We start from the raw sequence: 144,179 nt of genomic DNA on the forward strand, positions 1-144,179 counted from the left end.
AGCAAGAGGGGTTGGTGAGGGACTTTTGGGTCACAGAGCTGTGAAGAAACATGACAAACACCATGATAACCTTTTGAGCCAAGGACAAAAAAAAAAAAAAATATCCAGAGACGGCAAGAACAAATACCATAATATTTTGATGATAACTTTCATACTGGCGTGCGGACACGCCCTGGTGCGCGTGTGCTGGCGCGCACCCAGGGATGCAGCCATTTAATAACTTGCGAACGTATACACGCGCATGCTATAAAATAGCTTGGATGCGCACACATGTGCTCCTAATTTTAAACAGGCGCATATCTAGGCGAGCAAATTCTGCTCCTACCGCGTTAAGTCAGGGAATTTTAAAAGGGCTGTGCATCCACGGCATCGCCAGTTTCAGCAGTTCGCCCAGTTAACAGCTAGGTTGTTCAAACCTCCTGGTTGAATAGCTTATACTCTCCCCAAGTTACCCCAGACCTTTATAACCCCTCAGTATTGGCTAGTTTTTTTATTTTTATTTTTTTAACTTACACCTCATCCCTAGCAGAAGTAAATTTTCATGGCAGGGGATCCGGGGACATGCCTGGGCATGTAAGTAAGTATTTACGCGCACATCTCTTGGCCATGCCCTAAAAACCACTCATATCCCGCCCGGACCGTGCCCATGCCCCACCCGTGTTTTTTGAAAACTTTTCAGATGTGCGCACAGCGGGAGATACGCATGCATCTGGGTGGCTCATAAAATTTCGTCGGCCCGCGAGAGCCCATCCTGTGCACGCCTCCTCCAACTGATGAGCATGCTGGGCTTTCAAAATTCATCTTTATGATTTTTAAAAAGGGACAACTTTAAGCTCAGTCCCAGCTTGCTGTATAAAATGAGTTAGAATGCAGAATCCATTCTTTAAAAAACACCAAAGGAAAGGAAGAGGTATTCAAAAAACAGGATAATTTTAAAATGAGCGCGCATGCGCCCATACATGCACGCACTGGCGCACAGGCGAAGATACGATTGCATATCAGCACGAGCGGAGGTACGCTTGAATTCTAAATCATGCATGCACTTGCACGTGTGCGATTTAAAATATGCCTACTGCGCGTAAGTATGCTCCTAATTTTAAGAAGCTACTCAAGCAACCCTTCTTCGCATATCTTCCAGGGGACTCTGCCAGCTTTAACGCCTGTGGATTTTAAAACATGCTAGTGCGAGGGACATTCCCAGTTCTACCAATTACTCCACCAGTTTGCCCAGTCAATCTCAAGGTTATCCAGATACTTTGGTTTTCCATCCTATATGCCTCCCCCCCCCCCAGTTGATCCGGACCCCTCACCCTGTCGTGTAAGCCCCAAAAACGCGAGATCTGCAGGCTTGCTCCTCATCTGGAGCTGCAGTAAAGTTACGCGGCTAACAAGCTGCCATGCGCAGAGGCCTCCAGTTTTAAAATACGGAATTATGTGCGTAAGTGTTGGCCCAGCTCTGGAACGCCCATGCCACGCCCCAACCCCCACCCCCTTTTTTTTTTGTCATTCACGCACGTTTACAAACTCGTGTAACTTCTGGCTTTTCAGTTACGCGTTGCTTGCACGGGGCCCACACGCTCATGCATGCTGGCTTTCTAGTGCGAGCAATGCTTTTAAAATTCGGTCCAAAGAGTTTGCAAAATTGCTAAGGGTCACGTATGCCAGGAGGAAACACATATAAATGGAAAACCATAAATCCCATGCAACTTCATGAAGAAATAAAGAGCTGAATGAAACAGGGCTGTATGAAAAAATGAAAGGAAGAGGGAAAAGGGAGTGAAGAGCAAAAGCTTCCAGTAAACTACAAAGCAGAAAGTAAACAAGTAAATTAACAATGAAAAAGCTCTTTCTAAGAATAGCAAAACCAAGCCTGCAGGTTCTTTTGGTTTCAAATCTACCCACACAGGTACAAAGTCCATGGGAAGTTTTATCTGCAGGCTTCTCAACCAACTTCAAAGGGAAAGTAGGTGCATCTTTTCCCCTTGAAAGTTGCCTCAGGAAAACATAGAGACGTATCTATCTGCACAGACTTGCACCTGCTATGTGTGTGGGTGCTTTTTCCATGGAGAACAATGCAGGGTAGTTTTGAAGATGCAAAACTGGGCACCTTCTCGCCTCCGTCAGCCTAACCTCATCCCCGAGCCCACCTCCTTTTTTGATTGGGTAGGTTCATCGTTGATACCCCACATGTACTTTTTAGCTGAGTAAATGGCTTTGAAAATTGCCCACCTAAGGCTGAACCTCCTCGCGTAGAAAGGCCCACGTGGACTTCAGCCCGAATTTTCAGAGTAGACCTGGAGCACATAAGTCCACCGTTGAAAATGTGTGGATGGTACGTGGAACCCTGCGTGGCACATCCACACACGCGTATGCCTGCTTGAGAGCAGATATAAACACGGGTTCGTACATTTAGGCTCACACTTTCAAAAAAATCGAATGTGCGGAAATGGTTTCCCTGCCCCCCCTCCCCCCCCCCGACTTCACCCCCTAGAAACGTCTCTTTCAAGTACTCATAAAATTGCATGCAATGCCGCATCTGTGCAGATTTTTACGCACACAACCCCATGGGCAATATTCTAAAAGCCAATTTATGCATGTAAATGCTTTTGAAAATCAGACCCTTTAAATACTGTAAATTAATAACAAACGGATGATAGAAACATAGAAATGATGGCAGAAAAAGACCAATCCAGTCTGCCCAGCAAGCTCCCACACTTATTTTCCCATACTTATCTGTTTCACTGACCACCAAGTTCAGGGCCCTTGTTGATTCAAATTTTTCTGCCACCCCCTTCCGTTGATGCAGAGAGTAATGTTGGAGTTACATCAGTGGTGAATCGTTAGGCTTAATGGTTAAGGGTAGTAACCGCCGCATCAAGGAAGTTACCCCGATGCTTGTTTACCCCGACTGCACAGATCAATGCCTTGTTGGATGTTGTCTGAATGTATTGGATGTTCTTTGAATGATGAGAGATCTCACAGGTCTCTTTGTGAATCAAATGGGAAGCAAATTACTGCAGATAGCGACAAATTAGAAATCCTAAACAATGATACATGTTTTCGAGATACCAATCTTATATTACGTTTGAAATAATGACAGAGGCATTTAAGTTGTGTATTTCATGTGTGTTATTGCTCCAGCACTGTGGCTTCCAGATTGTGATATGTGACACTAAATGGAGGCACAAAATCAGTGGATGAGATGATGAAAAACAGGTTTCTTTCCCCCCCATATGGATCTCAAGACCCATTCCCCCCCCCCCCCCCCACTACAACTTGAAGCTGGCAGCTGCAGCTTCAGCGGTCAGCACACACTGCTGGGCTCCACCACCCGATCCTCTGCACAAACTTCCTGTCATTACGGAAATCTCTGCGGAAAGCCAGGGACCGTGAGCAGGCACTCATAGGGCCCCACGTTGACTGCTGCTGCCTCCTCCACTGCCCCAGTTTAGGTGAGTGGGGGGGGGGGAGGGGGGGAGGAGGAATGGGGGAGGGAAGAGAGGGGGAGGAAACGTCAGCTGAGGAAGTTGAAGGAAGGTCTCTGCCATTTTGTTTTGGTCGACATCTGGCTTTTCAAGTGTTAAGATGGAGTCAAACTGGGTAAAGGTTTGGCAATGTAAGTGCCGCTCTAGGAGAATGCTTTAATTCTTCCACGCTGATTAAAGTGGAAGGGAATGGCTTCCTCATTTGTCACCAGTGCCATGTACACAATTATTTTAGAATGGTTTGGTTTTCTGAAAAAAAAAAATGTCTTTGCTTTCCTTCTTCATTAGCTAGTATTTGTTTTCCTAAGGGTTTCAATTTTTTTTGAGAAGTAATTTACTCAGTTTGACTGGTGCCTGTTTACCCTTTCTGAAAGTGGGGGTCTAAGGAAATCAGGAGTTTTGCTTTTAGGTTTCTGATAATGTCTGCATGGGCTGCTCAGTAGCATTTTGTTTTCAAGGAAATGACTGACTGTGGTCAAATCAGGTACAAATTATCATGGAATGCCTATTTGGCTGAAACACATGCTCTGTTTGCTCAATTACAATAATTAGGGTGTCATGGATATACAGCTGTGAAAATTGTTTCCATTACTGCAGTTGCAAAACAACCTTCCCTTTACTGTAGATGTCAAGGATTTCTGCTAGAGACGTTTCTTCTGTATCTATTCATTCTGCTTGGTACAACGCCTCCCCTGCTGGCCTTGATCCCTTTGCTTCTATATAGAGTGTCGCTGGAGTCCTATCACTCAGTCAGTCAGATAAGATTATATTATAGAGTATCTGAATATTTGAATATTCAGTGTTTTGAGAAAGATCAGTGTGCAATTTACAATAGAGGGCAGGAAGTCAATAGTTAGCGCTCACATTACAGCACTCCAGAAGCTAACACACATTATCAATGTGTTACTTTCATCTACTTCACCACAAAGCTCAGTAGATATAAAATGTTTGACACAATATTGCACAGAGAGGTCTAATGAGCTATCAGCAAGTAAATAGTATTTATTTAATTATGCACCAGAGAAAAAGGCCTGTGAGCATGGGGAATGTTCTACCTGGCTAGGGGAATAAAATTCTTGAACATTCGGAAATTCGTGCACAAATTATTGCATTACAGATCTAGATGAAACCGGTTCCCAAGTTGGGTGCATTATCCATCACTTTGGGGTCAGACCAAGGTCCATCAAGCCCAGTATCCTGTCTCTAGCAGTGGCCAATCCAGGCTACAAGTACTTGGCAAGTACCCAACACTAAGTAGATCCCACATTACTGAAGCCAGTAATAGCAGTGGTTCTTCTCTAAGTCAGCTTGATTAATAGCCATTAATGAACTTCTCTTCCAAGAACTTATCCAAACCTTTTTAAACCCAGCTACACTAACTGCACTAACCACATCCTCTGGCAACAAATTCCAGAGCTTAATTGTGCATTGAATGAAAAAGAATTTTCTCTGATTAGTTTTAAATGTGCTACTTGCTAACTTCATGGAGTGCCCCTTAGTCCTTCTATTATCCGAAAGAGTAAATAACCTATTCAGACTCTTGCTCCAATCCTCGGGGGTGCCGCGGGTACGCCCTTCCTTTCAAACTTGTCAAGTAAAAAATCCAAAAATCATTTAATCCACAATATTTCAATGTTCAAACGCAAACATGATAAGCAATGGCCCATCCAGAATGTACTGAACTATTGTCCTTTTTCATCCTATAGAAAGTCCCAGACTCCTCACTCCTCTTTACAGATCCTGAAGGGATCCACAATTCTTCAATATATTTGAGATCCTGAATGGATCACCAGCTCTCCGTGCCATGCTCCACTTCTGCTTCCCACTGCTCAAGACCCTGTAGGAATCTCTGGCTGCCCCCTTCCCTCTGAGGTTCTGAGCATGCTCCTGGGCAATATATACCCCAGTTGTCATATCCCCCAAAAGGTGGGGTTATCACATACAGGCCGATACAGAAAAACGCGCGGCAGAGCCAGCGAGCGCCCTGCTCTCCCGGCGCGCGCACAGGCCACTTTCTTGGGCGTGCGATTCAGGAGGGTGGCCTATGCAAATTAGGGCCCGAGGTAAAAAGAGGCGCTAGCGCGTCCCTAGCGCCTCTTTTTTTGACAGGAGCGGTGGCTGTCAGCGGGTTTGACAGCCGACGCTCAATTTCGCCGGCGTCGGTTCCCAAACTCGCTGACAGCCACGGGTTCAGAAAATGGACGCCGGCATAATTGAGTGTCCGTCTTCCGACCCGCGGGCCAATTTAAAATTTTTTTTAAAATTTTAAATTTTTGTATTTTGGGGGCCTAAGTCGCTTTTCTGTACATTTCCCCGGCACCGGCAGAAATTAACGCCAGCCTTTGGGCAGGTGTTAATTTTTGAAAGTAAAATGTGCGGCATGGAGGAGGCCAGGCTGGCAAGGTGGAGGAGGAAGGAGGGAATGAGGCAGGGTGAGTGGGGGGGGGGGGGTGTAGAGCAAGGGGGGTGAGTGGGGGGCAGAGAGAGAGAGGGTGGGTGGGGGAGCCACCATCTCATCCCTCGCCTGGGGCAGCAGATTGCCTTGAGCTGCCCCTGGTCGGTCCTTTTTCAATTTATAGGACTAACTCAATACATCTGTGACTAGCTTTTGAGAGTTATACTTTCTTCATTATTTCTGTGGGCTAGCGAAGACATCAGAAAGTTGATCCTCATAAATGGAGATGTGCAAAATTCTTTAGAAGAGGTTTACACGCAATGTGATGAACATGGGGAAAAAAAAAGCTGAACGTTTAGCCAGTCGGTTTGGCTCTTCTCTGCCAATCAGGGAGTCTCAATCTCTCTCTCCTCCTCCTCCTCCTCCTCCCCCCCTAACCCCTGAACTCCCTCCCAGCTCCTCATCGACACCTTCCTTTCCTGCCCGCCCCACTGCTGATGTCACAGAGTGCCACCACTTCCCACCCCCTACCCAAGCCCCACCTACCCAAGCCCCACCCCTACCCAAGCCCCACCTACCCAAGCCCCACCCCTGCTGATGCTCTCATCCCAGCCTCCCTCCCTTCCACCACCCTGCTGCCGCCACCAAGCTTTATCCCACTTCTATATTCCCACCCTATTCGCCTAGGCGGGAGGGAGGGAGGCGGAACGGTAACGTCATTGGCGGTGGAGGGAAGGAGTGAGACTCTATGGCAATAGCAAAGGGTCGGAAATGATGGGGCTCGGAAGCACGTGCAGGGGGGGTGGAGCGGAGAAAGGAAGGAACTCGGCCAGCGCGGGCGGCGTTGGGAGGAAAGCAATAGGTTTCAGTGGAATATCAGGGGTGGAAAAGATGGGAGGGATGAAGGTGTAGGTCTTAATTGGGAGGGAGGGAGGGAGGGAGGGGGCCTGCTGGCATCAGCAGAAGGATTGAATAGGGCAGGACGTCCCCCCCACCATCACCAGCAGATGGTGGTGAAAGGAGGCCCAGCAAGAAAGGGTCTGTATCAGATCTTCCCTGGATCCACCGGGGGGGGGGGGGGGACCATCTGAAAACTCCAGGGGAAACAGAACCAGACTGAAATCTGCCTGCTTCACATTCAAAATATTTACCCCTCTCTATGTCTAATCTAATAGTGTCAGCAGCCACTGGGGTTTCATGGTGCACTTTTATTATTATTTTCAAAATTAAGAGTTTTTTTTTTTGTTTTTTTTTATTAAATCATAGGATGGAATAAGTAACCACTCGATTCTAAACAGCAGATCAGTGGAATCATACAAAAGGCAAATAGTTTGCCCCTTTAATGAATGGTATATTACAGCATACATGAGAGATCAGCAGACTGATTCCCTCGATTCGATTGTCCCTGCTTACACATCTTTGATTTGATGCATTGCTGAGCCACTATCCTAACTGTAAAAAGCAACCTCCACCAGCAGGTGTCACCCTTATCGCAGTTACGATGAAGTTGCGAAGAGCCGTGCTCAGGTGAATTTAACCAAAGAATATTATTTTAATGTGCTGGTTAAGAAAACTACCAGGGAAGAAACCTGAGATGCCCACCTCGTTATTCCAAATGCAACAAAAGGCACACTGTAAAGCGCAGACGATAGATACGAATTCACCCACGTTTTATTAGCAGAGTTTTCCTAACAATAAATAGAATATAAAGTAGCATTTTCCCCCCCCCCCCCCCCATTTTCCTGTTTAATTACTCCAGTACAAGCAAGTGGCTGCCTGGTTTCATAGTTTCTCAGTTTTGATGGCTCCCGAATTTTTGGGGTTTTTTTTGTTAAACATTTCTCTGTCTTTTTGTGTATGTGGGGGGGGGGGGGGGGGGGGGGGAGAGAGAAGCTTGGGGGACGACTAAAGTGAGTTGTCTGCTGCCTTTGCACTGGACCCTAAGAGCCCTTCCTTGAGCCCATGTGTCCTACCGAAGATCCCTACCTGGCGCCCACCCACCCGACTGCAAACATTTCTTTCACAGATTTGCTTGTAAGGCTGAGTCCTGATGTCTTGCAGTTTTACCCAATTAGCCAAAAGTGGTCCTTGTCCTCAACTAAACCCTACCTAATCACCAACCTTTGAAACCTGTGTCGGCTGGGATTTGTGCAGAAGCCTCTCTGCTTGCAGCCAAATTATCTTAGGATTTTAAGTGAAGAAATTGGAATCGTCTCATTGCTTGAGGCCATTTTCTGCTGACTACATGGGTATTTGGGATGCTGAATTAACAGTATTTTCCCCTAAATTTTTCTTTACAGTGGATTGTTTAAGACTAGCAAAAAACTGCATTAAGCTAACTGGAAATGCTGATCAGTCTGGGTGTTAGCTCAGGATGCGAGAGAGTCTATTGTTCATATTTTTGGGGGGACTCAAGCCCAACTCTGGCTGTTTTCTCAGATTTTTCAGAAACCTCATTGCCTGCCCCTTCCTCAATTAATCCCACCTATATCTCACCTGGATTAGTTTTTTCCCAGTCATGGCCTTGCTGTTTTAATTCAGAACCTGTTATTTGGTTTTTTTTTTGCTTGTATGTCTTGTCTGTCTGTTTTGATTAGACTGTAAGCTCTAAGGAGCAGGGACTTGTCTCTGTAATGTGCAGCATACGCCCGTTATTGCTATACAAACAGCAACAACAATAATAATAATACTAATTTATCTGAGTTACTGCAGTTTAGTGGATATTATGGCAACTAAAGTGCATTACTAATGCACATTTTAATGTATTTTAGTAAAGAGACCTATTAATCAGGGCGAAAAACATGTAAAAATAATAAGAAGGGTACAAATAGGAGTGACTATTACGCTCATCGGACAAGTTACTCCAATCTGTATCCTTCGCCTCTATTGCCAATTCCCGACTACGTGCTTTCCATCTGGCCACGCTGTGTGCTTGGAATATTCTTCCTGAATTGGCTCGTCATGCTCCCTCTCTTGCCGTGTTTAAATCCCATCTAAAGACCCACCTTTTTGAAACCACTTTTAAATCTTATGCCTGATTGTCTGCTTTTAGTCTTGTTAATTAAGTTCCTTTTCTTTTCTTTTTTTAACCATTGTCTTGCTTTATGAAATACCCCAAGTCTCTTGTCCTGCATGTTTGTCTTATTAGATTGTAAGCTCTAATGAGCAGGGACTGTCTTTTTGTGTGTTTGTACAGCAGTGCGAATGTCGTACAGCGCTATAGAAATGTTAAGAAGGAGTAATAGTAAAATAAGGAGTTAAATGTGGCAGTTGGGATATGAGCACAATGCGGACACCCAGCACCCTAAAAATATATGGGATATATATTTTTCTTACACATGTAACTTTGCATATACAAAAAAGGGGTGTTTTTTGGGGGGAGGGCATTCTTATGATTTACATGCATAACAGAAATGTAAACATGTGTAAAGGGCATTGAAATAGGTAACGTTACACAATGCTGCCGTAGACACATATTAACCCACTTTTCAAAGTCAACGTGTGCATTTATCTTGTGTTTGAAAACTGAGAGGTTTTGACAGATGGCTGAAAGCAATTTACTGGATTAGGGCAGAAAAAGACCAGTCTGGCCAGTTATTCCAGTCTACAGATTGTTATGAATATAATTATCCCAGCTGCTAGTCATAGAGGTTTGAGTGCTTGAAGGACATTATTCCTTATCCATTGTATTTTTTTTTTTTTTACCGTCTTCTTCTTTGATCCTCTATCATCCTGGGTAGATGTGCATACATGCTCCTATATTTAATTCCACACTCAGGCCCTCTCCCTACTCAAAAGATGTGAGAGAGAGAGAGAGAGAGGCAGGTTTCCTCCCCACTGACCTAGTTGCTAGTATCTATGACAGGAAAGCCTTTGTCACCCACCCTGTTCACAGCTGCCGCGGGCCACTCGGGTTTTCAAACCTCCATTTCCCCCATTTCTCCGTCCCCGTTTTGGAGTGCTGGATAGTTCTGGTGGGTGGCACTGGGTGGGTACCTGGAAGGAGGAGAGGGAATGGTACTCGACTGGATGGTTCTGTCCCCTCCTCAAACTCCCCAGGTGGGTGGGACTGTAGTGTATGTTGTGCTTTATCTGCTATCATGATCTAAGTTTCTATGGAGCCTGTCTACTGGTTCCTCCCCCCCCCCCCCCCCCCCCCCCCCCCACTCAAATCCAAGGGCAATCTATTCTGTCAATCCATTTGGTGCGCCAGGCAACCTCTGCCCTAGGCACCACTCCCTCCCTCCCTCCCCCCTTTGGTCAGCCGGCATTCTCTTGTTTCCATAATCCCCCTTGGCCCTCCCCTCAAGATAAGCGATGAGATATGATCAGAGCCTGCACAATGTGAGGATCCTCCCCCCCCCCCCCCCCCCCCCGCATGGGTAGAGGATTGCATGCCTCACCCTTTCTGCACATGGGAGAGAGACACACCAGGCTCAGATGTGCTCAGTAGGCAGGAAGGTGGCCCCTGCTGTTTCCCTCTGTCCTCCACCCCTGCCGATGGCAGTAATAATAATCCTTGTGAAAACCTCGTTCTGACTTTTACTTCTGTAACCAGGAGTTAAAAATATCATAAGAGGGCAAATACATGTGTTTGTTTGTTTTTTTTTTACCTGAGTTGGGAGGCTGTGTAAAGCATTGCTGGGATGTGGCTTGCTTTCATTCCCCTCTGGGTGTTTGTCTGCCTGGGGGGGAGGAGCTGTTGTGGCTCAAAGTAAAGAACCTGAAGCTGTGTGACAAGTCTTAAATGACAGGCTTCAGGGAATGAAAAAAACAAAGAAACAGTATCTCGTTATCAGGGCTGGCAGGAAGATAACACCTCTAGTGGACTTACAAGCCTGGGGGGGGGGGGGGGGGGGAGGGTCCAGGGGCGGGGTCAGAGGATCCAGGCACAGTGGCCATTTGTTGCTGTGCCAGGGATCGCGCAACTGTTTTCCAACAGAAGAATGAAAAAGGAAAAGGTAGGGGGGAGGAAAGGGCAGGGGAGGTAGGGGAAGGGAAGGGAAGGTGGGGTGAGGGGGTAGGGAAGTTCCCTCCGAGGCCGCTTCGATTTCGGAGCAGCCTGGGAGGGAATGGGGGAAGGCAGTGCAGCTTGGAGCGGGCTCGGCACACTCAAGGTGCACAATTGTGCACCCCCCTTGTGTGCACCGATCCCCCATTTTATGACATGCATGCACATGTACGCCTGTGCACACCTTTTAAAATCTACCCCTACAAGCTGTTAAGCCCGTTCAAACGGTTGAGATTCCGTCGGTCACACCCGCTCTCTTCTCCTCTTTTCCACAACTTCTTACCCTTCCCACTTACTCATATTCTCTTCCCTTTTCCTTCCATCGCCTCTCATCTTCCCTTCTGCCCTCCTCCACTCCCTCTTTTTCTCTTCTGCACAACTTCTTACCCTTCCCACTTACTCACTCATCCCTTTTCCTTCCATCACCTCTCATCTTCCCTTTCCTTCCCCTCTCACCTCATCCACAACCCTTCCCCTCTCCCTCAGCCCTCCTCCACTCCCTCTTTCTCTTCTGCACAACTTCTTACCCTTCCCACTTACTCACTCATCCTCTCATCTTCCCTTTCCTCCCCTTTCACCTCATCCACAAACCCTTCCCTCTCCCTCAGCCCTCCTCCCCTCCCTCTTTTTCTCTTCTACAGGGCCGGCTGGGAGGGACCAGGCTAAAGGAGGAGGCATTTGCTGATGAAACTGCAGCATGGACATTGTTAATAGGCTGAGCCCATCCCTCTATCGCTGTCCCTACTCCCTTCCCCGGCGACGGAGGGCCGGGCTCAGGCTGTTAACATGTCTGAGGAGCCTTTTCTTGGAATGGCGATCTCACATGCGCCTCACCACCGGGCTCGTTGCTGGCCCGCCCGCCGTTCAGCTACCACAGCCACTGCTCCTGTACGCCGTGCCCGCGGCTCTACGTTGCTGGCCCGACCAACGCTCACATACTGCCGCTGCTCCTCAATGCCACAAAACGCCGCGGCCGCCGCTCTAACCAACGTGCTCTCTCGCTCGAGCATGCGCGGCACGTCGGTCAGAGCTTTGTTCCGCGCATGCGCAGTAGAGCTGCTCTCTACTGCGCATTTGCGGGCCGTTGGTCAGAGCCCATTTATAAGGTAGATAGTAATAATTTGAGAAAGCTACATATATATACACTGGATAGGAGTGAAAATAAGGAAACTGTGCTATTTCTGGTATTTTTTTTTCTTAGTGAAGCAAAGAGAGCATTAAAGAGAAAAATTAAAAACCAACAAACATATTTTCCTTCTTTGTTGCATCACACCTGAGAATCAGCTTGAACACCTGAGGAAAGAAAGTTTTGAAAAGATCATTTTCTTTTATAACTAACTTTGGAAAGAGTCACAATCACACACACACACACACACACACACATATACCAGAGATAGAATAAAGTATTGAGTTAACTCATAATATCTCAATAATACTTATCTGATAAGAGTTCCCTATTAGCAGGTACTGGTACCAGACAGGGAGTAAGAAATCCTAAGTGGAAAGGTGATACAGGAAGCAAAAGAGTTCCTTAATACGTTTGTCTATTGTAAAATAATACTTTCTGCCTTAAATGTTTCTTTTGTAAATTCACAAGAAATGGAACTACTGATTTACATTATTTTCTTGGTAAACAAATTTTATTTTATTTTATTTAAAACATTTCTATACCGGCCTTCATGAATGGGATTCATATCAGGCCGGTTTACATGGAACAGGGGAAAACCAAAGTAAAATAAAACCAGAGTAAACATAAATAAGAAAGGTCGAAAAATCAAAGTTACAATAAACAGGGGTATTGAACTTGGGAGCTAGTGTAGCTAGGAATAAGCGAAGTAGGAGTAAGAGCGATAGAGATTAACTAGGTAATTATCATATAATATGTTATGAAATTAATAGACATTAAGTTCCTTGATCTGGGTATGACGAGTTAATTTGTGTTAGGGGAAGGCTTGGAGGAAAAGCCACGTCTTAAGTTTCCTTCGGAAGGTGTGGAGGCATGGTTCCAGTCTTAGATCAGTCGGTAGTTTGTTCCAGAGGACTGGTCCTGCTGTAGAGAAGGAACGTTCTTTGGTGGTTGTTAGCCGGGTGGATTTGGTAGGTGGGACTTGCAGCATTCCTTTATATGCCTCTCTGATGGGCCTGTCTGAGGCATGGAGTTTGAGTGGGGTCTGTAGGTCTAGGGTGAGTTGTTTGTGAATGGTTTTGTGTATTATGGTGAGTGCTTTATGTTGAATTCTGAATTTTATTGGCAGCCAGTGTAGGTTACGGAGGATAGGGGTAATGTGGGCGCTTCGGTTAGTGTTAGTTAAGATTCTGGCTGCTACGTTCTGGAGCATTTGTAGCGGTTTTGTTGCTGAGATGGGGAGCCCCAGGAGCAATGCATTGCAGTAGTCCGTCTTTGAAAATAGTGTAGATTGGAGGACAGTTCTGAAGTCCTGGAAGTAGAGGAGAGGTTTAATTCTTTTCAACACTTGAAGCTTGTAGAAGCATTCTTTGGTGATATTATTGATTGATTTTTTTAGGTTTAGATGATTGTCTAGTATGACTCCTAAATCTCTTGTGTGAGAAATATGTGTGTCCGGGGGAGTAGAATCGGTGTTAGTCAAGTGTTCAGGGGAGATGAGCAGGATTTCTGTCTTGGATGCGTTGAGCACCAGGTTCAGGCTGGAGAGGAGACTTTTTATGGATTTCAAACAGTTTTCCCAGTAGTCGAGTGTTTTTGTCAGGGTTTCTTTTATGGGGATCACTATCTGAACGTCATCTGCATAGAGGTAGTATGTTAATTGTAGGTTAGTGAGTAGTTGGCAGAGGGGTAGTAAGTAGATAGATATTGAAAAGGGTTGGAGATAATGATGAGCCTTGTGGAACGCCTAGCGTTGATATATAACTTGGTGATTCTATGTTGTTGACTCTCACCTTGTAGCTTCTGTTGTTGAGGAATGAGTTGAACCAATTGAGGGCAAGACCCGTGATTCCAATTTCTGAAAGACGATTTAGGAGGATGGCATGGTTTACCGTATCGAATGCCGATGAGATATCTAGAAGGACCAGTAGGTATGCAAGCCCTTTGTCTAGTCCCATGAGGATGTGGTCTGATAGGGAGATGAGAAGGGTTTCTGTGCTGGCTGATTTTCGAAAACCATACTGTGCAGGGTAAAGAATTTTATTTTCCTCAAGGTAGTCAGAGAGTTGTGTGTTCACAACTTTCTCTGTGAGCTTCGCTAGAAACGGCAGGTTCGATATGGGTCTGAAATTGGCGAGTTCTTTTGTGTCTAGATTGGGTTTCTTTAGGAGGGGTTTGAGAGATGCTGTTTTTAGCTCGTCAGGGTAGATTCCTTGTGCCAGGGAGCAGTTTATGATATTGGTGAGTGATCTGGAGATGGTGCTGGGGATGAGAAGCAGAAGTTTTGTAGGGATGTGGTCTGTCGGATGGCTGGAGGGTTTCATTTTTTTGAGAACGGATTCTATCTCCATGGTGGTAGTAGGTTCGAAGGAGTCAAGGGTGTTTCTGGGGTGATAGTTGGTGTTGGAGTTGAAAATTGGGGTTATTGTATTAGTGGGGAGACGTGCCAATGTGTTTGCAATTTTATCCTGAAAGAAGCGTGCAAGATCATTGGCTTTAGATTGAGCCTGTTCATCAGGGATGGTGGGGGCAGAGGGTTTTGTGAGTTGTGAAACAAAAGAAAACAGAGCCTTGGCATCATATTGTATATCATGGATTCTGTTTGCGTAGAATTCCTTTTTAGTCTGTAGCAGAGAGGTCTTGTAGAGATGGAGGAAGCGTTTGTAGTCTGAAAGAGTTTTGGTGTTAGGGTTTTTACGCCATGTGCCTTCTTTATGTCTGAGGTCTAGCTTCATTTGTTTAAGTTCTGGGGAGAACCATGGTTGTTTCGTTTTTTGTGACCAGTTGATGATTTTTGTCATTTTCGGGCATAGTTTGTTGGCAATTGTTTCCGTGATACTGCTCCAAGTGAAAAGCGCAGAGTTGGGGTTGGAGTAGTCCAAATTAGGGAGATCTTTAGTTAGCTGTTCGCTAAGAGTGTCAGAAGGGCATAATTTCCGGAAGTGAATGGTAGAGTGAGGCTGAGTTTTTGCAGGATTTACTTTGGTAGTGAGAGTAGTTGATATCAGGGAGTGGTCTGACCAGGGTACAGGGGTGCAGACTGGAGCATTCTTGTGAGACAGGTTTGAGTTGATGAATATGAGGTCCAGTGTGTGACCAGCTTTGTGGGTAGGTTTGTTGATGATTTGTTCAAAACCCATTGCTCTAAGAGTGGAGAGGAAGGTATCGCAGATAGGAGAGAGTGGCGAGGCATCGACATGGAGATTGAAATCCCCCAATATCATAGCCGGTAAGTCTGTATTTATGTATTTGGCAATCGTTTCTATGAGAGGGGAGGCTTCAGTGTCCAATATTCCTGGTGGGGCGTAGACTAGGAGAATTTGGATGTGTTTTGACTTGAATAAACCTAGTTCCAGTTTTTTTGAGGAAGATTTGACAGGATGCTGTGTTAGATGGAGTTCTTTCTTAGTAGCAAGTAAAAGTCCTCCTCCTCTTTTTTTGGGTCTTGGGATTGAGAAGAAGTCGTAGAGGTGTATCGGTAGTTGGTTTATCAGGGGGATGTCGGAACTTTTTAACCAGGTTTCTGTGATGGCACAGATGTCTGGTTTGGAATCCAGCAGAAAATCATTGAGGATGTGGGTTTTCTTAGTGAGGGATTGGGCATTGAAAAGTGTCAGAGAAAATAACGTGAATCCTAAAAGTTGGGTGAGAGGTGAAATCATGATAGGGATGAGAGATCTCTTAGCTTGGTTTAAGGGTCGTAGTAGAGGTCTCAAATTCTGAGGGACGTGGCGATGAATAATCGGGATGGGGTAGGTTAGCATGTTGGCTCTGTGGATTGACTCCGCTGTTGATGTAGGAATAGTAGAGGGTTGATTATGAGTTTGAGTTGCTTGCTTCTTTCGCTGGTTGAGTGTTGGCAGGGTGAAAGCTGTGAAGGATGATTGCTGCTTCAATGGTTGAGTGCTGGAGGGGTGAGTGCTGTGAAGGATGATTGCTTCTTTCACTGGTTGAGTATTAGCAGGGTGAATGCTGTGTACGGATGATTGTTGTATCTGCTGAAGGTCCTCCGCTGAAAAGGTCCTCCGCTGGTTGAGTGCTGGAGGGGTGAGTGCTGTGAAGGATGATTGTTGTATCCGCTGAAGGTCCTCAAATAAGATTAGGGAGTGAGCAGTTGTGAGGGCTGGCTAGGCTAGGGGCGTGAGTAGTTGGGAGATCTGTGGTCTCAAATGGGAGCCCTGTGAGGCTGACTCCTTAGGTTGTGGGACGCTGTTGAAACACTGAGATTTAAGTTTAAGGTGCTTCAGTATGCTATCCGTAAGGTCTGGTACTTTACAGTGTCTGTTTGACGCTCGCAGATTGCTTGTAGATTGGAGCTGGAGACTGTCATATTTAAAGTGTATACACCTGGAGGGTAGTCGGTGCCGTTTGCGTGAAGCCTTGCTATTGTTGATTGATTGCCGCGGTTATAGTTGCTTCGCTGCAGGTTGGAGTATATAAGATCCGCTGTAAGTTATTAGGATTTATTTGGTTGTATCTATTTCATGCAAGGGAAATAGTGTAGCAGGGTAGTGGAGGACGTCCGGTGATGTCCGGTGCCGTCCGAAGGGGCTGCCCGAAGGGGCGCACAAAGGGGCGGGCCCCTTTGTCGCGCTCCTTCGACGCGCGATGCACGGCGTGCGACGCCGGAGTGTCTGTGCGAATTAAAGGGCCTCTCCGCGCTTGCTGATTGGTTGCTGGGGGCAGCCGTGCTAGGCTGTTCCCCAGTAGCTGATTAGGGCGGAGTTTAACGGCAGCGGCGGCAGCGGGAAGACGGCGCTGTTTGCCACGCGGTCGGGCACAGACCCACCGAGGGTAAGAGGAGATGTTAGAGGCCTTACCCCGATGGGTCTGCGGCGCCGATCGCGCAGGCCCTCCTCGCACCGAGCACCGCTGTGAGGATCGCCGAGTTCCTGAAGGTAAAGGAGGATGGCCGGCGCGTCTCTTCGATTTAAAGGGCCTCTCCGCGCTTGCTGATTGGTTGCTGGGGGCAGCCGTGCTAGGCTGTTCCCCAGTAGCTGATTAGGGCGGAGTTTAACTGTTTTCTTTTAAGTTTACATTCAATTTTTTTATGTATTATATTTTCAAAGGCTCTGCCTTGCCTCTCTATCCTTGGAGACTGGTTGGGTGGGTTTCAGTCCCTTGATTCCTGGATTTAGAAGACCCAACAGGAAGGAGAGCAAAATTTTCCTCTCTTAGCCCCTCTTTGGTGGACTTAGTGGCTCCCAGAGTAACAGCAGGAACCCCCATATCCTAATAGCCACCTTAGCCACCGTAGGGGGAGGGTCACTACCCAAAAGTAGTGGGCTACACTTCCTCTAGAGTCTAGACTGCCAAATTTGATAATCTTGGTAAGCTGCAAACACCATTGACAACCCTGGTGGTGCCAGCCTTAGGACCTTACTAAACTATGCAATTGAAAGTAGCAATGGACAAGCACATGTGTAAACCCTCAGATAAGCACATTATTACAAATTTAGGGCCTCATTTTCCAATATTGCACACAATACCAAAAAGGGGTGTTACCTTATGCTAATAAGCATTTGTATTGCAATAACCCAATTTAGGCTACATTGCAAGTATATATCATGGTGTTTCAGTATGAGAGAGAGAGAGAGAGAGAGAGAGAGAGAGAGAGAGAGAGAGAGAGAGAGAGAGAGAGAGACTTGCTATAGAGTGCCTTCCCTAGACAGGTATTTGTATCCCTATGGGAGGCCCACCTAGTAACTCGAGGTGGGGATTAGGTATTAGTGTAGGGGGTTGGGGGCCACTTTCACATTGTACATGAGACGTACGAACAGAACAGTGGTCTCTTGTGAGGATTTTCGTACGTCTCATGTTGAATGTGAAAGTGGCCCCCAACCCCCAACCCCCTACACTAATACCTAATCCCCACCTCGAGTTACTAGGTGGGCCTCTCATAGGGATACAAATACCTGTCTAGGGAAGAGACACTGCAGCTGTTTCACGGCACATGATAACACTTTACATATGCTCAGTAACTCCTTGGAAAATGAGTCCTTTATGGATGGTAGTAAATTATTTAGTACTTCCAGCATGCGGTCTTAACAGCTGGATTTACATCAGTGACTTGTGACCATAAATAATGAAATCATATATTTGCAAACACTTTTAGTAGTGCTTTTGTCACAGTGTCGTTTGTACCACGTGAAAACCAAACATAGCTGGACCACAATATTAATGAATGAATCTACAAAAACAGTACTGTATTATACTGCAAGTTGATCAAGATATATATGTAATATATCTATCTATATGTATTGTAAATGAGTATCTGAATTTCTACTGTTTGCTAAGAAGACTTCCCCACTAAAAACCTTTGCTGGAAATTCCTCCACAAGAGTGAGCTCTAACTTTAAACAAAATTTACGTGTTTGGAAGAAGCAGGGATATGGATCATATAAGATACATATGTTCACTGCACTCTGACTGCTTAGTAAGACTTTCATTTCTTATATTCTCCCTTCCTTTAATCGATTTAAACTATTTTTTTTTTAAAATGTATTTGGAAAACATGCACATTCTTGAATGCACTGTATTTTAACTAAGAAAGAGGAATAAATACAAGACAATTTTTCATCTCACCAGAAGGGGGGAGCACTGTTTCATTTCTTAAAAGACAGATATGGAGGGGAAAAAAAATCCTTTTAAGTTTTAGTGACAATTTCTGTCTCCTGCTAGTAAATGGCTATATTGTACAGCCTTCAGTTCCATACTTCCATACTAGTGACCATTTTCTCCCCTTGGAGCAACTATAAGCGGTAGATAGGAAGTAGTTTTCTTCCACAACCCATAATATGCAATGTGCTTCATACACTGCCTGCCCGCCCTCCATGACCTCCATTGGACCCCTGCATTCGTGACATTGCTAGCATGATCGATGCTGCACCTCCTTTCTCATAGATTCCAGCTGTTGCGCCCTTATGGCAACCAAGCATCGTCCGAGATGTTGCCATCGGTGCTACCAATTATCACTAGTACTTGTCATTTTTAAAGCGCTACTAGAAATAGGCAGCGCTGTACAGATGCATAGAAAAGCTAGCCCCTTCTCCATGGAGCTTGCCATCTAGTTAAAGCAAACATATACCAAGAGTCTGTGGGAAGTGTATTTTTCTTTTGAAAACTGCCCACAAGGCAGGCAGTTGCAAAGTGGCTTATGTCCTTCGCACCTGCTCTCTCTGGGGGCAGCAGAACGGGGCAAAACACCTCGCGTGCATTTGAAAATCGAAATATATTTATCGGTGTTTACTCCCCTGATCTAAACACACGCCCTGGGGACACTTCTTTGTAAATCTGGCATGTACTTTTAGCATTTAGCAGGGGACATTTTTAACCAGGGCAGTGTGGAAAAATATTCAAATTTGGGGAACTAGGTAATCTAATGTTTGGATGGGATTGCAGGTGTTGACTGCTGCTTCTAAAATGGTGAAGGGGTGCCTGTTAAGGATACAAAAAAAATGTTGAAAGAAGACATTTCAGACCGTTTTCAGGGAAAATTATTTTTATGGGAAAAAAGTTTTAGAGGTCGACATCTTGTGACTGTCCGCATCTGTGTAAAATCTGCGGGTAATTTTTACCCGCAGACTTTATACCAAATTTCAAAGGGAACACACTGCAGTGCATGATTGTGTCACTATAGGCGAAGCACAAATATTTTTAAATAAATAAAATAAAATAAAAATGTGCGTTCCCTATGAAAATGATCCCACTAAAACTACCTGCATGCATGTATTAATATCGTTTTGTTCGGGGAAAAATATACGCATGCCTTTGAAAATTCAGACATGTGGGTGTGAGTTCAAATTCCACCCCATCCTACCCCAGGAACACCTCTGCTCACTGCTGGTAAACCTATGGGCACAGACAAGCAAATTTTCAAACGGCCACGTGCGTAAATAATGGAGGTTACGCGCGTGTCCGGGCCTTGTGCGCACTGTGCACATTTTCGGAATGGCCCGGCCACATGTGTAAGCCCCGTTATGCGCAGAAGTGCCAGTCCTGAAAAAGGGGTGGGCTGGGGGCGTGGTCTGGCCAAGGAGCAGTAAGTAGTAAAATAAAAAAATTGGTAATAGTTAACTTAGGTTTAGGGACGGGAAGAGGGAGGAAGGTTAGGTAAGGGGTAGGGAAGTTCCCTCCCATTCCGATCTTTAATTGGAGCGGAATGGGAGGGAACTGGGGGAGACCCGATTGCGTGGCTGTGCGTATTTAGTGAAAATTCCCTCCCCTCCTGCACGTGCCGCCATCGGATTACCCCCCTGCATGCGCATGTTATAAAATCGGCGCGTCCATCTGCGTGCGCCGGGAACCGCGTGCACATGGACGGCCGCACGCTGCTTTTAAAATCAACCCCAGAGGCCCTACTTTTACCTGAATAGAGGATGGACAATTTTTTTAAAGTCCATTTTCATGTGTAAACCACTCATTTTCCCCATAGGAATTACTTTTAAAATTACCCTCCCTGTGTTAAAAAGGTGGATGGATAAGAATCCCCCTGATGCATCCATGTGGAAAGAAAAAGCATTTGAGAGCATGAAAACCGAAAAATCGAGGGCAGAGGTTTATGAAAATAAAGCACCAGCCGTTTCCAACATTGAAAATGCTTTCTTAGGCTATTTCCAGTTCATGCCCACAAGATGACATATGAAGAAACATTTACATATCCAGAACGGCATGACCACTGGCTGCAACGGGATGGACCACTTTTGTCTTCTTGTGCCATCATTCACTCTCTTACAATGTTTAAAACTTCAGTAGACGAAGCACAAGCCAGGCTTCCAGTCTTCATGACACATCGTACCCACTGCTGCTTCGTCCACAATCATAAGACAAGTTTTCCCCCAAAAAGTTTTTTTTTTCTACTTAGTTAATTTCCTTCCAGATCTGTGATTTGCTTTTCCAACTGTGCTATTCACATTCTTCACAGAATTGCAATATTCAGTGTAAAATTGTTCAGCTTCCTAGGCCAATAGCATTTACAGCAATTAACATTTTCAAGTTTTACATTTATACAGTCTAACTAATATTTCATGTCATAAAAATCAATATAATAGGAAACTGGCCACTAGGGTGTGCACTGGTTAATTTTTTTTTCTTTACTGAAAATCTTTCACTAGTTTGTATGTACTATTTATTTTTAACTGTAATTTAGCACAATATTTTGTTAAACATTTAAGAAATGGATCTATTATACTTTATAAATATATCAGTTATATTTACATTTTTTTAGGTATCGCTGTTTTGAATACAGACATGCACCTAATTAGTACATTTTGAACCGATGTTTACAGTATTGTATTTATCTGTCTATATCTATATCTTAGGGATGTGCATAGCCAAATACATTTTGTTTGTTTTCATTTATTATGATTTTTTCATATTTTGTTTTCGGGGATTTTATTTTTTTTGTTTATTTGTCTGTTGTGTACTATTGTGTGCTTTTTTGCACACTATTTGCAATACTTTGCCAAAAATAACAAAAAAAATGTTTGTTTTCTTGGGCTAAATTTGGTTCATTTGGAATGAAACAAAATGGACTCATTTCGTCCTCTTTCCCATTTTCATTTCAAACAAATGCACATTCCTAATATATAATATTCTTATCTGTAGGATACTAGAAGACTAAAGTACCAATGTTGTAAATGGGTTCGTGGATGGGATAAAACATTCACAAATGTTAAGTAATGTGCATTATTGCATTTGCAGTAATTTGGGATTTTGTGCAAGGTATTTCTCTTTTGTGAGCATGGTTGCAAAACATATGCAAAAATCACTGAATTGATAAGTCATGCAAATCAGCACCTTAGCAACACCACACAAGTTAAAGTTTGCATGTAACATTATGCCAATGGATGATTTTCTGAGAAACCTGGCTACATCTCAGGTGATGCTAAGTTTGGGGGTTATTTTCTAAACATTTATCACATGCGTTAGGGCCTTATCACTTGCAATAGGATACAAATTACTGGAGGGGAGAAGTCGGGGCGGGGAGGGGAGAGTTGGGGCAGGTAGGGGGAGGAGTCGGTTGCGGCACTGCTGCCGGCGATAATGTTCCTCACATTATCGCCGGCAGTATAGCACTACCTTTTACGGTGGCGCTATGTGCACGAAAGACTGCAGCCAGACGCACCGCGAGGAATGATGAATCCAGCCCTTTGCAAAAAAGCAATCAATTTCTTGCTAAATTTTTGCATGGAAGTTGCTGCAGGAGGCAGTTGCCTAACATATAAATGGTGTGGCACCATAAGAAAAACATTTCACGATATTAGGCCATTCACATGGTGGCTTCCATGGGTTGATACATCTATCTCACTGAAAAAAGATTGGAGCTACATAAATTCCAACTCTTCTCTGAGTGCCTTATGTGTCTAAGCTCTGAATGTTGAACACATGAATCTGTAGTCAGCTGAATTGCACAAGAAAGAAAATATTCCCAACCCTAATTATGGTGATCGGTTTAAGCCTATGGATGAGCACTTTTCCTTAGACTTTAATCACATCATCATATACTCACTAATCTCCTTTTTCCTCTGGAAACTTGGTGAAGTTTTCTTGGAACTTATAAAGTGTTATAATTACTAGGGCTTCTATTTTTAGATGTTTAGAAATTGTAAATTTAGGTGTTTATTTTCCAGCTTCCTAGGGGTTCTTTGTAGGTACAAAAATTTGATCTTTATTAGTGTTTTTGTGGTGTTGGGAGCCATTTCTGGCTGAATCAAATACATACATTTATACAGTTGGGTAGACAGCACGATAAAGGGACAAAAACAGAGCAGAGGATCCAAGGCAGGCAAGGAGAGGGTTGAGAGAGTACTAGGGGATGTGATGTTTTCTCAGTGTTTATCCAATATAAAAGCTATTTTATATATTTTTTTGCATTGGGTGTTTTATCAGTGTTTGTTAAAATCTAAAATCAGAAGCCCTAGTTATTATTGCCATCTCCACTGACATGATAGTCCATAAATTCACCCTCCCTATTATGAAGGAAAGAATATTTCCTCTGAAAGTCATAAAGTCCATTTCCCTTTAAAAAGCTTTCACGTAACAGTTAGAAATACACTGGTCTACATTTGAAAAAAAGTTTTCTGCTGACCTAATTATTTTTGCTGATTTTACCCAAATGAAAGGTGCTGATTCCAAATATGAAGTCAAAAAATATGCAATACGTCAAATTTTTTCACAAATGAGAAATGTTTGATTAAAGATTATAAAGTCGAATATCAAGGGTAATAAGAAGTTCTGAAGAAGCGATAGCACGTAATATATTTGTTTCATGCACAAAACGTCTAACGAAGAGAGCAAGGGTTGTGTAAATTTTAATTGTTAGGGAGAATTGTTAGAGAGTCATCAACATGAATTTGGGGCTCTCGCCACACCATTGGAACTCCGAAGCTGAAACTTTTTCTCTGATCTTTAGTCCACTGTCTCAGGTTTTCAACACAGGTCCTGCACACTTTGGGGTAGATTTTCAGAGGGTTACGCGCGTAAGATAGCGCGTAGCCCCCGAAAACCTACCCCAAACCTCCCCTGCGCGCGCCAAGCCTATTTTGCATAGGCTCGGCGGCGCGCGCAAGCCCCGGGACGCACGTAAGCCCCGGGGCTTGGCAAAGGGGGCGTGTCGGGTGGGCAGCACTAATTACGGGGCGGGCGGGAGGCATGTCAGTGGCGTGACACCGGCCCGGGGGCGTGGTCAAGGCCTCCGGACCAGCCCCTGGGTCGGGTGATGGCGCGCCAGCAGCCTGCTGGTGCGCGCAGATTTACACCTGCTTTCAGCAGGTGTAAATCTGCCAACAAAGGTAGGGGGGGGGGGTTAGATAGGGCCGGGGGGGTGGGTTAGGGAGGGGAAGGGAGGGGAAGGTGAGGGGAGGCGGAAGGAAAGTTCCCTCCGAGGCCGCTCCGATTTCGGAGCGGCCTCGGAGGGAACAGGCAGCGCGCGCCGGGCTTGGCATGTGCACCCCCTTGCGTGCGCTGACCCCGAATTTTATAAGATAAGCGCGGCTGCGCGCGTATCTTATAAAATCCAGCGTACTTTTGTTCGCGCCTGGTGCACAAACAAAAGTATGCGCGCGCGTAAATTTATAAAATCTACCCCTTTATGTGGTGCCCAAGATTTGTCCTGGTCACCCAGTTTAACCCTGAAATATGCATGATAAGCTTTTTGTACAAAGTCAGATATATTTGTCCTTTGGGTGTTGTAAAACAACCACAAATGTAACAGAATATATCAGGATCATTCCGGCACCATCCACAAACTATACGAGTGTTGGGTGACATATTCAACTGAAACAGATTTAACAGAGTTAAATTTGCTGCGACTTCTAACCATCTTGAACGACTGAATGCTGCCGTTGGTTTTCACGCTGCTTATATAGCCATAAAATACCGACATCAGCAGTTTTAAACTGCTTAATAAGAAGTCTTCCTATTGGTTATACCAATTGCGTATTCAGCATGCCTTTCTGCACATTAATTATCTTTTTGCATATACGCATATCTAAATAATAATGGTACGTTATTGCTATAAGAGTTTATGAGTAGACAGTGTTTTGTGGAAAAACCAGATGAGACTGGAGGAAACGGATGTGATTTTTGGATTCAGCACACTAAAATACCTAAAGATCACATGTTATCTTGTAGTCAGCAAAATTGATGTAGACCAATGATATTGATGTGGAGATCCCCAAATTCAACAATTATGTTTTCTACAAGTCTTATGGGACTTGGCAATATTATCTATTGCCAAAAAATGCTTCCAATTTTACTATTGAATGTATTTTCCTATAAAGTGCATCCTATTTTAGCATCTTTAGGATGTTCCCTACACTCCTCAAATGGGAATATTTAATGACATCTTTTATAAGTATGGATAAGTTTGTGTCTCTCTTCGTTTGGAGTTCACGGCTGTTATATTCTGAGCTTGGAATCTGTTGTTATTATAATGCCTGAAGATACTATAAAGTTCATCCCTAAAAGTTTTCAAGTTTCCAACCTGGAAGTCTATTTTGTCTTTTGAAAACCTTAACGGAGATTAGGACCTGCATTTCTACCCATTAATGGATCTTTCTAAGATAGAGTGGAGATTCTTTCTTTTCTTCTTTCTCCTTGCCTATCACTGGCATAACCTCTTCTTTTTGATGGTCAACTCTCCAAATTGCTATATTTTTTTGTAATCATTATTATTATTTTGATGCTTTCATAGAACCTTTATAACAAATTACAGGCAGGAATGGTGAGACTCTGCCCCCTACCCCCCAAAGTTTACTTTCTAAGGGGCCTATTTACTAAAGGTTTTCTTCCATTCTGTCTCTATGGGAAAAATACTTAGATGGTGACTATTAAATAGGCGCCCAGGGACACTTGTGCATGGCCTGCGCCCAGGGACACAGCCATTTTATAACATATGCACGTATATGCGCACGTTATAAAACAGCCCGGACACGGGCATATGTGCGTGCAATTTTAAGTTAGCATGCGCCTGTGCTTGCAAATGCCGCTTCTACCGCATAAGTGGGGGGGTTTTAATAGACGTGCCCGTCAACGCCATTATCAGTTTTCCCAGTTCATTTCCAGTTCACACAGGACTTACAAAATCCCCCTAGTTTAAGACTCCCTTCTCCCCTATTAGCCCCAACCCTTAAAATCCCACTGATTATTTATCTTTATTGTATTACTTACACGTCCTCCATAGCAGAAATAAAGTTATGTAGCAGGGGATCCCGGCACGCACCTATGCGTGTTAAGTATTTTACACGCTAATTTGAAGTTGAGATCCAGGAACGCCCATGCTCCGTCCATTTTTTGGAACTTTTCATGTATGTGCACAGCAGAAGATACGCACACACTCAGGCAGCTTTTAAAATCTGCTCAAGCGTGCACCGGCCCAACAGATTTACCTGCAGATCTGATCATTTGTCCCTACTTATGGTATCAGCACATTCCAGCCTCCTCCCTGGCCTACCCTTACCATTTTTTTGTATCTGTCACAAATATGCTGGAATTCTGTCACTGATTTGGTAGGTGCCTACCTCTACTAGTAAGAGGCTCCAGAAATCAGCTGCTCTTTTCGTAAAGAAGTCTTTTGTATCATTTACCCTGAACCTTCCTCCTTCTGCCTCCCATGCAATAGTCTCTTGTCTTTGAGCGTTTTCTACAAAAAAAAAAAAATCCCTCCCTGTATTTTATAGAAACCTGTTAGATATTTGAATGTTTTTTTGACTGCATCCCTTTTCCCGTTTTTCTTCGAAAGCACGCAATTTGCCTTGCTTAAGTGTTTCATAGGGTTGGCGTTGCACGTCAGGTGCCATGCCTCAGATCTGCTTCCCTAGGGTGGTCTTCAGAACTGAACACACTGCTCCAGGTGGGGAGTTTACCAATGGCCTTATCTGAGGCAGCGAGACCTCCCATTCTCTACCGGCCATATTTCTTCTTAGAAACCCAAGCATGCTGCTCACTTTTCCTACTGCATTAGCCTTCAGAATCCCATAGCAAAGCAACAAGTTACAGTCTGCATATTTACCAGTATAAACATTTTTCTTTAAGGAGTACTGAATAACATGTGGGTTTTCTTCTTTCAAAAAGTTTTAGAGAACTCTCTACTTCATTAGAGCTTATTGCATTTAAATTCATTGACCTGAGTGGTGCAACACTTAGATGAACAATAATCCTTCTTCGTTGTTCCAGTTTCATTTTCAGGAAAAGGACGTTTGTTCCCAACAGGTAGAATACGAATATAAATAAGGAAAGACCGAAGATATACCGTCTTCATCAGAAAGAACGTGGAAGGAAGCAAAGAGGAGCTCCCTACTAAAATGCATTGACTTAATGAAATAGCTTGGTGAAAAGGTGGTGGGAAAAATGAACTTTTTCAGACAAATAAGGAGGAAAGTCCCTTGAAACGATGGTCAACAGAGCAGTTTGCTCTTTAGTGGGCAAACTGCTAAAAGCTTGTTTTTCCAAGAAGACTGAGAAAATCAACCACAGCCTTTTTCTTCTCTTTGTTGGCAGACTGTGCTTCGATAATGAGAAGGAGGTACAGTTACACTCAATAGAGTGTAATTAGCATACTTTTAAAATAATTGTGAGTTTCGCAGGATTGAAGTTGAAAGTATTTACTTTCACCTCTGCTGTGGTCCCTCTGAATTTTTCAGTTCCTAGACATTTTAATTGGCGATCTATGGTCTATGCATCTGAAATGAATCTTACAGTACTTAAGGAGGATCAGACATAGTCACAGGATGGGAGAAAAGCCCTAGTGAATTGAGCCCTATGTTTGAGAAACTGCTAGCAGAAGCAAGAACTTTGAATCCAAAGATGAAAAAGAATAAATGTCCTGCCCTGCTTTGTGCTTTTCCAGGTATTTGTATGATTATTCTACTTTCACCATTTTTGATATGCAAGTTTGGAGCAGACCTTATGCATTCTCTATGGCTAGTAGGATAGATTATCTTGCAGGAAATAATGATTGCCCTACACATGCTTTTATTAAAGGAAACACCAACCTTCTTTTATAAAAAAAAAAAAATACAATAACCATTTTCTGCTTGGGCACGTCTTATGAAACAACATTTGCTATGGCAACAGGTCTTCAGTTTTGTTTTAAAGTGTCTCTATGTACACTGTACACAATTAAAAGCACTTGGTTAAAAACTGGATATTTGATTGCATGTTTGTCTATGTCTATATACGCGTTCCCTGACTGTAGAAGTAGGCGTGGACTTTTCCAGAGACCTTGGTTCAGTCCCCATCCCACAGTCTCATGTAAAGACCAGCTTCAATCCAGGTCCTTTAGTTACAGCAGTTGTAGTGGTCAGATTACTACACAATTTTAAAAACATTATGAGATCAGTTTTCAGTAAGCCGCTGAGCGGCAAAGATTATTGGGTAATTTTACATGGCTATCTTTTGGGCTAAATTTTCAGTTGCACCTAACCGGTTAAAGGGTTATTTTCCAACTCACTTATATGGCCTTTTCACATGCGTTATGGTGTTTTCGCATGTGAAAAGCACAATAATGCTTGGTGCAATGCTAATTTTTAAAATCAAGTTTACTTAGGAAATTGCCACTGCTATTAATTGCATCAGTGGCATGGGATCTTCTTGGTGTTTGGATAATTGCCAAGTTCTTATGACCTGGTTTGGCCTCTGTTGGAAACAGGATGCTGGGCTTCATGGACGCTTGGTCTGACCCAGCATGGCAATTTCTTATGTTCTTATGTAAAAGGGGAGGAGTTGGGGGCGGGATTTTGGGAAAAGTGGGCTGGCTTCACCAAGCCATATTGCACAGTTTTAACGCCGAAAATAACCATATCTTTTTCATTGGCGTTAAGCTGTGTGATATGCCCATGCGTTTTGGGCATTTTTAGGCTGGGGAAAGGCCATGAGATGTGGGAGAGAGGGAGAGAGAGAGAGAGAGAGCACCTCTGGGGGTGGCACCATAGTAAGCAGCTATGTATGCTACAAGCTAGGTTGAGAGAACATTGTACAAATCCCATCTTTGTGTGAGTTTCCTCACTCCGAAGGACATCAAATCTTCACAAGAGTGTACTGTTCTGTTGGTACGTCTCAATCTGCATGTCAAAGTGGCCCCTAACCCCTACACTACTACCTAAACCTCACCTCGAGTTACTAGGTGGGCCTCCTATAGTCTCTCTCTCTCTCTCTCTCTGAGCAACTCTAGAGATGTACCTTTATTGACTTTAAATTTAGCCAGTCAGTGGAGTGGAATATTCAGACTCTGAAGTTTACCTGGCTAATATTCTGGTATCTAGTAGACTATTATTATTGTAACTACTACTAATCTCATTTTTCTACTTGTATTGTCACAAATGTTTCCCTTTTTATTAGGGAAAATTGTTCAGAGTGATTAGATCACAGGAGGACCTTGCAGGACTGGAGTATAGGGCATCCGGATGGCGGATGGAATTTGGTGTGGACGGGTGCGAGGTGTTGCGTGTAGGGAGGGATAGCCCTTGCTGTGGTTGCAAGATGTTGGATTCCGTGTTGGGAGCTGCCACCTGGGAGGGAGGTCTAGGCATCATGGTGGATAGTGCTTTGGAGTCGTCGGTTCGGTGTGCTGCAGCAGTCGGAGGGGCAGGCAGAGTGTTGGGAATTGTTGGGAAGGAAATGGTTGGTAGGGCGGAAAATGTCATAGTGCCTCTGTGTCGCTCCTTGGTGGGACCGCATCTTGAATGCTGCGTGCAGTTCTGGTCGCCGCATCTCAGGAGGGGTGTGGTTGCGATGGAGGGAGTGCAGAGAGGGGCAACCGGGATGATAAGGGGGATGGAGCGGCTCCCCTGTGAGGAGGGGCTGAGGAGGTTGGGGCTATTCAGCTTGGAGAGGAGACGGCTGGGGGAGGATGCAGTGGAGGTCTTTGGGATCGTGAGGGGTCTTGGACGAGTGGATGTGGATTGGTTGTTTTCACTTTCGAATGGTGGAGGAACTGGGGGGCATTCCATGGGGTTGGCAGGTGGCACGTTTGGGACTGGTCGGGGAAGATTCTTTTTCACTCAACGCACGATGGGGCTCTGGAGTTTGTTGCCGGAGGATGTGGTTGGTGCAGTTGGTGTAGCTGGGTTCGGGGGGGGGGGGGGGGGGGGGGGGGTTGGGGGGTTTGGATGAGTTCTTGGAGGAGAGGTCCGTTGACGGCTGTTAGTCAAGTTTTCTTAGGGAGTGGCCACCCTATTAATTGCGTCGGTGGCATGGGATCTTCTTGGTGTTTGTGTGGTTGCCAGGTTCTTGTGGCCTGGGTTTGGCCTCTGTTGGGGGCAGGATGCTGGGCTTGATGGACCCTTGGTCTGATCCAGCATGGCAGTTTCTTATGTTCTTGTGGGTGTGAATCATGTGATCGATCGTCTTAACGATCGATTTTGGCTGGGGGGGGAGGGAAATCTGATCGTCGTGTTTTGTTTTTTTTAAAAATCATTAAAAATCGTAAATCGGGGGAGGGCGGGAAAACCGGCACACCAAAAAAACCCTAAAACCCACCCCGAACCTTTAAAACAAATCCCCCACCCTCCCGAACCCCCCCAAAATGTTTTAAATTACCTGGGGTCCAGTGGGGGGGGTCCCGGCGCGATCTCCCTCTCTCTGGCCACAGCTGTGTTAAGAGAAATGGCGCCGGTGGCCCTTTGCTCTTATCATGTGACAGGGCAAAGGCAGCGCTGGCGCCATTTTGGTTCCTGGCTCCCGACGTCACGCGTGCAGGAGATCGCCCCCGGACCCCCGCTGGATCCCCAGGGACTTTTGGCCAGCTTGGGGGGGCCTCCTGACCCCCACAAGACTTGCCAAAAGTCCAGCGGGGGTCCGGGAGCGACCTCTTGCACGCGAGCCGAATTGCCAATCTTCAAAATGGCGCCGGCGCTACCTTTGCCCTCACTATGTCATACGGGCGACATTTGGGGGGGGGTTCGGGAGGGTGGGGGGTTTGTTTTAAAGATTCGGGGTGGGTTTTAGGGTTTGTTTGGTGTGCCGGTTTTCCCGCGCCCTATTTAACGATACAATACAAATGCCCCTGACGATAAATCGGGGGCATTTGTATTGCATCGTGCACTCTTAACGATTTTGGACGATTTTAAAATTATCTGACGATAATTTTAATCGTTCAAAAATGATTCACATCCCTACTTTTTATACTTATCTCAGTATCTCCTCTGCTTTTATCTTGTTTGTCTTCTCCTGATTTATTTTTCTGGTCTCCTTTCCATTTTACCCCTTTTTATTATACTTGTCTTACTTTTGCTATCTCTCTCTCCCTCTTCTTCTGTGTCTCTAACATTGATCTTACTCTGCTGTAATACTTTTCTTTGTGGGGTTTCTCATTTCTGCCTCAATGTCTCAGTCTTCTCTTCATCTATACTTCTTCAGATTTCACCCTCTCTCTTGCCTGTCTCTTTTTTAACTTTCTTTTCATTATATTTTTCAATTAATTACTGATAAATATATTTTAAAAAATCTACATAAAATATATATTTCTTATACGAATATCAACTAAAGGTTTTCATACAGACAATGTTCGACATTGAGCTTAAAATATCTAACTCAAATTTTAGGAGTGTGAGACAGCAAAAAATATCAGAATATTCTTAATCTTAAACTCCTCTTACCAATAACAACCAGATACTTATATAACTGCCATATTCAGAACACCATCAAATCTTAAACTGCCCTTGCAAACAATGACCAGATAATTATAGGATCTACCATGTTCACAACATCGTCTAAGACCAACTACCATATCATCAAAAATGAAATCCCAAAATATACTTTCCAGTTAACTTTTTCCCCCACAAAAGATTATAACAGGAAAATAATAGGTAATTCCTTTCCATTTTAAGACACATTATTTTCTTTTTGTTGAGATAACCATTTATTAAAGAATAATTTTGCAGCTTCATAATTATAAAACATGTATGTTATGGCAATAATAAAATGCCATGGCTATAAAGCTCCAATCTCAGCCTTAATAGAATTAACATTTTTTTTTTTTTTAAGAAAGAAACCTTTTATATCTGTTCTGAGTTGTTCTAGATGAGTCAGGAAAATCCATAATATATCGGACTTGGTAGTGTGTCCGTCAGTGCTCGCGCATGTTCCCCAGCCCGCCAATAGATGGTGCTATAATATATCGGGCTTGGTAGTGCGTCTGTCAGTGCTCGCTCATGTTCCCCAGCCCGCCGATAGATGGCGCTATAATATATCGGGTTTGGTAGTGTATCCGTCAGTACTCGCGCATGTTCCCCAGCCCGCCGATAGATGGCGCTATAATATATCGGGCTTGGTAGTGCGTCTGTCAGTGCTCGCTCATGTTCCCCAGCCCGCCGATAGATGGCGCTATAATATATCGGGCTTGGTAGTGCGTCTGTCAGTGCTCGCTCATGTTCCCCAGCCCACCGACAGATGGCGCAGGTGGCTCCCTGGCTGACTTGGAGGCTCAAACACACCATACAGCATATGATAGAGGTCTTTAAGATCATGAAAGGTCTTGAACGAGTAGATGCGAATCGATTATTTACACTTTCGAATAATAGAAAGACTAGGGGGCATTCCATGAAGTTAGCAAGTAGCACAATTAAGACTAATCGGAGAAATTTCTTTTTCACTCAATGCACAATAAAGCTCTGGAATTTGTTGCCAGAGGATGTGGTTAGTGCAGTTAGTGTAGCTGGGTACAAAAAAGGTTTGGATAAGTTCTTGGAGGAGAAGTCCATTAATGGCTATTAATCAAGTTTACTTAGGGAATAGCCACTGCTATTAATTGCATCAGTAACATGGGATCTTCTTAGTGTTTGGGTAATTGCCAGGTCCTTGTGGCCTGGTTTGGCTTCTGTTGGAAACAGGATGCTGGGCTTGATGGATCCTTGGTCTGACCCAGCATGGCAATTTCTTATGTTCTTATGTCACAACACCAGCTACAAGAAGTACTCCTGGGGGAATTCAGCACTACTGCGGAATGCAGAATTTGCGCAGAATTCCTCCTTCCCGCAGATTTCCTCCCTCACCTCGCCAATTTCCTTCCTTGCTGGAAAACTATTCAAAACCGGAAGGACAGCGGCCATCACGGGACAGGCAAAAATAGCAGAGGAGACCCTGGCATGCCGCGAACGGAGCGTGTGCCATGGGACACGCTCCATTCGCGGCAAAGATGAAGGCACAGTGTGCTGCTCGCGGCGAAAAGGGAAGGCCCCTGTGTGCCACGATCGGTGCGCCTGGGCCTTCATCTTCGCCGCAAACGGAGCATGTGCCGTGGGACGCGCTCCATTCGCAGCATGCCAGGGTCTCCTCTGCTATTTTCTGCTCAAGGCGAAAATGGAAGGCCCCCATTTCCTTTCATGGATTGCAAACTGGCTAAAAGACAGGAAACAGAGTAGGATTAAATGGACAATTTTCTCAGTGGAAGGGAGTGGGCAGTGGAGTGCCTCAGGGATCTGTATTGGGACCCTTATTTTTCAATATATTTATAAATGATCTGGAAAGAAATACGACGAGTGAGATAATCAAATTTGCAGATGACACAAAATTGTTCAGAGTAGTTAAATCACAAGCAGATTGTGATAAATTGCAGGAAGACCTTGTGAGACTGGAAAATTGGGCATCCAAATGGCAGATGAAATTTAATGTGGATAAGTGCAAGGTAATGCATATAGGAAAAAATAACCCATGCTATAGTTACACAATGTTAGGTTCCATATTAGGTGCTACAACCCAAGAAAGAGATCTAGGTGTCATAGTGGATAACACATTGAAATCGTCGGTGCAGTGTGCTGCAGCAGTCAAAAAAGCAAACAGAATGTTGGGAATTATTAGAAAGGGAATGGTGAATAAAACGGAAAATGTCATAATGCCTCTGTATCGCTCCACGGTGAGACTGCATCTTGAATACTGTGTACAATTCTGGTCACCGCATCTCAAAAAAGATATAATTGCGATGGAGAAGGTACAGAGAAGGGCTATCAAAATGATAAGGGGAATGGAACAGCTCCCCTATGAGGAAAGACTAAAGAGGTTAGGACTTTTCAGCTTGGAGAAGAGACGACTGAGGGGGGATATGATAGAGGTGTTTAAAATCATGAGAGGTCTAGAACGGGTAGATGTGAATCGGTTATTTACGCTTTCGGATAATAGAAGGACTAGGGGGCACTCCATGAAGTTAGCATGGTGCACATTTAAAACTAATCGGAGAAAGTTCTTTTTTACTCAACGCACAATTAAACTCTGGAATTTGTTGCCAGAGGATGTGGTTAGTGCAGTTAGTATAGCTGTGTTTAAAAAAGGATTGGATAAGTTCTTGGAGGAGAAGTCCATTACCTGCTATTAAATAAGTTGACTTAGATTATAACCACCGCTATTATTAGCAACAGTAACATGGAATAGACTTAGTTTTTGGGTACTTGCCAGGTTCTTATGGCCTGGATTGGCCACTGTTGGAAACAGGATGCTGGGCTTGATGGACCCTTGGTCTGACCCAGTATGGCATGTTCTTATGTTCTTATGTTCTCATGTGCTGCGAACGTCGTGCCGGGCCTTCATCTTCGCTGTGAACGGCACAGGTCCCGTGGCATGCCAGTGAAAGAGAATGTGTGTCGGGGAGGGGAGGGTGAGAGAGAGCTTTGGGGGGGATGCCGGTGAGAGAAAATGTGTGTGTGCAGGAGGGGTGGGTGGTGACAGAGAGCATGGTTGGTAAGAGGGAGGTGGGGAGGGTGTGAGAGAGAGCATGGGAGGTAAGAGAGGGTGGGTGGGGGGATGCTTGAGTGTGGGTTTCAGAGAGAGCTAGCCTATATGAGGGGAGGAGGATGCTGGTGAGAGAGAATGTGTGTGTGAGAGAGGAGAGGGGGTGTGGGGGAGTGCGAGAGACAGCTTGGTAAATAAACTTTGCCAGCCCTGGCTTTAGCAAATGTGCCTCCACGTCCCTTGCCCTGGGTGAAAACAATTTTGTTTTTCCTTTTCAGCTAACGCTTCCATACAAGAGCATATGTGCCAATAAACAGGGTCGCCGCCCGGGCATAGAACGGGTGCAGTTGCTAGTATTTATATTATGAGTTTCATTCTGTCTAGAATAAATTCTTTATCAGCCTCTGCCAAAAGATTTACTAATAAAATATCCCCTTTCTCACATGATCCATACTAGAGAACCTTGTGCTTGTGCTTCATTCATTTTCTTTTGCAAATCTTTTTAACCCTTAACACTAAAAACCTATATTTATTTATCCTTAATTTGGGGCTCAAACTCTTCCCAGTTTGGGGAAACATAGCCTTGATTCCCTCACAAGGATAACCCTCTAATTTCCCTCAAAAGCTTCAGGGACACCTAAAACTCTTAAGGATAGATTTTAAAACATTGCGCGCACACGTCCATGTGCGCACGCTACCCAGCGCGCGCACATGGAAGCGCGATTTTATTGCATGCTCGTGCTGGCGCACACATGTTATAAAATATTGGGTCAGCACGCGCAAGGGGGGGGGGAAACATATGAACTTACAATGCGGCGATGCATCGGGGCCTTCCCCAGTTCCCTGCCAGTCCTCTCCTCTGAGCAGGAGCAAGTTGCGCGCGCCGGCACCCTACCGGCACACGATCCCCCGGCAGAGCGGCAAATGGCCACTGTGCCAGGTGCCTCTAGCTCTGACCGGACCACCCGTTTCACTAACCCCGGGACTTACACGCGTCCCAGGGGTTTACGAAGGTGGCCGGGCCCTTTGAAAATTGGCCCAGCGCGCACAAGGCCTGGCCTAGCCTCGCGTGTAAATCTTTTAAAATCCGGCCCTTAGGTTTTGATTACATAGCATTTCATTTTGCTTTGAAAATCAATTTTCATTAATCAAAGCTCCAATAACCTCTTTTGTTGATACTTACTGTTGATTGATCTCCAAAATTGGTTGACATTTTATTTCTGTCTCAATTTTAGCAATAGCTTGGGAAGTAACAGTCAGTTTTGCCTCCATAAAATCTAATTGTCAATCAATCTTTTTTTTCCAGAGTCGGAATAGCCTTTAACCTCACAGAGGCACTAGACTCAAACATTGAGGTTATTCTAACACTTTTTAAATTCATATCTTCAGCTTCAGGTTCCACGATTCCTGAAGTTTTAGAAAAGGAGTTCGTTTCCACAAGGAGCAGAAGGGTCAATTCACTTGGAAGGGGATGTAAACACTGCCTGAATAAGACACTGTCTGAGTAAAAGTGATTTGCAGAAGACCTGTTCTGACGTGTGTTTCCCTCAGATATCCAGACGGGGCCCTGAGACCTCACTCATACTCCTACTTTGCCTCCCCCAATCTTCTTTTCCTATAACTTCTTCGTATAGCAGGGGCGCCGACTTTTTAGCAGTCACGGGGGCTAGTGCAGGGCTCACAGCTACTTACAGCTCGCCGTCTGCTCCATGTCTCCCTGGGGTGCGCAGTTCTGTTCTACACCAGATGCAGCAGCAGCTCAGCTCTTGAACTGTCCCTGCTCAACCGTTTCCTGGCATTCTGGAGCATTCGGAGCTGTTTGGAAAGCAGGCAAAAGAGAGGGAAGGCAGGTCTCTTCTGCAGATTTTTCTAGTACCAGTCTGGCCCAATTTGGTTGTTCAGAGCCAGAAACAGATGTGTGCAGCGGGAAACCCCAGCACCTCCAGGAGAAGCACTGTGAAGTAGAAATAGCTCAGCACTTTTCTGTGGCAGCATACAAGGATACTTTACTTGGGTAAACTGAGATTGAAAAATAATAAACATTAATAAATGTGCAGCGACATGGTTCTGTGCACAGGTGTTGTACTGGTGTGACCACACACTAAAAGGCAGGAAGAGAAGATGGAGACTCTGACGGACAGTTCCACCCCATCCCATGTAGGGTCGGGTGACACTGCCGGGGAATGTTAATCACTGGCTGTCTGGTCTGGAGGATGACCTTCTCCTCTTCCAACATCCATCTCAATGCTACCACTACTTCTGCTGAACATTTCTATAGTTCTGCTCTACGTACTCAGTACTGTAAAAGCAACACATAAGAGACAGTCCCTGCTGAATAGAACTTACAATCTAATCAAGACAAATATATAGATCAAGAGACTTGGGGAGTTTTATATAGTAACGGCCGGATTTTAAAGGCCTGCGCTCGTAAAATCTGGGGTTTATGTGCGTGGCTGGGCCTTGCCCGCTGCACGCGAATTTTCAAAGAGGCCGGCCACGCGCGTAAACCCTGGTACACACACAAGTGCCGGGCCTCTTCAAAGGGGCAGCCGGCCAGCGCGCACAGGTTACTTCAGCTCGGGACCTGAAATAAGTTATAAAACAAAAAAATAAAGATAGATAGATAGGGTTTAGGAGGTGGGGAAGAGAGGGGAAGAGGGATGGAGTTTAGGTAGGGGGTAGGGACGTTCCCTCCCAGTTCGCTGAAAGCAGGCGTAACTTTGCGCGCGTCGGCCAGGTGCCCCGCTCTGTGGTCCGGTCCCGGGGGCTGTTCCGGAGGCCGCGGCCACGCCCCGGAACGCCCCCGGGCCGAAACCACGCCCACATCGCCGCCCCCGAAACGCTGCGCCCCGCCCCCTAAACGGCGCGTCATCTCGACACGCCCCCGACAGGAAGCCCCGGGACTTACGCGCGTCCCGGGGCTTTACGCGCGCCGGCGGCCTATGCAAAATAGGCGCGCCGGTGCGCGAGGGCCCTGCGCACGTAAATCCTTCCGGATTTACGCGCGCGGGCCTTTGAAAATCCGCCTCTCAGAGAATAGCCACTGCCATTAGTAATGGTAACATGGAATAGACTTAGTTTTTGGGTACTTGCCAGGTTCTTATGGCCTGGATTGGCCACTGTTGGAAACAGGATGCTGGGCTTGATGGACCCTTGGTCTAACCCAGTATGGCATTTTCTTATGTTCTTATGTTCTTAAAACTTCACCAGAGAAACCCCCATTTTTATTCATCGCTGTACTGTACAACATAGCATAGGTCCTCTTTAAAATTGCCATGCATTAGAAAATTGTCAAAAAAAATGATTCAACTCAGTCTGTGTAATTTTGAAACAGAGCATGGGTTTGGCACAGAATTCCACATGACAAAAAAAAAAAAAAGTCATGCAAGCTAATATTTGCACAAAAAGCGCTGTGGGATTTTGTTCGTAGTCTAAACACTTAGCACTTTGGGGATAAAATCCCACAGCGCTTTTTGCAGACATTGTTGTTTGCACATTGTTTCTCTATGTGCTTTCCCTTCACCCCCCTTCCTGAAATCACAGGAAATTAAATCCTTCAGCAAAGGATGAGCTGTTTCAAAACATTTGCAAGAGCAAAACTAGCATTTTGTATTTATTTATTTTTTTTTTGTTCTACTAAATCCTGAAACTTAAATCTGGCCTTAATGCATTACTCATTACTGGCAGTTTCCCTTGGCCAAAACACATTTTTGGTCAAGATGAACTGAAGCTTTAACTTTGGCTTTTCATGGGCTGCTAAAGACCGAGGTTGGAAAGGCTGAAGCCAAGTTAGGCAAACTTAATCGCAGCTGGATTATCAGACGTGTAGTTCTATGTCGGGAAAGTCAATCGTTTCGTGGTAAACCTATGAATTACACCGTGTTCTCCTTTGAAAAAGAATTGCATAATATGTTATTTTACTACTGCACGTAGTAAAAAAAAAAAAAAAAAATCATTCTCAGGATCTAAAGCCAGTAAAAACAATATGTGAAAGGAGCCACTGACTACAAGTTCACTGCCTTGGATATAAAAGCATCTGGCACAGCTCTGTAGTTTTAAGTCCAGGTGTTTTTCATTTGAATTAGTTCATGTAAGGTTCTTTGAAAGGAAGTTAAAATGGTTATAAATAAATCTAAATCAACAAAAAAAAAAGATGATATATATATATATATATATATATATATATATATATATATATATATTTATATAAAACACAATTTTTGTAAAAAAAAAAGATGATGTGATTTATAAATAACTCCAACCAAGAATATCCATGAAATACTTTTATTAAGATATGGTAAAGCGCAATTTATTATATTTCTTACTGTATTCTGGCAGTAGCACAAATGTTTATGATCTGTCTAACAAATGATTTGTTTTGTCTATAGCTAACTAGTGTACTAAAAAAACACTGAAATGCAAAAGACCTCCTGAAAAATGCCTCCTCTTTAAACACAGTGCAGCTTCAGGAGGCCGTTATTTTTAGATGTTTAGCTACCTTTTATCTTTTCAGACTCCTTGCAGACACATCTGTGAACGGCCAATTCACTCGCTGAAAAATACAGTGTAGTGTGAAAGAGAAAAATGAATATTCAGGCTCTGTTCAAACATAATGGCCTATTCCCTATATACCACATCTTTTCCAGTTACAGAGGCTAATTCTTGACCATCATTAGAATTCGTGCAACCCTACTCCCATAAACATCTGTAGACATTTGGGATGCATCTCAGAACAGTGACTGTGATGAGCCACTGGACTGTGTTGGATAAGACGTTGCTTTTCCCATGTCCCCTCGAAAAACTGCCACCACATGAATCACCCGGAAGACACCATTTGATCTTCAGTCATCATCCTCCCTTGCCCTTACTGTTATCCTCTAGGATGACAAACTTCAACGCCATTGACCCAGGCAATAACGTGGCTGAAAATGACCCTGTTCTGCCTGGCTAAAAGTATATGCAGACTACCATAGTGGGCATAACTTTTATTTCGGTTAACTACTTATTGCTAAATGTGTAGGTTAGAGTAGTAAAACAGCCTGCATGCATTCGATTTCCAAATATGCCTGCACCATTTTAGCCCTTGCTCGGCTGCTCACATAAACCACAGGTCTATTGGGCATGGGCACTTTTCATGTGCCTGCCCGATTTTCAAAGGGAAATGATATGCATGGTTCACCTTCGAAAACTGGCTGCAATGCATGTGGGCTAAACGCTCCAGTGCGCATGGAAAGCAAAGTGGGTGATTCAAAATTGCACCCCTTTCTATGCTCCAAGCATGCTTGAATTCTTCAGCTTTTGGGTTACTATTGTCTTGACTTACAGGCAGTATTTGTCTGCACTTGCATTAAAATATGAGAACTAGTTTTATGTCAAGGAAGGGGGAAGAAACCAATAGATTATGTGCTGGTTTGACATTTGCAGCCCTAATGATGTGTACAACATGCTGAGCTGTCAAAAATGATCTCAATGAGAAGCCTTCACAGAGAAATGCACAGTACTGTTATGCTTAAAGACTTTGCAAGCAGAGTAATTTCTTTGCTCAACTGCAGTGACTTTGGAAGAGAATTCAGACATGCCACCAATTCTTCCAAAGGGCAGTAATGTGTTTATAACAAGTGGTGCATTGATAATAGCATAAACAATTGACTTTATAATTACTATTATCTACCACTGCCTCTTAGTAGCATTGATTGCTCTATATTTGCTCCTAGCTCTATGATCTACATTCATAGAAACATGACAGCAGTTAAAGACTGTATGGCCCATCCAGTCTGCCCATCCGTTCAATTAATTTAGCATTATAGAGCCTCCTTTCTGTTGAAAGAGGCTCACTTCCTGTGCATGGAAACCTTTGAGATATTTGAATCATCTCATATCTTCCCTATCTCCCCTTTCCTCTAGGGTATACATGTTTAGATCTTTAAGTCTATCCCCATATGCTTTAGAACGAAGACCACTGGCCATTTTAGTAGCCTCCCTATGGACCGACTCCATCCTGTTTATATCCTTCTAGTGAATGTATTGTCCAATATTATTACATTTATCTTTAGAATAATGTTATGTTAACACAAAAAACATCTACCATGAATCGTCTTTAGCAGGCTGCTTATTGATATTATTTATTTTAAAAAAATAGTTGTGGTTGAAACACAATGGGGTACATATTCAAAATCCATTTAGACAGATAACAGGAAAATTATCCATCTAAATGGCTTAGCTGTATATTTAAAAGGCTTACCCATTAAAATTCTAGCCACATAATGACTTATCCGGCTAGAATTTAGCTGGGTAAGTTGGAGGCGTTCCTGGGTAGAGAGGTGGGCATTCTGGAGAGGAGTGGAGTTACCCGGGTAACTTAACTGGCTAACTTTTGGACAGCTCTATGACCTGTTCTTTGCAGAATGATGAATCCTGTGAAAAGGGGGGGTGAAGGGGGGGGGGACGGGCCTGCGAAAGGCCGCCACCATTTGCACGGCGGTGGTGTGATTTCGCCGGCCGCAGTGTGGCCAGCTGCAGCCTTTCATGCGAACAGCGCCACCGTAAAAGGTGCTGCTATTTGCTGCGCTATTGCTGGCAAGAATGTTCCTAACACTGTTGCCGGCAATGGAGCCGCGGCCGACTCTTCTCCCTCCCCTCCCCTCCCCGACTCCTCCCCTCCAGCTAATTAACACCCTATCGCACGCGAAAAGGCCCTTTTCGCTTGCGATAGGGGTTTATCGCGTGCGTTAGGGCCTTATCACGTGCGATAAACCTTTAATAAATAACCCCCTAAGTTAACTAGCTAACTCTGAATATCGGCCTTAGCCAGTTAACTAAACTCCTCCCATTTATGCCCCTGGATCGCCCCTGACTTATCTGACTAAATTCTAGTCACCTAACTTATTAGCCGGCTAGAATTTATCCAGATATAGGCTGAATATCCTTCTAAACGGCTTTTGACCATCAACCTCATTGAAACCATTAGGAAGAATATTTTCACAATTCCAAAATGCCTGCGGTCTTTTGTGTAATAATGTATTATTTATCGTAATTCTGAAAACATTTATATGGTGTTACCAGTCCATTCAGTACTACAATGTAAAATGTATATACTGAAACATAATTTATTATAAAAATGCAGTTAGAACAATTTTCATAATTCTAATTTTTGCTTTAAAAGAACAATCCAGATTATCAATCCACGTGGTAACTTTTATCCTGACGTTGTTTGAGGATTTCAGCGTTCTAGGATAAATAGATTACTCAAGATGTCTTTTAAATTTTAAATAATTTGTATTGCTTTAATATATATACATGCATTACATAGTATTTTTTGCAAAGATAGGGGTTGCAGGGAGAGGCCATATGTCTTGGATGCCCATATTATGTTTTTTGGTTCTATTATCTGTTTGTACCAACTAGAATATTACCTACCAACCAGCTAGTTAGAGTATTGCCATGTGAGAAAGACATTCAGCACAAGGGGATCTTACTCATGCCCCTCCTCTAATGTAGGGTATATTATTCAAATATGAAGAGGACAGGATCTATATTCTCTTTACTGATCGGAAGTCTGAAAGCTGATGCTTGATTGTGAGCCTTACTAGCATTACTTATGGGTGGAATGGGAAGGGCTGATTGATTCATCTGGTGTGATATGAGAGATTGTGCTGCGCTGAATTTGCAATATTTGAATTGGTAGTGAAGATGGCCCCTTCAATGAAAATTCATTAAATGGATTGTATCTTTTAGACAGAAACCTTTAGGCTACTGTGCTGACCAAGCTTCCCTGTTGTATTGTGCTTCCCACAGAGCAGTGCAATACCACGTGCTCTAACAGTCAGGATTTCCAATTCAAAGGCTCTTCAATTCCGGGGTTGTTTCTTAGAATCCTCATAAGGAGGTCACTGATGGAGCAATATGTCCCTGAAAAAAATGTATCTCACATTGCTTTGTGTCTCCTATGTCTATTTTTATGGTGGGCTCTCATTCTTACAATTTTGTTCAGTTTTGCTGATGGGCACGACAAGACCAGCCCTCGTATATTACTTATATGAGGTATATACAGCCCTTGCATGTTGGATGTTGAACCCATATAAAGTGCGCATGTAGAAGTTTTCTATATTAAAAAAAAAAAGTATATTATATAAAACAAACTATATTAAGGTAAACAAATGAACCAGATCCTGCAGTCTAGCTAAGAAATGAGTTCAGATATTTTTCACGTGATATCATACAAGTGCAGCATCCAGCAAGCGAGATGTATAATAAGTTAAAAAAATACTTTCAAATTAGTTGTTGGACCTGTAGGGTTTCCTTCTGCTTTTTTGGGGGCTTCCAGCACAGGGCTGGGATCTGGCAACAGGAGCCTTCATTCACAACTACCTGGGCATTTTTCCTCCTCTATTATATCTCCTCTCCCAGCTTACCTTAGCCCGGTCACTGCAGCGGCAGGCCTTGACCAGGAGCCATGCACCAGGGCCACCTTCTGGAATCCTGCAATCATGAGCCCTAAATCCAGCCTCTAGGTGTCACTGTGGCATAAGGACTGGGACGCCATACCCCCCATGGTGCTCTGCTTCTGCGGCATCTCTGGCCCTCACTGGCCCGGGGAGTGGAAGACCTGACCTGGGAATCAAGCTCAGGTGATCCACATGACCAGCCACATAAACAATCCTTTTAATTTCTGTCAGAATCTGGAAGTAAAAATTGTTGATCGCACTGAGTCATTGTATTGTTTTTTTTATTTTAACCATTGGAACACATTACTAGCCATAGCTCAGAAAAATAAAATATGTTTATTCTCCAAGCTACTTTAATTGCTTTTCATTTAATAAATCTGCTATTTATTTGTTCCAGAATCTAAGTAATGTTTATTTTTAAAAGCAAATGCAACAAGAATACACTTTTAAAGCAAATATTCTGTCTTGATGTTACTGGATAAACACTATTTCACTGATTTATCTTTTAACCAGTAGTGTTCTCTGTCCGGTGGATGTTTTCAGCTCTTCAAAACTCTATATATTTCATTCTCAGTATACTTTTTCCCAAGTGCCCAGCTGCCAATCCGTTTCTGGGAAAGCATCCTGAATTTGGTTCCAAGCTAATGAGGGAAACTTTCTCTTTCAACACATTTTTTTCTCTTTACCATCTCTTTTCTCACTGAGAATTTACTTTTCTGCAGTCTTTAATAATGCAAAACAGCATTTTAGGCTAAGGTGACGAGATAACTCTATATCACTAGAGGTGGGCAGGGCCTATCCTGGTTTTGTCCCCTGGTTTTGTTTCTAGACTTGGGTTTCCAATTCGAGGCCACCACCAGTGCAAGGAGGTAAAACTAGTACTGGCTCAACTTGGCAGTAATATTAAATGTCAGTCCTCGGCCACATTTTCAAGATATCCTTAATGAATATGCAGGAGATGGATCCGTATATAACTGATGTAATGTGCATGCAAATCTATCTCATCCATATTCAGTAGGGATATCCTTAAAATCCTACCCGTTTCTTTTCTGTTATAAATAGGTTGAGGGCCATCAGTGACTACCTCTGTGCTATGGAGTTAGCTGGCCATTTTAATAATGGTTAAACCATTTTAATAAAGGCTGCGTGTGCAAATCTATCTCATGCATATTTATTGTGGATATACTATTTATTTATTTATTTATTTATTTATTTAATGGTTTTATATACCAACATTCATCAGAGATATCACATCGGTTTACAATAAACGAGAAACTGCGCAAAAGGTGCGCTTGACAAGTAACATGGGAACGAGAAACTGCGCTTAAAATATGGTTGACTAGTAACTTATAAACTGGTACATATAAAGCTGTTAAAAGAATAAATGTCTATATGCCTAAAAAGAGATATGTATGAGACAAAAGATATTGAATATCAGGTAACATATGTACATAGCAGTCGATTTATTTACAATAACTTACAGAGTTGCTTAAATTGTGAGGATTCCAAATTAGTTAAAGGCGATGAGGCAGAGAACAGATGGGAGTAAGTCAAGAGAGGATTGGTGTGAGGAGGGGCTAGGGATGTGAGGAGAGAGGAGGTCTACGGGCGATTGTTCCATGAGGCAGGATTGTGTCCGTAAGTATGGGACATTTCATGAAGGTATGACTGAGGAAGGTGCTGGGAGAGTAAGGAGATTAAGCTTAGGTGTATGCTTGTGTGAATAGCCACGTCTTTAGTTTTTTCTTGAAGATTTTTAAGCAGTCCTCCTGGCGTAGGTCTATGGGCATTTTGTACTAAAAACCAGTACTACGGGCATTTGGTACTAAAAACCAGGCCTGTTTGTGGCTCTTGAGGACTAGAATTGGCCACCCCTGGTATAGAGAATGAAATACTTCTAAGCATGAAAAAAAGAGTGCGATATGGGAGTGACAATATCTGATCATCTCAAGTTGGCTAAACAGGTGGATAAGGTGACAGCAAAAGCCAGAAAGATGCTTGGGTGCATAGGGAGAGGAACAGTCAGCAGAAAACAGGAGGTGATATTGCCCCTATGTAAGTCCTGTATGCTGGGTACAGTTCTGGACACCACACCTTAAAAGGATATAAACCTAATGGCTGCATTGTACTTCCTGGATGGCATGGGGAAGCTTGCATGGAGTGATACTTGCAACTCTAAATAGGACACAATGGGATTGAGGAATTGGGTTCCATATGGGAATTTGATCTACTTTGAGTACATGTTCATAAAATCGCTGCTGGGCAGACTAGAGGGGCCTTTTGGTCTTCCATCATTTGCTATGTTATAAAGCATATGGGAGGCAAACAGCAAGGTGGAGAAATCCAAACCACAGTATCAAATGAAGTGGCAAAGGTAAGGGAACAAATCATGATGTCCACAAGTTTTGCTGTTCAAAATAGAGGATTTATTATAACTTAGAGATCCACTATGCAAAAAACAGAAGCTAATGGGGGGGAGGGGGGGCGCTATGCATTTTATAAAAAAAATTAATTAAATTTAATTAATAAAGATGGTGCCCAGGAAAGGGGACCCTGGCCAACCGACGAATCCCACCGCCTGATAACCAGGGTGTATTTAAAAAGAAAAATCTGCCCAATGAAAGCCAAGTAATGCTGGTGATAATCACTACAGATGAACTAGAAGACCCCTGTATAGATATTAATGAAGCCTAGATAGTGAAAGATTTAAGAAGATACATTTTATAATGAATAAAAGGAAATATGAGAACCTTTAAAGATAAAAATATTACAGTGATGGGATTGAATAACTCAGAGAAAAGTTACTAAAAACACAGAAAATATTTAAAAGGCAGGGTCAAGGAGCAATATTTACCGTAAATATTTAGCACAATGGGAGCGTCCATCCACCACCACTATACTCAATGGTTAGCCCCCAAAGCTACCTGGAGAAACTCGTACCACCATGGCTACCAATGCAGGGACCAAAGCCGTATCCTGGGAAACATAGGGGTCGGTGTTCCATCCGACACCGACCCCCACTGAAGACAAAATGCTTCAGTGCATCCATCTCTGTAGATGACATAGCGTATATACCTCCCTCTGTACTCCAGGAACATTAATAGATCCCTCTCCCTCCCCTTATCATTTTCTCCTCCTAGCCTTTCCTCTACCCCCCCCTCCCCCCCCCCCCCCCCCCCCCGTTTTTTCACCTTTTGCCCCAACCCACTTGTATATATTGTACATAGAAGTTTGGTCATAATTTTATAGTTAACCTGGTCTTTCCAGACAATATTCTGAATCTTCACTCTTATCTCTCGTATCTCCTTGTTATCCTACTCCTGTATTAAAGTTTTGTATCCCCTATTTAACTTGGTTCCTTGTAAAGGCAATGCCTAACTGACAGTTTCCTGTCAGAGTTCAAGTTTTGTGTAAACCAATACGATATGCAAACGGATGTCGGTATATAAAAAAAAAAAAAAAATGCAAAATAAATAAATAAATAAACATAGCAATGGCTTCCCTAACGATAGGTAATAAGACAGGCACAGCATCACATAAAAAGGTCAAAGCACAAAGAAAGATAGGAAAATTGTAACAAATTAAAAAATAGTATCACCTGAAGACCGAAGTAAGAAATGGGAATATTAAACTTAATTTAATGCACAAACTAATTAGTGACAGGGACTATTCATCCCAGTCACATCAGCAAGAGCAGTGATCTGCCAGGATGTAAAGACTGGTGACAGTTTACAATAGAGAAGCCTGGTGAGATCTGATGCGAGCAGGAGCGTGTTGCTGTAGCTCGGCACCATGGCCTATAAAGTTGCAAAACTCACCATAATATTGACAGGGGCAGTGGGGAAGGAAGGTTATGAATGTAAGGGTGAATGAAATTTGATGTTTAATGATAAGTACCAGTTAAAGTAAGGTACAAATAAGAGATAGTTAATGAGCTGCTGACTTGTGGATTTTAGCATCAGCTAAGACAGGCTATTGCATGAATGTAAGCAGAAACCGAACAGAATAGCCCTGATGGGGAATGACCTTAAATGATAAGGGAGACTGCTAAGAAACAAAGGTTATTTATAAGTTACACTAAATAACAAAAGTAAAGTGTTTCTCGCAAGTCACAGCCCTCTACTTCAAGAGTGAGTTTTTTAGAGTGAATAAAAGAGACATTGGCACAAAGAAACATTCATCAGTTGCAGCGGAATTCTGTGAACTTGTAAGAGTGATTGAATGCACCAGCTGATAGGAACTTGCCCTTATCTGTAGCTATGGAAATTGTAATTATTCTTTGTTTTCTTGTTTAGTTAGTTACAATAAGACCTCGTGGACCACCACCTTAGGGAACACACTGATTTTAGCTTGCGGAAGACAGGTCTGTTTTAGGGAGGTAGTCTCTCTTTTTATGTTTGTTTAGTAGAGAGTAGTAGAAAAAGAAGAAAACAATGGAGCAATCATTGATCTAAAGAGGGAAAAAGAAGATGGAAAGAAATAACAAACAGATAAGTGTGTGCACAAATTGCCTTATTACCACACAGAAAAGAGAAAAATACAACAAAACAGAAAAGAAATGGAAATAGAGAGAAGTAAATACAAGCATACCGAAAAATAAAGAAAAGAAAGGAAAGTAAAGAAAGGAATATAGAAAAGTATTATACTTACCTAGGTGACATTCGAACAATCTTGGTTACCTGTGAAACATAAAGAATACACAAAGACTCAATTTCTTAAATAGAATATAGCATTAATAGGATTTAAGAGTGAATTTAATTGTTAATGAAAGAAAGATATATCAGAAAAAGTTGTACTTATCTTATAGTTTCTCAGCTGTAATTTCTAAGGAGCTAGTTCAAAGTTAAAAAGGAAAAGAAGAAGTGAAGCATTAGAAATTGTTTGAGTTCAATAATAAAAATAATTAATTTTTGATGGAATATCTGGTATTATAAAGTGGTTTCCTTTTTACCATTGACTCAGACCCCCCAGCCCTTTCTTTATTCTTGTTCTCCCTCCCTAACACCAAAAGACTTGATAGGGTGGGCTACAGACCCTTTTTTATGTAAATCTAATAGAGGAAGGGATTTCTGGCCGTGACTTCTTGTGAGCAACATTAGGGAACCCCCACATTTAATTGACAGCCAAGGACACTAATAAGCGGGAGAGGAATCCCATCTTAACAAGGGTGGTTTTACATAAACTTGCCCAGAACTTCCCCCCAGATTATGCTTCCTCCTTCTCTGGGGTCTCTGATGTAGAACGGGGCAGGAGCAATCCCCAGTCACTCCTGGCCCATCAATTTCTAGTTAAAAAATGGCACTGGCTAGCCCCGAGACCAGCACCATTTTGTTGTACAGCGATATGTAGCATGGCCATACAACAAATTGGGACTTGCCTCAGAGCCAGTCACTACCATTATTTAACTGAGAGCCTGACAGGAGTAGCTGAAGATTGTTCTTGTCCCTATCTGTTTCAGAGACCCCCCATGGAAGAGGTATGCATGGTCCAGTGGTGGGAAGATTGCTTCTTTTTAGATTTTTTTTTTTTTTGTTGTTGTAATGATTTTTTAAACTTAATATTTATTTTGGTTTAGCAAACAAAACAAATGAAAATAAAAATTAAACAAACCAAAACCCGAATTTAAAAAAAACAAAACAAAGCAAAACAAATTTTACAATCACTAATAGTTTTTCCTTTTAGGGTTTGACTTTGAATGATGGATAAATCCTTCAGATCTGCACCTTATTCAGAGAAAAACCCAGACCTGCTATTTTTATATCCTTTTCCTGTTGTATCTATAACTGTTGCTGGTAAAAATAAAAAAAATAAAAATTATATATATATATATATATATATATATATAAATATATAAAATTAAGTGGATGAGAGGCTTCTACGAAAACGAAAAAAGTCATGGGATAGGAGGCAATGTCCTTTCGTGGATTACAAACTGGTTAAAAGACAGGAAACAGAGAGTAGGATTAAATGGTCAATTTTCTCAGTGGAAAAGGGTAAATAGTGGAGTGCCCCAGGGATCTGTACTTGGACAGGTGCTTTTCAATATATATATAAATGATCTGGAAAAGAATACGACGAGTGAGGTTATCAAATTTGCAGATGACACAAAATTATTCAGAGTAGTTAAATCACAAGCGGACTGTTATACATTACAGGAGGACTTTGCAAGACTGGAAGATTGGGCATCCAAACGGCAGATGAAATTTAATGTGGACAAGTGCAAGGTGTTGCATATAGGGAAAAATAACCCTTGCTGTAGTTACACGATGTTAGGTTCCATATTAGGAGCTACCACCCAGGAAAAAGATCTAGGCATTATAATGGATAATACTTTAATATCGTCGGCTCAGTGTACTGTAGCAGTCAAAAAAGCAAACAGAATGTTAGGAATTATTAGGAAGGGAATGGTTAATAAAATGGAAAATGTCATAATGCCTCTATATCGTTCCATGGTGAGACCGCACCTTGAATACTGTGTACAATTCTGGTCACCGCATCTCAAAAAAGATATAATTGCGATGGAGAAGGTACAGAGAAGGGCAACCAAAATGATAAAGGGGATGGAACAGCTCCCCTATGAGGAAAGGCTGAAGAGGTTAGGGCTGTGCAGCTTCGAGAAGGGATATGATAGAGGTCTTTAAGATCATGAGAAGTCTTGAACGAGTAGATGTGATTTAGTTATTTACACTTTCGAATAATAGAAGGACTAGGGGGCATTCCATGAAGTTAGCAAGTAGCACATTTAAGACTAATCGGAGAAAATTCTTTTTCACTCAATTCACAATAAAGCTCTGGAATTTGTTGCCAGAAGATGTTATTAGTGCAGTTAGTGTAGCTGGGTTCAAAAAAGGTTTGGATAAGTTCTTGGAGAAGAAGTCCATTCACGGCTATTAATCAAGTTTACTGTGGGGTAGATTTTATAAAAAAGTACGAGCGCGTACTTTTGTTCGCGCACCAGGCGCAAACAAAAGTACGCCGGATTTCAATAGATACGTGCATAGCCACGCAAATCTGTTAAAATCCAGGGTCGGCGCGTGCTGAGCCATGCAGCTGGCCTCCATTCCCTCCCCCCCCCCCCCCCCCCGCACCTTCCCCTCCCTTCCGCTACCTAACAAACCCCCTGGCCCTATCTAACCCACCCCTACCTTTATTGCACAAGTTACGCCTGCCCGAGGCACGCCTGCTGCCGGCGCACCATGGTCCAGTACGGGGGCTGATCCGGAGGCTGCGGCCACGCCCCCGGAACGCTCCCGATCATGCACCGGCTGCGACACGCCCCCGACACGCCCCCCCCCAGGAAAGTCCCGGGACTTACGCGCGTCCCGGGGCTTTGCGCGCACCAGCAGCCTATGCAAGATAGGCTCGGCGCACGCAGGGAGGGTTTGGGGGTAGGTTTTCGGGGGTTATGCACATAACCTACGCGCGTAATCCTTTGAAAATCTACCCTTTAGGGAATAGCCACTGCTATTAATTGCATCAGTAGCATGGGATCTTCTTAGTGTTTGGGTAATTGCCAGGTTCTTGTGGCCTGGTTTGGCCTCTGTTGGAAACAGGATGCTGAGCTTGATGGACTCTTGGTCTGATCCAGCATGGCATATTCTTATGTTCTTATATTTTGCAGAAGAGATGCCCCTATGAAAGGACATTACCATTATTGTTCTATGTTTACTTATTATTATTGATTCCCATTGTAGGGTTTTCTAGTTAGCCCCATAGCATGTTTTAAGTAATAATTTGACTTCAGACGAGTGTGCTTTGAATGTTCTTTTTCATGCAAAATTTTTAATTGTGTGGAGAGGGCCATGAGGGGAAGGTTGGGGGACACAAGGCTGTAAGGTTCACCTAGGGTACCTTATGTGTGCTAGTCCTGGTGTAAAAATTCCTGGGCCTAGTTCAAAGTCTGTGACCGGGGCACGTCTCCCATGCAGAAATTACACTGGGATTTTTTGGTCACTTGTTTTTTGACTGAAACTTTTTAGAAATGTCCATGTTAATAGCAGTTGGATTTAGTTGACTGATTTGAATTTTCTGGTGCATAATAAATTCTCTTGTAAGTAGGACATACCTGCCAGCCCTGAAGCTTTGTATTGGGGTGGAAATATTATTTAGTGGTTTCAAAATTCAAATAGTTTGCTTTCAGTCATATTTTGAGAGGAGATTACTACAACTTTCCATGGGGATAGTTCTCGAGGTCACCACCCCTCCCCACGAATGAGCTATTTGCCCACTATTGGCACTGCGGGAAAGAAGTATCCCAGATTTGCCCACCAGAAACCTGAACGCCTTAACTCTAAACCTCACCGAAACCTGTAAACAAAGTTCGGATACAAAAGGTTATTGTTAGGGAAAAAGAGAAGTCCATGAATGGCGGAGGCTTGGCGGGACGGGGAAGGGAGGTGGGGGCGGAAGCAGCTCAGTAATCATTTGCACAGGGTAGCAAAACTGGTGATACCAGCCCTGTGTGATTGTATGCGGACTTTAACCCACGGAGGGGCAAAGGTCATCCCGCCGAGTCCATACGGGCAAACACAAGTTTACCCACATCAGTCGCTTTGATGATTGCCTCCCTCAAGCAACATTTCGATAAGTTCTTTTAATGGAAATTTTAAGAGTTTTGCTTGAGTAAACAGCTACAAGCATTCAGTCAAAGATATGGAACAAAGTGTTTTGAAAATAGAGCTGGGACCCTGTTGCGACTGGATCACAGTGCACAAGTGATGCTTCAGAATCAGTTACCCACAGCAGTGCTAGAGTGCACTTCAATTCTATTTTTATTTGCAGTTTGTACAGGGAAATTAACCAAAAGTCAAGAGGGGTGAGCTTGTCAAACTGCTTAAAAATAATATTATGTTTAAGATCTGAACTGAAATGTTGGTTCCTTGTGTGGGATATCTCATCTTTAAGTTATTTGGTGTGCAGGCCCTTTTGATTTTTGTAGAGACATGACTCGGAGGACTGGAATCCAGAACTCGGGACGGTGCACCCATGCAATGAGAAGAACTCAGATAAGTGCAGCTTAGATCAACATTCGCTTGATATTTATAAACCTAAGTGCCCTCTCCAAGAGCACCAGACAAAGAATGAAGCTGAATCAGTGAAAGAAATATTCCCCACTCACCAGTTCTAGCTCTCCAGCTACCATCTTATCTGAAGCAAAAAATAGTGAAAGGCAAGGGTCAAATAGTAACTCAGAAAGACTTTATAAGAGGATCCTATTCACATTCCTCCTCTATCCTAGAAAGGGCATTTTTTTCCATTTTGATTGCATATCATTGATGGAGAGTTTTTGTTCCATTTTGGAGGCGGCTGTTGATCCCTGTGCTCAGGTGCCTCAGGCACCAGGCTCCTCATGGTGGTACTGCCTCCCCCCCTTCTTTGCATCTCGACAGCACTAGGCTACACTTCTTCCCCCCCCCCCCCCTCCCCAATTTGGAGACTCACCTGTGGCTGGCTCCATCCCATTTAGGGGGAAAGGGTCTGTCCATTCTCTGGCATGGTCTGGCTTGTTTGGGCTGCATGGCGGCAGTGCCACATGGCTGAGTGGCTCCTTCTGGATGGATCCCGGCAGGATGCACGGTGCATAGTGATGTCATCGAGTGGCCGGCCCAAAAATGCGCTTGCATTGGCCGACCACATGGCAGGTAGGAGTACTTCCCCAGGCCATGATGACATCTCTAGGTGGCTGGCCCGGCGCAGCGCCTCATTGACCAGCCGATCAAGAGGAGGAAAAGGGGGCATCGATTGTCGAGTTAAAGAGGAGAGTAGTCCATTGCTCCATCCTTTGAATTGGCATCTCCCCAGCCAGGAGGAGCATTTTCCCATGCTCCCTCCCTATGTAGACTAGGTTTTGAATTACATATTTGATGTTAGAAATGGCAATGTAATTTTCTATAGGGGGTCAAATAATTGTCGCAACGGGTGTCTGAGCCTTGGGGAGGGAGAGAGATGGAGGGGATGGGTCTTGATGGGTCTGGATGTCGTCTTCTGAGCCTCGTCTTTAGCCTGGTATAAGGCCTTGTGATGCACGGCAGACCTTGGCATTGGGACCACCAGAGTGGTCCTCAGGGTGTGTTGCTTGACAAACCTGGTGATCAGCTCCTGGATCAAGGTCTGGTGCAGGACCCCAGCAAGGGTGGGGGATGGGTGGGAGGGATGAGTTAGGAGGCTCAGCACCTAGCCCTGCTTGTATTGTTGATTGTTATAATAAAAACTGTGGCCAAAACTGTGGCCAAACAATAACTGTATTGTTATAATAAAAACTGTGGCCACCATGAGGTGCCATCAAGACCCGTCCCCTCCATCTCTCTCCCTCCCCAAGGCTCAGACACCCGCTACGACAATTATTTGAATGACCAACTCCTGTCTATTTGTGACCCATACTGAGGTGGGCCCCCCCACCGGCTTGTGTTTGGGGGAGAAGGGGGTGGTCGACTTGTCCGGCCGCCCCTATTGGTTCCTTTTTATTTAATGTTTAGTTTAGTTTTGTGTTTATACAAAAAAGGGCAGTAGTTGCCAACCCTCCACCACAAAAATCACGATGTTAAAAAATGAAAAAAAAAAAAAAATCCCACACCAAGCCTTTTCCACATCCCACCTAACCTTTTAAAATCCCCCAACCTTATCCACAATCCTCAGTGCCTTCACTGGACAATCCCATGTCATTCTTTCCATGGGAAGACACGTAGGTTTGCAGGCAAGCTGGTCCAGAGAAAACGTCCGGTGGGACTTTGTTTTATTTTTTTAGAAATGTGATTTTTACGGTAGGGGAGAGGAGCCTTTTAAAAAGAAATGACATTTAATTTGTTTTCAAAAAGAAATGAAACATGCTGTTTCATTTCAAAGGAATGCACAATGCACATCCCTATAATGCAGTGTACATTGTTCAGTGCACAAAGCATGACGAAGCATGCCACATTGAGGAGGTAGGCCAGACATTAAAGGTACGAGTGACACCTCCATGAGGGAGCAGTTTTCGGAACCAGACCACTTCTTGAATGACCTTAGGATCAGGATAATTAAAGGATAATTTAAAACAATCCAGGAGTTTGAGATCTTTTTAAGTCAAAATGATTAGAGAATTCAGAACTGACAAAAAAAAGGACTTAACAATGACCTAGGCTTCTAAAACTATTATGAGCCATAAAAGCATACTGCCTGTCACCATCTCATCACTGATCAGAGACAGAATGATCAACTGAGGACTTAAGTACAGGGATAAACTGCAGTGGAAACCTGGACACTGGTTGGAAACTTGTTCCAGAGAGAGGGTGTTAGCAATGAGAAAGCATGGAAACGAGAGATTGTCTGTTTCATATGAACATCACCGAGAAGAGTATGAGACTTTAGGACCTGATTCGTTTCAGCTTTTCTCTCATTCTGTATCTATTGGAAAGGTCCTTGATCAGTCAGCCCCTTAGAGCAGAGAAAATGAGACGATGACCCAGTGATATGTAAAGGCAAAAAATTAGAGAGAAACCAAACTTATTGGTTTATGCCATTTTATTCATATGTTGTATGCTCCAGAACCACAATTTTTCAACAGATGCACAATACATAAAGTTCTGAAAGATACTGAATTGTATGTAGGCAAAATATTAATTTGTGTATTACCTGCTTTGATATTACTGCATATTAGACATATGTGTATGCATAACTGATGCATATTTGTATATATGCATGTATGTAAAAATATGGAAACCATTATTTCACAGGTATCAGCTAGTGAAGATGAAATCATAATATATAAATCTGGTGAATGGGAGCTTCAAAAAACATGAGTTTCAAAAGTCCAATAGAAAAGAAAGTAATCAATACTTTTTAAGTCTCATTCTATCTAATGACCATGCGGACAGTCTAAGAAAATCGACACATGCAAAGACAATCGTAAAACAACCTGAAATTTGATCATCTAACTTCCTTGATGCCTTCAATGCTCTATGTTTTGAAAAGCTAATAAATTTTAATTTAACATTAATACTGACATAAGGAGCTAGAAAAATAACACTTAAAAATCAAAGTGATTGATATTGCAAGGCTAGTTGGCTAGCTAAGTTAGCCCGATAAACTTATCTGGGATATTCAGCAGCATGACCATGCCATTGAATATACCCGGAAAGCTTTAACATTTGCCAGATAAGTATATCCATCTAACTATAGACCTGCTCAATAGTAGACCTAACTTATCTGGCTAACTTAGGCCTGGATTCACCATTCTATCGCAGAATGGTGAATCATGCGAAAATGGGGGGCGGGCCTGCGAAAGCTGGCAGCCTTCGCACCACCGCGGTGTCTTTGCTGCCAGCTTTCACACCGAATAGCGCTACCATGAAAGGTGGTGCTATTCAGTGTGCTACTGACGACGATAAGGTTACTAACCTTATCGCCACCAGCGAAGACATCGCCAAGTCTGCCCCTTCGCTGCCCCGACTCCTCCCCTCGCCGCCCCAACTCCACCCCCAGCATGCTATTGCATGCAAAAAGGGATTTTTCACGTGCGATAGAGGCTTATCGCACGTGATAAGCCTTTGAAAATGACCCCTTAGCTGGATAAGTGTGAGTATCTATTATACCCTATTATACCCTTCGTCACTTAGCCGGATAAGTCCCTAATTATCCAGATAAATGGCTCTGAATATCGACCTCAAAGCATTCTGGCACTTTCTTACAACATGATGGTATCATCACACATACTGGTATATAGTCTATGCCACCACCAGAAAGATTAATATGCTGAAATGCTTGCCAGTGTTTACAACAAAACAGTATCACCATGGAAGCTTATCAAATGTCAAAGAATGCACATTCATTCATAGATAGCAGTATATTGTACTTCCATCAAAACACCAACATATCTCAATTGCCTTGGCTGCCACTGGCCTGATTAAAATGAGTTTTCAAACATACCTTGATATGTTGTTTATATCTATTATTCCCTATGACCCCCAGGAGGAAATTTCTTTGGCACAATTCATTAAAAACACTAGCGGTACATCTGAGACATAATCATACCCAACATACCTTAGCTTAGGAGTGAGATACACTGCAATCATGGTATGCACAAAACTAACTCATCTAGAGATGCTATTTTCAGAAACACCTTGACACTTCAATGCCCTATTGATTCATCCATGTCTGCATTCATATCAATGTGATATCTACGTGAAAGCACATGGAAATATTGGCATCTAGAAAGCACACTGGCATGGCATGTGGAAGGTGCATGGGCAGTTCACCAGAACACTGGTGTAGCCTGTTGATCAACTTTCATGACTTTGAACACTAATGTACAATACTCCTTTTAGTACAGCAAAATTTCTTTACAGCGAATCCCCCAACACGGACCGTGTTTTGCCAGTCGTAAGGAAACAGATCGTAACACACTCTTATCCTATGACAGTTTTCATCTCCGCCAGCTTAAGAATAATATCCCCACAGGGTAGTTTCTGAGATTAAGAAGGTTGTGTTCTATTAATGCAGACTATGTGAATAAAGCTAAGCAGATGGCAGTCCAGTTCTAAGAAAGAGGGTACCTTGTCAAGGTGTGGAAGAAAGCATACAAGCATGCCCTTTACATCAATAGAGATTTGTTGTTTTTACCTCGATCATGGGACACGAGTCCTACAGTTAATTGTATTTTACCTTTTTCCACCATAAGCAATACTATTTCGTGCATCATTCGTAAACACTGGGCAGCACTGGCCCTTGGAGAATTATTACAAAGTAGTCTTAGATTTACCTATCGTAGAGGTAGAAATATACGAGATAGGTTGGTCCATTCTACCTTTTCTACTTTAAACACATACCCTCATAAAGCGACACATAGACCCTGTTGTCATTGTTCGGTATGTGAACATACATACATAACTAGCGAGTTTTCCCACCCAGTCTCACATAAAAGCTATAAATTGAAAGTGGACACTGATTGTGAATCTTCTGGGGTGATTTATGTGATTCACTGCCCATGTGAAAAACTCTACGTGGGAAAAACATCCCGCAAGATTAGGATACGAATTGTAGAGCACAAGTCTTGCATGAAAACGATCAAAGAAAAAGCTCCCTTAGTTTCCCACTGGATACAATTGTCCCATACAATCTCAAATTTAAATTTTTTTGTGATAGAGGTAGTCACTCCACCGGTGCAGGGTGGCAATCTCTCATCCATCCTGATTAGACGGGAACAGAAATGGATATATACCCTCAATACCGTTTCCCCGCACGGCCTTAATGAGGTACTGGAATGGAGTTATTTTATCTAATTTCACTGATGTCATCATTGGTAGCTCTAATGTGATTGGCTAAGCCCATACTCGGTGGTTACTGGGAAGGACATTCGCGCCAAAACAGTGACCTTTAAATGTCAGTTTTGACTCAAACTTGGTGCGCTCCTTGATACATGTGAAACTTATGACAACAACAGGTATGGTTTTACGTTTTATGATTAGTGAAAGAGGTATTTAGACTACAACATGTTTAGTTTAATATTGAGTTGTGACACGGGTTTGCTATGCTTAACACGTTTAAGATTCACGATGTGGTTAGGGATGTTTTCCTATTTCTGTTTTAGTAGTTAGGGATGTACCATTTTGTCTCGGCTCGAGAGCCCACCAATTTATTCTTGGTCCATTGATACTGTCCTTTGCATTACAGATGCTTGTTTGTAAAAAGTACCACCACCCCCCACCCCCCGAAGCATCCGGACTGGCGAAACACGGTCCGTATTGGGGGATTCGCTGTAAAGAAATTTTGCTGTTCTAAAAGGAGTAGCCATTGTTCAAGAATAAAGACTATTTGTGAATTGAGACCAGAAAAGTTTCCTGCACTTCTATTTCCTACATGACTCCCACGGTTAGCCAGACCAAATCTTTTGAATAATGACCCCTCTGTTGTCTCCCGGACAAGTATGGCTATCAGAACGCTACACTTAAAAATATGAGAAAATTGTCAACTATGTAGCACTTCCTCATCATTGCTTAAACGGCGCTTGCATATTGCTATTCTTGGCTAAGGATAATAGCATTAGTTCTGCAAATTCTTGAGCTGTCTAAACAGCCAGATATCAAGAGGTATATCTGGACCGGCATGGGGAAACCTGGGCTCTGTCCCACGGAGATTTATTCTTGCGTATATATTGTTTTTTTTTTTTTTTTGCAAACATCCAAAAATGTTGCAGAATAAAGGCCGATATTAGTATTCCCACATCAAACATATGTTATGTTGCTAAGTGATGGTAAGTAAGCCATATTTCTGTTAAGTGTCTAAGCCAGCAGCGTTTTGTTTGCTATATTCCATCCAGATGTCAGCAGAGATGGATGTCATCCTGGAAGGATGTGCATTTGAACTGGAAGAGAGTGAATGATTGGCAATGGTCATAGGTAGTGTTTGTGTCAAGGGTTTGGCATGCCATTAGATGTAAAACCCATTCTGCTGGCAGCCTTCAACTAGAACTTGATGTCTCTCCATTTCTCTGCTTATTCCGAAGAATGCAATGCAGCACATAAATTGCAGCTTTTGGAAACTGGCACAATACCTTCTGTAGTGGAAAAAAAAAAAAAAAGGTAAATCTTTATACCCGAAGTTGACTTTCCAGCGCAATTGTCCTCATTTCAACCCTGTCCTTATGTCAGTGCTCAGTATGTAACCCTATGGGTCTGCACATTTTCCTGTTAAATTGAGGGTAGATCTTTTTTATTACTTTTTTTTTTTTAAGAGCAAAAACAAATTTGTTTCCCATTTTTCCCCCTCTGGTTTTCACTTTAAGCCAAAGGCGGTGTTCGCTGTCATGTAGTTTTAGCATAAATTAAAGTGTCTCAGAGCCTGGAAGAGCAAAAAGAATGAGAGAGAGAAAGTTATTTAGAGCCTGCTTCACGTGGAATGGGACAGAACATTAGCTTCAGAGCAACAAGACTCACTCAGAGAATAGAGAAGCTACATGGAGGGAGGGGAGCTGAGTCCTTGTTCTCAGAACGTACCTAATATGGTGTTTTCCTTTTCAGTAGGGTGACAGCATTAGCATTCGTCTTCAGATTTTCTGTTGGTTGGAACCACTAGGAACTTCTAGCTCTTAATGTCTTAAAGGCACAAAAGCTTTGACAACTCTTGTAGCCCTTAGGGTGTATTTATTGATTCCCAAACACTTAAACATAGAAATGACGGCAGAAAAAGACCAAACGGCCCATCCAGTCTGCCCAGCAAGCTCCCACACTTATCTGCTTCAAGATTTGAACCCTGGTTTCCAGCCCACTACTCTAACCACAAGGCTACTCCTCCACTTCCATGCAACATAACAGTGTTTCACTCTTGCACCAAAATAAATTGTAGCCTAATAAATATTAAAAAAAAAAAAAAATCCCTGAAATATCTTGTTTTTCAAATTAGTTGGGAGACCTAGAATATGTGAAATGTTAAAAGTTGTTTCTATTCTTTTGCTAAAAGAAAGGTTCACTCTGAATATATCCATCCTTTCTTCGTGTTTTTGATAAGAGCCTGTAAGGAGCAATAAACCCAATACATGGATTCCTGCTGTAACCCCAAGATGGGATGGATTCTTTAACTTGCACTCAGGGGCACATAGGAAGAGAGGTGGACCCTTACTGCAAGCATGTTCTCTCAGTCTCTCCACGGATAGCAATTATCGTTTGAGTTCCTTGGCTCCCTTTTAGTGGGGGAACAATAGAGTTTCAGGGTTCTTTTACATTAGTCCCAGTACAAGCTCCTTTCTGTCCTTATAAACAGCATTAATAATAATCACAGTCTTTTATATCCAAAAAAAAGCACACTGAGAAGCAATGTGGTTTCCAACTTTTTTAATTGATTGCTGATTTTGATGACTGAAGAATATTTATAGCTCTTAATTCATTTTTCCAATAAATTCAATAAATAATAGAATAATAAACTTGTAATCTCACTCTTCTAGCAACGTCTTTTAATTCATTTGGAAGCACACTTCTTAATACTTGATCTCTTTCTCTTTCCAGTTACTCAGTTTGCTCAGATTACTAAGACTGAAGATTGTTCAATTCTCCTTTCAAATCTCAATTTTGATCCTGGCTTCTCCCCTCTGTGGAGTTGTTAGAATAAAGTTCCAATATGTTATTAGAAATTAAGTCACAATTCTCATACCTTTCCTGAAGTCTTCCTAATTACTTTAATTCTCCTTACGAAGTACCAGATGGGCACTCTCCTCTCAAGTGTATCGCACCCGAGTCAGCAGCAAACAGTTCTTAATTCCTTCAACTCCTTCCCTGTAGAATGAGACAAGACTCCACTTCTTAGATGAAAAATACTTCACTTCTCAGGCTCTTCCTAAGTGAAAGACTCCTCTCATAAATAGGATAGGAAACTGATTTCCAGGTACCAAGGGCACTCAATTACTGGTAGAAAAAACAATAGTCTTTGACTCCAAAAATGGGGAAAATAAACAAGAGACAGGAAGGGTGGAAAAAACATCCTTGCCTCCAAAATGTGGAGAGAGTTATTGATACAAAAAACAAATGAAAGTCTAAACTTCTCTGCACCGGGTCACCGACAGGTTTGTCCCCTGAAGGAGTGATAGCACATTGACAGCAGCATCTTCCCTACCCTAGATCTGATCTTACACAGGCACACCCCATCCTCTGTGAAAGGATACCAAGCCTTTCACAGGGAAAAATCTCAAAATCTGGGTGAAAAAGAGTAAACACAGCTTCAAATAAGTCAGTCTGTCTGGCTGGCTTCATGGGAAAACACCCACTTGCTTCCCTCTTCATTAAGTTACAAGAATTAACACATAGGAGACAGACAGCTCCTGCCCCAACAAAATCCAAACTAAAACCTTCGAGGACTGATGGCGCTTGAGGATGATAAACAACTAGAACACACCATCTACAGCTCCCACACGGGGGAGTAAAACACTCGTTTCTATGCACTAATTCTGCCCTGGACCTCCTTGGCAAGTTAGTACACTCCTTTTAGAAAGAAAAATCAGAGGTTCCTTACATTGTTTATGCCCATCAGCATTTTCATCTTCATCCACATGGTTATATCAATATGAGGTTAAAGGGAACACAAGCATGCACACAACAATAAACTTTCTTTTTCTTTTTATTCTTTATTTATAAGTTTTCAATAAATCAAACTTATGCATAGTTTACAAAGAGAAAAAACATGGTTTGATAATTAGCAATCGTATTATAGATAAATATATCATATATTTTCTAGAAAGTTTTTTATTTATCTAAACCATTTATCATATCAAAACAATAATGAGAGCGATATGCAAGATGGCAGAAAACTAAGGGAGATATCACAATCGTAATATTTCTGAAGGTAAAGGCTTTAGCATAGAACCTGCATTACATTCTAGTTAACTAATGGACACTGGAGATGAAGTTGTTAGTTTCCTTTGTTCTAAGAAATTTTTTAAATGCTCTGGTATAAAGAAAATATAAAATTCATCCTGTTTCTTAATTAAACATTTACAGGAAAATCGCAGTATAAAAGAAAAACCCAATGCAATTACTTCTTGACGGTAAGCCAAAAAGGCTTTCCGCCTAACTTGAGTAGATATTGCTAGGTCTGGGAATATTTTGATTGCTTTCCCCAGGAAATTGATAGGGTATTTATTGAAGTATTTTTTCATAATTTAGTTATTGTCATTTATAGATGAAAAAGTTGCCAATAAGGTACCCCAATCAATCACCTGAGCCGTGGAATCCTCTAGAAAATTTGTTAGATCACCCTGAAACATCAGACCTGATCTATCAGACTCTAAATTCCTAGGTTTAGGTAGGAAGTAACAATTTATTACAACAGGAAAATCTTCGAGTACAAAGCCAAGGTTTTTAATTAGAAACTTTTTTAAAGAAATTAGTGGTACCTCTCCAACTATTCTGGGGAAGTTGAGAAATCTTAAATTTAAATGTTTGGCATTGTTTTTGAGAGACTCAATTCTTCTAATTATATTTTCCCTATCTTTAACCACAGCTACATGAAATTCCTGATTCTTCTTTTCACATACTTCCAGCCCTTTAATTTTATCCATCGATTCTTTAATTTGTTTTTGAGTTTGGAAGAATTCTGGTTGATTCCCAGTCCTTAACACATCTACTTTAGTTTCCAACCCTTTAATATTATTTAACGTTTCGGCCATCATCTCCCACAGAATGTCTAATGTTACCACCGCAGGGCGAGTGAGTGGATCTGGGGCTATCCCGCTAATCAGTTGACCCTCTATCCCTTTTTGGGAAATGAATGACTCCAATCCCCCATCTGCTCCCATTGGAGTCAAACCTTTGATACCTGTAGCTTCTTCTACTTCCAGTCCTTTATTGCGGGTTTCATATATTCCCACTCCAGAACTAGAAGAGATGACCTCCGAAGAAGCTTCCCCACGGTGCCTCTCACATAATCTCTGCGCTGGTGGAAGTCCGGCATTCAGACTTAGGGAGGCCTCCTCTGCCGGCCCTGTCAATCCTCCCTGACTGACTAGCACATCAGATTCCTCGGTACCTGCCTTATTTAATGCAGGTGAAATCATAAAGCTGCTGATTTCTTGCTGTATAGGTGAAGGTAATGGGAGAGAGGGAAACACCCTCACTTTCCCTTTTCTTTTAGGAGGCATAGATACTACTTAATTAATATCCACTTATAACTGCTGAAAACCAAAAACTGCTTTATCTCAAAACTATGCAGCCAAATACCAATCTTGCAAAGATGACCCGTAGGGAGGAACTAGAAAGATCTGAAAAAAGTACCTTTAGGAAATAAGTCCGTCGAATCAAAAAGATGTCTCAGACGAAAGTGGACGAATCCAGGCAAAGCCAGGCTAAGCCTGATATGCCGCGTGCCCCTTAAGCGCCCGTGGCTTGGGCGGCGCCCCGGCGTCTGCTGCGTGCTGCACACGGCCCACTTTAATGGGGCACTTCCTGGTTCCACTTCTGGGTCCGCCCCTCGACGTCATCGGGTTCACAGCTGCAGGATTGTCGTCGGGTCGGGCAAGGAACCGCACATCCCCGGAGTCCCTCAGCTGGTAGCAACAGGGAGATTTTTCTGTCCAGTCCTTCACCTTACGCTCTCAGGGAAGGTGTCCTGAAGGCCCGCTTTAATGGGGCACTTCCTGGTTCCGCCTCCGGGTCCACCCCTCAATGTCACTGGGTTCACAGCTGCAGGATTGTCGTCGGGTCGGGCAAGGAACCGCACGTCCCCGGAGTCCCTCAGCTGGTAGCAACAGGGAGATTTTTCTGTCCAGTCCTTCACCTTACGCTCTCAACAACAATAAACTTTCTATAGATATGATTCACCTAAATTCTTTTTGGCCACTGGAGGGTGAATAGTGGAGAAAAGAAAAGATTATTGGCCTACAGAGAGGGGGCTTGATCCTCCTGCAAGCTAGAACTCCTGAACTTCTATGAGGTTCACATTCGGGGTATGGTGAGCGGCAAGTTACCCAGATAGACTTATGCAACTTTGGCAGAGACATTCAGCGGGAAACAAGTCTTGTTGAATAGAGATGTGAATTGTGTCCTCGATCGTCTTAACGATCAATTTCGGCTGGGAGGGGGAGGGAATCGTATTGTTGCCGTTTGGGTGTGTAAAGTATCATTAAAATCGTTAAAATCGTGAGCCGGCACACTAAAACCCCCTAAAACCCACCCCCGACCCTTTAAATTAAATCCCCCACCCTCCCGAACCCCCCCCAAATGCCTTAACTTACCTGGGGGTCCAGCGGCACACTAAAACACGGCAACTAAAACCCCCTAAAACCCACCCCGACCCTTTAAATTAAATCCCCCCCCCAAATGCCTTAAATTACCTGGGGGTCCGTAGCGGCGGTCCATAGCTTAAATTACCTCTGTAGCGGCGGTCCGTAGCTAAATCGGGGGAAGGGGGAGAGCAGGAAAACCGGCACACTAAATCTTGTAGTCTTCAGCCAGCGCCATTTTGCAAAATGGCCGCCGCAAAATGGCGGCGGCCATAGACCAAAACGATTCGACGCAGGAGGTCGTTCCGGACCCCCGCTGGACTTTTGGCAAGTCTTGTGGGGGTCAGGAGGCCCCCCCAAGCTGGCCAAAAGTTCCTGGGGGTCCAGCGGGGGTCAAGGAGCGATTTCCTGCCGCCGGCAGGAGATCTCCTGCCGGCGCCATTTTCTGTACGGAAAACGGCGCCTGCAGTCGATCTCCTGCCGGCGCCATTTTCCGTATGGAAAATGATTCGCGACAGGAAATCGCTCCTTGACCCCCGCTGGACCCCCAGGAACTTTTGGCCAGCTTGGGGGGGCCTCCTGACCCCCACAAGACTTGCCAAAAGTCCAGCGGGGGTCCGGAACGACCTCCTGTGTCGAATCGTTTTGGTCTATGGCCGCCACCATTTTGCGGTGGCCATTTTGCAAAATGGCGCCGGCTGAAGACTACAAGATTTAGTGTGCCGGTTTTCCTGCTCTCCCCCTTCCCCCGATTTAGCTACGGACCGCCGCTATGGAGGTAATTTAAGCTATGGACCGCCGCTACGGACCCCCAGGTAATTTAAGGCATTTGGGGGGGGGATTTAATTTAAAGGGTCGGGGTGGGTTTTAGGGGGTTTTAGTTGCCGTGTTTTAGTGTGCCGCTGGACCCCCAGGTAAGTTAAGGCATTTGGGGGGGGGGGTTCGGGAGGGTGGGGGATTTAATTTAAAGGGTCGGGGGTGGGTTTTAGGGGGTTTTAGTGTGCTGGTTTTCCTGCCCTCCCCCTTCCCCCGATTTACGATTTTTTGACGATAAATCGGGGGAATTGGTATTGTATCATGGCCCTAACGATTTTTGACGATTTAAAATATATCGGACGATATTTTAAATTGTCAAAAAACGATTCACATCCCTATTGTTGAATATACCCAGATATGTTTAAAGTTATCCAATTAAATCCAGTTTAAACTGTACCCAGATAACTTTAGTTCTCCTCTCCACCGTGTCCATATTTAGCCTGCTAAACTTAGCCAGTTAGTGCTAAATATCGATACTACCCACCCCAGAATGCTTACTCACTGCCTCATTTTTATCTGGGTTGGGTAATGACTTACCTGGCTAAAACATATCCACTGTGATGGACAAGGAATTCAAAACCTCAAGTTTGTCTGGCTAAGCTCCAACCCTAGCTGAACAAATCCATTGAATATTGACCGTAATGTGATCTAAACAATAATGACACAAGTTAGATTAACTTAGCTTTTCTGAATAGATACGACTAGTAGAAAAAGCCCGTCCAAGGATGGGGAAATATTGAGACGCGTAGGAAGTGTGTAACTGAGATGTGTGGTAATAGAGCGTGAAGGCTGAGCTCAGGTGAACTGTGTAATAGAAGAGAGGGGATTGGATAATTCATAGAGAGAGGGGCAGAGCCGGAGAATCCATCCAGGGAGAAGGGCGGAAATCAGTTTCCATATGTGGTAGTAGACAGTGGATTGGACAATACAGAGAGGGGGGGGGGGGGGTGGAGCTGGAGAGGGGAGAAGCTCGAGAATACAGGGAGAGAGAGGGGCGGACCTCAAATTCCATACAGAGAGAGAGAGGAGTGGAGCTGGAGAGTACAGGGAGGGAGAGGGATTGGGCTCAATTTTCATACCAGCGATATAGATGCAGGGAAACTTTCCTCTTTATTAAGGTTAGATAATATACAATGGTCTTCTATTAGGGATCATGTATCTCTTTCCAATTACAGTATATAGTATGCTTTAATTCAGCTTCATCTATATCTACAATGTATTTATTCTTACCTGGGACTCTGTTCTCTATGAGTTTTGCAAGAAGTACTGTTGTTCCCTGAGGGTGATGAAGGTAGTGTATATGCATGCTTGAGTGGGTGTGGGGGGAGGGGAGGGTAGCTTTTCAGGACATGCTGGTCCCATAAGTAAATGGCTGCACGTGCAAGGTAAGCCATCATTGCATATCACTCTTTGCACATCATTGGTTTTACATTTCAGGTCTTTCCTACCACATTCTTTAATGTTCTGCCCAATGCCACACGCTAAACAGTCATTCCTTCTGACCCATTCCTTTTAGGATTGCATAATATAACTTCAGTGTAAGTCTTATACATTATAAATGAGTGGTATAGCAAAGTTATATATTACTCTTGAAAGGTTTATATCAAACCAGCATTACGGACGGAAATAAAAATAGAAACCAAAAAATGAAAAAAAATAAGGTGATTCATTTAATAGATTTTTCGCCTAGCTTTCTGGAGCTAATACTCCCTCCCTCAGGTCAGAATAGAATGAGCAAAAGATGGCAGTACCAAAATGATATAAAAGGCATTCCATTGATAGTATGAAGGGAAAGGGGATTTGGATGGGTGATTGGCAGGTGACAGGCAGTATAATTTTATGGCTCATTAAGAGTTAAGAAACCCAGATCTTTGCTGAGTCTTTCTTGTCAACAATGACCCAATATAAACTAAAGCAGTATGAGCCTCATGCTAGTACCCTTAAATGCATGGAAATGGAGGTTAGCAAAACAAAAACAAGGTGATACCTTTTTATTGGACTAACAATGCATTTCTTGACTTAGCTTTCCAGCGCTAGTACTCCCTTCCTCAGGCTGAAACCTTTATTTCCATGCAATGGAAACCTAGGACTTGCGATCTCATAGCCTTCTTTCTATTTGGAAAGCAGGCTGAAAAGCAAAGTCAAACCAGAAAACAAAGTCTGCACACGGTCCAAATGTGAAGGGAAGGGGGGGATTAATTAGGAGCCTCTCCAAGAGGAACAGAGCTCAGTACAGCTGCAACATAATAAAAAGAAAAGCTGGAATAGTCAAACCTTCCCTTTACAAGTTTACAGGAATATTACCAGTGCCAGTGTTTTGTTTTTTTTAACAAAGTAAATTTTGCCCGTCTACTTATACTAAAGTTAAAAGGTATGTAGGTACACGTAGCACCGACCTCTAGTTGTATTTGCTCTGTCAGTCCTTTTATTCTTTGGAATGGGTGCGAGTTAACATAACTCTGAACCTCCCTGATAGGGTGTGGGGAGTTTCAGTGGATCCTGATCTTTAAAAAAAAAAAAAAAGAAAGAAAAAAAGAAAAGATTCAGCGGAGGAAGCTTGGCCGGAAATTCCATCCATGAATCACAAGTGTGAATTAGACAGTCGCAGGTTCCAGTTTGGACTGGGAATTTCCGCTTCTGCTTATTCCTGTGGTATTTCAGCCACCAAGCAGTTAGGAGCACGATTTCCTCCCTCCCCGCCCCCCCCCCCCCCAGTGTTTGAGGGCAACTCTCAGTAAAGAAGAGCCAGGCTCAGCAGCTCTTTAGGTCCTGAGAGGGAGTGGGCCAGAGAGAGAGAGAGAGAGAGATCCAGAGATAAAAGGGAAAGCGAGGCAAAACAAAATGTTCACAGTTTCAAAAAAAAAAAAAAAAAAAAGCGGTGAAGCAGCAAAAGAATATCTTAAAATAAAATGTAGAAGGAGAAATAGAGAGGGGAGGAACAAGGAAGGCTCAAAGCAATCTGCTGCTTGAGGCAAGGAAAAATATGGTGACCCTCCCCTCACCCCCAGGAGCAATGCAGGTCAAATCAGCAAGAAAGCAAAAATAAGGAGGGGGGGAGGGAATTCCTCTTAGCACCATACCTTTTGGCTATTTGAAATGCAGGTCAGATGAAGCGAAATCAAGTTTTAAAACTACTTGATTTTATTGTTTTTCTTTTATTATTATTGACATTTGATTTATATTATTATTTTATTAAATCTATTTTATATTATGTTTTATATTTGATTATTATTATTATTGTTTAAGATTGTATTTTATTTTATATTTCTTTTAACTGTGTTCCTAATTTTTAATTAATTATTTATGTACACCATTATGATGGTCTATTCCAAATGATGGTCTATAAAAATGTTTAAATAAATACATAAATAAGTGGGGGTGCAGGGGGTCAGGATTCCCCGAGGAGTGGCAGATAGAATGCTAATGATAATGCTAGGAAGCTGGGAGGAACCCAGGTACCTGTGTCTCCACCTTCCCCAGCATTTGCCTCCCCCTCCTCCGAGGAAGGGGGAGACAGGTGAATGGTGTGGCTCTATGTGTGACTCTCAGGGTCGGTCCAAGAGTATTAGGCACCCTAGGCAAACCCTTATTACAGCCTTGTGCCCAAGCCCTCCCCCCTCCCCATACACAATTAGAAATTATGCATTTATAACAACAGATTTTAAATGGAAAAGAACAAAGTACAGTCTTCTGAGGTAAAACATCAATTATAATATATATATTATAGTTACATGCACTGTTAGGGTGCCAACCAGAAAACCCCACAAAAATGCAAGAGAAAGATACTTGGAACCCATGAGGTATTAGGCCTATTGTGAAGTATGTTAGTATGAGCTTGGCCCTCAGAAAGCCATGAGTAAAGTGAATTACAAATTACAATATAGTAAACCTCTCATACCAAAACAGAACTGCCAGCACTCCAACAGTAAGAGCCCTATCTTCTGAAAAAGCAATACTGCAATTATTTCACCAGACTCTAAAACACCACTACACCTCCAATTAGGAAAACAGAACAAGCTAGGCTGCTATAGACTCCTATACAGAAACTACACAATAGCAGAATAAGTACATAAGACTTTCCATTCTGAATCAGACCAAAGATCCATCAAGCCCAGTATTCTGTTTCTGTTGCGTCCATCGGTCTCAGACGGCTTCGACCTTTGTGCCTCACCTTTCTTCCTTCTCTCTCCTCAAGCCTTGGGAAGTTGACTGCCACCGCATCTTCATGCCGCTTTCCCCGGTGTCCCCGGATCGGCAATGGAGATGGCGTTTGCCATGTTTCCTAAGGGCCTCCTAGGGTGCATGTGTGCATGCCACCCAAGTCTTTAACCACGTCATGGCAGGACCCTCGGGGGCGTCCCCTCTGAGTGACGTCAGCACATCCTGGTATTTAGCCTGCTCTTCGTTTGCTAACAAACTGAGTTAGCAAGGATTGGAATAGCTTCGGTCTAAGCTGCTCTGCCGCTTCCTAGCTGCCACAAGAGGCTGTTTCCGCCCTTCGGCGTAATTCTACCTTAACTTGGATACCCGCTCCTTGGGGACCCTTCTGCTTTCTTTCAGGTGCCTATCCTGGGATACCAGGTACTCGCTCCTCGAGGGCCTGCTCTCCTAAATCTGGTGCCTGCCACTCTACAACTATTGCCTGCCAGGACTTCCAAAGATACAGCTTCTCTTCAGTGAGTACTAGGGATGTGAATCGTTTTTTGACGATTTAAAATATCGTCCGATATATTTTAAATCGTCAAAAATCATTAGAGGCGATATTTAATAGGAATTCCCCCGATTTATCGTCAAAAATCGTAAATCGGGGGAAGGGGGAGGGCGGGAAAACCGGCACACTAAAACATCCCTAAAACCCACCCCAACCCTTTAAAATAAATCCCCACCCTCCCGAACCCCCCCAAAATGTCTTAAATTACCTGGGGTCCAGTGGGGGGGTTCTGTTGTGATCTTCCTGTCCCCGACGTCACGAGCGTAGAAGATCGCTCCCGGACCCCCGATGGACCCCCAGGGATTTTTGGCCAGCTTGGGGGCCTCCTGACACCCACAAGACTTGCCAAAAGTCCAGCGGGGGTCCGGGAACGACCTCCTGCACTCGAATCGTGTTGCCGTACTGCAAAATGGCGCCGGCCATATGGCCGGCACCATTTTTCATTTTCCCGGACCCCCGCTGGACTTTTGGCAAGTCTTGTGGGGATCAGGAGGCCCCCCCAAGCTGGCCAAAAGTCCCTGGGGGTCCAGCGGGGGTCCGGGAGCGATCTTCTACGCTCGTGACGTCGGGGACAGGAACCAAAATGGCGCCGGCGCTACCTTTGCCCTGTCATATGACAGGGCAAAGGTAGCGCCGGCGCCATTTTCTATCAAAGCACTCATGGCCCGAGAGTGGAAGATCACAACGGGACCCCCCCACTGGACCCCAAATAATTTAAGACATTTTGGGGGGGTTCGGGAGGGTGGGGGATTTATTTTAAAAGGTCGGGGTAGGTTTTAGGGATGTTTTAGTGTGCCAGTTTTCTCGCCCTCCCTCGATTTACGATTTACACGATATTTTAAAAAACAAAACCGCGACGATCCGATTCCCTCCCCCCCCCCCCAGCCGAAATCGATCGTTAAGACGATCGATCACACGATACACATCTCTAGTGAGTACTAACCCATCAGTCTATTTCACCTACAGCTTCAGTGCTCTACATCCGGGACTTGTTCCTGTTCACCGTGCTGTCTTCACCTTCTCAAGAGTGAGATGGGTCCTTTCTGCTGAGAATCCCTGGACTACTACTGCTGGAGCTACCTTCCACTGCTGTCTGCTTCCTGGGCAGTGCCATCATGCTGTACAATAAAGATCAACTGCTCTGTGTTTTGTGTATAGAGTCTAGCCTGGTACTGCAGTTCCTCATGTGGCTCCTCCCCATGGGAGTGACCATCACTGCAGTACCCAAGAATTCACTCCAACACCTCATAACCATAACAGATTGCTAACTCCATGGATTTGGCTCAGCTTACCCCTTTGCAGGCCATTCCGGGCCTGGCCCAGCGAATCTCCGAATAACGAATTTGTTAGACAACTTGACTGTTGCCTTTAATCAGTTGCACGCACAGATGAATACACCGGTTGCTGCAGATAAAGAAGTTACACCACCAGAAGTGACGGTCAAGTCTACAGTGCCTCTATCTGCTCCAACATGCTTCGCGGGTGAAGTGTGGAAATGTAGAGGATTTATTAATCAATGTTGCATGCACTTTTCTCTGCAACCTAACCATTTCCGTACAGCGTATGCCAAGACCACCTATATCCTTTCGTATCTGGATGGAAGAGCGCTGGCTTGGTCCTCACCGCTGAGGGAGCGCGATGACCCTATCCTGAATGATCTGGGTTTCTTGAACTGTTTAAGTCAGTATTTGATGACCCTGCCCGGTACTCTACAGCAGGATCAGCCTTGGTTCATCTAAAACAAGGTAACAACAAACCTTTACCAGACTTTGCCATTGAATTCACCCTCCCCCCACTTTCCCCCACCTTCCCCTCCCTTCCCCTACCTAACCCCCCCCCCCCCCCCCACCCCGGCCCTATCTAACCCCCCCTTATCTTTGTCGGCAAAGTTACGCCTGCTGAAAGCAGGCGTAACTTTGCACGCGACGCCAGAATTGGGAAGAGAGAATGGAGCAAGATAAATTGCCAACTTGAATACTACCAGTAAAGATCCACCCACTTGATTTGTCTTTATTTATTTTTCCTGTTAACACACTTTATAAATTTTATACTTTATAATATGAAACATTTAGAAACAGTAAATGAACAAAGGGGAAAGCCGACAGTCGCTCAGCAGCGCATGGTTCGGAGAGAGGTATCTTTAAAGGATACTAATGATGCATTAGAATTAGGGCATCCCGACAGTGAGGTTCCAATAATTAGAAAAGTAGTCAAAGTGCCTGTAACTAAAAACTCACCTGAGCTAAAAAATTCTAACTTATCCCTATCAATTAAAAAGCAGAATGAAAATACAAACAAAAAACAAACTTTGAAATGTTTGTATGCTAATGCCAGAAGTCTAAGAAGTAAGATGGGAGAATTAGAATGTATAGCAGTAAATGATGACATAGACTTAATTGGCATCTCAGAGACATGGTGGAAAGAGGATAACCAATGGGACAGTGCTATACAGGGGTACAAATTATATCGCAATGACAGAGAGGAGCACTCGGGAGGAGGTGTGGTGCTTTATGTCCGGGATGGCATAGAGTCCAACAGGATAAACATCCTGCATGAGACTAAATACAAAATTGAATCTTTATGGGTAGAAATCCCTTGTGGGTCAGGGAAGACTACAGTGATAGGGGTATACTACCGTCCACCTGGTCAAGATGGTGAGATGGACAGTGAAATGCTAAGAGAAATTAGGGAAGCTAACCAAATTGGTAGTGCAGTAATAATGGGAGACTTCAATTACCCCAATATAGACTGGGTAAATGTATCATCGGGTCACGCTAGAGAGATAACGTTCCTGGATGGAATAAATGATAGCTTTATGGAGCAATTGGTTCAGGAACTGACGAGAGAGGGAGCAATTTTAGATCTAATTCTCAGTGGAGCACAGGACTTGGTGAGAGAGGTAACGGTGGTGGGGCCGCTTGGCAATAGTGATCATAATATGATCAAATTTGATTTAATGACTGGAAAAGGAACAGTGTGCAAATCGAAGGCTCTCGTGCTAAACTTTCAAAAGGGAAACTTTGATAAAATGAGAAAAATTGTTAGAAAAAAACTGAAAGGAGCAGCTACAAAAGTAAAAAATGTCCAAGAGGTGTGGTCATTGTTAAAAAATACCATTCTGGAAGCACAGTCCAGATGTATTCCACACATTAAGAAAGGTGGAAAGAAGGCAAAACGATTACCAGCATGGTTAAAAGGGCAGGTGAAAGAAGCTATTTGAGCCAAAAGATCTTCATTCAAAAATTGGAAGAAGGATCCAACAGAAGAAAATAGGATAAAGCATAAACATTGGCAAGTTAAATGTAAGACATTGATAAGACAGGCTAAGAGAGAATTTGAAAAGAAGTTGGCTGTAGAAGCAAAAACTCACGGTAAAAACTTTTTAAAATATATCCGAAGCAGAAAGCCTGTGAGGGAGTCAGTTGGACTGTTAGATGATCGAGGGGTTAAAGGGGCACTTAGAGAAGATAAGGCCATCGCGGAAAGATTAAATGATTTCTTTGTTTCGGTGTTTACTGAAGAGGATGTTGGGGAGGTACCCGTAATGGAGAAGGTTTTCATGGGTAATGATTCAGATGGACTGAATCAAATCACGGTGAACCTAGAAGATGTGGTAGGCCTGATTGACAAAATGAAGAGTAGTAAATCACCTGGACCGGATGGTATACACCCCAGAGTTCTGAAGGAACTAAAAAATGAAATTTCAGACCTATTAGTAAAAATTTGTAACTTATCATTAAAATCATCCATTGTACCTGAAGACTGGAGGATAGCAAATGTAACCCCAATATTTAAAAAGGGCTCCGGGGCAATCCGGGAAACTACAGACCGGTTAGCCTGACTTCAGTGCCAGGAAAAATAGTGGAAAGTGTTCTAAACATCAAAATCACAGAACATATAGAAAGACATGGTTTAATGGAACAAAGTCAGCATGGCTTTACCCAGGGCAAGTCTTGCCTCACAAATCTGCTTCACTTTTTTGAAGGAGTTAATAAACATGAGGATAAAGGTGAACCGGTAGATATAGTATACTTGGATTTTCAGAAGGCGTTTGACAAAGTTCCTCATGAGAGGCTTCTAGGAAAAGTAAAAAGTCATGGGATAGGTGGCGATGTCCTTTCGTGGATTGCAAACTGGCTAAAAGACAGGAAACAGAGAGTAGGATTAAATGGGCAATTTTCTCAGTGGAAGGGAGTGGACAGTGGAGTGCCTCAGGGATCTGTATTGGGACCCTTACTGCTCAATGTATTTGTAAATGATCTGGAAAGAAAGACGACGAGTGAGATAATCAGATTTGCAGATGACACAAAATTGTTCAGAGTAGTTAAATCACCAGCAGATTGTGATAAATTGCAGGAAGACCTTGTGAGACTGGAAAATTGGGCATCCAAATGGCAGATGAAATTTAATGTGGATAAGTGCAAGGTGATGCATATAGGGAAAAATAACCCATGCTATAATTACACAATGTTGGGTTCCATATTAGGTGCTACAACCCAAGAAAGAGATCTAGGTGTCATAGTGGATAACACATTGAAATCGTCGGTACAGTGTGCTGCGGCAGTCAAAAAAGCAAACAGAATGTTGGGAATTATTAGAAAAGGAATGGTGAATAAAACGGAAAATGTCATAATGCCTCTGTATCGCTCCATGGTGAGACCGCACCTTGAATACTGTGTACAATTCTGGTCGCCGCATCTCAAAAAAGATATAATTGCGATGGAGAAGGTACAGAGAAGGGCTACCAAAATGATAAGGGGAATGGAACAACTCCCCTATGAGGAAAGACTAAAGAAGTTAGGATTTTCAGCTTGGAGAAGAGACGACTGAGGGGGGATATGATAAGGTGTTTAAAATCATGAGAGGTCTAGAACGGGTAGATGTGAATCGGTTATTTACTCTTTCGGATAGTAGAAAGACTAGGGGGCACTCCATGAAGTTAGCATGGGGCACATTTAAAACTAATCGCTCGGAGTCTGATTCTTAACCGCTGAGTGGACTAATGAACAGGAAAGTAAACCACTCGTGTAATCTTACATGTGACACTTACTGACATGGACTTGGATTTGAAAGGGGGGGTTGGGCAGGGGGGAAACTACTGAGTATTGTTAAATAACGTTTCAGGTATTAGGGATATAGAAGAAACTGCATATCTCTAATTCCGAATGTACTGTTATAACATTTCCATTATAAAAATTGTTTATACAAAAAAAAACCAAAAAACAAAAACTAATCGGAGAAAGTTCTTTTTTACTCAATGCACAATTAAACTCTGGAATTTGTTGCCAGAGAATGTGGTTAGTGCAGTTAGTATAGCTGTGTTTAAAAAAGGATTGGATAAGTTCTTGGAGGAGAAGTCCATTACCTGCTATTAAGTTCACTTAGAGAATAGCCACTGCCATTAGCAATGGTTACATGGAATAGACTTAGTTTTTGGGTACTTGCCAGGTTCTTATGGCCTGGATTGGCCACTGTTGGAAACAGGATGCTGGGCTTGATGGACCCTTGGTCTGACCCAGTATGGCATTTTCTTATGAGGATAAAGACCAAAATGGACCATCCATTAGCCCTAGTTAATGTTTGACCACTTTGGATAGATGCATATATAAATTCCCATCACCAACTCCCCCCCCCCCCCCCATGTCTTTAACCTGACCTCTCAACCCTTTTGTGTTGAGCGTCCCGTCCGCGCTCAGCCCGCGCCTGGGCCTGCTCACCTCACCTCTGCTCCAACGAGTCCCGGGTCATCCTCCCCAGCTGCTGCTGCTAGCTCGGCCTCGGCGTCTCGCGGTGGCGACCGCCGGGCCTTCCACCTCCCACCAGGCCTCACGGCGGGGCTCAGCATCCTCCATGGCATCGGCTCCGCCCCTAGGCAAGCGCACACGGGTGGACCGCCCAGCCTCTCAAAGGGCCAAGGGTGGGTCCCTGCTCCGCGGCGCGCCCTGATTGATACATATACTTAAGGAGGTGGTCAGACACCACTTCCTCGCCTTGGCAATTGGGTCATACACTCCGGTGTGTCTAGTTTGCCTTCCAGTGTCTCTTGTTCCAGTGTCTCCTGTTTCAGCGTCTCCTGTTCCAGCGTCTCCTGTTCCTTCGTCTCTCCATCCCTGGTAGTACCCTTTGGACTGATCTCACAGTACTGACCTTTGCTTGTTCCTGACTATTTTTGATTGCTTTCTGGATCTGACCTCTGCCTGTTCTCCAACTATTCTTGATCGCTGCCTGGAACTAACCTCTGCCTGACCACTGACTACTCTTGATCGCTGCCTGGAACTGACCTCTGCCTGACTACGGACTACTCCTGATCGCTTCCTGGAACTGGACCCCTGCCTGACCACTTCTGGATTGACTACAGGTACTGACCCCTGCTTCAGTTGACCATTCTGGACTGATACTCTGGCCTTGATCCTCGCTCTGCATTCGGACTCTCTGTTCTGGCCTCCTGTGCCCTTTGGATCTTCTGCTCTGAACATCGACTGTGCACCCTTGTTGGTGGTGGGCACGCCACTGTGCTTCCTCTCTAGGAGATCCTGCGAGCCCACCTAAGACCAGGCGGCCCAGGTAACCAAGGGCGCAACCTGAGGGAACCCTGGGTTGCTATTGGTGAAGCTCCAGCTAGCCTCTGTCTCCTCCTGTGCTCTGCCTCCTGGTGGCAGGTGCTCTCCGGGTCCGACTGGAGGGCTGTACCAATCCTGGAACAGGCCAAGTGTCCACCTCCAGCGCAACATTTTGCTGCCACCGCCCTACATATCCGTCACAAGCATGCCCCAAATCCATTAGCATGATGACTTCTGCCACCTCTGCTGGTAAGTCAATCCAGGCCTTGCCATTTTCAGCTTTGATCTTACAAGACCAAAATTTAACCAAAAGCTTAGACAGACCCCCAAATATAACACATTCATCATGCCACTCCTTTTTTTGGGTTGTAACCATTGCTCCTTAGATAGGGTTTCTGCTGGTGCAGAGGAGAAGGTCCATGGTTGGCTAGGGTCGTAGGCAGGCAGAAGTCAGGCCTAGCCGAGGTTTAGGCGACGGTCAGACGCATGCAGTGGTCAGGCGTATCCATGGTCCAAGTGATAGTTAGAGGCAGGCAGCAGTTGAGCGCATCTGTAGTCCAGACAATGGTCAGAGGCAGGCAGTGGTCCAGCGTATCCATGATCCAAGCTGAGGTCAAACCTGGAATCCATCCAAGGGAAGAGAAGGGGGGTGGATAGGCAGGGCGGCATGCAAGGAAAGGAGCAAGGAGACAACGAAGGTGAAGACAAACTGGAGCAGAGCCGAAGACAAGTTGGACAATAACTGAAGACAAGCTTGACGAGAACTGAAAATAAGCTGGATGAGGCCGGCACAAAGACAAGATGCTGGGAAGCAACACCCACTACGAAACATAGCTGGTCTGTCATCATTAGGTGCCGTCAGGACTTTCTCGCCACGGGCCCTTTAAATAGGGTGAAGTCGGTTGTGCAGGTGCTTAAGGAGGAACATGGCTGGTTGGGGCCAGCGGCGTCCTGCCGAGGGTGAGCTGGCTGCATACTGCTGTGTCGGAGTGTGGTGACAAAACACGTGGAGAGCCGGAGGCACTAGGGCTGCGTCGGGAGCTGAGAGGACGGCCCAGCTGGGGAAGTGAGTGCGGCGGTTCGCAGGGCCAGCCTGCAGCCCGCCAAACGTGACACATTCATCAAGCCACTCCTGTTCTGAGTTGTAACCATTGCTCCCTGCAGATTACCCTATTGCTCTTTGTCACTAGGGATCCTCTGTGTTTATTCCCTATTTTTTTGAATTCTGTCTCCATCTTCTTCTCTGGGAGTCCATTTCACACATATAGTCACCCTTTCACAGAAGAGGCTTACTTTTAATAGAATGAAACTTTATTTTTTACAGGAAAACATTTTCACCAGCTGGAAAGCAACACCAGTTAAGAAACAATTTGACATAAATTTTATTACAGTTTGGCATCTTACGGGATCAAAACCCTTTTTATCTATTAACTTTCATTATTTACCTTACAGTATTTTAAGTATGAGACTGTTTGGTAAGTAAACTCTGCCGTCCCTTGAAAATATACACTCACAGAGTGATTTTTCCAAGAAAAGCTATAGTTGGCCTTGCCACTGCTCCATAAAAGTCAATGGTCTTCCTATTTAATTGGAGACCTGACAGGAATAATTCAACTTTAATCAAATGGAGAGGCACACCAGTGGAAAGCCCTCTCTTATGCAGAGTTTTATTAGTTTCTGTAGCAGAGTCACCAATAAAGAATACATCTCAAGACATTTTCCCTGTAAAACCACAGCCGAAAATGCCTGCTGTGACTTCTGTGTACTCTGCGATGTTGCCACACAGGCCCTGCAGCCCTTTCACCCAGGCAGCGGCCTGACCCATGACTCTGCAGCCTCTCCCCCCTAGGGCACGACAACTGGGGCGCCCTCCCGTCGGCCTCTCCCTCTTTAACACGGCTCTTTGTGTTTTTAAATCGTGGCCCTTGTGACTGCCCTACTGTTTCTCAATAACCGGGGAGTGAGGCTTTACTTTACGGCCCCTCCATAATGTCACAGACACAGACCCCCCTCCCCCGCACTCGCACCCCCCTCCCCCCAACAGATCCAGCATGGCTTCTCACCTGGTGCTGAAGACAGCGCCGCTACTGCGGCCCACGCTTGCCGATGGTGAGGCCTTAAAGGGAAAAGCACCCCTTCCCCCACCACTCAGCTCGGGTCCTGCTACTGCAGGCCTTTCCTCTTCTGCCAACTGCAGGATAAAACGTAAATGCCAGGCTGACAGGATTCTGCTTTCTGCCGGCCTGCAGGGACCAGCAACAAAACAGTAAATTGTTTTTTTTTTAAAAGTAATTAAAGTTTTAAGCCCTGCTCAGATTGATTTATGTGTCTCCCCTGTTATTATGTATAATTATGACCGTGCACAGTGCATCCTGTATGATCTTATGTCAAGTATTTTGAAAAAAACAATATGATTCCCAGAAAATTGTATCTCATCAATTTATAGCATAACTTGTTAGACAAAAAACAAACAAACACCTAGGATTAATATTCTGCTTTACTAGTATAAGGCTCTTTGCCATACCTAATGCAAAGTTAACCCATAAAGGTAGGCCTATAATGGTGCAGCTCTGCTTGCTTACGTCCCTTATTTGAGTGCCTATAGGATATATGCTAAAGACAAACTGCAGGAGGATCTCTAGATGAGAGACAGCATTGTTGCATTGCAGGGCTGGAGAGAAATTTCTCTGGAAAACAAAAAGGAGAATAGATTGGCTGGTGAAGCTGGCGGATGCTGAAGCTTGTTCCTAGAAAAGATAATATTATAATTTTATGGAGCTCTTAACACAACATCTGTGAGTAAGCTCCATGTGGGGAGGCACATGCCAGGAGATCCTATTTTAATAATTCCATGGAAAGGAAAAGAAAATCACCAAAGTTTTCAATGGTTTGAGGAAGATGCTACTACCCGTTACTACAGGTTTGTACCTGAAAATAAAGTGAATCCCTTAGAAAAAACTACAGTTTGTCTGACGTGATATTACTCTTGGTAGTAACTAGGAATGTGCAATTCTTGGAAACAAATGAGTACAATATAACAAATGAGTCTATTTTTCCTTCATTCTTGGACCCCTGTAATACAGAGGGTCCCACAAATGAAACAAAAAGTTTCATCTCAGTCGTTTGTTTCCCATTCAAGTCTATGGGCCATTGAAGTCCATGGCTGTGCTGCGAACAAAAAAAAACAGATGTAGGTAACTATAGCATCCAACTCTTCCTTGTGTGACCTCACAGCCTTGTCAGAGCTAGACAACTTGGCAAGGAAACCACACAGAGGACAAATCATGGAGCAGCATCTTTTAACTAGCCTATGGCTGCTATCTGGATCAAGTTGCTCTGCCCTACCTTAAAATTTGAACATGTGCAAGAAGCTCTGTATTTCCTCTCTAGCAGTTGATAGAGAAGGACGTGTTTGGAGAAACTTTCTTAGAGTTTAAAAAAAAAAAAAAAGCTAGAAACTTTTGGATTTGGCACTAGTAAAGGGTTACTTCTCATCTCTGCTGCAGTGGTCTTACTCACTGTGCCAGAAAGACAGTGACAGTAGCACTGATGATGTTTATTTTTGTCTCTGTCTAGACAAAAGTACAGTAAGCACATTAAGAGACTGAATAGAACAAGAGTCTTACCAGGCTGCCAGATTTTTTGGTACTGTTAGTGTTTAACTGTTTTGTGTGTGTGTGTGTTTGGAGACATACAGTATATGATTGTAGGGGCATCAGTAATCTATTCATAGAATTATCTCATACATTAACACATAAGACACATGTTTCTCAAATATACATAATATTTATTATAATTTTACAATTACTCCACATTATCATTATACAATTAATCCACAATATCATATTACACAAAAAATAGGGACACATCAGAAGGTATAAGACACCTTCATAACATTAGAACCACATTCCCCAATGTACTAATATCCAAAACTCATACACATGTTATCATCAACTCAATAAGGACCTTTGTTTCGCCCCACCTGGGCTTCCTCAGGGGATTTCTGCAACCTTTCTTCAAAATCCTCGAATCAATATCTTCTACAGAAACAAATTCCACAACAAATGTAATCATATTCACTTATGGTCCCCACGTCAATGCACTGCAACTCACACCTCTTTCATGTCCATATAATCTTCTATTCAAATCCTCTTATGGCTCTTACAATGCAAATGTCCTCATATTTATTCCACTGGTGATAGATTCACCATTCAAAAACCCTATGGGGTAGATTTTCAAACGGTTACGCATGTAAGATACGCGCATAACCCCCGAAAACCTACCCCTGTGCACGCTGAGCCTATTTTGCATAGGCTCGGTGGCGCGCACAAGCCCTGGGCTGCGCGTATGTCCCGGGGCTTTCGAAAATGGGTGGTCCGGAAGCGGGGCCTGGGGCGTTCCCAAGTCCTCCAGCACAACGCCGTGCCGGAGGTTCGCGTAACTCCATCAAATAAGTTAGGGGGGATTTAGGTAGGGCCAGGGGGTGGGTTAGATAGGGGAAGGGAGGGAAAGGTGGGGGGGATCCAAAAGATTGGGGAAAGTCATCAGGGCTCCCCTTGGGCTTGGCGTGCGCAAGGTGCACAAGTGTGCACCTCCTTGCGCGGCAGCGCGCATGTTATAAAATCGGATGTACATTTGTGCTCGCCAGGTAACGCGCACAAATGTACCCTGTATGCGTAAAATTTAAAATTGGCCCCTATATTTGTGAGGGCCCGGTCATTCAAGCCATGATCACCCTTCTCCTCAAATATATTTACTTCATACGATCCCCCGCATTCCTCAGATGCGGTGAAGACTCTTTCCTTCCTGGCACCAACACCCCAACACATTACCATATGTGATGAGATCATTCAGCCTTTCTGAGGAATTGCAAAATTATAATAAACATTATGTATATTTGAGAAACATGTGTATTATGTGTTAATGTATGAGCTAATTCTATGAATAGATTACTCATGCCCCTACAATCATATACTGTATATTATTTATGTAGGGAATTGTGAGATACTCTCTGTGTGTGGAGACAGTCAGCACTGAGTGCACACAGCATACACATATACCATAAATGTGTGTGTGAGAGACAGACAATTCTTCACACTGTGGGTGGGGGTACTGTTAAATTATCAATAAACACATTCTTTTGTAATATCCAAACCCTTAGGAGGAAGTGCACTTCAAAAAATTCTATCATTTATTTATTTATTTATTTATTTATTTAAATGATTTTATTTACCGATAGCCGTTTTCTTAAATGAGCGATACAGAGGCATTATGAGGAAAAGGAAGAAAAAGGATTGACAGGCTTTTCAGCCTTGGCAGTGGCAGAGGAATTGATGTAATTCAGCCTAGTTACAGCAATAAAAGTGGCAGTCCCACCCCTAATTTGAAGAGGGACTTTTATAGGCAGAGAATGGCATGAAAGAAAGGCAGTTCAAGGCAGAAGCAATTGAAATTTAGAGACTAAATGTCACCACCACCTGCTCCTCTCACTCTTGTCTTGCAGCAGAGGGAAAAGGTGAGATAGTCATCCAAGATTAGCATTAGAAGGGCAAGGGTAGCTGAAGTACCTTGCCAAATACCAGTAATACACTCCTCTTTGATTACTGCTTCTGAGGCAGTGAAGGCAAAATTTATACCATCTGATTCAGAGGAAGAATCTTGTCTGGGATTCTCTGAATCAGAACTTGGGAGGCTAAGAGGCAACTGACTTGGGAGGATAAGTCAGTTGCATCTTAGCCTCTAGTACAGTGATGGGGGAGATAGATGATATTGATGCAGTTGAGATCCACTCCCAGGAAGAGCAGTTAATACAGGTAAATAGCGTAAGTAATTACCCTGGCATTTTTTCTTCAGGATCCACCCTTTACCTCAAGTCTAGTGCCAGCATCAGCCCCCAAAGATGTACAGAAGAGATTGTGGAAGACATCCCTGATCTGGAGGCACTTTAAAGTAAGGGAGGACCGTAGGAAATTATATCTGTTGAAGGAAACAATTGAGGCATCTGACAAATGCTGATATGCATTAACACTTGCAGAAGCAGTACCCACTAGTATTAGCATCAGAGAAGGGTGGATGTGGTAGTACTAGCCTAGGGACCCATTCTGCCACTCTAAGTAAAAGCCAAAGGAAAGGAGTTGAGAAGGGGAAGTCTTTTCCCCAAACTAATCCCATGGCCCCTTCCAATAGACAGGAGGCAGGCCTTCAGACCCTGCCAAAGCAGCAACCCACTATAGAGGAAATGAGGTGGTATTCTGTAGCACTGTCCTAGGGCAAGAGGCAGGTAGCATCAAAACTAGTAATACTGGATGACCAGCCTCTGCAGGTAGTGGAGAATGTGGGCTTTAAATGTCTGCTGCATGTGTTATCCCCCAGTTGCAAATCCCCTCTAGGTATACATTTAGTAAGAACATAAGAACATGCCATACTGGGTCAGACCAAGGGTCCATAAAGCCCAGCATCCTGTTTCCAACAGTGGCCAATCCAGGCCATAAGAACCTGGCAAGTACCCAAAAACTAAGTTTATTCCATGTTACTGTTGCTAGTAATAGCTGGGCTTGATGGACCCTTGGTCTGACCCAGCATGGCAATTTCTTATGTTCTTATAGTGCCTCAGGGATCTGTACTTGGACCGGTGCTTTTCAATATATGTATAAATGATCTGGAAAGGAATATGACGAGTGAGGTTATCAAATTTGCGGATGATGCAAAATTATTCAGAGTAGTTAAATCACAAGCAGACTGTGATACATTACAGGAGGACCTTGCAAGACTGGAAGATTGGACATCCAAATGGCAGATGAAATTTAATGTGGACAAGTGCAAGGTGTTGCATATAGGGAAAAATAACCCTTGCTATAGTTACACGATGTTAGGTTCCATATTAGGAGCTACCACCCAGGAAAAAGATTGAGGCATCATAGTGGATAATACTTTAAAATCGTTGGCTCAGTGTGCTGCAGCAGTCAAAAAAGCAAATAGAATGTTAGGAATTATTAGGAAGGGAATGGTTAATAGAACGGAAAATGTCATAATGCCTCTGTATCGCTCCATGGTGAGACCACACCTTGAATACTGTATACAATTCTGGTTGCCGCATCTCAAAAAAGATATAGTTGCGATGGAGAAGGTACAGAGAAGGGCGACCAAAATGATAAAGGGGATGGGACAGCTCCCCTATGAGGAAAGGCTGAAGAGGTTAGGGCTGTTCAGCTTGGAGAAGAGACGGCTGAGGGGGGATATGATAGAGGTCTTTAAGATCATGAGAGGTCTTGAACGAGTAGATGTGGTTATTTACACTTTCGAATAATAGAAGGACTAGGGGGCATTCCATGAAGTTAGCAAGTAGCACATTTAAGACTAATCGGAGAAAATTCTTTTTCACTCAACGCACAATAAAGCTCTGGAATTTGTTGCCAGAGGGTGCAGTTAGTGTAGCTGGGTTCAAAAAAGCTTTGGATAAGTTGTTGGAGGAGAAGTCCATTAATGGCTATTAATCAATTATTCTTAGGGAATAGCCACTGCTATTAATTGCATCAGTAGCATGGGTTCTTCTTAGTGTTTGGGTAATTGCCAGGGTCTTGTGGCCTGGTTTTTGGCCTCTGTTGGAAACAGGATGCTGGGCTTGATGGACCCTTGGTCTGACCCAGCATGGCAATTTCTTATGTTCTTATGTTCTTATGTTCAGGTAATGGACTTCTCGTCAAAGAACTTATCCAATCCTTTTTTTAAACACAGCTATACTAACTGCACTAACCACATCCTCTGGCAACAAATTCCAGCGTTTAATTGTGCGTTGAGTGAAAAAGAACTTTCTCCAATTAGTTTTAAATGTGCCACATGCTAACTTCATGGAGTGCCCCCTAGTCTTTCTATTATCTGAAAGAGTAAAAAAACGATTCACATCTACCCGTTCTAGACCTCTCATGATTTGAAACACCTCTATCATATCCCCCCTCTCTTCTCCAAGCTGAAAAGTCCTAACCTCTTTAGTCTTTCCTCATAGGGGAGCTGTTCCATTCCCTGTATCATTTTGATAGCCCTTCTCTGTACCTTCTCCATCGCAATTATATCTTTTTTTGAGATGCGGCGACCAGAATTATACACAATATTCAAGGTGCGGTCTCACCATGGAGCGATACAGAGGCATTATGACATTTTCCGTTTTATTCACCATTCCCTTTCTAATAATTCCCAACATTCTGTTTGCTTTTTTGACTGCCGCAGCACACTGAACCGATGATTTCAATGTGTTATCTATTATGACGCCTAGATCTCTTTCTTGGGTAGTAGCACCTAATATGGAACCTAACATTGTGTAACTATAGCATGGGTTATTTTTCCCTATATGCATCACCTTGCACTTGTCCACATTACATTTCATCTGCCATTTAGATGCCCAATTTTCCAGCCTCACAGCGTCTTCCTGCTATTTATCACAAACTGCTGGTGATTTAACAACTCTGAACAATTTTGCAAATTTGATTACCTCACTCGTCGTATTTCTTTCCAGATCATTTATAAATATATTGAAAAGTAAGGGTCCCAGTACAGATCCCTGAGGCACTCCACTGCCCACTCCCTTCCACTGAGAAAATTGTCCATTTAATCCTACTCTCTGTTTCCTGTCTTTTAGCCAGTTTGTAATCCACGAAAGGACATCTCCACCTATCCCATGACTTTTTACTTTTCCTAGAAGCCTCTCATGAGGAACTTTGTCAAATGCCTTCTGAAAATCTAAGTACACTACATCTACCGGTTCACCTTTATCCACATGTTTATTAACTCCTTCAAAAAAGTGAAGCAGATTTGTGAGGCAAGACTTGCCTTGGGTAAAGCCATGCTGACTTTGTTCCATTAAACCATGTCTTTCTATATTTTCTGTGATTTTGATGTTTAGAACACTTTCCACTATTTTTCCTGGCACTGAAGTCAGGCTAACCAGTCTGTAATTTCCCGGATCTCCCCTGGAACCCTTTTTAAATATGGGGGTTACATTAGCTATCCTCCAGTCTTCAGGTACAATGGATGATTTTAATGATAGGTTACACATTTTTACTAATAGGTTTGAAATTTCATTTTTTAGTTCCTTCAGAACTCTGGGGTGTATACCATCCAGTCCAGGTGATTTACTACTCTTCAGTTTATCAATCAGGTCTTCCACATCTTCTAGGTTCACCATGATTTGGTTCAGTCCATCTGAATCATAACCCGTGAAAACCTTCTCCAGTACGGGTACCTCCCCAAACCTTCTCCATTCGGGTACCTCCCCAACATCCGCTTCAGTAAACATTATCCTCACCCTGTACCATCAGTACCATAGACGCATGTAGGCACAGCTACCTAATGCAGAGGGGAGTAGCATACATTTTACCAGCAATATCTGAACCATAGCAAATGCTACACATGCGTACCTCTCTCTGTCAGCACACTGGTGGGATGTGGATGAGGCAGAGATTTGCATCAGCTGTAGTGAAGACTAAGCATCAGGGTGCAGGTGGGCTGTGCTGCACACCCAAGTGATAGATAACCCTCATACCTCATGCAATTTCCTATCAGCCATAAGAAAAATGCTGGAGGGCTGGAAGCTAGACCGGAGAGGTAGGAACCCTCAGGTAGGTTTTTTTGTAAAAGACAATGGGAAAAATATGCTAAAGACAATCAAAATTAGGGGCTTTCAGGGTATCTGCTGGGGCCCAACTGAAGAAACTGATAAGAAAGGTGCAGGATAATAGCAGGGTATTTCCATCAAAGAATGAAGGGTGTGCAGCTTCTCCATTAAAAGCAGGAAGAATTTGGGATGCCTAATAAATGTCCAATTCAAGATGTTGGCACCCACTAGAACTCCATTAATATGATGTTGCAGAGATTAGTGAAGCAGCAGACACCTCTTCATGTCTGTCCCTGGAAACAGAGATAGATGAGGCTCATCCCTTGAGGCATCATAACTGGGTAGTAATGAGGCAGCTGATAGAAATCCTGAAGTCCTTCAAGGATGCCATGGAGGATCTGAGTTCCAGAAGAACTATCCTGGGCAGGTCAACCCTACAGTAAATATTCTAGAGATAAAATTAAGGGGTTTCCGTGAGCAAAATGGAATGGCAGCAAAAGTGTTGCAGTATCTGGACTCCATGCAGCAACAGGAGCAAGTGAATGTAAAAAGTCTGACACAAAACAATAAATACGTGCTTGCCACAATTTATGACTCATGTTCGAAAGAGAGTCTCACCCTTCAGTCCCAGTGTCTCAGATTCATGAAGAAGATGCTGGTAGCTAGTGTGTGTGAACAGGAGCGTCAGAGGGGATTTAGCTCAGAAAAGAGTGGCCATCCCAGAAAATGATGCAAGCACGAGCAGCACACTGACAGCTCCCAGTTCCTCCACCACCTCAATATGCCAAAGCAACATTGCCCACATAGAACCATCTCTCCTGACACAAACCATTGCTAAAACAGTGGCAAGAAAGACTCTCATCCCATCCCAGCAAAAGAGTCCCACAGCAGAAATTTCTATGAAATGCTATCTCACGAAGCCCATCAAGGACATTGACACAGATGCTCTGACATATTGGGCACACAAGTCAGCAGTCTGGCCAGACCTAGCCAAGTTGTCTCAGCACTATCTTTCCTACCACCAACCAGCATGCCTAGTGAACATGCCTGCTCAATGGTAGGGTAGTAACCGCTGCATTAAGCAAGCTACTTCCACACTTATTTGTTTACCCAGCCTATGCAATTCAGTCCTTGTTGGTTGTTGTCTGAATATAAATCCTATTTTCTTCGTTAAAGGCAGATTGATTTTTAAAAACACTAATTTTCCATCAGGTTTGGCACCAGCTTTGAACAATGAAGGCTCACAATGTCCCCTACCATTGAGCAGGCATGTTCACTAGGCATGCTGGTTGGTGGGAGGAAAGATAGTGCTGAGACAACTTGGCTAGGTCTGGCCAGACTGCTGACTTGTGTGCCCAATATGTCAGAGCATCTGTGTCCATGTCCTTGATGGGCTTCGTGAGATAGCATTTCATAGAAATTTAAAACATTTTGGGGGGTTCGGGAGGGTGGGGGATTTGTTTTAAAGGGTTGGGGTGGGTTTTAGGGTTTTTTTGGTGTACCGGTTTTCCCGCGCCCTATTTAACGATACAATACAAATGCCCATGACGATAAATCGGGGGCATTTGTATTGTTTCGTGCACTCTAACGATTTTGGACGATTTTAAAATTATCTGACGATAATTTTAATCATTCAAAAACGATTCACATCCCTAATTGTTACTATGCCTACCTGCCATGCGTAAGATGTACCAGCATTGGAGGTTTGGTACCTCCATGTTGTTTTCTTTTTGGATCTCAGCCTAGTTCTCCCACCTTGATTCTTTGTTGGTTATACTGGAATGTTTTGCCCCAGAAAAAAATGTGAAAAATGGAAAAAAAAAATACAAATGTCTCCTCCCACCCCACCTCTATTCTGATTCTTTATTTTGTTTTACACTAGGCATGTGCAGCAGGAAGAAATGTGTTTCATTTTAAAATTCATGGGGACACTAATTAGTTTCTTTAGTTTCAAAATGAAAAATAAAATTCATTTTTTAGTCTGATTGTTGCGGTCCCGACTGCCTCCCTCATGATCGGGGTCGGGTCCGCTTACCTTCGCTCCAGGCCGCAAGGAGAGACGCCGAAGTCCCGGCCTGGTGGGCCGCATGTCCGTGGCGTTTCCACGTGGAGAACGCCGACAGAAGCTCCGCCCTCCTCCTCCGCCTCACGCGCGCGTGCGCGAGGGCAGCCCTTATGTGCGTCCAGCACCCGGAAGTATGGGACAGCCCCCTGCCTGACGTCACACGCCAGGCCTGCATAAAACCGGCGCCCAGACTCCGAAGAAGCGCCTTGCAACGAGGTTCCCTGACTTCTAGTTGCCGTCCGGACTCTGCATCTGCTGGTTCCTGGTTCCCCGGTGCTTGTTCTAGTTCCTGCTTCAGCGATCCTTCATCCGTTGTGTTCCTGGTTCCTGATCTTGGTCTGCCTTTGAACACTGTTTGCTAGCTGCCTGCCTTGACCCTGGTTTGCTTCTGAACACTGTCTGCCAGCTGCCTGTCTCGATTCTGGTCTGCCTTTGAACGCTGTTTGCTAGCTGCCTGTCTCGATCCTGGACTGCCTTTGAACACTGTTTGCTAGCTGCCTGCCTCGACCCTGGGTTGCTTCTGAACACTGTCTGCCAACTGACTGCCTCGACCCTGGTTTGCTTCTGAACACTGTCCACCAGCCACTAGACTCCGCCTCCCGGCCTGCTCCAGGGAACCCTCCCTACAGGTTGGCCCAAGGGTCCACCGTCTCTCTACTATAACACTAACACTGATGCATTTTCGTTTGCCATTCAAATCAATGGGGGAAGAATTACAAGTAATTTTCAGCCTATATTGGGCTTTAGAATAGGGGTTTTCTAATCAATTGTCTTCAAATTTATGGGAAAAGGTCAACAGAAGAGGATAAGAACTCCAAGGAACCTAGAAAGACTGAGGAGATTGGAAAGTGGCAACAAAAGTGGCATGAATAGCCAATGACTCCGTAAAGGGGCAAAGGGGTATCAGCATTAGCAGGATTTCACTAAGTCACTGTAAGAGGAGCAAAGAGACAGAAAAAGTGAGAGGAACACTCCAAGGCTCCAAAACAGGGCACCAGCAACTGTCTTAGCTCTGGGGTACAAGAGTAAGGCACAGTGGCAAAGGAAACTCCAAGGTGTTTGACAAAGTCCCTCATGAGAGGCTTCTAAAAAAAACTTAAGAGTCATGAGATATGAAGCGATGTCCATTTGTGGATTGCAAACTGTTTAAAAGACAGGAAACAGAGAAGGATTAAATGGTCAGTTTTCTCACAGAAAAAGTAAACAGTGGAGTGCCTCAGGGATCTGTACTTGGACCGGTGCTTTTCAATATATTTATAAATGATCTGGAAAGAGATAAGATGAGTGAGGTGATCAGATTTGTAGATGACACAGAATAGTTAAATCACCTGCTGATTCTGATAAATTGCAGGAGGATCTTGAGAGACTGGCAGATTGGGCGTCCAAATGGCAGATTAAATTTAATGTGGACAAGTGCAAGGAGATGCATATAGGGAAAAATAACCCATGCTGTAATTACATGATGTTAGGTTCCATATTAGGAGCTACCACCCAGGAAAAAGATCTAGGCATCATAGTGGATAAAATACTTGAACTCATCGGCTCAGTGTGCTGTGGTGGTCAAAAAAGCAAACAATATTGGAATTCATTAGGAAGGGAATGGTGAATAAAACATAGAATGTCATAATGCCTCGGTATTGTGTTGCGCTTGGTGGTCTGTGAGACGGGTCCGTGGATCGCCGCACATACCTCCAGCCCTGAGCCCGGTGGAAGTATCCCCATTGCTGGGGAAGGCCCCCGAATGGACACATGGCAGATCGCCACATTCTCCTGCTCCTGATGCAATGCTGCCGCTTCCCCAGGCTCTCCTAAGGCATGCGTGCGCCTGATGTCACAACTCTTAAGGGCCCATGACAGGAAAAGACCAGTGGCGCCCAATGATGACCTCATAGATTTAAGGCCACTAGTGCAGTTCCTCCTTGCCTTGGCAATAGGTCCACTACTGAGTAAAGTGAGTTGCCTCAGCATTCCTGGTCATTGTCTCATCTGTTCCTGGTCTTCATCTCTTCAGTTTCTGGTTCTGAAGGAACTAAAAAATGAAATTTCAGACCTATTAGTAAAAATTTGTAACTTATCATTAAAATCATCCATTGTACCTGAAGACTGGAGGATAGCTAATGTAACCCCAATATTTAAAAAGGGCTCCAGGGGCGATCCGGGAAACTACAGACCGGTTAGCCTGACTTCAGTGCCAGGAAAAATAGTGGAAAGTGTTCTAAACATCAAAATCACAGAACATATAGAAAGACATGGTTTAATGGAACAAAGTCAGCATGGCTTTACCCAGGGCAAGTCTTGCCTCACAAATCTGCTTCACTTTTTTGAAGGAGTTAATAAACATGTGGATAAAGGTGAACCGGTAGATATAGTATACTTGGATTTTCAGAAGGCGTTTGACAAAGTTCCTCATGAGAGGCTTCTAGGAAAAGTAAAAAGTCATGGGATAGGTGGCGATGTCCTTTCGTGGATTGCAAACTGGCTAAAAGACAGGAAACAGAGAGTAGGATTAAATGGGCAATTTTCTCAGTGGAAGGGAGTGGACAGTGGAGTGCCTCAGGGATCTGTATTGGGACCCTCACTGTTCAATATATTTATAAATGATCTGGAAAGAAATACGACGAGTGAGATAATCAAATTTGCAGATGACACAAAATTGTTCAGAGTAGTTAAATCACAAGCAGATTGTGACAAATTGCAGGAAGACCTTGTGAGACTGGAAAATTGGGCATCCAAATGGCAGATGAAATTTAATGTGGATAAGTGCAAGGTGATGCATATAGGGAAAAATAACCCATGCTATAATTACACGATGTTGGGTTCCATATTAGGTGCTACAACCCAAGAAAGAGATCTAGGTGTCATAGGTGATAACACATTGAAATCGTCGGTTCAGTGTGCCGCGGCAGTCAAAAAAGCAAACAGAATGTTGGGAATTATTAGAAAAGGAATGATGAATAAAACGGAAAATGTCATAATGCCTCTGTATCGCTCCATGGTGAGACCGCACCTTGAATACTGTGTACAATTCTGGTCGCCGCATCTCAAAAAAGATATAATTGCGATGGAGAAGGTACAGAGAAGGGCTACCAAAATGATAAGGGGAATGGAACAACTCCCCTATGAGGAAAGACTAAAGAGGTTAGGACTTTTCAGCTTGGAGAAGAGACGACTGAGGGGGGATATGATAGAGGTGTTTAAAATCATGAGAGGTCTAGAACGGGTAGATGTGAATCGGTTATGTACTCTTTCGGATAGTAGAAAGACTAGGGGACACTCCATGAAGTTAGCATGGGGCACATTTAAAACTAATCGGAGAAAGTTCTTTTTTACTCAACGCACAATTAAACTCTGGAATTTGTTGCCAGAGAATGTGGTTCGTGCAGTTAGTATAGCTGTGTTTAAAAAAGGATTGGATAAGTTCTTGGAGGAGAAGTCCATTACTTGCTATTAAGTTCACTGCCATTAGCAATGGTTACATGGAATAGACTTAGTTTTTGGGTATTTGCCAGGTTCTTATGGCCTGGATTGGCCACTGTTGGAAACAGGATGCTGGGCTTGATGGACCCTTGGTCTGACCCAGTATGGCATTTTCTTATGTTCTTATGTTCCTTCATTCCTTGGACTTCATCTGTGGTCAGTCTTCAGTTCTTCATCTGTGGTCAGTCTTCAGTGTCTTCAGTATCCTTGTCTGACCACCTGTATTGTTCCTCGCCTCTCTGCCTGCCTGTCCATTCCAGCTGCCTTTGGACAGATCTCTGGTTCTGACCTCAGCCTGACTCATGACTATGCTTGAACTCTGCCTGCCACTGACCACTGCCTGACTCTTGACCACATCTGATCTCTGCCTGCCTCGACCATCACCTCCTCACCGACTATGCCTACATCACCTGCCCCAGATCCTGACTTGTGACTAAACTTTCTCCACAGATCTCCAGCTCAGCAGATGCCCCTATCTAGGACCTGCCAGCCCCAGCACCTGAGGGCTCAACCTAAGGGGAAAGAGGGCTGGTATAATTAAAGCTCCAGTCGGGCCTCTGCCTCAGCCAGCTCCACCAGCTGACAATGGGAACCTGCAGGGCTCCACTCTGCAGATTGTGCCAACTCCACCTCCGTCCAAGAGACCACACCTGCAACATATTGCTTCATGGTGGGACCACACCTTGAGCACTGTATGCAATTCTGGTTGCCACATCTCAAAAAAGATATAGTTGCACTGGAGACGGTACAGAGAAGGGCGATCAAAATGATAAGCAGGATGGAAAGTCTAAAGAGGTTAGGGCTGTTCACCTTGGAGAAGAGACGGCTGAGTGGGTATATGAAGGACTATGATGGGTAAATGTGAATTGGTTATTTACTCTTTCATATAATAGAAGGACTAGGGAGCACTCTATGAAGTTAGCAAGTAGCACATTTAAAACAAATCGGAGAAAATTATTTTTCACTCAACACACAATTAAGTTCTGAAATTCATTGCCATAGGATGTCTTTAGGGTGTTAAGTATACTGGGTTTAAAAAAAGTTTGGATAAGTTCCTGGAGGAAAAGTCCATAAATTACTATTAATCAAGCTGACTTAAAGAGTAGCTACTGCTATTAATGGGATTAGTTGCATGGGAACTATTTAATGTTTAGGTCCTTACCAGGTATTTGCAACCTGGGTTGGCCACTGTTGGCATCAAGTGCTGGGCTTGATGGACCCTCGGTCTGATCCAGTATGGCAATTTCTTATATTCTTAAGGTCTAGGCATGGATACAAGGCTGAATGCACAAAGATTCCCAAAGTGAAATTTAGATTTTCTTTAAAATAGATTTGCAAAAAGGAAAGGTTATTATCACAATTAGTACATCACAAAGTTTTTCCTGATTGTGAGGTGGTTTTCCAGGAAAGTAGTGAGAGCTGCTTATATTTAGAGACCATTTCCCACATCATTGAGTTGCCCTCAACCTGATCCATTTCCTGATTTTCTGGATTTGTATGAAATCTCTGGTACTACTCCAAGTTTTATCACATTCAGAACATTGAATGGTTATGCCTGAGTATCTTTTGTCTTATGCCAGTATTTTCTCCTTCAGAATGAGGATTTTTTTTGGCAAAAAAACCTTCCCTTATCCTGTACCTGGACTCTGGCTGTTGCACTTCCTCATTTTTTGGTTTTGCATGAGTTCCCTCTTCCTACTTTAACCTTTTATGACATTCATTTCAGTAAATGTTTTCTCTTGAGCATCTTTTGTCTTGTACAGCAGTTCTTCCTCTGAATGAAGGCTTTTTTGGTCAGACCACAGCAGTTTAATCAAGCATACAATAGAATGGGAAAACCAAGCTGAGATTGTTTGAGGAAAGGAAGAACCATAGAACAGATTTTGAGTTCTGGCAATGAAAACCATGTCTTTTTTTTTTTTTTTTTTACTTCTTTTAAATGTTTGTTTTGGGGCAGGGCCGGCGTGACCAGGCAGTTTCCTAGGGCATTGTAAGTGGGCGGGGCACTGTTGATGTATGCAAGGGCACCATTTTCGAAAATGGCAAGGAGGTATGAGAGCAGTCACGGAGCATGAACCAGACAGAGGGGAGGGGAGGGAGGAAAGGAGAGAGGGAGAGAGAGAGATAACATGACTATATATGTCTACCACTGTAAGAGGGACACTTTCAACTCAGAGTGGGTTTTGGAGGGGGGGGGGGGGGGGGGAACGGTGTTGCATTGGTCTGCCTAGGGTGCTATAGACTGTAGCACTGACCCATTTTGGGGGACAAAACACCCCAGTATAACAAACCAAGAAGAGGTCAAGTGTGGGAAGAACACCCCAAGGCTCCAAAAGAGTTTACCAGCAGTGTGATGAACCCTTTATGGCATCTCATGTGGCAAACTGGCTCTGAACGTGGCATTAGCATTCTAAGCCAGCATGAAAGGGAAACAAAGCTGAAAAGGTGACAGAAAAACCTTCAACAAGGGGTCAAGCAGTACAATGAGGCTACAAGGATGCAAAGCAGCTCCCCCAGGCTGGCAAGGTGTTAGCTGTGGGGTAAGACAGCAGGGCACAGTGGCAAAGGGAACTCCAAGGTGTAAGGTCTGGGCATGGAAGCAAGGCTGAGGGGTACAAAGACCCCCAAGGTGCAGGGTGGAATTTAGATTTTCTTGTAGAATGGGTCTGCCAAATGTAAAGGCTGTTATCACAATTAGTACATCACAAAGGTCGTGGGGTGGTTTTCCAGGAAAGTAGTGAGAGTTGCTATATTTAGAGACCATTTTCCACATCATTGAACTGCCCTCAACCTGTTCCATTTCCTGATTTTCTGGTTTTACATGAAATCTCTGGCACTATTCCAAGCTTTATCACATGCATATTTATTTATTTATTTTGAATTTTTATATACCGATATTCCTATAAAGGATATAGATCACACCGGTTTACAAAGAACTTAACTTTCGCTAGGAGGCGATACAATAAACGGTGCATATAAACCATTGAACATTTTAGAAACAATTGGAATTAAGGAACAACAGCAAGCCTATAGCCACAATAAATAAATTGTGAGTCAATCATAAATAAAATAAATAAATAAGATTAAAAAAATAATAAAATAAAATAAAATAATAATAATAATAATAAAATGAATAGTTAAAGTCTTGTATTCATGTTTTAGGATCTGCATCTAGGAGAACCAAGGTTTTCAGGGAAAGTTTGATTAAACAGCCAAGTTTTTAAGTCCTTCTTGAAGGTCAGGAGACACTGTTCTTGACGGAGGTCAGGTGGAAGAGTGTTCCAAAGCGTCGGCCCAGAAGTAGATAATGCTCTTTTGCTTAGTAATGATTTGGTAGGGGGAACATGTAGAGAGCCCAAATAAGCTCTTCTGATAGGTCTTTCAGAGGAATGAGCACGGAATTGATGGCATAGATTGAGAGGGGCAGTTTTATGAATATCTTTATGTATCATCATAAGTACTTTGAACGAAATCCTGGCTTTGATAGGTAACCAGTGTAGGGACTGCAGTATGGGAGAGATATGATCTCTTTTATTTGAATTAGTAAGTAGTCTCGCTGCGGTATTCTGTACCATCTGTAGAGGTTTTATTGTTATTGCAGGGAGCCCAAACAAGAGAGAATTACAATAATCTAATTTGGTAAGGATTAAGGACTGTAGCACTAGTCGGAAGTCTCGAAAGTGAAGGAGAGGTTTAAGTTTTTTTAATACTTGTAATTTAAAAAAGCATTCTTTTGAGGTGTTTTGGACATAAGTTTTAAAATTGAATTGGTTGTCTAATTGAACTCCTAAATCTCTTACATAAGAGGAGTGGTTAATGTCTGTTGAGAGTGAATGTGTTACATTTAAGGGGTTGTAGAGAACCTGGTTTTCATCAGCAGAAATAATGAGAGTCTCAGTCTTATTAGTATTAAGGATCAAGTTAAGGCTAGTAAGTAAATTATTAATTGATTGAAGACATTTGGTCCAGTAGGACCAAGTTTTGTGAAGAGAGTCTGTGATGGGAAGAAGAATCTGGACATCATCCGCATAGAGGTAAAAAGTTAATTTTAAGTTAGAAAGAAGTTGGCAGAGGGGAAGCAGGTAGATATTAAATAGAGTAGGAGAAAGGGCTGAGCCTTGCGGAACTCCTAAGTTTGCTCTGATGGAGTGAGAAAATTTATTGTTAATCTTCACCTTGTAGAATCTGTTTTCCAGAAAGGATTTAAACCAATTGTGAGCCATTCCTTTGATACCGATATCAGCTAGTCGCTGGAGAAGAATGGCATGATTTACCGTGTCAAATGCCGCAGATAAGTCCAGAAGTACAAGTAGGTAAGACTGTTTCCTTTCAAGGTTAAGGAGAATGGTATCTGCTAGTGAAGTTAGAAGTGATTCAGTATTTCGAGTTTTGCGAAATCCAAATTGGAAAGGGGAAAGGATGTTATTCTCCTCCAGGTATTCTGAAAGTTGTTTATTTACTATTTTCTCTATAATTTTTGAGATCAGTGGTAAGTTGGCTATAGGACGGAAGCTAGCAGGATCTGTTGTTGGCAGGTTGGGTTTTTTTAGTATGGGTTTGAGTATAGCCATTTTAAGTTGGTCAGGAACAATACCTTGTATTAAGGAACAATTGATTATGTCTGATAAAGCTTTTGAAATAGTGTTCGGGATGGAGAGTAGAAGGTTTGAGGGTATTGCGTCCAGAGGGTGAGATGAAGGTTTGAGTTTTCTGAGGATGTTTTCAATTTCCAATTTCTAAAGTGGTTTTATTATTAGGAGTAAAGGGTGAAGATGAGTGAGTACATACTTTGTACGAGTTGATCGGTTTTATGAGGTTTACTATTTTTTTTTCAAAGAAAATTGCCAGCTCTGTGGCTTTGTTAAGTGCAAGGACATCTGGAATAGTAGGAGGGGAAGGTTTAGTAAGAGATGATACGTATGAAAATAAGGCTTTGGAATCAAAAAAGAAATGATGTATTTTTTTGGAGAAGAAATCCTTCTTAGCTCTAAGAATAGCGTTCCTGTAGGTGTTCAGCAGAGATTTGTAGGCTGATAACGTCGATGTTGAAGGATTTTTGCGCATATATCAAAATGTTTTTTCTTGAGCATCTTTTGTAATGTTCTGAGTGTGATAATAACCAGACCTTACATCTTGAAGTCACTCTTTGACTTGCTTGGCCCCTTTATCACTGCCTGCCTTAGAGATTTTCCTGTCACCTTTTCTTCTTTGTTCCCCCTTCATGTTGACTTAGGATGCTAATGCCACTTTTGGTACCAGTTTGCCACTTGAGATGTCATCAAGGGGTCATGGCACTGTTGCTGGTAAGTGATAACTTATTATAAAGACTTGGGGTGTTCCTCCCACATTTGATCTCTTCTTGAGTTTTTTGGGGTTCTTGCTGACTCTGCCAGTGCCAGTGCCAACTGGCCAATTTTGGACGCATTTCCATTGACTTTATCTGCACTGCCTTTCCCTACCCCTCACATGATTGTTTTTATGTCACTGGGGATGTGAAGATTACAAGAATCTTTTATATTTTTCATTGGTTCTGTAATGGCCACTGATTGTGCCAGTATCACGCTGTTGTGTGAAGAACACAGAGAAATTGCTGCAGTGAGTGTCACACTGTCTGCTCTGTACTACTTCTCTGTCACAGACAAGCTTCACCACAGCCTGTTATGCTGCACTCTCTGCCCTGCCCTGATGGCTCACTTATGCCCACTGCCACGCTGTGCCTGCTGCCAGGCAAACAGAGAATAAATGACCAATCTCAAGTATACCTAAGGCTTCAATCACCAGAAAGGAAAAACAAAACAGCAACTGCAAGTGAAGCAACACATATCTGCTATGAGACACAGATACTGTGATGCAGCTCTGCCTCAGTGCCTTCCTCGCTTGTGTTACTGAATGACTGCTGTTGGCACAGTGAGACTATAAAATATTAGAGATGTGAATTGGAACCGGAATCGGTTCTGATTCCGGTTCCGATTCACATCGTGATTTTTTTATCGTCTGGCCCGATCGCGGTTTTGTTTATCGGCTGCGCCCGAGCCGATAAACAAAAAACCCACCCCAACCTTTTAAAACTAATCCCTTAGCTTCCCCCACCCCCCCCAAAACCTTTTACAGGTACCTGGTGGTCCAGTGGAGGTCCCGGGAGCGATCTCCCGCTTTCGGGCCATTGGCTGCCACTAATAAAAATGGCGCCGATGGCCCTTTGCCCTTACCATGTGACAGGGTATCCGTGCCATTGGCCGGCCCCTGTCACATGGAGGGAGCACTGGATGGCCGGCGCCATCTTTAAAAATGGCACGGGCCATCCAGTGCTCCTACCATGTGACAGGGGCCGGCCAATGGCACAGATACCCTGTCACATGGTAAGGGCAAAGGGCCATTGGCGCCATTTTTATTAGTGGCAGCCGACGGCCCGAGAGCGGGAGATCACTCCCGGGACCCCCACTGGACCACCAGGTACCTGTAAAATGTTTTTTGGGGGGTAGGGAGGGTGGGGGAAGCTAAGGGATTAGTTTTAATGGGTCAGGGTGGGTTTAGGGGTTATTTTTGTGTGCTGTTTTTCCGGCCCTCCCCCAAAACGATAAGAGAACCCCATGAACAATTTTGTGGGGTTTTCCTATCGGTTTCGGGGAGCCCCCGATTTCTGACGATTTTGAAAATATCGTACGATATTTTCAATCGTCAGAAATACGATTCACATCCCTATAAAATATGCCGCAGCAAAAACCTTTAGGAAGAAAGCAGAGAGAGAGATCAGAGCTATGCTTTCACATAGATAATGTCTTGAGAAACAATGTAGAGAAAATTTCTGACATGCTCAGTCTTCAAGATCAGCATGACAGCAGCACTGTACCCGGTCTGCAGTGACAGATCAGACTGGCAAATTGCTTTGCTGTGATATGTCATTCTTTTCTCCTTGACAATATGCTCATCCTCCCCTTCTCTGCTGAATGCCTGCTCTACACTGTATCGGTTTCTAACTGTGCCCATGCATCTGTTGCTTTCCTATGGTTTGTATGAGTCCATTGACAATAAAGGGCTATAGAAATCATTCTATTTAAAACAACTGAAATGAATAGGATCCATTTAATTGGTGGGGCCCCTTAAATTCATTTTGGGCCCCCACAAAAGAAACAAACTGGCTCCTATTCATTTCACTTTTCTATTTCATTTTAAACTAATGCACATGCCTGTTGTACACCTCTGCAGTCCCAGCCTAACTCTTTTACCCTGCTTCTTTGTTGGTTGTACAGGGATGTTTTGTCCCCAGAAAAATAATCTGGAAAAAAAAAAAAAAGACAAGTTTCTCCTTTCATTCCACCTCTTTTCTTGTTTTCCATCTTGCTGTCAATACATGTCCAGACTTTCTGCTGTTTGCAATTACCTGCACTATGTTTTGGGGGTCAGTGCCCCTCAGTATGTATTAGTGCCACAATCCCCACAGTTATACAAGTAACAAAGGGAACCTTAACTGATTTAATGAGCCATTCACATTTTATCTGTAATGGCTGTGTGTATATAACATGCATTGCTTGATCTTTACAGTTTGACAGCATATGCTACTGGTAAGATCCACCACATTGCTCCTGCTAAGACAAGTATCCTCTGCTCTGTCTGATTTTGAGGTTGTTTTCAAATCCCCTTCCCCGATGGTACTTGCTGACTCTTGGTCTTGCTCTGGCCATCCTTTGCTTTAATCTCTTGCTGCACCACTCCTTGGGCTTTTGATGCCATTCTTCCTCCTCCTGCCTCAGCCCTTGAGATACACCATAGCGGGTTTTAGGCTATTCTTCTTGCTGCGATGTTCTACTCCTACTATTTCGGCTTTTAATAATTGCCAGCACCACGGCTGCTGCCGACGCCATTCCAAGCTAGTCATGATGCCTTTGGGTGCTTCCTCCTCTGTTCTGGTTGCCTTGTTGGTGCTTTCCAAATCACCTTCCCCTATCGTAATTGCTAACTTTTGGTCCTGCCCTGGGCTTGCTGCACTAATCCTCAGACCCTTCGTGCCATTCCAGATACCGCTTTGTCTTTCCTGATGCCTTTGGCTTTTGAAGCCATTCTTACTCCTCCCACCTCAACCCTTGAGGTATACCTGAGTGGGGTGGGGGGTGGGGGATTTCAGCTACTCTTCTTCTCTGTTGCTCTGCTCCTACCATTTAAGTTTCTAAGGATTGCTATCGCCACTGCTGCCACTGCTGTTCCAAACCAGTTTTGGTATCTTAGGGTGCTCCCTCTGCTGTTCTGGATGGCTTGGTGTTTTCCAAATCCCTTTCCCCTATGGTACTTGCTGATTCTTGGTCTTGCTCTGACCATCCAATGCTTTGCTAGGGCCTTACCCACTCAATTATCTTTAAAAGTTTCATGACCTTTTGGACATTTTCTTCACACTACATTCCCTTACAGTTTTTGCAATTATTAATCTCATCTGGTATTTAGCCTTCAATGGATTATACCATAACAAAAAGCAAGGGCTGCAGAAATACAGCACCCAGAACCAGGACCATAGTCCTGCATGATTACTGCTTTTGAGGTAATGGAGGCAGTATTTGCAAAAACTGATTCTGAAGAAGAATCATGTCCTGGATTCCCTGAATCACATGAAATTAAACAGCTAGTGGCTAAAAAGTCTTTAGTTCCTCTAGTCAGTAGCATCTTAGTCTCCAGGGAAGACCAACGCCAAGCCCAAAAAGCCATCTTCTTCACCTAATAATGCCTACAGAAATGACATCAGGTTTCTTCCAGAAATTTCCTCTGGCTTCTCCCTGCTAGGGCTTTCTATCAATATGGTTGGTGCTCTTTGCCCCTCATTTGGAGCCTTGAAGTGTTCTTGCCATTCTGGGTGGATGCTTTGCACCTCTCATGATGCTATGGGGTCTGAATACCACTCTTTCAATTACTTTCACCCTCTGTCATTGCCTTGGGGGGTTTTCTGCCTGTTTTGTTGGTTTTTTACCCCCTTCATGGTCCCTTGAGCTCCTCATGCCAGACTTGGTGCCATTTTGCCCCTCTCATAATCCTTGGGGTAGGTTCATGCCACTATTGTTGGTGCCCTATGCCCCACTTTTGCAGCCTTGGGGTGATCTGGCTACTCTTGCTGCTGTTTTGCTCAAGGTGCTTGGAGAACTCCTGCCACTACTGATACCATTTTGCTCTATTGCAAGGCTTTAGGCTCTTCATACCACTTTTGGTGCCACATTGTCATAGCCTTGATGCATTGGCATGTCTTTCCCCTTCTAATGATATCTACCCACCCATTTCATTCAAAATGATTAGAAAAGCCCAATTTGAAAGCTCAAAATAGATTGCATTGCTTCCCCCATTGACTATAATGGTAAACAAATGACCAAATATAAGGAACACATATTTTTCTTTTTCATTTTAAATAAACCTAATGATTGACTGTGACCTATAAAAGGAATGAACACATTTTTGACTCTACATATGCCTAGTGGTAATCAGAAAATACTGCTTCTTCATGGGGAGGCCAAACTGTTATAGATTTGAGTTATTACCATATAATTTTATGTGACCGTGGTAGGCTGTGACCCAGCTTGAAGAAACCTGTTCACACAAGTAAACTATTTGCTTATATTGTACAAATGCTCTTTTTATGTTGTTACACTGAAACTTGAATCAAATGTTCCTGCTGAGAGGTCACAACCTCCAGAGTTCTTCTTAAACAGACTGAATGGCTATTTCAGCAGCTTCATTTTTCTATTTTACTACTAAACGTAGCCAGATGGAGGAATAGTGCGTCAGGCTGAGAACGGGGGGAGCCAGGGTTCAAATCCTGCTGATGCTCCCCGTGGCCCTTGTCAAATCATTCCACTTTCCATTGCTTTAGGCACAAGCTTATATTGTACGCCCTCTGGGTACAGGGAAACGCCTGCTGTCCCTAACAGTAATGCTACCATTGAAAAGGCGTTAGCTAAATCTAAATCTAAAATCTTCCATAACAAGAATCTAGTAGAAAAAGTCAGTGAAACTGTCTGTGAGATTCCTAGTGGAAATTGGCATTCCTAAATGTTCGTGAGCCTCATCAGTTGATGTCGCTGCCAGTTGTTTCTTGGGCTTGCGTTAGAAGAGCATGCCTATACAGTAATACCACTAGCAGTGACATAGCCAGGATAGAGCTTTTGGCAGGGCACAAGGTTAACATGGCTGGCCATTAGGCAGGCAGAGAGCAGTGTGGCTGGAGTTGGTGGAGGGAGGGAAGAGGGATGCATGTTTTTCACACACACACACACTCTCTCTCTCCCTTCCCCCACTCCCAACCCAACCCTAGTACTCTTCCCCACTCACTCCCCCTCCACCACCAGCAATCTCCCCTCTCCCCCACCTCTGAGTAGTTTTGTCCCATCAGTCTGTTTCCTCCTTTCTACTGCCGGCTGCCTCCGACCCCCTTTGCACCAATGCATGTGGCCTTCTACCCGTGTGGCAGCTGATGACACTGTCACGTTTGTCTGGGCTGCTGGTGCTGACTCATTAAGCCTGCACATGTTGATCCCCACCTCTTAGGGATCAGTCCGAGCAGTGCTGCTAATGTGGCCAGCTGCCACATCTTCCTCCTGTTCAGTATCTGGCCACACTTGCCAACCCTAACATTACCGCCTCCTCTTTTTTTTTTGTCAGTGGTAGCCCGAATGGCAAGGACACTGTTGCCTCCTCATGAATCTCCCTATATGGGAGGATCTGACTCAACAATGGGTAGATCATGACCCACCTAGACCCACCTATGGTTACACCCCTGACCACTAGCCAGCAGGAAAATGTAATCACCTGAATGGCTGCAATCAGTGCAGCATCTAGAACCGCTATTATGTCACAGTCTCATTGTGAACAGCATTGTGTTTCCCTGTCAGCTCAAGTATGAAAAGTTAGCAGGCTTGTGCATCCAGCTCTGCCCCGCCCCGTCCCGACCCCTGGACCGCCCCTTTTCTTCGGCCCAGCTCTTGTGCGTGTAACGAGGGCCACACGCGTGGCTGAGCCCCTTTTAAAATGCGCGCAGCACGCACAAGGCCCGGCTGCCCGCGTAACCCGTTAGTGTATTTACTGTATATGAAATACAAGTGTTGTTTTGAAGATATTTTGAACTTTTTGAGATGTGCTGCTGCCTCTGAGGTGTATTGACATTTTGGTACAAAGTTAACTTTTGTGCCTTTTTCCAAATTGTTTTCATTATATTGCTACCAATTAATTAATTAATGCATGTATGTGAAATAACTTTAGTTTTAGCTTAATAAGCATATTAATTGATTAAGTTTATTTAAGTGATATAAATTATTGCAACTGTGTATGTGTACATATATAGAATATACCTGCTTGTTGTGTTAACTAATTTTATTACACAGAACTATTAAAATCTGGTTTTAATTTGATATATTATTCTATAAAACAGGAGATAAGAATTGACTGTAAAGATACGTGTTAATTTGTCTTTTGAACAACTAGTAATGCACATTTAAAAACAGACAATACTCATATTTATTTAAAGAATAATTCAATTAAAGTAAGAATATATTGCCAGATAGAAAAACCTTTCACTCTTTCTCTTTGCTCACTTACTGACACAGGGACAGTAAGTTTCAAACCTGCACGAGGGTGCACTTTGCTGCATGTGTGTCGGCGCGCACCCAGATATGCGGCCATTTTATCATTTGCATGCATATACGTGTGCACGTTATAAAATAACCTGGGTGAGCGCATGTGTGTGCACAATTTAAAGTATGCACTCACCCAGGAATGTAAATCAGGTTTCTACCGCATAAGTCAGGGTATTTCAAAAATGGCATGCATCCATGCCATGCCCAGTTTTATCAATTCATCTGCCAGTTCGCCCAGTATTGAGCTAGATCCTCCAAACCCCCCTGGTTTAATAGACTGCACTCCCTTTACTTACCCCAGACCCTTTAAACCTATTCAACATGCCTGGGGTTTTTTTGTTTTTTTTTACAGATACACCTCTTCTATAGCAGAACTAAAGTTACGCAGCAGAGGACCTGAGGGCGAGCTGGGGCATGCAAATATTTACATACACATCTCTTGGCCTCACCACAAAATGCCCATGCCCCACCCAGACCACGCCCCTTTTTGAAACTGAGATGTGTACGTAGCAGGAGATACACCTGCTTCTGGGTGGCTTTTAAAATTCAGTCGGCGCATTTCCTAATTGATGTGCGCCCCTGGCTTTTTAAATCTGCCTTTAGGATTTTTTTTCCTGATTTATCGGAAGTCCTGCTCCAGATTTCCAGTACTTATTTTCTCTCTTGTTGAACGTCAAGGTTCTTAAGGAGGCTCAGTTGCTGGAAAGAGTTAGGCCCTCGAGGAGCGAGTACCTGGTTCCAGGCAAAGCTCTGAGAGAGCGGTGGTAACTCACGAATGTCTGTATCTGCGATAGCTTCCAGGCAGTAGAGAATCGTCAGAGTATTCAAGAGCATGGGCCCTCGAGGAGCGAGTACTGGTTCCTGTCAGCAATCTGAAATAAAGAAAAGAGAACGAGGCCCCCGAGGAGCGGGTACCCCTGGTAAGTCTGATGAGGCAGAGTAGCTTGGACGAATCCATAAGCAATTCGTAGACCAACCATCCGTCCGTCCTTGCTAACTCAAATCGTAAGCGAAAGTGACAACTGTGGCCATCTTAAACAAGGCGGAAGGAAATTCAATAGCAGAGCTTCCCAAATCTGTCCTGGCTCTGCCACTCTGATTTTCAGGATATCCACAATTTATTTAGAACTTTTTTATACCGACTTTCCAGTAACAGAATTAGAGCGAGTAACAGAATTAGAGTGAGATAAACAAGTATATACTGAGTCTCCATGGTATGCAAATTTATCTCACGCATATTCATTGTGGATATCCTTAAAACCAGGTCCCCAGGACAGGTTTGGGAAGCCCTATTCTATGGTGTCTCAATTAAAATAATGACCTATTAAAATACAGAAGGCAGTTTTCAGAGGTATTTACCCAAGGTAACGTCACCTGACTGAAACATTGCCTGCCTCAGATGTGGATAAAAGTGCATGCAGGTTCCAAGATGCATGTACTTTTAGCCACAGGAAAAAAAGAAGCTTTCCTGTGGGCATGTTTAATTCGGAGGAGGAGGAAAACAGTACATGCACATTTGATCTTCAGATCATGCAATCCTGTTTTCAAGCTCCTCCCCCACCCACACAAATCACAAATGTGAAGTGTGTGCACGCTTTTAGCACACATTCTTTGCCCTAGCTCATTTTTAAAGAGAAACAGCGTGGGTAGTTTTCTCTTTGAAAACTTGCATAATATGCACGCATCAAACAGGGCCGGGCAGTGTGCAACTATATGCTCCGATTGGACATTACCCCACACTCCGTAAAATGGGTTCCCAGAGAAAGATTCCCATTAGGGAGTGTGTATTGTTTACAAATATATATCTACACAGACTTAGTGCTGAATCTGGAAATTACTACAACTATACAAAAAGCGAAAAAAAAAAAAAAAAATGATGTAGGTCATAAAGTCTTCTCTAACAAGGATTGAGATGATGCCCAAAGGAGCATATGGAAGTTGGAGGACTGGAAATTATCACTCTCACTCTACATACCGGACAGTAATTATCTCATAAAAAAGCTTCTGACTGAGTTTTATGGTCTTTGGATCGTGGTTTTGGCTGGAGATTTCAGGGAAAAAAAATGAGTGCTTACTGTCTTCAGACAACTAAAATTCCTGGAAAAGGGATTTCTCTCTAGCAAGCTTTACCACACCAAAAATTCTCAGAACAAACTAATTAAATGTGGTGTTTTCTAGTACTTTTACCTATTGTACCTCATGTGTTATGTATTGTGTTTATCTATGATTTAAGCAATATTGAAAGGACATCACATTCCCATTACATCCACAAGGTTTAGTTCTATTCTTCTGGAGTTTGTAGTCAGTTTGGGACTAATACCTTCATTTTGCCAAAAGTACTTGCTGGGGTAGCCTTTCCATTTGTACTCTACTGTGGATCTAAATTTGTTCTAATGGCACATCTGAAGAAACCTAATATCAAATGTATTAAATAAATAAATAATAAAATATAAAAAAAAGTTTAAATATCAGCACATTTGCAGAATTTTTAGCTTGGTCCAATAAAATGTATCCTTAAAAAGGAGGATTACTCATTAGTCAATGAACTTTACTTGTACTTTTAATACATTTCCCATAAAGATTAAAAAACAAACTTGTAATGAAAAGTTTTGAGTAAAAAACAGGTGCATCCCTATCTACTCAACAGTGACGTGATCATTGTCTAACGTTATAATGTCATAAGGTTATAATGTTGTCTTATATAATGATTACACACCTTAAAAAACTATGCTGCAAAATTTGTTTAAATATAAATGTAAATGTTTTATTATGACAAGAGTTCCTTTTTTCACTGTGTTGTGGCTTCATCAGGGGACTATAAATTCACAATTCAAATTACTGCTGTATATTATAATAGCTTCAACTGAGAGACTATATATCCAGAATTCAAAAAGGCGTTGTGTTACGGCTTCATCGTGGAGACTGTACCTCCACAGTTCATAATGAATCAAAATCAAAAAACAGTGCACAAAATGAATAACTTACCTTAATGTAGAATATATGTAGAAATTCTTCTCAAATGCTGTAAATTGAACTAGCTGATAGAATTTATTTGCTCAATGAGAAAAAGTTCTCATAAAAGTTCACATCACCTATCAATAATTCACAGCCTATGTTGCATTAATACTGGTGTGCTCCAAACAACTCATCACAAAAGTTTTATCACATTTCCATCCAGTAAATCCTTCAAGCATGGTCTTAAATGTCTTTATGGCTTCCACATACTCCAAATGTAGCGTCATGGCTGTTTAAATACTCCACCTCCTACGATCATGTGCTCAAAGCAGTATTTAAACATGTGAATCACATTACAGATGTTTTCATATTCAATGATGTGAAAACGTATTAAAAGTTTTATAGGAAGGCACTCCATTCAATATCTTGATTTAAACCATTGGGGTTTAGAGTAGCCAGATAAAAAAGAAGAGTTGTTCTCGCTGGATCAATATAAGTGATATGCCTCCCCCTCTCTTCAATATAACTTGACATTGAACAAAAAACCTCAGATCATCCACAGAATGTTTTTTATTGCCAAACATTCAACCAAAAAGGCTTGTGGTTTTAAAGTGTATAAACAATTCCCGTGTTTCAAAAATTTGACAACTAATCTGTAGGGATGTGAATTGTTTATCTGACAATTGAAAATATCATCCGATATTTTCAATATTGTCAGATATTGGGGGGTCCCCGATAGCGATAGGAAACCCCCACGATTAATTAAGTGGGTTTTCTTATCGTTATTGGGGGGGGGGGGGGGAGCGGGAAGAAATGACACAACCTAAAAACACAACCTGACCCTTTAAAATGAGTTTGTTAGTATCCCCCCCACCCTCTCTGGTCCCCCCAAACATTTTTAAATACCTGGTGGTCCAGCAGGGGTCCCGGGAGCATTCTCCCGTGCTCAGGCTGTCGGCTGCCACTAATCAAAATGGTGCCAATGGCCCTTTGCTCTTACCATGTGACAGGGGCTATCGGTGCCATTGGTCGGCCCCTGTCACATGGTAGGTGCACTGGATGGCCCATGCCATTTTTAAAGATGGAGGCTGTCCTCCCTCCAGTCTAGCTCGGTTGCCAACATGCGGAATTCAACCGTGTATTTGGCTAGCGAACGGGCACCCTGGCGTAGCTGTAATAACTCTGCAACCGCTGTAGACTTGTGAGCGGCCTCATCAAAGATCTGTCTAAAGGTAGGCATGAATTGTTCCAAGTTTCCCAGGATGGGATCCTTACGTTTCCATAACAGCGAGGCCCAAGCCAGGGCCCTGCCCTCCAACAGGGAAATGATATAGCTGGTCTTGACCAGATCCAATGGGAACTGTGATGGAAGTAGTGTGCGGCGTACAAAACATTGGTTGAGGAAAATTGGGCATCCAAATGGCCAGATGAAAATTGGGCATCCAAATGGCAGATGAAATTTTGGGCATCCAAATGGCAGATGAAATTTAATGTGGATAAGTGCAAGGTGATGCATATAGGGAAAAATAACCCATGCTATAATTACACAATGTTGGGTTCCATATTAGGTGCTACAACCCAAGAAAGAGATCTAGGTGTCATAGTGGATAACACATTGAAATCGTCGGTTCAGTATGCTGCGGCAGTCAAAAAAGCAAACAGAATGTTGGGAATTATTAGAAAGGGAATGGTGAATAAAACGGAAAGTGTCATAATGCCTCTGCATCGCTCCATGGTGAGACCGCACCCTGAATACTGTGTACAATTCTGGTCGCTGCATCTCAAAAAAGATATAATTGCGATGGAGAAGGTACAGAGAAGGACTACCAAAATGATAAGGGGAATGGAATAGTTCCCCTATGAGGAAAGACTAAAGAGGTTAGGACTTTTCAGCTTGGAGAAGAGACAACTGAGGGGGGATATGATAGAGGTGTTTAAAATCATGAGAGGTCTAGAACGGGTAGATGTGAACCGGTTATTTACTCTTTCGGATAGTAGAAAGACTAAGGGGCACTCCATGATGTTAGCATGGGGCACATTTAAAACTAATCGGAGAAAGTTCTTTTTTACTCAACGCACAATTAAACTCTGGAATCCACATCTGGAAACCACATCCAGAGTATGTGGTTAGTGCAGTTAGTATAGCTGTGTTTAAAAAAGGATTGGATAAGTTCTTCGAGGAGAAGTCCATTACCTGCTATTAAGTTCACTTAGAGAATAGCCACTGCCATTAGCAATGGTAACATGTAATAGACTTAGTTTTTGGGTACTTGCCAGGTTCTTATGGCCTGGATTGGCCACTGTTGGAAACAGGATGTTGGGCTTGATGGACCCTTGGTCTGACCTAGTATGGCATGTTCTTATCTTCTTAGGAACCGACGGCACTGTTTGGCCTACCCCGAGTACCTGGGCGGGGCTGGTAGCTGTGTGGAGGTCGCAGGTCCGAGGCTCAGCATCTGAACAGGAGCAGGGGGTGTTACCAGAGGCATAGAGTCCAAACAGTTTACCAGTCTCTCTACTGTGGCCGTCAGAACATCTAAGCAGTGTTGCTGCTGTTGTAGCTGCTGAGCGATACCAGGAATGGCCTGGAGGCCAGCAAGGTCTGCCAGGTCCATGGCCTTGCAAACTGTTATGATCATGGACCTTTGGGCCGACTAGAAGGTGGTGATGCTGTGCTGGAGGAAAACCCACAGCGGAGACGTAGCCAGGAGGCGGACTTGAAGCAGAGATCCAAGAGAGTCTTCACCACTGGAGACTCAAGATCTCCCCCGGAGGAGCCCTTGGGGACCCGAGCTGCTTGGACTTAGGTGCAAGGAAGAAGTCAGAGTCGGGAGACCAACAGGAACTTCACCACTGGAAGCCCGCGATCCCCCCGGGAGGAACTCGTGAGGACCCGAGCCGCTTGGACCTAGGAGCGGTCTCCGGAGAACGAAGGTTGAGAAGAACTCCAAATCAAGGCGGGTTGCAGAGATGCCAGAAGTATAACCAGGCCAAGGGTAAGGGCAGACGGTAGACAGCAGAGGCCAAGGACAAGCCAGGAGCCAGGAAGATGAACCGAAGTCAAAGCCAGGAGACAAGCCAAGGTCAGGAGCCAGGAAGACGATCCGAAGTCAAAGCGAGGAGACAAGCCAAGGTCAGGAGCCAGGAAGACGATCTGAAGTCAAAGCCAGGAGACAAGCCAATGTCAGGAGCCAGGAAGATGCAGGAACAAGACAAAGACAGCAACTAGTCAACCTCTAAGAGGGAACCTCATTGCAAGGCAAGGTAAGGTTGGACTGCAGGGTTTAAATCCCTGCCAGCGTCTGACGTGTTGCTGGGGGCGGAGCCATCTTCTCCCGCGCTGGTCCCTTTAAATTTGGAGTCCTTGCGAGTGTGCGCCTAGAGGGGCGGGACCTGTCGAAGGACATCGGCGGCGTCTCCCTCACTGAGGGAGCACCGCGAACAGGAGTCAGCCAGGCCCGAACAGGCCCCAGAGAGGCCGCAGCGGTCCGTAGCGTCCCTGAGGTAGGGAGGGGGACCGGGGCACAGCCCGGAACCGCAACAATTCCTGGTTGTATGCAGCCACACAATTTCCAAGAATGGTAAACAAAATAGTTATGAGCTAAGTACAGAACATTTAATTCATTGGAATTAAAAATTGATTTATTTGAATGATGCAAAGGGTAGTGATAAATGGCTCATGATCTGAATTTTTTTGTAGGAGGATAGTAAAGTGTACAATGAGAAATGAAAAGCAAAATAGCAATATCCACAGATAATACCAACATTAGTAATATGACAAATAATCCAACAGATTTCAAAAAAACTACAGATGGATAAATTAGTGGAATGAGCCTATGTGATTCAGTATAAGGATGATCTTTACAAACTACAATAATTTCTCTGTTTATACTATAAATTAGGAGGGGATGTACTGCTGGGAACACACAAACTATGAAAAGCCGGTTAATCCAATAGCCAAAATTTGTAACAGAGTATACATATCCTATGGCAAACACAGAACCAGAAAACATGGAAAGCAAACTAGAACAGAAATCACAGCAGTCCAAGGACAAAGAAAGGCAGATGAATTCAGTAGGAAGGAGTGGAGGAGACGGCTATGCCTGAAAAGAAAATTGAAGTGTTCTATATGTAGAAGACTGAGCCATGCTGGACAGATAGAGGGATGGGGCCCCCATCATGAGTGATGAAAAGGCAGACTTTGTGGTAGCTTCATCAACAGAAGCCAAAGGCTTAAGCCAGAGAAGCAGTGGGCTGGGCTGGGGCTCAACTGACCATGGGACCTACAGCCTGGAGGTCACGCTAGTTATACATTAGCTTGTCCCCTGACGCCTTTCTTTTTTATTGTGGAAGTAGGAGAGTGAAGTTAGTTACCTCATAAAGGTCTGGAGGAAAGCTGTCCATTCACAAGGCTACAGTGCAGTGTTATTGGAAAATCAACAGAGCATCACAGTGCCTTAGGTATTTGAAAAGAACAATTATCAGCAGTAAGGTGGAGGTGACATCCAAATTTACAAGACTTTTGCAAATGTTAAATTTCATTTGGAAATACTGGGGCAATTTTCAAAACAGCCCACATGGCTGCAAAGTCTGCAGGGACTTTTAACGGCAAACTGTGCACCAGTCCTGAAAAAGAAAGTACGAGCATACTTTCCCCTTGAAAACTGCTATGGGAATAAATTAACTGCAGAGATTTGCAGTTAATTTCCCTTAATCCTTTCTCTTCATATTATTATTGCATGTAGTTTCTAAAGTGAAAAAAATGCACGCATTATTATTGTCTCCCCTGACCCAGCCCTGACTCCGAGCCTGCCTCCTTTTTTCGTAGATAAAAGTATATGTATGTTGTAAACTCCTATGCATAATTTTAGCCATTGAAAAGGGCGGGCAATTTCCAGACAGCCAATTTATCTGGGTAAATAATGATTTTACCTGCTTACAGGGCTTTTGAAAAATATGCTCTTGCAGATTACTGAACGATTCCCTTTTCAATGGCTAGCCGGAAAGGCATGAAATTTATTACATCTGAACAACAACGAAAGACGATCCTGAAGTAAAAATCAAGAACCAATATTTGCTTACAGTGTAAAAACAAGTACAATGAAAGACAAGTTAAGTATCTTAAATTTGCCTGGCAGAGGATTTGAGAAGAAAATTGAAAGTTTACCAAACAGATCCAGGCCATGACATTTTCCAGACTCCTAATTTATCGGTTATGTTAAATGCTACCCCATGCCTTCCTTGTATTTTATTATCTTCTGATAGAAGAAAGGGAGCTTCTTAGGGGCCCTATGTACTAAAACGTATAGTAAAACATATGCTCAAAAGAACTCAAATATAAAACTGCAGACCTGTTATTAGCAATCTGTAACCACCAATCATCAAAACCAGCCGCTGTGCCTGAAGAGTGGAAGATGGCCAACGTAACACCCATTTTTAAGAAGGGCTCCAGGGGTGATCTGAGAAAATATTAGGGATGTGCATTCATCTGAAATAAAACAAAAGCTCTTAATGAAATGCAGCATTTTGTTTCAATTTGTCTTTAAAACATAAGAAAATGAATGACATTTTTTTTCCATTTGTTTCATTTTTGAAAAACTTGTTCTGCCAGTGCCACCAAAAAAGATCCTTCTCAGATCCTCTTCCCCCTCCTCCAGTTCCCCTCCTCTTACTCTATTCTTCTTTCTTTACGCGCCTGTCCATTTGGTACAGCTATTGCAAATGGCACAAGAACATTACATGAGGAGTGCCATGCTGGGTCAGATCAGGGCCCATCGAGCCCAGCATCCTGTCTTCGAAAATTCAAGTACCCGGCAGATCCCCAATAGTTGATCTGTTTCTTGTCTCTCGCTCCCAGCGATAAGCGCTGACTCTCCCAGGTCTACCTGGCTAATAGCTACTTATAGGTTTTTCTTTCAGGAACTGGTCTAACCCTCTTTTAAACCTCCTGTTAGTTGCCTTGACCACGTCCTCTGGCCACATATTCCACAGCTTGATTGTACACTGAGGGGAAAAAAACACAAACTGCCTACTAATTTGTTTTAAAGCTGCTGCTTGCCAGTTTCATGGCGTGTACCTTAGTCCTGGGCCATTGTTTTTCATTTCTCTTTTAAACATTTCTATGTGGTTTTTCTTTAAGTAAATAAAAAGACAAAAAAGTCAAAACAAAATGAAAAAAAAAAATCTACGCACATGCACACCCCTAGAAAGTATAGGCCAGTGAGCCTAACGTGTGCCAGCACCAGCAGTGCCGTCCTTAAGTGAGCAAGCAGAGGCAACAACCCCAGAATCCACACAGTAAGGGGCCCCCACACCATCGAGGTGGCCCTATGGACAACACCATTAATTTTATTTCAGGTTAGGGGTGGAACCATGCATGTGCTGCAGTTTATTCGCCCCAGACCCCACAGCCTCCTAAGGTCAACCCAGTGTGCCAGGAAAAATAGTTAAAAGTTATTCTTAAGAACAGACTTACTGGGCTTATGGATAGGCATAGCCTAGATAAGGGCAAGCTTTTCAGAAAGCATTTGACAAAGTCCCTCATGAGCGAATCCTTAGGAGATTGAAAAGTCACAAGATAGTAAGCGATTGTCTTTTTGTGGGTTGGTAACTGGTTAAAAGATAGGAAACAGAGGGTTAGACTACATGGTCAGTTTTCCCAAATGAGAAAGGTGAATTTTAGAGTGCCCCAGGGATCTGTACTCAGACAGAAAAGGAAGCAGACGACACAACATTTGCAGATGACACAAAATTATTCAAAGTTATTGAAACATGAGTGGACTGTGAAGAACTGCAGAAGGGCTTTGCCGGACTAGGAAAAGGGTATCTAAATAGCAGATGAAATTAATGAGGACAAATGCAAAGTGATGTACATAGGGAAAATAATTTTATTTATATGTACAGAATGCTGGGTTCTGTATTAGCAAACACCATCTTGGAAAAGGTTCTTAGAATTATTGTGGATAATGCATTGAAATCCTCGGCTCAGCATGCAGCAGCGGTCAAAGAAACAAGTAGAAGGTTAGGAATTATTTAGAAAGGCCTGGAGAAAAGGATGGAAAACATAATGCCTCTGTATTGATCCACAGAGTGACTGCACCATTAGTAATGTCAAGTGTGCATTTCTTCTCGCCCCTTCTGAAAAAAAAAAAGATACAGCGGAACCAGAAAATTTACAAAGAAGGGCATCAAAAATGATAAAGGGGTTAGAACGGCTCCCTTACGAAAAAAGACTGAGCAGTTTAGGGCTCCTTAGCGTAAAGAAGAGACAACAGACTGGGAATTTGATCAAGGTTTACAAAATTATGAGTGGGATGGAACAGATAAATAGAAACTGGTTATTTATTCTTTCTAATAGTACTAAGACTAGGGATCACGCCATAAATTACGAGGTAGCAAATTTAAAACAAATTGGAGAAAGGAGTTTTTCATCAGCTGAGAATCTGTTGCTGGAGCATGTTGTCAAAGAATTTACTATAACTGGGTTTAAAAGGAGTTTTGACAAGTCCTCTAGCAAAAGTTCATAAACAATTAGCCAGATAGACTTGGGGAAGCGACCACTTATTCCTGGGACTGAATAACAAGGAACAGATTTACTCCTTGGGATCTGCCGGTTATACCCTAGTACCCTGGATTAGGCACTGTCAGGGACAGGACGCTGGGCTTCATGGACCTTTAGTCTGACCTAGCACAGCAAATATTATGTAGCATAAAAATATAAGAACTGCCATACTGGGTCAGACCAAGGGTCCAGCATTCCCTATATCCTGTTTCTAACAGTGGCTAATCCATGTTATAAGTATCTGGAAGGATACCAAATAGTAGATATATTCCGTGCTGCTTACATCCAGGGATAAGAAATGGCTTTCCTCAAGTCCACCTGACTAACAGAAGAGAAGGCTGAGGGGAGATAGGATAGAGGTCTATAAAATCATGAATGGAGTGGAACGGGTAAATGTAAATCAATTGTTTACTCTTTCAAAAAATAAAAAGACTAGGGGACACTCCATGAAGTTATTAAATAGCACATTTAAAACAAATTGAAGAAAATACTTTTTTACTGAATGCACAATTATATTCTGGAATTCATTGCTGGAGCATGTGGTAAAGCAGTTAACATTATTGAATTTCAAAAAGGTTTATGGACTTTTCCTCCAGAAACTTGTCCAAACCCACCTAGTTCAATAGCCTCTCTTCTCACCTGTTAGCCCTGACCTTTAAAACCCCGCTGATCTGCCTATATTTTTTTGTTGTACTACATCAAACAGAGCAGCAGTAAAGTTGCATGGCAGGGGACTCCAATGAGTGCCAGTGCGAGTAAGTATTTAGGCGCTAATTTCAAGTTTAAATCCAGGAATGCCCATACCCCTCCCAAACCACTCCCACACCTGTCTCTTTCTCTGAACTTTTCATTTGTGTACACAGCGGCAGGTACGTGTGTATCCGGGTGGCTTTTAAAATCCGCTCGGCGCGCACCGGCCCCACATATTCACTCATCCCCTAATTGATGCATTCTTCAGGCTTTTAAAATTCACCTTTCATTATTCCCAGTTCCAGTACAGATCCTTGGGGAACTCCACTATTTACCTTCCTCCACTGAGAAAACTGACCTTTTAATCCTACTCTCTCTTTCCTGTCTTTTAACCAGTTCAAAATCCACCACAGGACATTGATTCCTATCCCTTGACTTTTTAATTTTCTCAGGAGTCGCTCAGGAGGGACTTTTTGTCAAACACCTTCAGAAAAACCAAATGACATCAGAAAGTTCCAGCAGAGGAAAATCATCTGTCTTTGTGGGTCGCATTGTGTCTTGTATTCTTTGGGGGGGAGGTCGATTTTAAAAGGCGCATGCATGTGTCCATGTGCTCGCGGTTTCTGCCCCATGCACATGGCCACGATGATTTTATAACATGCGCGCGTCGGCATGCGCATGTTATAAAATATAGTTCCTGCGCGCACATGCACGCCAGATTTGAAAATCCATGCACGCCTGTGCAGGTGGGTCGGGACTCACGCACGCAGGGGGAGGGAATTTTAAAAAGCAGCACGCGGTGACATGAGTAGGCCTTCCCCTGTTCCCTATACCCCTACCCAATCTTCCTACCTTTTCCCCTCTCCTCTCCTCTCCTCCCCGACCCCTACCTAGATACTCACGGTTTTTTTTTTTTTAACTTACCCACTCCTCTGAGCTGGTGTAAGTTTCGACTGCCAGCGTGTGCTTCCCCGGGACAGGGCCCGGGGGGGGTTACACGTGTGGCTGGGCCCTTTCGAAAATGCGCTCAACATGCGCAGGGCCCAGCCACGTGCGTAAACCCCCCCCCCCCCCCGATTTTACGTGAACAGGCCATCGAAAATTCGGGCTTTTTTTGTGTATGGCCTTTACTTTGCTTGCACGTGGCTCCAGCTCTGTGAGTAACAGGGTGAGTGAGTGTGCATTTCTGACCAGTCTTGAAAAAGTGGCATAAGAAGACACTGTTGGTGAAAGAACAGAGTTTGGGAAGGGCGGATGGGTATAAAAGGAGCGCGAGAGAAGACAGTATGAGTCGGTCTGGTGTGGAGAAAAGGGGGGGAAAAGCAGAGGTACAAGTAGGTGAATAGAGCCTACAGGAAGGAAGGAGAGGTGGAGGAGGAGGGGGGTGGGGGTGGTTGGGGCAGAGGCAGAGCAGTCAGGCCAGAGGGTTCAGAAGGGAGCCCACATAGCCACTGCAATTAATTGCATCAGTAATCACCAACAAACCTCTTTCCCTTCTTACACAATTCTCCAACTTTTGCTGATTACAAGGGAAAACCTTGCTCGGTGGTTTTTGTACGGAGGCTTATATGAAGGATAACTGTCAGACGGGGATGAACAAAAAGGATAACTGCAAATCGGTTATCCTTCATATAAGCCTCCGTACAAAAACCACCGAGCAAGGTTTTCCCTTGCAATCAGCAAAAGTTGGAGAATTAATTGCATCAGTAGCATGGGATCTTCTTAGTGTTTGGGTAATTGCCAGGTTCTTGTGGCCTGGTTTGGCCTCTGTTGGAAACAGGATGCTGGGCTTGATGGACCCTTGGTCTGACCCAGCATGGCAATTTCTTATGTTCTTATGTTCTATGTCAGGCCTATTGGACACCAAGTGGAGGAACCCAGGACAGCACAGGAAGGAGAATTAGGGATGGGAGAAAAGAAAGAAAGAAGTTGTCAAGGAGGCAAGAGCTCCCAAAAGCACATGCCTTCTACGTCTGTCAAGAAGGTAGAGCAGGAGTGGAAAACTTTAGTGGCTCTTGCCTGGACCATGGATGGCTCGGGAGGGGCCAGGAGAGAGGGAGATGTCCTCCTCCCCAGAGAGAGCATCTATGCAGCAGGGGCCCCAGAGAGTGTACCCGAGGAGCGTGGAGGCTCCTCCAGAAGACAGCATCTGTGAATATTAATTTTTCTAAGCATGGAACATGTTTTCCGAAGATGGACAGGGTTGGGTGATAGATGTGTGTTCCTGGAAGGGGGGCAGCGACAGTAGCTGGCAAAGGTGATCATGCTCTCACCGACTTTTCTCATCTTCTGTGACCGGAGCTTCGAGTCTTCCCAACTGTCCCCTCCCCTGATCGCAGGATGTGGGGAGCTCTGGAGCCACCCCCACCCCCTTCTATTCAGGAGAGACCTGTATCTGCCCCCCTCCCCCCAGTCAGTGTCAGCTGTTAGGCGCCAAGGTGGAAGTAACTTGTAATGGTCATTGCAGCCGAGAACCCATTGTGACTCCATGCGCCTACATAAAATCCAGGTCTGGGCCAGATCTGGCCAGCAGGTCATAATTTTTTGCCCACCTTTAAGCTAGAGAAGAAAGTAAAGTCTGCATATTCCCAGTCACAGGAACAATGCTGCAGTATTCAGTATACTGCAGTACTCAGTTTCCACAGTTTAATAAATATTGCACAAATTTACCTACTTGTATACCGGGTGTTGGCAAATAGTTCTAACATAAATAGTCCCATTAGTGCACAACACACTGTGTGTTCTATGTGCATGATAATCTTCCTAAGCTTTGGTGGATAACTTATGTTAAGACAGCTAGAATTCACATGTTCAATGAATGCAGTTCTAAGATCTACAAAGTTCCAAAGCACTGTGGGACTGCAAGTCACACAGGGAGTTTCATCACAGAGGGCAATTTTCAAAGGCATTTTACCCAGGCAAAATATCTGTTTACTAAGGTAGAATGGCCTGACGGAAAATTACCCTCCTCAACTGTGGCTAAACGTGCACGCAGGTTCCCTAATGCATGTCCTTTCAGTCGCATTAAAAAGAGGCTATTCCTGTAGATTCATTTAAGTCAGGGTGATGTACATTTGCATTTTTGTGCTCGCATCCGCAAATAGTGGATATAAAGTACACGAATACTTTTAGCATGCATATTTTACACTTGCTAATTTTGCAAAAGAAACAATGCGGATAGTTTCTTTTGTTTTAAATCTGTGTAAAGTACATGCAGTAAAACAGTCTGCAACCGTGCAGGCTGTTTGAAAATAAAATAAATAGATAAATACTAAAAATTGTCCCTAAAGGTATAATATGCTGTAGCCTGAAAAACATTTTTTTTGTCTCTTTTATTCTACTTTATTGCAACAAACAAAAGCAGGGCTTGTTCTGAAACAATACTTGAATACGTTATAAAAAATGTAACCGTTTATACTATAAATTCATATTTTTGATTTGTTTTTGTTATGATGCTGTTCATGGAACCCATCCCGCGAGCAGCCTCTCACAATGCCCCGGCCTGATGCCGCAAGACCCCCTTCGTGCGGCCTAGGCCGCCCCGGACTGCAGCTGCCACTCCTCTTCTTCACGGCAGGAGCTGCTGCTGAGACGCCTCTTCGTGTCAGGAGTGCTGCCGCCGTGGACTCCACCTCTTCATGTGGCTGGGAAGCCGCTGCTGTCAGCCGCTCCTACACGGCCCGGATACCCTGAAGCCGCTCTTCACGTGGCAGGGACACCACTGCCTGCTCCTGCTTCCCTGGGTCTTTGCATAGGTGCACGCGCGCGGTCTCATTACAATATTTAAAGGGCCAGCAGCGGGAAAAGCCTGCGGCACCAACGAATGACCTCATCACTCCATGCCATGACCAGCCTTAAAAAATGGCTCACCTTTTACTCCTCAGGGCCTTCGAATCAAATCTCACATTTGTCTGTGCTCTCCCTCCAGTCAAGGTCCTCCGTGGTTTTCTCATGTCTAGATGGCTCTTTGTTTGATGTTCCTGGTCTCCTTCATCTGATGTCCCTGGTCTTGTTCCTCATTGGAGCTCCTTTGTCGCTTGTTCCATGTCCTGATGTTCTTGATGTTCCATGTTCCTGATGTTCCTGAAGTTCTTGATGTTCCATGTTCTGGCGTTCCATGTTCCTGATGTTCCTGTCTCCGGCTCTCTGACCTGCTTCCAGATTTTCTGCTGTCCACCTTTCCTGGCATGCCACCATCATGTCCATGACCAGCCCATGGGGGGCTGTGTAGGGCACTTCATGGCACAAGACCTGTCTTGACGTCTGCAGCGCAACTCTTCGGAAGGCCCTTGCTTTTAATGCCGAGGTCTGTTCCTGAATCCGAGTTCCAAAGTCTTGAATCTCTCCTAAATCTTCGACATGTTTCCGGTTCCAAGTCTTCATTTTCTTGCCTGGAGTCTGCTTCGCTTTCGGTGTGGTCCGCAACCAGCCATTGGTGGCTGTGTAGGGTACGCTGCAGTGCAGTACTCACCCTGTACTAGTGCCTGAATCCTGAATCCTGAATCCTCGTCCGAGTCTTCCAAGTTCCATGAAACTTTGTCTGAGTCTTTCAAGTATCCTGAAACCTTGTTTGAATCTTCCAAGTATCCTGAAACCTCGCCTGAGTCTTCCATGAAACCTCCTCGCCTGAGTCTTCCAAGTTCCATAAAACCTCTTCTGAGTCTTCTAAGTTCCACGAGTCCTCGTCTGAGTCTTCCAAGTTCCTGAGTTCCATATCTTGTCTTGTTCCTGCCCTCAGCCTCCGTCTGGCCTCACGCATTCGTCGTTCCTAAGCAGCGGGTCCGGAAAGGCTACTGAGTGGCCGGAGGGCTACTCTTGAGACCAGAATTGCGTTGCTGGGTCTCACCGGTGCGTGCAGGTCCATTGGAGGTCTGAGCCTGCCTTGTTCCATGTCTTGAGCCTGGTCCAGCCTTGTTCCTGCTCTGCCCATGCCTGAACACCCTCACCTCCCATGGGTGTGTGTCTTGGGGCTCCTCCCTGAGCCGCGCCGTGGTCCAAGGGCTCACAATCCCTCTTGAGCAAGCGACCACACCTCTGCGCTCGCAACAGTTTTATTGTGGTTTTACTTTATTTTGTTTTATGAATAATTGTCTTTTATCTGCCGTGAACCACTTGTGTGGGAATGAGTGGAATACAAGTGATGTGTAAATAAATAAATTCCATAGTTTACATAGTTTCATTTACAAGATAATTCAGCACATACAAAATCTGTGTAGTTGCTGACAGACCAAATGAATGTAAAACTTGGATTTAGCCCGAAACACTACCCCTATTCTAGATTTATTTCCCCATGTGGGTTTGGTCTCGGAGGGGATCACAATACAATTAACCTACATGTTTATTATACTGAGAATCCATTTTACATTATTTTTGGTATTAATTTTAAAATTGTACAATTAAATACAACTAAATAGTTTTGCTATGTTTTTAGTATTATTTATTTTATTAACCATCATAAAGGTGTTTATTGAAAGGCAGTATATCAAATAAATAAATTATAATATTGCTATCCAATGAACCCATTTTTATGCATCAGTTATTTGCAATCTACCCCTTATCCATTCCCTGTACTTGTATATGCTTTCTTAGGTTCTCAATGTTCTTTTTCAATTTTATGTAATCCATCTTGTACTTACTTATAGGAAAAGGAAAACAAATACGATCTTTTTAAAGCAATCCAATAAAATCAGGTTAGAAATATCCAAGACCTTTTCTTTGGGAGAATAAGGCCAGATTTTGAATTAAAAAGTGTATAAAATGTTCCCTTCTGATCCACCATATAGGGGTAGATTTTAAAAGACCTGCGTGCGCCGGGTCTATTTTCAAAGGTCCGGCCATGCGCGTAAAAGCCCGGGATACGGAGAGGGGGCGGGATGGGGCGTGGCTAGAGGCGCCCGGCACAGCGGCCATTTGCTGCTGTGCCGGGGGATTGCGTGCTGTCAGGGTGCTGGCAGGTGCAAGAGGTAAAATAAAGATTTGGGGAGGGAGCTAGGGGGGGTAGGATAGAGGAAGGGGAAGGGAGGTTAGTGTAGAGGGTTGGGAAGTTCCCTCCCAGTTGCTCTGGGAGGGAACTGAGGAAGGCCGCGGGCGTCGGCGCGTGCAGGATGCACAAGTGTGCACCCCCTTGCGCGCGCTGACCCCAATTTTATAACATGCGCACACCTGCGCGTGCATGTTATAAAATCGGGCGTCCATGTGTGCGTGCCGGGTAGCACGCGCACATCTTTGGAAATCTACCCCATAAAGAATGGCAACAGGGACCACTGCATGTCGGCGGGAAGCTAAAGTATATTTTCCACAAAAATTACCTCTCATCTGACCTTTCAAAAGTTAGGAGGCATGAGCATATAGATAACGGTTTTGCTGTGTGATGAAAAGTTACAATGTTTTAGCTCATCTTATACAACCATAGCATCTTAACAACATGACCACATTTGCATCATCATAACCTTTTCAACAAACACATCTTAAAATGTGTGAGAATTATATACTGAACACTGGATCTTACATAGCTGCCAAAAAAACCCAACGTATTATCTGGAAGCCAGTTCACAAATTTGTAGTGTGCATGTTAAAACTACGGGCAAAAGTTAAATTTGGCATGCAAGATTATATCTAGAATGAGACTTCATGAAAATTATCAAGAGAAAATTTGTTATTAAACTTTCTTGGTAAATTTCACAGACAAATAATAACTGTGAACATTGACTTTAGAGATTAAAGAAAAAAGTATTTGCAAAGTCCCGAAACTAAAATTGCAAGAAACCTGAAGTGACCTGAAACATGAAATTCAACTTCTGAAACCAAACCATTCCCTTCAATGGACCCAACCCTGCATTCTACACTTTACTATGTTGGCCACCCATCCTTTTTTCCTTTAATTATTGTCCTTCACCTCTTCCAGTTTCACATGCTTTGAGACAAAAAGAAACACTTGTTTGGCAAGGACATTAAATACTTCAGCAGATGTTTTGAGTGTCAATGCAAGAAAAAAAAAAAAAAAGACCCAATGTTAATATGGTTTTCATTGGTCTTGTCTGGACGAAGTGACACCACATAAACAAGTTAAATTCTTAATATTGATTGAAGTGTTGATTCATAGTTGTTGTGTTTGTTCTTTTCGTCCTTCCCATAGCTCTGTGGTGTGCCTCAAAGTCTCCCGCAGGTTCCCTTTTAAGGACATGTTTTATTAAAATAGTTTCCCACGTGCAGAAAACAGAACACACTTCCTCACCATGAATTTGAAATCTAAGAAGGCATGATTTCTTCCTACATTCTCAGACTTGCCCTGATAGATTCCAGTTTACTGTTTACCTCAATCACATTTCAATTTTGCCCGTAAAAAGTCTTTCCATAGGCCTCGACATTAACACTTCCTCCTGCATAGAAGTTATGAAAATATCATTGTATGAAAAAGATTTAGAAATGTTTACCTCTTCTAGTTTTACAATGATGTTGCTTTTCGGGTTTCAATAGCTTGCTATTCCAGAAGAATTCTTTGTAAGATCAAAGCTAGGAGTGGGAAAATCCCAAAAGGCAACAGGCAACACAAAAATCCTGAAACCACAAACTACTGTATTCTTGGTTTCAGCTCATTTTGTTTACGGGTTTCTTCTACTCAATAAGACAGTAACTTTCAAACAGGCACTCATTTGTGCGCATATCTCAGCATGCGCCCAGGGACGAGGCCATTTTATCACATACGCGTGCATATGCTGTTCACCCAGTTAAGAGATAGGTCCTCCATACCCACCTAGTTCACTCCCCCCAGTTAGCTCCAATCCTTAAAACCCCATAGATCTGCCTGTTTTTCTTTATTTTTTAATTTACACGTCATCGTTACGTGGCAGGGGGGGAGGCCTCATTGAGGACTCATTTGTTGCATTCCTATTGAGGATAATTTTATAACTGTGCACTTTCAGGCATAGTCTTCATGTACCTCTTACATGCAGACTTTACTCCAAATTTCAAAATCCAACCTATCTGCATAAATTCACTTTGACAATTTGCAGGTAATTAGCCTGCAACGTGTGGATTAACACGCTCAAAATTACACTTCCGTTTTGGAAGACATAACTTGTGCAGGTTAACTTACCTGTGTACTTTTTAAAATCAAAAAGTATGTTCATAAGTTCCAACTCCACCTCTCCCTCAAGAATTTCTCTCCCTCGTTCCATGTAAAGTACATGTGTAAGTGGGTTAGCACCGTTTTATGTATGTAAATGGCGTTGAAAATTCAGCCTATTATTTGTGATATCTGAAAACATCAATACTTACAGTGCTATTTCTGTTGCTATGCAAAACTTTTTTGGAGTGCCTTATATATACTCTGTATACTCCTGAATAAGTCAATCTCGTGGATAAGTTGAGGGCAGTTTTTGGCTCAAAAATTAAGAAACTTGCTATGACTCATGGATAAGTTGAGGGTATGCCTCACCTTGAGTTACTAGGTGGCCCTTCTATAGAGATGTAAATAGCTAACTACTACAAGGACCTTGTAGATAGACAGTATCTCTCCCTCTCTTTCTCTCAAAATTAGGGTTTATCAAAGCAGTAACTCCAAAATTTCCCTACACATGCCCCTTTTTCTTATCACTGTGTTATTAAGACTTTTTGATGAATCTAGGGGTGAGTTGGCTGTGCAGGTTATTTCTCCTAGCAGCAGCAGCAATGCACCTGAGTTTTGAGGTTGACTTGGAGACCCAGCAATTCTGTTACAATTCTGAAGTCTCCAGGTGAAACCTGGGGAACTCCCATGTATGAAAATATCCCTCCTTATGCAGCAAAGTGTTTGTTTTATATTTCTTCATTTGTATTCTACCATCTTGGGCACATGATCATACAATATCTCCCTTTGAGCTCACACCCAGCCTTCCTCCCTTTCCTTGTCCTCCCATGTTATGTCTTGTGCAGATTATTAGTCACAATATGCAGGTGCTAATTTCAGGCAGGGCAATGAACGTCATTAGGGTAACATACAAAGCATCATAGTAGCAAAAGGAATTAGCTTAATTATTTATGTAGACAATATGAGGCCTCTTCTTTTTTCTAGGAACCCATTAAGCCAGGAAATATTCTCCTTTTAGATGTGCAAAATGTTTTACACAAAATGTAATAGTATGAATGCTTTGTGTAACAATTTGAATGTTCTCACTTCCATAGATGCATATTAGCATTAATTGATTTAGCCTTTTTTATGCTAGAGTTCTTCATCAATTTTATAACAATTCTTTAGTTTTTGCCTGGAATATCTGGCATTAAATTCTATGATAAAAGGGTTTTTTTTTGTAAACAGGCAAAATTGGCAGTTTCTCATAAGGCTTTTCACAAAATGCAAAATTGATTTTTCACACTTTCTTACATTCCCCATCACTCATTCTAATTTACTAGCAGTAAAAAATAGCCCATCCAAGGACGAGGAAATACTGTGAAGTGTAATTGAGATGTGTGGTAGGAGAGAGTACAGGCTGAACTGGGGTGTATTTTGAGATAGTAGAGAGGGGATTGAACAATTCAAAGAGAGAAAGGCAAGGGGCCGATGCAAATATTCCAGATTTTTATGGTCAGTGTAGACTGTAATTTGGTGCTGGGCCCCTTCCAACCAGGGGCATCATTCCTCAAAGGCTATCTTGATGGCAAGGAGTTCTTTATCGCCAATGGCGTAATTACGTTCCGCTGCAGAGAACTGGTAAGAAAGGAAGGAGCAAGGATGTAGAATGTGAGTGGCGGAGTATTAGCTGAGGACAGCCCCGACCTGACCCCTTCAGTGGAAGCATCCACCTTGACGATAAAAGGGCGTCGAGGGTCTGGGTGATGAAGGCAAGGTTCGAGGAGGAATGCTTCTTTCAAGTGGAGAAAGGAGGAAACCACATCGGGTGGCCAGTGCTTAGGGTCAGCCCCCTTCCGAGTCAGGGCAGTCAGAGGGGCCACCAGAGAGACGTAATTGTAGATGAATGACCGATAATAGTTTGCAAACCCCGGAATCGCTATAGAGGTTGCAGTCCAGAAGGCTGAGGCCAGTCTTGAATGGCTTTAAGTTTCTCAGGGTCCAAATGAAACCCTTGGTTGGAAATGATATACCCCAAGAACGGGAGAGCTTCTTGCTCGAAGATGCATTTTTCAAGTTTGGTGAAGAGCCGGTTCTCCTGAAGGCTTTGGAGGACCCGGGAGATGTCTTAGCGGTAGACTGTCAGAGACTTGGAGAAGAGTAAGATGTTGTCTAGGTAGATGATGACACACTGATACAGCAGGTCCTGAAAGATTTCATTCATAAGGTTTTGGAAGACTGCCGGGGCGTTACAAAGACCAAAGGGCGTGACCAGGTACTCATAGTGCCCATCTCTAGTATTGAAGGCCGTCTTCTACTCATCACCCTCTCTGATATGGACTAAATTGTAGGCTCCCCTCAGGTCCAGCTTGGTGAAGACCCGCACCCCCTGGAGTCAATCAAAGAGCTCCGAAATGAAGGGAAGTGGGTAGCGATCCTTGAGTGTGATAGCGTTCAATCCATGGTAGTCAATACAAGGGCTGACTGTCCCATCCTTCTTGCCCACAAAAAAGAACCTGGCACCGGCTGGAGAAGTGGATTTATGGATGAACCCTCGGTCAAGGTTTTCTTGGATGTAGTGGGACTTGGCCTGGGTCTTGGTAGGTGAGAGAGGGTAAGTATGCCCTCAAGGTGGCTCGGAACCAGGTAGCAGATTGATTGTACAGTCAAAGGACCTATGAGGTGGTAAGGTCCCGGCCCTTTTTTTGGAAAACACATCCGCTGAGGAACTACATCAACTTTGGACTTTCACACAACAAACTTTACTCAAAGCTAGCCAGACGGCCAAAAGACTTTTGGATTTCCTCCGAAGACCTAGCCCACCTCTGACCCAGCCACCAGAAAGTATGGTTAAGTACGCGGTTTATCCGCCTGAAACTACCATCTATGTGCCTCACTTCCTGCTTCATCGGCCCATTTTCGATACTAGGCTGCGTAGGCTCAGTGTCTTACTAGCTTCTACTTCCATTCTCACTTAAAATTCACAACACTTTCCATGTGTTGCTCTTAAAACCAGTGGTGCTGACATGGCCATCCAGGACTCTACCCGAACCACAGCCTCTCTCCTCTGAGGATGACTCCACCTACCAAGTCTGGGAAGTTCTCAATGTCAGGAAATGCGGGAGGAAGTGGGAATACATGCTAGCCTGGGAGAACTTCGCCCCAGAAGAAAATAGTTGGAAACCTATCGCCAATATCTTGGACAAGGACCTTCTTGCTCAGTTCCACCAGGCCCATCCTTCCAAACCAAAACCCCCAGGGAGGCACCCTAAAAAGGGGGGTACTGTTAGACACCACGGGTGGCTGCGGCTGGCCCCTCCTACCTCCTCTCTGGGTGTCGGCAGTCAAGCAGCAGCGGAGAGTCACTCCCGCTGCAAGCCTCAGGCCTCCTCCACTCCCATGGCTCCTGCTGCAGGATCTGTGCCGCACTCCGAGGTGGCCGGGACGATTCTCGACCCCCTCTTCCCGGCACCAGGCCACAGCCCTCTGGTCTCTGCAGGCCATGTCGGGCAGGGCCCTCCCAAGGAGCACGGCCACGCCTCCAGAGCTGTCTTAAAGGGCCAGCTCCCTTTCATACAGCCCAGCCTCCTGGATGACATCAGGAGCTGGGAACTATTTATTGGAGCCTCCTCTTCCTGTTCCTCAACTTGGCAACGAGTCTGCTTCACTCTGGTGGAGTCATCTGAGCTGCGTTGGTGTCCTGCTTCCAGTTCCTTCTTTCCGAGTCCTGTTCCTGCCTTCTGAGTCCTGTTCCTGCTCCAACTTCCATCCTTTGGTTCCAACGGATGGATCTTCTGGCTTCTGACCTTGGACTGGCTTTTGGTGATTCTTCTGGCTTCAACGTCGGACTGGCTATCAATGACTCCCTGGCTTCTGACCTTGGACTGGCTTTCAGTCATTCTTCTGGTTTCGACCTCGGACTGGCTATCGGCAACTCTCTGGCTTCTGATCCTGGACTGACTTCGGACGACTCTCCCGGCTGTGAATCCACCATCTTTGCAGGGGTCCACCTAAGCCCAGCTGGCCCTATGCACCCAAAGCCTCAACCTGCGGAGAAGGGGGTTGGTATTGGTGAAGCTCCAGTCGGCCCCTGCGTCAGCTCGGCCTCACCTCCTGACAGTGGGGACCTGCGGGGGTTCACCCTCTCAGGTAGCGCCAACTCCCCCTCGGGCAAGGGGTTCACACCCTCCTTCATCTTTACAACAGTCTTTGTGTGTGTGTGTGTGTGTGTGAATGGTAGCTTGCTTGTGTGTGTGTATGTGTGTGTGTGTGTGTTAATGGTAGCTTGCATGGGAGTGAATGGATTGGTGTGTGCGTAAATGGGAGCCTGCCTGCTTGGGTGAGTGTGTTTATGTGTGTGTATGATTAGGAGTCTGCCTGTGTGTGTGTGTGTTTGAATGATAACCTGCCTGGGTCTGTGAATGTATGTAAACCTGCCTGGTTATGTGTGTGAGAATGGTAACATGTCTCTGTGTGTATGTGTGTGTTTGTGTGTGTGTGTGTGTGTGTGTATGTGTGTGAGAATGGTAACCTGCCTGTGTGTGTGCATGTGTGTGTCTGTGTGAATGGTAACCTACCTGGGGGAATGTGTGTGAATGGTAACCTGCCTGTGAGTGTTTGTGTGTGTGTGTGTGAATGGTAATCTACCTGGGGGAGTGTGTGTATATATGAATGGTAACCTGCCTGTGCATGTGTGTAAATGGAAACCTATCTGGGGAAGAGTGTGTGTGTGTGTGTGTGTGTGTGTGTGAGTATGTGAAAGGGAGCCTGCCTGGGTGTGTGAATGTGAATGGGAACCTGCCTGGGTGTGTGTGTGTGGGTGTGTATGAGAGAGAAAAAGAGTGTGTATGAGTCTATATGTGTATGTGAGAGAGAGAGAGCATGTGGGAGTGAACCTGTGTGTGTGTGAGGGAGTGTGCGTGTGTGTGTGTGTGTGTGTGAGAGAGAGAAAACATGAGGGTGGGAGCCTGTGTATATGTGTGTGTGTGTGTGTTTGTGTGTGTATGTGAGCATGTGTTTGTGTGAGAATGAGAGCCTGTATGTGTGTGCATATGTATAGGAGTGAGAGTCTGTATATGATAGAGAGCATGTGAGAGCTTGTGTGTTTGTGTGGGAATATGAAGCTATGTGAGAAAGCTTATAAAAGTGAGAGCCTGTGTGTGTCTGTGGAGAGAGATGGGAGCTTGCATGGGAAAGACAGCATGTGAGAGCCTATGCGTTTGTGTGCTAGAGAGCATATAAGAGCAAGAGCCTGTGTGTGTGTTTGTGAGAATTGAAGCCTGTATGTAAAAGCATGTAGAGTGAAAGCCTGCATATGAGAGAGAGCATATGAGAGTGGGAGCTTGTGTGTATGTGAGAGAGAGCAAGCAAGAGTGGGATTCTATGTGAGAGAAATTTGTGTGTGAGACCGTGCATGTGAGAGAGAGCCTGTGTGTGTGTATGAAGGAGGAAGGAAAGAAGACAGGAGGAGAAAGAAGAAATAGAAAGAATAAAAGAGAGCTGAAAAAGGAAAAAGGAAAAGATGGACAAAGGGGAAAAAGAGACTGAGACCAGCCGATTAGAAAAATAAGATCAGACAAAAAAGGTTAACAATTATTTTGCCTTTCAGTGTTTGGAATATGCATTCTTTGGGAATATGCATTTCTTATATATTTGTATTTTGCTTTTTCTTCAGTATTCCGGAGTTCACAAAGTCTGATTTCTCTGGCTTTCCATTTCAGTTTTGCCTGCATGTTTCTATTTTGAATCTGTAGTCTCTTATTCTGTATTAGGTAAGAGTCTGTCTGTGATGCACATGTGTGACCCAGGTGCATTATTTTGACTAGCGTGTGGTTTCTCTGTAGAGATTTGTAGCAGTCTGGCATGCTCTGCTTGTCCAGTAGGTGGTGTATTAGTGTTCTAGGGCTTGGTGTGTCACACACAGGCTCTCACAGGTATGTGTACATGCATACACACACACACACACATAAAGGTGAATTTTAAAAAAATCGATGCACACCAGAATTAGGGCATACATGAATATGTTGGGCTGGCGCGCACCGAGCGGCTTTTAAAGGCTGTCCGGATACATGCATACTTGCTGCTGTGCACACAAATGAAAAGTTCAAAAGAAGGGGTGGGGAATGGGCATGGTCAGGTGGACCATGGGTATTTCTGAATTTAAACTTGAAATTAGCACGTAAATACTTACATGCACTGGCGCACGCTGGGATCCCCTGCCACGTAATTATACTTCTGCTATGGATGATGTGTAAACTTATAAAACAAGAAAATCTAGACTGATCAGTGGGGTTTTAAAAGTTGGGTCTAATAGAGGAGAAGGGAGGCTATTAAACTAGGGGGATTGAAAGATCTATCCCTTAACTGGGCAAACTGTGAATGAACTGGGAAAACTGCTAATGGCTTCAGCGGGCGAGTCTTTTAAAATCCCCCTGCTTATATGGTAGACATGGCATTTGCACGCACAGTCGCTTGCCCACTTAAAATTGCACACATGTGCACATGGTCAAGCTATTTTATAACATGCTCACGTATACGCATGTATGTTATAAAATGGTTGCATCCCTGGGCTTGGACAATGAAAGCCTGCATGCCACTATGAAAATTACCATCCCAATGTGTATGTGAGGGAGAGAGGACCTGTGTGTGTGTGTGTGTGAGAAAGAGGGAGTGTATATGAGAGCATTGACATGTATATGAGAGAGGGAGTGTGTGAAAGAAGGAATGTGTTAGTGTGTGTGAATGAGTGAGAGGAGATAGTTTGTAAGGCCCTACCTCCCCCAATCTACAATAATCTCAGGCTGAGTAGAAATCAAAAAGATCATAGGTATGGAGAGCAGGAGATTTTTTTTTAATCCTTATTAGTTTTAATTATTGGGATTAATTTGATGTTTCTATTGTTTTGAAATATTTTATTGTTTTTTTGGGAAATATTAGAACATTTTTTAATTATTGGATGTTTTATTCATCAGATGTTTTGAAATATTTTATTGGTGTTTTGGTAAATATTAGAACACATTTATGTAAGTTTTTTAAAATTATTGGATGTTCATCAGCTGTTTTCACATTTATTCTTTTTATTAGTATGGTTTTAATATCTTGAATGATGTTTTATATCTCTTGATGTAATTGCTTGGTGTTTTGCGAGGAATGATGATGTTTCTATTTTTCCATTGTTGCACTGCATAAGACAGACAGGCTTGTGGTTTCCAGTACAGTTTTTGTTGGCATGTTTTTATTTTGTATTTGGTGAGGGTTTTTCTGTATTTGAAAGGTCCAGTTCTTGTGTAACTTGAATTTTTACTGTGAAAATGATGGTACTTATCATCACTGCTTTATCAGCACTATGGTCCACACTTCCTTATTTTCTTATTTCTATTTTAAACAGAAGTTTGGCATTTATTAACAGACAAGCAGATTTTAAATGCCCGGCACACGTAAATTCCGGCCTTTACGCGCGTGGCCGGGCCTTATGGGCGCCGGGTCAATCTTCCAAGAGGCCCGGCCACGCGTGTAAAGGCTGGTACGCGCTCAAATGCTAGGCCTCTTGGAAGGGGCAGGCCGGAGGGTTTGTTTTGGGCGGGGAGTTGAAGTAGGTTGTGCAAAAAAGGTAAAAAAAAAAATTTAGATTTAGGGGTTGGGGAGAAGAGGGGAAGGGAGGTAAGGGTAGAGGGTAGGGAAGTTCCCTCCCAGTCCACGCCTTAATTGGAGCGGACTGGAAGGGAAATGGGGAATGGCAAAATGCATCGCCGCGCGAGATTGAAAAAATTCTCCCCCTCTTGCGCACGGCCTATTGATTTTATAAAATGCGCGTGCCAGCGCACGCATGTTATAGAATTGGCACGTCCATGTGCATGCGCCGGGAAGCACGCACACAGCTATTAAATTAAATTTGCATGCAGAAAGCGTTTTGAATGTTCTTGCAGGAAATATTTTTTCATTCACATTTTTTATTGTAACTGCTGTGAGTAGATTAGGCAATTATTTTAAGGGATGGACTTAGCAAATATTTCCTCTAAGTATTGGGTTGCTGTGAGCATGAAATTGATAGGTTGTTTGCATCAAAGAAAGTAGTACTCACAAGATAATGTACTGTGTTCTAGGGCCCCTGGCAGCAGAAATTTTTCTGGTGCACCACCAACTTCAGCAGTCACCCTTCGCCTCTGCTTACAGATGCTGTTTTACACACAAACACTACATGCTCTCTCACCCACACCCATGCTCTCTCACCCACACATACTCTCGCTCACACACCCATGCACATGCTCTCTCACAAGCACATACACTCTCCCCCTGCCTCACTCATTGTGCTGACAATCGAGCTGTTTCTTGTTCTCTTTTGACTGTGGGCAGATGAGCTCAGCAGGCAGCTGGGACCTCTCATTTTCTTTTGCAGCCAGCAGCTGTTGGGCATCTCAGTTCTTCAGCCCCACAGGTGCGCCCTTTCACTGCGCTGCACGGGGCACTTCTTCTGCCTCACGGGGTGTGGGAATCCCATGGGTGCTTCTTTCAGCTGTGCCACCATGGGGCTGGCTCTTCATCCAGCCCACGGGGGAGGGGGGAACCCAACAGGCACATCGTTTCACTGCGCCACCACGGGGTTCTTCTTCCGGCCTGCAGGGCTCTTCTTCTGGCCTGGCGGGGAGGGGGAACCCTACCACTGGCAAGCTGTTAAATATGTGTTTGGTGGCAAGGTGAGGAGAGTTTTGGGGGGGCACTTTTATGCCGCTCCAAAGTTTTTGCCACCTGAAGCAGCTGCCTTACCCTGTCTCATTACAGAGCCATTCCTGGTATGGGTGGGCGTATACTGTACTACCTCTAGGAGAGAGGCCTTTGAAAGTTGAACCAATAAGCTGCTTTTTAATCTAAGTAAATACAACAGAGAACTCGTTCGGAATTCTTACCAAAAGATTTAGCTTCGCCACCATTTTTTTCTTTAAACTAAGTTACTAATTAGAATTCAGATTTGTTTATTTCTGGAGGGTGTGTGGTGACCTCTGCTGGTCCATGCATGCATAGTCAATGTTCCACTTCCTATATTCTAGCTTTACTACTTTCCAGGTAATTAAAATAGTTTATCCAGAATTATCCTAAAGCACTAGCTAAGTATAAGGAGACCTATGGCCTTCAGATACAGGAATCAACTTTCTGCAAGATTTGTAAAAGCTTGGTGCTCAAGCCATCAAATTGCAAAATGAGTCCACACAGAATTATAGGAGCCTACGTTCTGGAATGTACATGCGCACATTTATTATTTATTTATTTATCTATTTATTTATTTATTTATTTATTTATAAACTTCTTTTAGCCCTCTTGTTCCTGGGGTAGTTCACAGCTGTTTACAGAAAAAGGTGAATTAAAAAAATTGCACTGTCAAGAACCCTTTCTATTCCCTGACATGCACAGAAAGTTTAGTTTGAATAGGACAAGAAACATAAAAGTTATTAGGGCACAAACACACACCTACATGGCAATCTCATATTCCTTCTTCCCTTTTGAAAATAGGCTTGTGAGGATGACCAAACAAATCTTCTGAGCTGGAGCAGAAAACTACACCGATTTCAGGCTTTTCTAATACAATCTCAACTTTTATTAACATAAAATCACTGTAACAATAACTGCCTATCTTTGCAGGATACTTCCAAGGGAACTACAGAGAGGGTCAGGAGTTCCTTGCTCCTGGAGACCTGGGGGCTTCCTGATCCCAGCCGAACACATATTCTTATTCCCTTCCCAGCAGGGCCCCACCTACAGAGCTCTTGCCCTCTCTAGGATTTAAGGTGGACCAGACTAAATGCTGTCCCGCACAGGTTAAAGGGGGAAAATAGGGTCACTCTATCGCATCCCCCCTCCCCCACCCGCATTGGTCTGAGCATTTTCACACCCCCTGGATCTCATTCAGGGAAGCACCTCATATCCCCACTCCCCTTCATCTGGCCTCCCACCAGCTAGGCTTGGGGTTCTAAGGTCACGCTCACCACCACCTATTAGGGTTGCCCCAGACAAAACTATGAGCACCATCCACTGGGCCCTTCACCCAGAATGCACCCCCCATTCCTTTATCTGAGTCTCTTGCTGGCTCTGGGTTCCAGTCTTGCCTCAGCAGGACTCTTTTGACTGGCTGTGGGACATCATATGGTGGTTCCTTTGGTACCAGTTGTGGGTGCTCTCCGGCATTTGGTGCCTCCTCTCTGGCCTTCCTCTCAGTGCCCTCTGGCAACTCTACAGCAGCAGTCCCTGGCCCCTCAGGAGTGCCTTGCATTGGCTCCTCTGCAGTCCCTCTCACTGGGGTCTCTGTAGCGCCTCTCTCTGGGCTCTCCATGGCAGTGCCTCCTCTCGGTTTTCCAGCAGGACTTCTGTCTGGCCTCTTGGCAGTGCCTCTGTTAGGTCTTGCTGCAGCTCCTGCCTCCAGTCCCACGGCAGCGACTCTGACTGGTCTCTCTGCCATGCCTCCTTCCGGTCTCTTTGCAGCGCCTATAGGTATGTTCCTCTGCACTGCCTCCCATAGTCCAATCGGTGCTGCATCCAGCAGCCCATTCTGTGTTGCCTCTTTCAGGGTAGTCTGTTTTGTCTTCTCCAGGCTAGACTATGAATTCCACCATGAGCTTTCTGGTATCTCCTGCTCAGTCACTCCAGGATCAGTCCCTTGGTACTCCTCCTGCTCAGCTGTTTTCCTCTCTGTGGGCTCTTAACATATAACATAGTAACATAGTAATGATGGCAGAAAAAGACCAAATGATTTATCTAGTTGCCCAGAATCACAACGAAAGAGCTGGGACTGCACTCAGCAATCAAAGTACATACAACACAACTGCAGAAACATTTTTTATGGTCCAGTAATTTTCATATAGATTTTAATATTCCAATAAGCAGCAACTCCACTGTATTATAGAAACAGTTCAAAGGGCCCCCTGACACAGACCCCGTGTTTCACCATCAGGCTGCGTCGGGAGGGACAATTGCCTTTATCACATCATTGCTTATCTGCCTCTCCATGCAGACTGTCCCCATGCATTCTGTTAAGGGTAGTAAATAGGGATGTGAATCGTGTCCTCGATCGTCTTAACGATCGATTTCGGCTGGGAGGGGGAGGGAATCGTATTGTTGCCGTTTGGGGGGGTAAAATATCGTGAAAAATCGTGAAAAATCGTTAAAAAATCGAAAAATCGAAAAACCGGCACATTAAAACCCCCTAAAACCCACCCCCGACCCTTTAAATTAAATCCCCCACCCCCAAATAACTTAAATAACCTGCGGGTCCAGCGGCGGTCCGGAACGGCAGCGGTCCGGAACGGGCTCCTGCTCCTGCATCTTGTCGTCTTCGGCCGGCGCCATTTTCCAAAATGGCGCCGAAAAATGGCGGCGGCCATAGACGAAAAAGATTGGATGGCAGGAGGTCCTTCCGGACCCCCGCTGGACTTTTGGCAAGTCTCGTGGGGGTCAGGAGGCCCCCCACAAGCTGGCCAAAAGTTCCTGGAGGTCCAGCGGGGGTCAGGGAGCGATTTCCCGCCGCGAATCGTTTTCGTACGGAAAATGGCGCCGGCAGGAGATCGACTGCAGGAGGTCGTTCAGCGAGGCGCCGGAACCCTCGCTGAACGACCTCCTGCAGTCGATCTCCTGCCGGCGCCATTTTCCGTACGGAAAATGGCGCCGGCCATACGCGTATGGCCGGCGCCATTTTCCGTACGAAAACGATTCGCGGCGGGAAATCGCTCCCTGACCCCCGCTGGACCTCCAGGAACTTTTGGCCAGCTTGTGGGGGGCCTCCTGACCCCCACGAGACTTGCCAAAAGTCCAGCGGGGGTCCGGAAGGACCTCCTGCCGTCCAATCTTTTTCGTCTATGGCCGCCGCCATTTTTCGGCGCCATTTTGGAAAATGGCGCCGGCCGAAGACGACAAGATGCAGGAGCAGGAGCCCGTTCCGGACCGCTGCCGTTCCGGACCGCCGCTGGACCCGCAGGTTATTTAAGTTATTTGGGGGGGGTTCGGGAGGGTGGGGGATTTAATTTAAAGGGTCGGGGGTGGGTTTTAGGGGGTTTTAGTGTGCCGGCTCACGATTCTAACGATTTATAACGATAAATCGTTAGAATCTGTATTGTATTGTGTTCCATAACGGTTTAAGACGATATTAAAATTATCGGACGATAATTTTAATCGTCCTAAAACGATTCACATCCCTAGTAGTAAATACCGCTCCATGCAGGTTACTTCATGCTTCCTGGTAACTGTCGCTCTGTGCAAGTTATCCCCTTGCAGAAATGTTATACCGTCTCTTTCTTTAAGTCTTTATAGATCTGCAGTGTTTGTCCCAGGCTTTTTTGAATTCATTAACTGTTCTCGTCTTCACCACCTATTCTGGGAATGCATTCCAGGCATCCACCTGTGAAAAAATATTTCCTGATAGTGGCTCTTAGTCGTCTCCCCTGGAGTTTCAAATCATGATTGCTAGTTCTACTCTTTCCTTTCAAGTGGAAAAGATTTGAAATTTGTGCATTGTTGATACCTGCCAGGTATCTGATGGTCTATATCAAATCTCCCCTGCTCTTTCTCTCCTCCAGGGTATACATATTTAGATCCTTCATCCTCTCCTCGTAGGTCCTCTGAAACAGACCCCCATACCATTCAGGTCACCTTCCTCTAGACAGTTTCCATCCTGTCTCTTTCCTTTTTGAGATACGGGCTCCAGAACTGAATACAGTACTCCAGATGAGGCCTCACCAAGGGCCTGTACAAGGATATTATTCTTTCCCTTTTCCTGCTAGTTATACCTCTCTCTATGCAGCCCAGCATCCATCTGGCTTTAGCTACCGCCTTGTCACATTGCTTCACCACCTTCAGATCACCAGACAAAAATCACCCCAAGATCTATCTCCCAGACACAATCACCCCAATATCCTGGTCTGTGCGTAATAGTCTTTCACCCCCCCCCCCCCTCCCCACATGGCTGTTTCTACTCAGAGTCTGTTTTGGCTTCGGCCCCATTGCTGCTTTCGTCTCTCTCTGGAGTGGAGTCCCTCTGAAGGGGCTGAGCTGCAGTCTGGTGACTCACTCAGCTGCTGTGCTCCCTCTGGGTTCTCTGTGATGCCTCTCTCAGGGCTCTCTGCTTTCTCTCTCCCTGGGCTTTCCACAGAAACCTCCTTCTTGACTCTCCGCAGTGTCTTTAATGAGTGATCCCTGCGGCGCCTGCAACTGGCTTCTCTGCGGTGGCTCTGTCTGGGTGACTGCCAGTGATTCTCTCTACTCTCAGGCAGTGCAAGCTCTCCTCTGCACAGGAGGTGATGAGAGCATGCCTCTTCTTTTCCTTAGCCCTGGACAGCTGCCTCTTTATGAGCCTTTGCCCCTCCAGGAGATTCTGAATCAAAGCTAACATACTTCTTTCAGTCAGGCTTCCATTTACTGACTTCTGGTGCTTAATGCAGGGCCTGAGCTTATTACTGGAAGCTGCACCCTGTGCACCCACCAGCAGTTTCACTTTCTGCCAGGGCTACGCCCTGCTCCAGCCACAGTGCACAACTGCTATTCTCTCTTTCTTTAGTTTTTTTTTTCTTCAAAGTTAAAAAATCAAGTAAAAAAAACAAAACCCTGCCTTTCCGGCACTAACTTTATTGAGTATAAGCCCTAACTCCACACAGAGTTGCTTCCTTTGTCTGCTCAAAACCTGAACCTGACTTCCCTCCAGGCCCCACAGACCACTCTCTGTTTTAAATGTAATTCCACTTTTTCTTCTTCTTGTGTGCTCTTCTTTAAGCCTGTAAGCTTTAAAGTTTCAGTGCCTTGCAGACCTAGCAGCACTTTTCTTCTGTCCCAGACCCCTTCCATAGGCAGGGTTTCACAATCTTTTTTTCTTTCTGTTCTCCCCTTAGAGACTTTGTTGGGTTTTTTTCTCTGCCAAGCTTAGAAAAATTCCATGACCTGACACTATTCGTGAAGATAATCAAGAAAATCTTCTCGGCTGGAGCAGAAAACCACACTGACTCCGGCCTTTTCTACTGGAATCTCAACTTTTATTAATATAAGCAGAAAATCACTCTCACAATAACTGCCTACCTTTGTATTATACTTCCAAGAGATGAAAAGGAGTTGATTTGTACAATGCAGCTAGCAGACTCTGCAGTGTACAAATCAACTCCTCTGGTTAGAATTTTCATCACTTATAAGATCAAAAATTCTTTAATGATGTCAATTTTACAATGGATATCTCTGAATGTCTCTGTAACACCACCACCCCCCAAACCCCAACCCACCTCCCGAAAACTCACGCTGAATCAACATGCCCCCTTACAATGGTCCATATATAGAGTATCAGACTGAGCCCTATAAAAAGGTTCTCTCTCTCTCTTTCTCTTTCTCTCTCTCTCTCTTTCCCTCCCTCCTAGGAGTTGTAGCAAACTGGTGCATGTAAGATATGTGTGTATAGCTGCAGGCATGAAGAGTACTTTATAACCTGTGCATAGCAAGATAAGCACATCCTTTAGTTTTTCTGCCTTATCTTCCCTAAGAGCCCCTTTAGCCCTTCGATCATTTAACAGTCCAATCGACTTCCTTACAGGTTTCCTGCTTGAGATATATTTTAACAAGATTTTATTATTAGTTTTTACCTCTACAGCTAACTTCATTTCATATTCTCACTTAACATGTCATCAGTGTTTTACATTTAATTTGACAATGCTTATGCTTTTTCCTATTTTCTTCAGATCGATCCTTCTTCCAATTTTTGAAGAACATTTTTGGCTAAAATAGCCTTTCACCTCGCCTTTTAACCATATTGGTAAATGTTTGGTCTTCCTTCCACCTTTCTTAAAGTATGCAATACATTTGGGCTGTGCTTCTAAGATGGTGTTTTTAAACTATGTCCATGCCTGTTGTATATTCTTAGCCTTTACAGCTGCACCTTTCATTTTTTTTCTATTTTCCTCATTCTATCAAAGTTTCCCTTTTGAAAGTTTAGGGTTAGAGCTCTAGAATTACATATTGTTTCCCTTCCAGTCATTAGTTCAAATTTGATCATGTTATGATTTCTATTGCCAAGTGGCCCCCACCACCGTTACTTTTCTCGTCAAATCCTGCATTTCACTAAGAATTAGAACTAAAATTGCTTCTCTTTTGTCGATTCCTGAACCAATTACACCATGAAATAGTCATTTATTCCATCCAGGAACTTATCTCTCTAGCATGTCCTGATGTTATATTTACCCAGCCAATATTTGGGTAATTGAAATCTCCCATTATTACTGCAGTGCCAAAGTGGTTAACATCCCTGATTTATCTTAGCATTTCATTATCCATCTCATCATCTTGGTCAGGTAGATGGTAGTATACTCCTATCACTATACTCTTACTCAACACACATGGGACGTCTACCCATAAAGATTCTATTGTGCATTTAGGGGTAGATTTTTAAAGACATGCACACGCGTCCATGTGCGCATGAGACCTGGCGCGTGCACATGGATGTGCATATTTTATAACATGTGCGCGTTGCTGCACGTGTATTATAACATACGAGAGGTGTGCACACATGCTTGCACAGATGCGCGCAGTGCATGCAAGGCCCGGCCACTCGCGTTACCCCCATTTTTTGCACACAGGAGGGATTTAAAATTTGGTTGTTAGTCTCTTTATGATCTGTATGTTGTTGGACTCTATACCCTCCTGGACATAAAGCCCCCCCCCCCTCCACTATCACCACCAAGTTGATCCTCTCTATCATTGTGATATAATTTGTACCCTGGTATAGCACTGTCCCATTGGTTATCCTCGTTCCACCAATTATGTCTATTTCTTTATTCACTACTATAAACTCTAACGCTCCCATTTTAATACTTCTTAGACTTCTGACATTGGCACACAGACATTTAAAAGTGTGTTTTTTGTTTGTATTAACAACCAGCTTTTCAAGTAATAGGAATAATTTGGAATCCTTTCACTCAGCTGATTCTTTACTTATAAGCATGTGGACTACTTTTGCTTTTATTGGAACTTCTGTTGGAATGCCCTAACTCTCCAGTTCTTTAGTATCCTTTAAAGAAACCTCCCTCTGAACCATGCACTGCTCAGTTACTGTCGGCTTTCCCCCTTGTTCTAGTTTAAAAGCTGTTCTGTCTCATTATTTTAACTTCATCCTGAGTTTGAATGAGTGAGCTTGAATCAATCGACCAGTGAATACCTGCAATGGTCTTTGACCAGACTAGCCATATTCCACAACAGCAATGGTTATCAGAATCATGCCGGTCTGTATAACCTTCTGGAGTTGCTGGACACAATAAAAGTCTTGTGCCTTCTATATTGTGGCGTGTTACATCACCTTCATCTTTCAACTACAATACATGTTGATTCTGTAGTTGTGTTCTTTCAATAGCATGCACACTACAATATTAACACTTAGTCTGAGGTTGGTGTTAACATTTTGGCTTTAGCAAGCACACACTAAATAATGGGTAGTGTAGAACATGCTATGCATATCCGGTGCACATGATAAAGCCTCATTTGCATGTACAGGTATGTACTAGGGATGTGAATCGTTTTTTGACGATTTAAAATATCGTCTGATATTTTTTAAATTGTCAAAAATCGTTAAAGAGTGTGATACAATAGAAATTCCCCCAATTTATCGTGAAAAATCGTTAATTGGGTTTGTGTCTACTAACAGGAGTTATTTGGGGGGGGGGCGGGAAAACCAGCACACCAAAACAACCCCTAAACCCACCCTGACCCTTTAAAACTAATCCCTTACCTTCCCCCACCCTCCCAAACCCCCCCAAAATGTTTTAAAATCACCTGGTGGTCCAGTGGAAGCCCCGGGACCGATCGCCTGCTCTCGGGCCGTCGGCTGCCACTAATAAAAATGGCGCCGATGGCCCGATAAAAATAAAAACCACCCCAACCTTTTAAAACTGACCCCTTAGCCTCCCCCACCCTCCCAACCCCCCAAAAATGTTTTAAAATTACCTGGTGGTCCAGTGGGGGCGCCGGGAGCGATCTCCCGCTCTTGGGCCGTTGGCTGCCACTAATAAAAATGGCGCCGATGGCCCTTTGCCCTTACCATGTGACAGGGTATCTGAGCCATTGGTCGGCCCTTGTCACATGGTAGGAGCACTGGATGGCCAGTGCCATCTTTAAAGATGGCGCCAGCCATGGCGCCATAGTTATTTGTTCCCGGCCATCCAGTGCTCCTACCATGTGACAAGGGCCGACCAATGGCTCAGATACCCTGTCACATGGTAAGGGCAAAGGGCCATCGGCGCCATTTTTATTAGTGGCAGCCAACGGCCCAAGAGCGGGAGATCGCTCCCGGCGCCCCCACTGGACCACCAGGTAATTTTAAAACATTTTTTGGGGGGTTGGAAGGGTGGGGGAGGCTAAGGGGTCAGTTTTAAAGGGTCAGGTGGGTTTTTTGTTTATCGGATCAGGCGCAACCGATAAACAAAAAACCAATCGGGCCGAATGATAAAAATTATATGATTTGAATTGGAACCGGAACCGAACCGATTCCGGTTCCGATTTACATGTCTAGTATGTACATTCTAATTTCTTGTGAACTTGGTTTAATGTGCACACTGAACCATTAGAGGTTAACTTTAAAGCATACACAAGTGTGCCCATATACACAGCTATATGGGCGCGCGCAAGCATATGTATTTTATGTTGCGCGCAATAGTGTGCGCACACTATAAAAAAATATGCGCACACCTACACAACAACATGCTTGCCTATCAAAAAATATGCAGCATGTATTTTAAGCATAGTCGCATAACGTTTGATTTTTCTAGCTAAGTGGCAACAAACATCCAGCTAAGGAGAGCTGTTTAAGACTAATCTGGCTAAGTAAGATAGCTGGTTAAGTAAAAGAAAAGCGCTACATAGGAGGATAAGTAAGATAGACGGATAACTAGCGTTTGAAGACTTATTGGGCTTTTTTACTTAACTGGTTTTGTAGCACTTTAAAAAAATTATCTGGGTAAGTGGCAGACATCTGCTATGCACGTGTATTTGTATACCTAATTTTAATCATTTAGACGAGGAAATCTGCTTATTTGCCTTACCATTTGGCTTTTACGCGGGCAAATTATCACATTTTATAACATGCACACATGAAGGAAAGTACCAGTTAAACCAATTAACCCACCAGTTTGCCCAGTCTTTCTCTAGATCATCAAGATCCCCAGTTCTTTGGCCTGCCTGCCCCCACACACACTTTACCCAGTCTGTATATGCCTATAAGGAATTATATTCCGACGTACACTTGATAATTAGCAGGGGTAAATGGGTGCAGGTAATAGCCATACGCACGTCACGTTTGCAAGTTTTAAAATAGCAACGAATACACGTAAATGTTGGCCCCGCCCTGGAATGCTACTGCTCCGTTGGACAGGTAGGAGAAAGGGTTTAGGGGGTGGGGGTGGGGGTGGAGAGGGGAAGGGGAAGGGAAATGGGGGAGGCCTCGATGCATCGCTGCACAGAAATTTCTATACAAACAAATTTCTATACAAGCAAATTTATTCAAGCACCATTACTTACGCATGTATGTTTGAGGTTTATGAAATAGCAGTTGCATTCATGTGCTCATGTTTACACAGGCGACTCTTTTACAATTCACCTTTTATTGTAGAGCATGCTATTTTTTTGCGTGTGTTAAAATGGCCTTAATGTGCCTCATTTTATTGTATAGGCCCCCCAGAAGTATAACACATGCATAGCTTTCTCAGCAGCACAACAGAATCAACATTTACTTTCTATTCAAAATGATGGCGGTGTCTCCAGCCGCAGGAAGCTTACTAAATTGACAAGGACTGGAAATCAGGGCTCACTTGACTCTGCTGAGGTCTATGCAAAAACCTGGCTCTGCAGCCTGGATAGTTTTTGGAGAACTTTAGAAAAAATATTACTTTTAAATTCTCTCTTTTAAATATCTGTCTTATTTATTTACACAGAAACATAGAAATGATGGCAGAAAAGGACCAAATGATCCACCCAGTCTGCCCAGCAAGCCTATGCCAGTATCTGCTGCACTGTGCAGATAACCCCATGCTTATCAGTTTCCCAGACCGTAAAAGTCAGGGCCCTCGGATGCTGTCCAAATCCAATTTTCCCTAACCCCTGCTGTGGAAGCAGAGAGCAATGATGGAGCCGCATCAAAAGTATCAGGCTTAATGATTAAGGAAGTAAAAGCTGCATCAGCAAGTTAGCCCCATAGTTATTTGTTCCCCAAACTATAAAAGTTGGGGCTCTCAGTTGCTGTCTGAATCCAAATCCCCCTTTCCCACTGTCCTTGAAGCAGAGAACAATGATGGAGCTGCATTAAGCCTTGATACTGTTATTTGTTAAGGATAGCAACTGCCACACCAGCAAGTTACCTCCAGTTACCTCATGCACTCTTTTCTTTATTTCCGTCCTCTAGCCTTTAGGGATCCACAGTGTTTATCCCATGCCCTTTTGAATTCCTTGACTGTTTTCATCTTCACCACCTCCTCCAGAAGGACATTCCAGGCATCCACCACCCTCTCCGTGAAGAAATATTTCCTGACATTGGTTCTCCTTGGAGCTTCATTTCATGACCCCTAGATCTATTGATTTCTTTCCAACGGAAAAGGTTTGATGATTGTGCATCATTAAAACCTTTCAGGTATCTGAAGGTCTGTATCCTATCTCCCCTGCACCTCCTCTCTTCCAGGGTACAGATATTTAGATCCTTCAGCATCGCCTCATACATCTTCCAATGCTGACCCCTCACCATCTTGGTCGCTCTTCTTTAGGGCACCTAATTCCCGTCTTTATCCTTTTTGAGATACGGGCACCGTTACTGAACGCAGTACTCCAGGTGAGGCCTCACCAAGGCCCTGTACAAAGGCATCACCACCTCTTTTTCCTTACTGGTTATTCCTCTCTCTATGTAGCCCAGCATTCTTCTGGCTTTAGCTATCGCCTTGTCACATTGCTTCGCCGCTATCAGATCATCAGACACTGTCACACCAAGTCCGTGCACATCAGTCTTTCACCCCCCATCACATGCAGCTCTTTTGCATTGCCGCACCCAAGTTGCATGACTCTGCACTTCTTGGCATTGAGTCCCAGCTTCCAAATCTTCAACCATTCTTCAAGCTTTCTTAACCCACTTTTCGTTCTCTCTACTCCTTCAGGGGTGTCCCACTCTGATGCAGATCTTATTTAGATTTATATTCTGCCCTTCAGCCACTTAAAAGCGGATTACATTCAGGTGGCGAAGGTATTTCCCTGTCCCCAGAGGGCTCACGATGTAAGTTAAATTCCTCTATATAATCTGCGCTGACTATAAGGCATTCTTTTAAGGACACAAGTACGCTTTCTGTGTCTCTGAGGGAATGCTCTCATAATGGACAAACATCTTTACTTCAAAACATCATTAATCCTAGATAGTCATATTATGAAGTTGTACATTTACTAAAAATGCCTTCCAAACCATACAGATTCTGCATACTATTAGGCTAGACTTGTTTAGCTAACTGAATTATATTTTCTCACTGTTAGCTAGATATTTTCTTCAGGCAATGCAACACCAAATGCATAGATGCCACATACAAACAGGGCAGCCATACATCGAGTGGCATGCCCTGCATTCACTGGGTCCTGGGGGAGGATAAAGGAGGAAGGCCAGACAGTACTCCAGCCTCTTTCTCCTGCCTCCCATCTCAATCCATTGCTAGTTTCCCACATATCCTCCTTTTACTAAATCATTGGCTCACTATACCTGAATCATAGCGGGACAGGTAAGGTGTATACATTTCATGTGCCTTAGTTATGAGCATAGCGGGTTACCAGTTGTATTAATTATGGTATTGCAATGCATAGTAATTATGGGATAGGTCACTTGGCAAGAATATGGCATCTTTATATTATATTCAGTATCTATTTATGTGGCACTAAATTTCTCATCACATGAGAATACTCAAATCTTTGGGAGGATATGAGTCATTTTAGAAGGGGGAAGGGTCCTGATCACTGTCAGGGCATCGACTAAGGAATTTTTTGCACAATTATGGTCTCTCTGCCATCTGGGCCCTAGTACAGCAGCAGACCAATGGCCCCTGGTATGGTTATGAGATGCTGGGACATCGATAGAGGACCTTGAAAACACAACTAGAATATACATGTTGTCTGGGATGACCTGGCTCTGTTGTGGCAACAGACTGGCGACTCCCATTGTGGATTGACCTAGATCTTGGCAGCCTTGCTTCAATGGGGTGGGTTACCCAGTAGCACCCAGCCAAGAGTTGATTTCTCAGAGAGGTCTTCACCTTGATTGTAAGGATTTGCATTCATTTTAAAACAAATGGTTTATCTTAATGAAAAAGTCTATTTTCGGTTCATTCCAAATATAACGAATCAAAAATAGACACGCCTGAAAATACTAAAACATTTTCCAGCATTTTTGGTTTGTTTTGAAAAACCATAAAATTGTTAAAAAAAAAAAAAGCTTCACAGGCTCCTGCTTTCTCTTCCTTAGTCTCAGAGAGTCTTCCAGAGTCTCACAAGCCCCCCTGACTCCATTCTCAACCCCCCTTCCCCTCGCCAATAAGCTGAAGATCAGTCCCATTTTGTTGACATCAATTTGGTGTCTGACAAAGTGCCGGCCAGTGCCATTTCTAAAGGGAAACTTATGGAGCAGAAGTGACTGGGAGTACTTTCTTCCTGCAAGTCACCTCCTCAGAAGGGGTAAGAGGGGGTAAGGAGGTCCCCCAGCTTACTTACAAGTGATCAGGGGCTCAGAAGGGCCTAGAGAGGGATGGGTAGGCTTGAGTTCTAGCTTAATGGCAGGGGAGGTTGGAGGGGTCCCAGGGAGACCCCACCTCCCAGACCCTGAGGAATGAACAATGGAGATGTTCCCATTTTGGTTACATTTGTTTTAGAGGATTAATGTTTATTTTGCATCAGCAAAATGAACCAAACCAAAATAAACATCAGAATTAAATGAAAAAATGAACTCCCCCCCCCCCCCAAACTAAAAAAAACAAACCAAATGAAAATATTTTGGCTGCACGTGATTTCTTGCTAGCTCAAATTGGGCCAAGAGTTCCAGAGGTGATTATCCTACGTACAGCCCTATCAATTACAGAACTCCTTTGAAAAACATCGTTCACTCTCTGATCACCAGTCCCATTGACTATTGCAATTCCCTGTACTATGTACTAGGGATGTGAATCGTTTTTGAACGATTAAAATTATCGACAGATAATTTTAAAATCGTCCAAAATTGTTAGAGTGCACGATACAATACAAATGCCCCTGATTTATCGTCAGGGGCATTTGTATTGTATCGTTAAATAGGGCATGGGAATTATTTGGGGGAGGGCGGGAAAACCGGCACACCAAAACAACCCCTAAACCCACCCTGACCCTTTAAAACCAATTCCTTACCCTCCCCCACCCTCCCGAACCCCCCCAAAATGTTAAATTACCTGGTGGTCCAGTGGGGGGGTCCCGGCGCGATCTCCCGCTCTCGGGCCATCGGTGCCATTTTGGCTGCCACTAATTAAAATGGCGCCGATGGGCCGAAAAAATATCTTAACGATCAGATTTCCCCCCCCCCCCCCCAGCCGAATCTGATCGTTAAGACAATCTGGCACACGATTCACATCTCTACTATGTACAGCAGTGAGGCTTTTTGCAGGGCCAAGTCCAGTGACCGTGTATAGCTTATCCCTGTATAACCTCCATTGGTTCCCCATTAACAGCCAATAACATTTAAAGTATCTTGAATTGCATTCAAATGTCTGAAGAAAACAGCACCAGCGTATTTGTCTCATCTCCTGCCCA

This window comes from Rhinatrema bivittatum, chromosome 4 (assembly GCF_901001135.1).
Source record: "Rhinatrema bivittatum chromosome 4, aRhiBiv1.1, whole genome shotgun sequence".
Taxonomy (NCBI): Eukaryota; Metazoa; Chordata; class Amphibia; order Gymnophiona; family Rhinatrematidae; genus Rhinatrema; species Rhinatrema bivittatum.